At 42.9% G+C, this 115,623-nt stretch overlaps 4 protein-coding genes across 6 annotated transcripts; 1 reads left to right on the top strand and 3 right to left on the bottom strand.

Moving 5' to 3' along the window:
* The first annotated feature begins 17,205 nt into the window (after window positions 1-17,205).
* Window positions 17,206-29,885, top strand: LOC110520442 (calsequestrin-1). 2 transcript variants are annotated; one of them, XM_021597762.3, is made up of 11 exons: window positions 17,206-17,833; window positions 22,309-22,393; window positions 22,549-22,649; window positions 22,742-22,853; window positions 23,573-23,646; window positions 24,014-24,144; window positions 24,256-24,301; window positions 25,365-25,419; window positions 27,193-27,293; window positions 27,395-27,469; window positions 27,599-29,885. In XM_021597762.3, the coding sequence occupies exons 1-11, from the start codon at window positions 17,591-17,593 to the stop codon at window positions 27,854-27,856; spliced, it is 1,281 nt and encodes a 426-aa protein (XP_021453437.3). In that variant the 5' UTR covers window positions 17,206-17,590; the 3' UTR covers window positions 27,857-29,885. The 2 variants fall into 2 exon arrangements, with proteins under 2 accessions (XP_021453437.3, XP_090086337.1); XM_090230211.1 differs by lacking the exon at window positions 17,206-17,833 and adding an exon at window positions 18,954-19,169 and having other exon boundaries at window positions 27,599-27,889.
* On the bottom strand, window positions 28,950-75,534 carry LOC110520441 (vang-like protein 1). 2 transcript variants are annotated; one of them, XM_021597761.3, is made up of 10 exons: window positions 75,361-75,534; window positions 61,531-61,560; window positions 61,312-61,451; window positions 59,298-59,469; window positions 39,638-40,069; window positions 39,386-39,561; window positions 35,419-35,552; window positions 33,961-34,126; window positions 31,674-31,908; window positions 28,950-31,362 (listed from the first exon to the last, which is right to left on the bottom strand). In XM_021597761.3, exons 3-10 carry the CDS (start codon window positions 61,371-61,373, stop codon window positions 31,102-31,104), a joined length of 1,638 nt encoding a protein of 545 aa, XP_021453436.3. In that variant the 5' UTR covers window positions 61,374-61,451; window positions 61,531-61,560; window positions 75,361-75,534; the 3' UTR covers window positions 28,950-31,101. The 2 variants fall into 2 exon arrangements, with proteins under 2 accessions (XP_021453436.3, XP_090086336.1); XM_090230210.1 differs by having other exon boundaries at window positions 61,312-61,560; window positions 75,361-75,523.
* A 4,007-nt stretch (window positions 75,535-79,541) lies between these two features.
* LOC110520439 (helix-loop-helix protein 2-like) lies at window positions 79,542-82,616 on the bottom strand. Its single transcript, XM_021597760.3, has 2 exons — window positions 82,016-82,616; window positions 79,542-81,138 (listed from the first exon to the last, which is right to left on the bottom strand). The coding sequence occupies exon 2, from the start codon at window positions 81,084-81,086 to the stop codon at window positions 80,727-80,729; it is 360 nt and encodes a 119-aa protein (XP_021453435.1). The 5' UTR covers window positions 81,087-81,138; window positions 82,016-82,616; the 3' UTR covers window positions 79,542-80,726.
* A 13,888-nt stretch (window positions 82,617-96,504) lies between these two features.
* Window positions 96,505-99,391, bottom strand: LOC110520438 (zona pellucida sperm-binding protein 3). The gene is made up of 9 exons (XM_021597759.3): window positions 98,921-99,391; window positions 98,683-98,801; window positions 98,490-98,593; window positions 98,206-98,383; window positions 97,843-97,960; window positions 97,414-97,505; window positions 97,238-97,329; window positions 96,798-96,947; window positions 96,505-96,678 (listed from the first exon to the last, which is right to left on the bottom strand). The coding sequence occupies exons 1-9, from the start codon at window positions 99,356-99,358 to the stop codon at window positions 96,542-96,544; spliced, it is 1,428 nt and encodes a 475-aa protein (XP_021453434.2). The 5' UTR covers window positions 99,359-99,391; the 3' UTR covers window positions 96,505-96,541.
* Window positions 99,392-115,623: the final 16,232 nt, after the last annotated feature.

Below are 115,623 nucleotides of genomic sequence, written 5' to 3'. Positions count from 1 at the left end.
AACAGGGAGTACAGGAGAGGGCTCAGAACGCACCCTTGTGGGGCCCCAGTGTTGAGGATCAGCGGGGAGGAGATGTTGTTGCCTACCCTCACCATCTGGTTTAGGGTTATGGGTTATGGCTAGGGTTTGGGTTGAACGGGGGTGTGGTCATTAAGCTAGGGTTAGGGTTAGGAATTGTAACCTACTTTCTATCCTACTCCTCTGTGAACCCTTAATAAGGTGCTGGAGCTCAGCTCTACCTGGGTCTCTCTTAGACCCTTAAAAACTCCCTAAGGATCGGTGTCCCGCTAGCGGGACAACGTCCGGGGAATCTGGAGGGCACGCAATTCAAATAAATAACAATAAGTATTATGGATTTTAAACATTTATGTACATATAAGTGTCTTATATCGGTTGAAAGCTTAACTTCTTGTTAATCTAACTGCACTGTCCGATTTACAGTAGCTATTACAGCGAAAACATGCCATGTGATTGTTTGAGGACGGCGCCCCACATCAAAATATTTTTCCACCGGCACAGGTTTCATAAATTCACATATAACGATTAAATATTCACTTACGTTTTGAAAATCTTCCTCTGATTTGTCATCCAAAGGGTCCCAGCTATAACACGTAGTGTCGTTTTGTTAGATAAAATCCTGCTTTATATCCCAAAAAGTCAGTTTAGTTGGCGCCATCGATTTGAGTAATCCACTCGTTCAACATACAGAGAAAGGAATCCGAAAATCTACCCCTTTGTTCTATTTACTCCTCAGATACCCTAAAATGTAACCAAACTATAATATTTATTTCGGAAAGAAGTATGTTCAATAGGAAACTGAATTTAGCAGGTGCGTGATGTCTTCACGGCGCGCATAAACATGAATTTGTGCCCTTCTACTGAAACTGATATTTCTTATTCGTTTTTGAAGTTACAAGCCTGAAACCTTCAACATAGACTGATGCCACCCTGTGGAAGCCATAGCAATTGCATCCAGGGAGCTAATTTTCAATAGGACCTTTCTCTTGCATTTCTCTCAAAAAAGAAAATCTGGTTGGTTTTTCTTTGGATTTTCTCCTAACATATCTATTGTGTTATATTCTGCTACATTATTTTAACAATTCTACAAACTGCAAAGTGTTTTCTTTCCAATGGTATCAATTATATGCATATCCTGGCTTCAGGGCCTGAGCTACAGGCAGTTTACCTTGGGCCTAGCCCCTTTTTGGAGCTCAGCTCTACCTGGGTCTCTCTTTGACCCAAGTTGCAGCAGCCCTGCTCTGTGTAGCTCCAGCTCAATTGAATCACTGGTTTTCCTCACAGATTTGTGTTAGGAAATAAGCTGTTCACCTGAGGATAGTTATACTGTTTTACATAATCAGACAGGACTCCAAGTGAAACTGTTGAGGAAAGTTGCCACTCCACTGAGATGGATGACCTGGAACAGGACAGGTACATAAACCTGATTTACTGACTGTTTAATGGGGCTGAGAGCCAGCAAACACATACAGACACACACGAACACGCATACACACACACTGTGAGTCCCTCTGGCATGAGTGAGTCCTTCTGGTATGAGAAAGGTTTACCATCAGGATAGTCTGTGTAATCAGGGGAGGGTTAGATATCAGAGAGCACTACTGTATAGCAGCTCCACTATATTATTTCATTTCATTTATTGGGATCCCTATTAGCCGACTCCAATGGCGACAGCTAGTCTTACTGGGGTCCTACACATAGCAAAAAAGACATTACAGACAAAAAACTAAACATTTCACATACATTTAAAAACATGAACATGTAGTGTGTGTGTGTGTGTGTGTGTGTGTGTGTGCATCTATCAGTTACACATACTGTACATGTCAGTTCATGAACACAACTGTCACATGTGCTCCCTCTCTGTTCTCTAGGTAACCGGGCTGCTCGTTCAGGGTTTCCATGGCTCGGCGGGTTCGACAGGTTACCCTGCCTTAGCTGGCTCAACGGGTTTCCGTACCTGAGTGGGATCTAGATGCTCCGGTCCGCTCCTGATACCAGGGATCGTCCCTGTGGTTGGCGTCCTGCGGCTGGAGCCGTGCATCGGGGACGGGGTACTGTCACGTATGATCTCTCTCTGGCGCTCTAGGTCGTCATGCTCCCACGCCTCAGCCGGATTGACAGGATCCCGCACCTTAGCAGAGGTGACCAGTCCGTTCATGATCCCCGGGATCGTAATTTCGGTCGGCGTCCTGCGGTTGTGCCGCGCATCGGGGAGGGGGTACTGTCACCTATGATCCCTCTCCGGCCTCTAGGTCACCAGGCTGCTTAGATTCCGTCTCTCACAGTTGAAGTGTACCTATGATAAAAATTACAGACCACTACATGCTTTGTAAGTAGGAAAACCTACAAAATCAGCAGTGTATCAAATACTTGTTCTCCCCACTGTATATATATATATATATATATATATATATATATATATATATATATATACACAGTGGGGCAAAAAAGTATTTAGTCAGCCACCAATTGTGCAAGTTCTCCCACTTAAAAAGATGAGAGAGGCCTGTAATTTTCATCATAGGTACACTTCAACTACGATAGACAAAATTAGAAGAAAAAAATCCAGAAAATCACATTGTAGGATTTTTAATGAATTTATTTGCAAATTATGGTGGAAAATAAGTATTTGGTCAATAACAAAAGTTTATCTCAATACTTTGTTATATAACCGTTGTTGGCAATGACAGAGGTCAAACGTTTTCTATAAGTCTTCAAAAGGTTTTCACACACTGTTGCTGGTATTTTGGCCCATTCCTCCATGCAGATCTCCTCTAGAGCAGTGATGTTTTGGGGCTGTTGCTGGGCAACACAGACTTTCAACTCCCTCCAAAGATTTTCTATGGGGTTGAGATCTAGAGACTGGCTAGGCCACTCCAGCACCTTGAAATGCTTCTTACAAAGCCACTCCTTCGTTGCCCGGGCGGTGTGTTTGGGATCATTGTCATGCTGAAAGACCCAGCCACGTTTCATCTTCAATGCCCTTGCTGATGGAAGGAGGTTTTCACTCAAAATCTCACCATACATGGCCCCATTCATTCTTTCCTTTACACGGATCAGTCGTCCTGGTCCCTTTGCAGAAAACAGCCCCAAAGCATGATGTTTCCACCCCCATGCTTCACAGTATGGTGTTCTTTGGATGCAACTCAGCATTCTTGGTCCTCCAAACACGACGAGTTGAGTTTTTACCAAAAAGTTATAGTTTGGTTTCATCTGACCATATGACATTCTCCCAATCTTCTTCTGGATCAACCAAATGCTCTCTAGCAAACTTCAGACGGGCCTGGACATGTACTGACTTAAGCATGGCATTCCCTGGCGACGTAGTGTGTTACTGATGGTAGGCTTTGTTACTGTGGTCCCAGCTCTCTGCAGGTCATTCACTAGGTCCCCCCGTGTGATTCTGGGATTTTTGCTCACCATTCTTGTGATTATTTTGACCCCACGGGGTGAGATCTTCCGCGGAGCCCCAGATCGAGGGAGATTATCAGTGGTCTTGTATGTCTTCCATTTCCTAATAATTGCTCCCACAGTTTATTTCTTCAAACCAAGCTGCTTACCTATTGCAGATTCAGTCTTCCCAGCCTGGTGCAGGTCTACAATTTTGTTTCTATTGTCCTTTGACAGCTCTTTGGTCTTGGCCATAGTGGAGTTTGGAGTGTTTGAGGTTGTGGACATGTGTCTTTTATACTGATAACAAGTTCAAACAGGTGCCATTAATACAGGTAACTAGTGGAGGACAGAGGAGCCTGTTAAAGAAGAAGTTACAGGTTTGTGAGAGCCAGAAATCTTGCCTGTTTGTAGGTGACCAAATACTTATTTTCCACCATAATTTGCAAATAAATTCATTAAAAATCCTACAATGTGATTTTTTGGATTTTTTTTCTCATTTTGTCTGTCATAGTTGAAGTGTACCTATGATGAAAATGACAGGCTCTCATCTTTTTAAGTGGGAGAACTTGCACAATTGGTGGCTGACTAAATAAGCTTTTGCCACACTGTATATAAAAGTAAGTATTCAGACCTGTTACTCAGTCCTTTGTTGAAGCACCTTTGGCAGCGATTTCAGCCTCCTGTCTTCTTGGGTATGACGCTACAAGATTGGCACCTCTGTATTTGGGGAGTTTCTCCCATTATTCTCTGCAGATCCTCTCAAGCTCTGTCAGGTTGGATGGGGAGCGTCACTGCACAGCTATTTTCAGGTTTCGCCAGAGATGTTCGATTGGGTTCAAGTCCGGTTCAAGCTTTGGCTGGGCCACTCAAGGGCATTCATAGACTTGTCCCAAAGCTACTCCTGCGTTGTCTTGACTGTGTGCTTAGGGTCGTTGTCCTGTTGGAAGGTGAATCTTCACCCCAGTCTGAGGTCCGCTCTGGAGCAGGTTTTCATGAAGGATCACTCTGTACTTTGCTCCGTTCATCTTTCCGTCAATCCTGTCTCCCAGTCCCTGCCGCTGAAAACATCCCCACAACTCGATGCTGCCACCACCATGCTTCACTGTAGGAATTGTGCCAGGTTTCCTCCAGACGTGACTCTTGACAGTCAGGCCAAAGAGTTCAATGTTTGCTTCATCAGACCAGATAATCTTGTTTCTTATGGTCTGAGAGTCCTTTAGGTGCCTTTTGGCAAACTCCAAGTGGGCTGTCGTGCATTTTACTGAGGAGTGGCTTCGGTCTGGCCACTCTACCATAAAGTCCTGATTGGTGCAGTGCTGCAGAGATGGTTGTCCTTCTGGAAGGTTCTCTCATCTCCACAGAGGATCTCTGGAGCTCTGTCAGAGTCACCTTCCTGACCAAGGCCCTTCTCCCCCCTGATTGCTCAGTTTTTTTTTTTTTTTTTTTTTTTTTTTTTTTTTTTACCTTTATTTAACCAGGCAAGTCAGTTAAGAACAAATTCTTATTTTCAATGACGGCCTGGGAACAGTGGGTTAACTGCCTGTTCAGGGGCAGAACGACAGATTTGTACCTTGTCAGCTCGGGGGTTTGAACTCACAACCTTCCGGTTACTAGTCCAACGCTCTAACCACTAGGCTACCCTGCCGCCCAGGTGACCAGCTCTAGAAAGAGTATTGATGGTTCCAAACGTATTCCATTTAATAATGATGGAGGCCACTGTGTTTTTGGGGACCTTCAATGCTGCAGAAATACTGTGGTATCCTTCCCGAGATCTGTGCCTCGACACAATCCTGTCTCGGAGCTCTAAGGACAATTCCTTCAAACTCATGGCTTGGTTTTTGCTCTGACAAGCACTGTCAACTGTAGGACCTTATATAGACGTGTGTGCCTTCCAAATCATGTCCAATGAATTGAATTTACAACAGTTGGACTCCAATCAAGTTGTAGAAATATCTCATAGATGATCAATGGAAACAGGATGCACCTGAGTTCAATTTCGAGACTCATTGCAAAGGGTCTGAATACTTCTGTAAATAAGGTATTTCGTTTTTTGTAGATTGATGAGGAAAACATGCAATTTAATCAATTTTAGAATAAGGCTGTAACGTAACAAAATGTGGAAAAAGTTAAGGGGTCTGAATACTTTCTGAATGCACCTTACTTCCATTAACTGTTTCGACTGATCACGGGGGACCATCAGACGAGTCTTGTGAGGCCTGTGGGCTTCCTAGAGCAAAACAACCGACATGTACACAGTTAGTGTATAGCCCAAACTGTTTGGAGGCTGCAGACAGAAGTTGGCAGATTGGCTGTATCGACTTCAGTCGCAGAGCAAAATGGAGAACAACACCATGTTCGTGAGAGTCTCATCTTTCCATAGAGGGGTCATAATAGTTTGTAGGCCAAACCGTTTGGATGCTCCATACAATTTTTTGAGAGGACCGATTTTCAGGATGTGGTAGAGAGATGCTCCCAATGCAAAAAACCCCAAATATCTCTGGCTTAAACTGACAGATTTCCATGGGGATTTTTGTATTATGCTAATTGGAATTCCTCGGACATCGACCTTAGTGGGTTGTAAGGCCTAAAAACGAAAAACTGAAGGCGAGAGAGAGAGAGTGAGAGAGAGATGAAAAAAGGATTCTTAACAGCAGTAAAAATAGAGGTGCAGCTGCTACCCTATGACACTTTTCCTGCTCTGACTGCTCTCATGAGACTGCATGGATGTGTGTGTGTGCGAGGGAGAGAGAGAGCAACTCCTATTGTATGAAGACAAGTTGCAATTCTCCTCTTTATACAGACAGCATGGATGGTGAAGTCTGGAGTTGGCTCTGTGACAATCTCTGCATGTGAACCCAACAAACACACAACCTTTCTTTTTTGCCGGTATAAACCTTAGCAATAGTAGGCATAATCCCTAATCACAGTACATCACAGTACATTGAAGCAAGCATGGCTTGCTAGCAGGTTACTACTTCAACTGAGACTCTGAGCAATACAATGTACTGTATATGCAGGCTGATCCATTTCAGCCCCAGTGACATTGAGAGAGCAGAGATATCAGGTTACTTCCTCTGTCGGGCTAAAAACAAACCTTGACAGAATTGACAGAAACGCCTCAGTGTAGAGGTCTGAGCGGGACTGATTTATCGATCCCAAGCTGGCTTTTTGTCCAACTCCCACCAGCTACCACAAATAACTGGTCTGAACCCAACAGACCAGGCGCCAGAACGAATCAGTTGGAAAGGCATTTGATTTCCATAGGTGGGCCCATTTTTTACAGGACCTATTTGTGCACGCGCTTGCACACATATTTGAAATAGGTGTAATAGTAAAGACCATAGGCAGCTTATAAGTTTCAAGATTGGGGAAGCTTACAATTTCTCCTACCATTTTTACCGATCTGCGTGCCAGTTTTCGGTGGAACAGTTTAATTTCAATAATAATAATAATAATAATAATAATAATAACGTTTTTTGTTTAAAAAAATCTGAAGTAAAATGATAAAATCTAAAAGATAAAATGAAACTATGGCAAGAGCGCTAGCCTCTGCCATATGGACACACTGATACACAATGATCCACTGGACATTTCTTATTATTATTTTTAATTTCACCTTTATTTAACCAGGTAGGCCAGTTCTCATTTACAACTGTGACCTGGCCAAGATAAAGGAAAGCAGTGCGACAAAAACAACAACACAGAGTTACACATGGGATAAACAAACCTACAGTCAATAACACAATAAAAAAATCTATGTACAGAGTGTGCAAATGTAATAAGATTAGGGAGGTAAGGCAATGGGATTCTCTGCCTCTAACCCTATTACAGGGGCTGAGTCACTGGCTTACTGGTGCACTTCCATGCCGTCCCTAGGAGGGGTGCGTCACTTGAGTCACTGACGTGATCTTCCTGTCCTGGTACTCCTACCCTTGGGTTGTGCCGTGGCGGAGAACTTTGTGGGCTATACTCTGCCTTGTCTCAGGATGGTAAGTTGGTGGTTGAAGATATCATTCTTGTGGTGTGGGTGCTGTGCTTTGGCAAAGTGGGTGTGGTTATATCCTGCCTATTTGGCCCAGTCCGGGGGTATCATCGGATGGGGCCACAGTGTCTCCCGACCCCTCCTGTCTCAGCCGCCAGTATTTATGCTGTAGTAGTTTATGTGTCGGGGGGCTAGGGTCAGTCTGTTATATCTGGAGTATTTCTCCTGTCTTATCCGGTGTCCTGTGTGAATTTAAGTATGCTCTTTCTAATTCTCTCTCTCTTTCTCTCTTTTTCCCTCATTCTTTCTTTCTTTCTCTTTTGGAGGACCTGAGCCCTAGGAACATGTCTCAGGACTACCTGGCCTGATGACTCCTTGCTGTCCCCAGTCCACCTGGCCGTGCTGCTGCTCCAGTTTCAACTGTTCTGCCTGCGGCTATGGAACCTGTCCCAGACCTGCTGTTTTCAACTCTCTAGAGACAGCAGGAGCGGTAGAGATACTCTGAATGATCGGCTATGAAAAGCCAACTGACATTAACTCTTGAGGTGCTGACCTGTTGCACCCTCGACAACCACTGTGATTATTATTATTTGACCCTGCGGGTCATCTATGAACATTTTAACATCTTGGCCATGTTCTGTTATAATCTCAACCCGGCACAGCCAGAAGAGGACTGGCCACCCCTCATAGCCTGGTTCTTCTCTAGGTTTCTTCCTAGGTTCTGGCCTTTCTAGGGAGTTTTTCCTAGCCAACGTGCTTCTACACCTGCATTGCTTGCTGTTTGGGGTTTTAGGCTGGGTTTCTGTACAGCACTTTGTGACATCAGCTGATGTAAGAAGGGCTTTATAAATACATTTGATTTGATGTGAATAAATAGGCCATAGCGAAATAATTACAATTTTGCATTAACACTGGAGTGATAGATGTGCAGATGATGATGAGCAAGTAGAGATACTGGGGTACAAAATAGCAAAACAAAAATAACAATATGGGGATGAGGTAGTTGGGTGGGTTATTTACAGATGGGCTGAGTACAGGTACACTGATCGGTACGCTGATGCTTAAAGTTAGTGAGGGAGATATAAGTCTCCAGCTTTAGTGATTTTTGCAATTCGTTCCAGTCATTAGCAGCAGAGAACTGGAAGGAAAGGCGGCCAAAGAGGTGTTAGCTTTGGGGATGACCAGTGAAATATACCTGCTGGAGCGCGTGCTACGGGTGGGTGTTGCTATGGTGACCAGTGAGCTGAAATAAGGCGGGGCTTTACCTAGCAAAGACTTATAAATGACCTGGAGCCAGTGGGTTTGACAACAAATACATAAAGAGGGCCAGCCAACTAGAGCGTACAGGTCACAGAGGTGGGTAGTATATGGGGCTTTGATGACAAAACGGATGGCACTGTGATAGACTACATCCAATTTGCTGAGTAGAGTGTTGGAGGCTATTTTGTAAATGACATCGCCAAAGTCAAGGATCGGTAGGATAGTCAGTTTTACGAGGGTATGTTTGGCAGCATGAGTGAAGGAGGCTTTGTTGTGAAATAGAAAGCCGATACTAGATTACATTTTGGATTGGAGATGCTTAATGTGAGTCTGGAAAGAGAGTTTACAGTCTAACCAGACAGCTAGGTATTTGTAGTTGTCCACATATTCCAAGTCAGAACCGTCTAGAGTAGTGATGCTGGTCGGGTGGGCGGGTGCGTGCGGGCAGGAATCAGTTGAAGAACATGCATTTCATTTTACTAGCATCTAAGAGCAGTTGGAGGCCGCGGAAGGAGTGTTGTATGGGATTGAAGCTCATTTGGAGGTTTTTTAACACAGTGTCCAAAGAAGGGCCAAATGTATACATAATGGTGTCTTCTGTGTAGAGGTGGATCAGAGAATCACCAGAAACAAGAGCGACATCATTGATATATACAGAGAAAAGAGTCGGCCCAAGAATTGAACCCTCTAACACCCCCATAGAGACTGCCAGAGGTCCGGACAACAGGCCCTCCGATTTGACACACTGAACTCCATCTGAGAAGAAGTTGGTGAACCAGGCAAGGCAGTCATATGAGGAACCAAGGCTATTGAGGCTATTGCCGATAAGAATGCAGTGATTGAGTCGAAAGAATTGGCCAGGTCGATGAAGACGGCTGCACAGTACTGTCTTTTATCGATGGCTGTTATGATATCGTTTAGTACCTTGAGTGTGGCTGAAGTGCACCCATGACCAGCTTGGAAACCAGATTGCACAGCGGAGAAGGTACGATGGGATTTAAAATGGTTGGTGATCTGTTTGTTAACTTGGCTTTCGAAGACTTTAGAAAGGCAGGGCAGGCTGGATATAGGTCTGTAACAGTTTGTGTCTAGAGTGCCTCCCCCTTTGAAGAGGGGGATGACCGCAGCAGCTTTTCAATCTTTAGGGATCTCAGACGATACAAAAGAGAGGTTGAACAGGCTAGTAATAGGGATTGCAACAATTTTGGAGGATAATTTTAGAAAGATAGGGTACAGATTGTCTAGCACAGCTGATTAGTAGGGGTCCAGATTTTGTAGCTCTTTCAGAACATCAGCTATCTGGATTTGGGTGAAGGAGAAGCTGGGGGGGGAGGGGGGGCTTGAGCAAGTTACTGCAGGGGCTGCAGAGCTGTTGGCCGAGATAGGGCTAGCCTTTGCTTTCCTAACTGACTGTGTATATTGGTTCCCGAATTCCCTGAAAAGTTGCATATCGTGTGGGCTATTTAATGCTAATGCAGTACGCCACAGGATGTTTTTGTGCTGGTCGAGGGCAGTCAAGTCTGGAGTGAACCAAGGGCTATATCTGTTCTTAGTTCTATGTTGTTTGAATTGTGCATGCTTATTTAAGATGGTGAGGAAATCACTTTTAAAGAACAACCAGGCATCCTCTACTGACGGGATGATGTCAATGTCCTTCCAGAATACCCGGGCCAGGTCGATTAGAAAGGCCTACTCGCTGAAGTGTTTTAGAGAGCGTTTGACAGTGATGAGGGGTGGTCGTTTGACCGCGACCCATTACGGACACAGGCAATGAGGCAGTGATCGCTGAGATCCTGGTTGAAGACAGCAGTGGTGTATTTAGAGGGCAAGTTGGTCAGGATGATGTCTATGAGGGTGCCCCTGTTTACGGATTTAGGGTTGTACCTGGTAGGTTCCTTGATAATTTGTGTGAGATTGAGGGCATCTAGTTTAGATTTTAGGACGGCCGGGGTGTTAAGCGTATCCCAGTTTAGGTCACTTAACAGAACGAACTCTGAAGATAGATGGTGGGCAATCAATTCCCATAGGGTGTCCAGGGCACAGCTGGGGTCTGAAGGGGGTCTATAACAAGCGGCAATGGTAAGAGACTTCTTTCTGGAAAGGTGGATTTTTAAAAGTAGGAGCTTGAACCGTTTGGGCACAGACCTGGATAGTATGACAGAACTCTGCAGGCTATCTCTGCAGTAGATTGCAACTCCGCCCCGTTTGCCAGTTCTATCTTGATGAAAAATGTTGTAGTTGGGGATGGACATTTCTGAATTTTTGTTGGCCTTCCCAAGCCAGGATTCAGACACGGCTAGGACATCAGGGTTGGCGGAGTGTGCTAAAGCAGTGAACAAAACAAACTTAGGGAGGAGGCTTCTGATGTTAACATGCATGAAACCAAGGCTTTTACGGTTACAGAAGATAACAAATGAGAGCACCTGGGGAATAGGTGTAGTACTGGGGGCTACAGGGACTGGGTTAACCTCTACATAAGGAACAGAGGAGGAGTAGGATAAGGGTACGACTAAAGGCTATGAGAACTGGTCGTCTAGTGCATTGGGAACAGAGAATAAAAGGAGCAGATTTATGCGCTTGGTAGAATAGATTCAGGGCACAATGTACAGACAAGGGTATGGTAGGATGTGGGTACATTGGAGGTAAACCTAGGCATTAAGTGACAATGAGAGAGGTTGCATCTCTGGATGCACCAGTTAAGCCAGATGAGGTCTCCACATGTGTGGGGGGTGGGACAAAAGAGCTATCTAAGGCATGTTCAGCAGGACAGTGAAATAAAACAATAAGAACTAACCAAAACAGCAGTAGACAAGGTATATTGACATTAGAGAGGAATAAAGCAATCACAGGTGTTGATAGGGAGAGCTAAGACAACGATGGGTAAATGGCGATGACTGGCCAGAGAGGGTCAGTTAGGTACACACAGGACCTGAATTCGAGGCGGGGGCCGACAGATTAACAAAATGAGATACTATGTTAGTGAACAGTGAGAGCATAGAACTCAGAAATAGCCAATAGGCCTATAACTTCCATCATCAACTAAGTAAAATACATAGGCCTAAAGCCAACTAATAAAAACAAGAAAATAATATCCTGATGAAAAATCTGGTTCTTTCAATCACATTAATCTCTCTTCTCCACCTGTCTGCCTCCCTTCCTATCTGTCTCAGTGGCGATTTTAGCATGTAAATCTTGGTGGGACAAACTCCCCAAAACCTTTTTAGGTGCATGCCAGCAAAGCCACTACAAAACACAACACTGAACAATACATTAATAGCACTATAATGGTGACAAACTGTTAGGGCCTACATAAAGCTGTCCCAACAGCAGAGCTTTCTTTTCAGCACCATGGAGTGAATCCTTACCACCGCTACACCTGGATATCAGCGGAGCCTTTTCTGACAGCGAAACAGTTAATTCAGCCTCGTGTACCGCCTTTTTAAAAAACATAGCTGATATGGCTGACTTGCTTAAACAAATGTGGTTTCTATTGACAATTGAAATATACAAACTATGGCATATGGGAACGATGAGTGGATAAGAGGCAATCCGTAATTTAGATTAAGTGATTAATGAACGAGCTAAAAACGGATGTAGTCAACATAACTATTTGTTCAGCACTTTTAAGATGTACATCGACAGAATTCAGAACATGGGCTGTTCTTAATATATTCTTCCTGTTTACCAAGTCAGAACCGTAGAATAAATAAAGGGGGCATATAAGCAGACAATGAAGGCTCTTCCAATATTAAATGATGACAAGTGTTTCATTTGAGCTGGATCTGGACGAAACAGGATCCGGCACCTCTCAGATTTGACTTTGTTTGTTCCGGCAGCTATTTGCCCAGATCCGGTACCTCTCGTACTGTAGACATCCTAATAAAAGCGATCAGCATTAAATCACGTTGCCTCCTCGTTATTTCTCCTGCACCCCCAGAAAGACCATCATGCAAAAGCGTGGTGATCCTTCTTTGTAATCATCCTATCCTGCCACACTGATTCCAGACCTGCTGTCTTATTTGTACATAAAGGTTATGGCGAGGGCCAATGGGGTAAGTACCTGATCTTGACACAGGTCTTGGTAATGGTGATCAGCTACTGAAAAGGTCCCTACGTAATCACGTCACATGGCCTAGTCTAGTCATCTCCCTACTGAATTTGAATCGTGGGAAAGACAAATTAAATATTGATAAGAAAGGGCAATCAAGTTTAACATTTTTAAAGTCCAAAAATCCAGAGAAAGATGGTGAATTGAACCCAGAATGAGCCAGAGAACTGTCAGTGCCAGAGGAAAGGAGTGAGGGGCAAACTGTTCCTGATGGCAACGCTAATCCCGCCAGTTCAGCATCACCACCGGCACTTCCACTAGCAAGTAGGCCTACTAGTGAGTCAGACTCAGCGGGAGAGGGAGACGGGGAGCTGTGGGCGAGGGGAGCAGTGCATACACCGACGAAGTGCTCGGAGGTGCAATTTTCAGTTCAAGAACAAGCAAACTTGTCAAGGCTTGTATGGCTTGTCAAGAATTCAAAGTTGGGCTGTACAACATGCAAAAAGGTAGGGAGCATCGGTCTATAAACGACCGGAGGGATTAAACTAAAAAAAAAAAGCTACAACAAAGAGCCCTCAGGTTTTTGAACATGCCTGAACCAAGGCTCATTTGGTGGCAGCAAGCGTTAGCTAAAGAGGACACCCAGGTTAACACTGAAAATTCTTTTTTCTGACACTACAGCCAGAGTCTTCAGAACAGCCTTAGAAGGGGGCTAAACATCACAGTCACATGCCCAGTCATGGCTTTGAGCAAGAAGTTGACTCTCAGGAGTTTAATGGACTTGACATGGGGAGAGTCATTGTGGGAGTTTTTGAAAACTAAGGTAGGAAATAATTTTTCCTTACCTTCACAGCACAGAACAAGTTTGGAATGTGAATATGTTCTTCATATTATCACATCGGCAGGAGGCCTATATATTCTCATATGTGTGTTCTGCTGTCGCCTACAAAGATTTATTTAATTTGAAGTCATATTCCCACATTGTGATATTTGTTCTACTGCTACATTAATGTCTTGAAAATTATATGAAATTCAGGTATTGTACGCCCAACTGCTGGGTATGTGTGCATATGGCAGGTGTTCTGCAGTGTCGTCTTGTAACGGCCGTTGTCGGTGGAAGAAGGTGAGGACCAAGGTGCAGCGTGGTAAGTGTTCATGATTTTTTATAATAATCAAAACAGAACACTGAATAACAAAACAACAAAGAAACAACCCGAAACAGTTCTGTCTGGTGCAGACACACAAAGACTGAAAACAACCACCCACCAAAACACAATTGAAAACAGGCTACCTAAATATGGTTCTCAATCAGGGACAACGATTGACAGCTGCCTCTGATTGAGAACCATACCAGGCCAAACACAGAAATAGAAAATCATAGAAAAAACAACATAGACTGCCCACCCAACTCACACCCTGACCATACTAAAACAAAGACAAAACAAAGGAACTAAGGTCAGAACGTGACATGTCTAAAATTGTCGCTGTACATTGATGTCTATAAAATTAGGCGAAAAGAAATGTGTAAGCCCCGCAGCTATACTCAAGTATGTGGGCACACTGCAGTGACGTCTAAAATGCTTTGAATTAATAAGCATCTTGGAGAGTGCTGTCCATTTCACCTCCATAGAGAGTAGACTACTTGGAGAGTGCTGTCCGTTTCACCACCATAGAGAGTAGGCTACTTGGAGAGTGCTGTCCGTTTCACCTCCATAGAGAGTAGGCTACTTGGAGAGTGCTGTCCGTTTCACCTCCATAGAGAGTAGGCTACTTGGAGAGTGCTGTCCGTTTCACCACCATAGAGAGTAGGCTACTTGGAGAGTGCTGTCCGTTTCACCACCATAGAGAGCAGGCTACTTGGCTACTACGTTGTGTTTGACACTTTTTTTCTCAATGTGTTCCGTTACCTCAGAGACCCTCGGATAATCTCCCCCACACTCACTATGTGCTCCGGGACCTCCCGATTTACTAATTACACACTGATGATGACATTTCTCTAAAACAGGTTATGTGCACCACCAAGTCAGAACAGTAGGCTAAGTCATGAGGTGAAAAGGGACAAAATTATTTGGGTGAGGCACATGGGCTACTAACAGCTTACATTTAGTTTTACTTTCTTAGCTACAGTATACATATCTTCCTGGCATATTACCTAATTTGTTTGAATCATTTTCTCTCCCATCCGGACTTGGGAGAGGCGAAGGTCAAGAGCTGTGCATCCTCCGAAACACGACCCTGCCAAGCTGCACTACTTCTTGACACATTGTTCCTTAACCCGGAAGCCAGCCGCACCAATGTATTGGAGGAAACACTGTACACCTGGCGACAGTGTCAGCATGCAGTGCACCCGGACCGCCACAGGAGTCACTAGAGCACGATGGGACAAGGACAACCCGGCAGGACAAACCCTCCCCTAACCCAGACGACGTTGGGCCAATTGTGCGCCGCCACATGGGTCTCCCGGTTGCGGCCGGTTGCTGGGATCGAATCAGGATCTGTAGTGACGCATCTACCACATTACTTATGCAGCAGCCTACAATACATTTTTGGACTCACCTTGTTGTGCTGTGCTCACCTGAACAGGACGGTGGCGCAGCAGTCCCTCTCGCTGGCATAATCTGTCATGAAACTTTGTCATCAAAGTCTGGCATTCTCTGGATTTATGGTGCTTTCAAGACAACTGGACAACAAGGTTGAATCGTGACTTCAGCGATCGTAAGGTTGGAGCTCTAGAAAGAGGCCCGAGTTCCCGACTTGGAATCCTGAGTTGGTTGACCATTCAAAACTTATTTTCCCAGTCAGAGCTACATTTCTTCAGAGTTCCCAGTTGTCTTGAACTCACTGGTCTGAGATTTCCCAGTTCCGAGTTTCCAGTTATTTTGAACGCGGCAGAAGTCATGATGGATTGACAGCATGGCCAATATATTCAACCTTTTCTGGCCCATGGTGTTGCATGTGAATGTTGATCCTTGTTATCTTGGAAAAGAGACCCTTAAACTCAGACTTGGACCACACACCCTCTCCACTCAATAGCAGGCTAGTGATTGCTTTGCAACGCTTGCCGTTAGCCACTGATTCCTTCCAAACCACACATTGTTGAATTTGCGATTTTCAACTTGTTGTGTATTGTTTATGTCCAATGGCCAATGAGCACCGATACGTTTTATCGATCATTTGTCTTCATATGTCAAGGATAGAAAATAATTTGCCAGTCGATTGTCAACTTGATTCATCATGATGACTGCTACCCCACTATGCTCTGTAACCCCTCAGCCAACACCTCCCTCTACCCCAGTATGCTCTGTAACCCCTCAGCCAACACCTCCCTCTACCCCAGTATGCTCTGTAACCCCTCAGCCAACACCTCCCTCTACCCCAGTATGCTCTGTAATCCCTCAGCCAACACCTTCCTCTACCCCAGTATGCTCTGTAACCCCTTAGCCAACACCTCCCTCTACCCCAGTATGCTCTGTAACCCCTCAGCCAACACCTCCCTCTACCCCAGTATGCTCTGTAACCCCTCAGCCAACACCTTCCTCTACCCCAGTATGCTCTGTAACCCCTTAGCCAACACCTCCCTCTACCCCAGTATGCTCTGTAACCCCTCAGCCAACACCTCCCTCTACCCCAGTATGCTCTGTAACCCCTCAGCCAACACCTCCCTCTACCCCAGTATGCTCTGTAACCCCTTAGCCAACACCTCCCTCTACCCCAGTATGCTCTGTAACCCCTCAGCCAACACCTCCCTCTATCCCAGTATGCTCTGACAACTGCACCAACACACACAGCAATAGCGAACTAGTTTTAAAGTCACTGCCCAGTGTTTCCAGATTTCTATAAAATATGACCTAGAATTACTTACAATATGAGTGAAATAGTTTTCCTTCCAGAAAAATTGTAATTAGGTCTGTTTTCAAATCAAATCAAGTTGTATTGGTCACTTACACATATTTAGCAGATGTTATTGTGGGTGTAGCAAAATGCCTGTATCTTGGAATGTTATGGGTGTACCCCAACAACAGAATGGTGTGGGCGCATACCGGTCATTCAAAATATTTATGCAAACAGACTGCTGATTTCCACTATAAAGCTATCTCTATGATATTCTAGTTGCCATTAGGCAACCTGTTAGTGCTGTCCATTAGCCTGTCACTACATTAGCATCTATTAACTTCTATTAACACTGGATATTGTGGTGTGGGACACTGTTAGCATAATTCTAACCTGTTGGGAATAACCAGTTTACACCCCTGGGCACTGCTCAGGAGGCTCTTTTTATGCTCATGGTAACTAACCCAATCTACACTATGACAGCTAGAACTTTAGACATGTAGTCCTCAGATTACTATCACCCAAATCTCCTCATTCCTTCCAACATGCCAAATAGAGACATCATAGTGTGAGCAGAGAGCTGAGGCCCAGTGTAAAAACCCACTATCTCCGGTTGTCCTTTCTCTCTCTTTCCTATTTATTTTTAGCACCTAAACAACTGGTCTCCTAAAAATGGGCCTGTGTGGGGTGGGCAGGGGGAGAGGGGTGCTGCTATGTACGGTATCCAGCCCCCCAGCGTGCTCCAGGCCTGTCAGGGCTGTTCTTTCCCTTTGTCTCGGCAGGAGAGAGGGAGCAAAACAGGGAGAGAGAGGGTCTCTGGTTCCTGAACAAGCGTTAGGCATCAGAGGGCGGCTTGGAAGGAAACTCAAGGAGATTTGTACTATAATTGAAGGGCAACCTGTTATTCTCCACCTGTCTTTCTATTGTTGTTTTAAAAATTATTTTAACATTTTGGAGAGTTTGTTTTCTGTCCTAAGCCTAAGCGCTCTTGTAGAGGTCATAACTGGTGAAGGTTACTCTGTGATTCTCTGGGTGCCTGGTCATTCCTAACTCAGACCATGCGTTCTCTGTGGCTGCTTCTGATCCTGTGCCTGTCCCTGTCCCTGGCGCCCCTCGTCCAGACCGAGAAGGGCCTGGAGTTCCCTCGCTATGACGGAAACGACAGGGTCATCAACATCAATGACAAGAACTACAAGAAGGCTATGAAGAAGTACAGCATTCTCTGTCTGCTGTACCACAAACCCATCCCTGACGGCAAGGAGCTGCAGAAACAACACCAGATGACTGAGATGGTGCTGGAGGTAAGCTTGATGAGAATGAGGAAGAGGAAGAAGAGGAGGAGGGGAGGAAAAGGGAGATGGTGGGGGAGGAGTATGTGGGAGAGGAGAAAAATATGAGGATGAGGAGGAGGAGTAGAAAGAGATGAGGAGGTGATGAAAGAGGAGGAGGAGGAGAAAGAGATGAGGAGGAGAAAGAGATGAGGAGGAGAAAGAGATGAGGAGGAGAAAGAGATGAAGAGGAAGAGAAAGAGATGGAGGAGAAAGAGATGATGAGGAAAAATAGATGAGGAGGAGTTGAAATAGATGAGGAGGAGGAGAAAGAGATGAGGAGGAGGAGGAGAAAGAGATGAGGAGGAGGAGAAAGAGAAAGAGATGAAGAGGAGGAGGAGGAGGATGAGGAGGAGGAGGAGGAAGAGAAAGAGATGAGGAGAAAGAGATGGTGGGTAGGGGAGAAAGGGGAGAGTCACTAGGGAGGGGGAACACCTGGGCTGGACTGAGGTGATTTAACAGTCTGGGGTCACCGGGTCACCTAGACCTACAGTATTACTCCATAAATCATTTACAGTACCAAGACATTACAGTGTTCCAATGGGCACGTAGCTCACAACTTACCGAGGGGTTTGCTGACTGGGGTTAAAGGAAGAATAAAGAGGTATAAAGGGTTCACACTCCAAAACATGTTGCATAAAGTGTACTTCATTACATGTCACTGTGAATGAAAAACATCACCTGCTTGTTGTTGTTTACAAATGCTGTGTTCAATGACAGACCTACACACTGAAGAAGGCTGTAATTCCGAAACATCTGTGTATGCTATCCCTGATGCAGTAAAACAGATTTAACATAGAATAATGAAGTAAGCAATATGCAACATATTTTGGTTTGCGAACCCATTACACCTCTTTAGTTGCCTGTATTGGCGGGTTTTACACACCAGCCAAGCTTCTGGGAGAGCACGATGGTTATCTTTTGATTAGTTAAAGGAAAAATACACTAAAAAACTATATTTTGGTATTTTTTTATTCACAGTCCCAAAATGTTTTGCATGTCAACAGTCAAGTTTTCAAGATTTTGGACTTTCAAGAAGCAAAGTGACACTTCCCACATCATCATAATTATGTTTTTTTTGTTGCATCATCCTGATGATGTGGCATGTGAAACTATTGCCGCGTTCACAGGCTAGTCGCAACTCTGACATTTCTGACTTTCTAATTAGTTGAACGCGGCATTTGCTTCTTGAAATTCCAACATCTTGAAAACTTGATCGCTGACATCCAAAACATTTTAGGACTGTATCAACAGTGGACTAATTAAATAAATACCAAAATACAGTTTTTGAGGGGAGATTTCCTTTAATGTGAGTATACAAAACATTATGAACACCTGCTCTTTCCATGACAAAGATGATGTGGTGATCCCTTATTAATGTAAGTTGTTAAATCCACTTCAATCAGTGTAAATGAAGGGGAGGAGACAAGTTTTAGAATCATTTTTAAGCCTTGAGACAATCAAGACATGGATTGTGTATGTGTGCCATTCAGAGGGTGAATGGGCAAGACAAAATATTTGAGTGCCTTTGAACGCGGTATGGTAGTAGGTGCCAGTTGCACTGGTTTGTGTAAAAAACGGCAACGCTGCTGGGTTTTCCACCCTCAACAGGTTTCTCGTGTCTGTCTGTCTGTCTGTCTGTCTGTCTGTCTGTCTGTCTGTCTGTCTGTCTGTCTGTCTGTCTGTTGAGAGTGAGTGTATGAGAGTGAGCGTGTGCGAGAGAGAGGCTGCCCAGTTCTGTCAGTTAAGGTTATTTCTGTTAATTCATTCTCCACTTCACTCCCGTTGTAATGTATGTCATTCACCCTAGCTCTCTGCCACAGGCAGAAATAGGACTGGCACTCATGCAGTGTATGTTATTGAGCTATACATGTGAAGGGCATTGCAGTGTCTGTCTCTCTCCCTGTTTTGCTTTGAAATTTAAGATACTATATCAATTAAAATGTTTTTGAATAGCTATGGGGTTAGCTAATTGATTATAGCATTTCATGATGCCCTATGACTGCATCTACAGTCTAATGTGCTATGAATATGTTTCTAATATAATCAGCACGTCATAAGAAGCTACTTCAAGTAAAGTGTCAGTGTAGTATCCTACTGCAACAGTGTGATATCTGAGCTGTGACAGTGGACTACAGTGGACTGCTTTAGCCTAAGTTCTTCTCCCTAGCTGTCCTGTGCTCCTCATGGCTTGTGTTAGAGTGTGATGTGCAGCAGGTAATCTGAGACCAGTTTCCCACTTCTGATAATAGCCCCAGATATTTAACTCACCACAGGTGGGTAAGTTGACTATGTTTGCATAGTAAACTTACACACAGCATAGTCAATTTACAGACAGCCCTGACACAAACACTTACCCCACAGACATGCCACTAGGGGTCTTATCACAGGCCCCAAATCCAGAACAAATTCAAGAAAACATACAGTATTATATTGAGCCATGATTGCGTGGAACTCCCATCTCTGACTGCTCAAATGTACATCAAACCTGTTCAAAAAACAAACAGCTAAACCAATATCTCACCGCACAACGCCTCTCCCTTATTTGACCTATATATTTTGTGTGTATATGCTGATATGTAGGCTGTGTGTGACACTTTACATTTATGCAGTTCTGACCTTGAGATGTTCTTGTCCATTAATGTTCTGTATTATTTAATGTTTCATGTTTTGTGTGGACCCCAGGAAGAGTAGCTGATGCTATAGCAAAAGCTAATGGGGATCCTAATAAAATACCCCAAAATACTGCACTAGGGTTAGGGTCCAGGGTAATCATAATTAACTGTACTTGCTCTTTTGCTTCACTAAAATATATCTGTATAAGATTACCATATCTGGGTTCTAAATGTATTTAGGGTATTTAAATTACTTTCAAAGACATTTGGAAGTAAGTATTTAGGTATGTTGTTGCTGAAAACATAAATAGTTGAATATTGGCATTTATTTCAAATTACTCAAATACACAGTATTTATAACAACTATTAAAATACTCCCATGCATTTGAACCAGGTCTGTTGGCAATTTGAAAATAATGTTTTTGGAAATACTTAAAAAAAATAGTCTTTGTATAGGAAATTATTTGAAAATACTTTCAAATACTTCCAAAATAACAAATATCTACATAACAAATAATCAAGTACACATGTATTAAAACCCAGGTCCGGAGATTACATCCATGTTGCATTATTTTATAAGACGCTTACAGAGTGAGATTTGTTTGAAGAGTCCACAACCTATCTGATCTTTTTTTCATCACTCTGTCAATGTATCATTGACATAATGTATCTCATGCTTGGACAAAGGCTACTTGTTTGATGTTGCATGTACTCTAAATTGTAGTTTTCTGTCTGTGTTCATTGGTTTTGGTTTGCTAGAAGTTGAGAGGTACACAGTACAGCATATCCCTTTTAAGGTGTGTACAGTTTTGCTGAGCTGCAAAAAATGCAATGCCTTTTTCTTGTCTATAACTAATGCATATATATATATTCTATATAGCTTCTATATTTTTTTTTTCAAACATGATGTTCAAAGCCCTAAATGATCAGCTGTCACCGTATCATCTGGATAAAGACAGACAAATCAGTGTTCCCCTCCTGATATTTCTGTCAGTCAGGTATTCTTAGGAGCCCCAGTTTTACCCCTGTCAGAGCTCAAGGCCTTGACTGACATAGCCTCACCTAATTGAGACCACAATGGCAGCAGCATTCTGGCTTGTATGTACAGTACATGTAGAGCTGTGCACTTCTAGTCATTCTAGAACTGTCTCCCTCTGTGTGTGTGTCGCCTTTGGGCTTTTCTGTTCTCTGGACCGTTATCTACTCAATAACATCACCCCAATTAAGGCTCATCTCAGTCCTGTCTGTCCCAGTGCCGACTTACAGTCGCAGATTGTGCATGTGACTGTGTATGTTTGTGTTGTATACGACCAATACAATTTAATTGTATTTAAATTATCGGTCAGCATTGTCTCTCTCTCTCTCTCTCTAGGGTTCTTTCCTAGATATGATTGCTTAAAGTTTAAAAAAGCTTCGATGTTTTGTCAATGCTTCAAACTGGATCACAGTTTGTGAGCACATACAGATGTAGAATCTTAATTTGAACCAGTTTGTTACAGCAGGAAAATAATCATGCAGCAACAGAAAATGTGAATTATTATGTGGATTACATTTAATGGAATTTTTTGGTAGGGGTTCATACATTTTTTGTTAGGGAAAATCAAGTCTGACGTTTTAAAGTGGAAATAACACACTTTAGAAGCCTTTTTAAAACTTAGAATTACACTACAAGTTTGCATTGCCTGCTGTATAGGAAATTTCTCAGCAACAAAAGAGGGATCAAATGAAGATCTTACATCTGTACCAGTAAGGGCAGATGTAAGAATCATTTTGACACTGTTCTAATTTTAGTGTTATGATGATGTTGAAGTAACAGTCTTTTGTCATCTCCAGCTTGCTGCCCAGGTTATGGAGGAAAAGGAGATTGGGTTTGGAATGGTTGACTCCCACGAAGACGTCAAGGTTGCCAAGAAGCTGGGTAAGAAAACCATTAACACATCAGCCTGCACTATAGTTGCCAAAAAGTATGATACTGCATGACTATGAAGCACCAAAAGGCTTTTGTACAGCCTGCAGTGAATGGCTGTAAATAATGATCTGTATGTGACCCCTGAACCCTAAACTATGACCCAGGACTGGTGGAAGAGGGAAGTGTGTACGTGTTCAAGGGAGACCGTATGATTGAGTTTGATGGCCTGCTCTCTGCAGACACCCTGGTGGAGTTCCTACTAGACGTGAGTGACTTGTTGATACTAGGCACAGATCTAGGATCAGCTTGCTGTTGTGTCCCTTTCCCTGTACAACAATCTCTCTCTTCTCTCTCTAGCTGTTGGAGGAGCCCGTGGAGGTGATAGGAAATACTCTGGAGCTGAGGGCCTTCGACAGGATGGAGGAAGACATCCGTCTTATTGGCTACTTCAAAAATGACGAATCAGAATGTGAGTTTATACCAATCTGGCTGTGTTTATGTGTGATGGCAGGGATTGGACTGCTATTGGATGATCCCCAGGGCTTGATAATGACCAGAGCATTTTTAAACCACGGATTTCATTTCAGTCATCTAGCAGATGCTCTTATCAAGGGCGACTTGCAGTAGTGAGTGCAGCCATTTTAATAATTTTTTTCATACTGGTTCGCCATGGGAATCAAACCCACAACCCTGGTGCTGCAAGTGCCATGCTCTATCAACTGAGCTACACGAGCGTCATGATCAATTTTACCCTCCCTCCACAGACAGCTGTGAGGCCCAAATGTTTTCCCATTTATCCTAAGACGCAGCACCGCACTCATGATGAGCACAACGATGGCTGTCTCGCCCCTGACCAACTGTGGGAGCCTAGAACTAGGGGTCAACAGAGTTCAGTTATTTCAGTGCCTGTATGTGTCAACGGCATCTCCTTAAAGGCTAATGATAGCCCAGCTAGCACACACAAGCTAACATATGCTTGGTAACGGCTATGCTAATTGACAGAACCAATCTGGGAATTAGACTTTAATGCTGAAGGTCTACAGCTCTTCACAATGGATAAGAAATGGTGTAGCAGGTGGTTACACAGTAGTACAGCGACTTAAAAATAAGTTAAGTGTCCTCTCTTCCATCACTCACTCCACCAAATGCTCTCCTTTCTCTTCTTCATAAACCTCTGGTCTCCTCCAGACTACCATGCATTCAAGGAGGCTGCAGAGCAGTTCCAGCCCTACATCAGATTCTTCGCTACCTTTGAGAAATCTGTGAGTATACTGACATCCATACCTTGAAATTCTGTTTCTTTGGTCTGTGAGTAGCAGTCCTGTCAGGGCAGGGAGTCCCGATTGGTCTGTGAGTAGGAGTCCTGTCAGGGCAGGGCAGGGGGTCCTGATTGGTCTGTGAGTAGGAGTCCTGTCAGGGCAGGGCAGGGGGTCCTGATTGGTCTGTGAGTAGGGGTCCTGTCAGGGCAGGGGGTCCTGATTGGTCTGTGAGTAGGGGTCCTGTCAGGGCAGGGGATCCTAATTGGTCTGTGAGCAGGGGTCCTGTCAGGGCAGGGGATCCTGATTGGTCTGTGAGTAGGGGTCCTGTCAGCACATGGGGTCCTGATTCAAGGTGCTTGTGGTGTTTAAGGTGGCCAAGGAGCTGACCCTGAAGATGAACGAGGTGGATTTCTACGAGCCCTTCATGGAGGAACCTGTCACTGTCCCTGACAGGCCTAACTCTGAGGAGGAGATCGTGGCCTTCGTCACTGAACACAGGAGGTAAGAAAGGGATCAGTATGGCTGTCAGAACACAGTTATTTCACTCTGATCAGTGCGATTAGTGACACCAAACAGACAGGGTTGTGTAAGATTGTTTGTCTTTGTTTTCAGACCAACACTGAGAAAACTGCGTGCTGAGGACATGTTTGAGACCTGGGTGAGAAGTTGTATTATTTTTCAGTTCAGTTCAAAGCCTCTGAATAGAGAATTACTCAATGTAACATTTTTTAAAATGTTTTTTTTATTTATTTCGCCTTTATTTAACCTGGTAGGCTAGTTGAGAACAAGTTCTCATTTACAACTGCAACCTGGCCAAGATAAAGCAAAGCAGTGTGACACAGACAACAACACAAAGTTACACATGGAATAAACAATAAACAAGCCAATGACACAGTAGAAAAAAAGGAAAGTCTATAGACAGATGATGATGTGCAAGTAGAGATACTGGTGTGCAAAAGAGCAGGAAAGTAAATAAAAACAATATGGGGATGAGGTAGGTAGATTGGGTGGGCTATTTACAGATGGACTATGTACAGCTGCAGCGACCGGTTAGTTGCTCAGATAGCTGATGTTTAAAGTTGGTGAGGGAATTAAGTCTCCAACTTCAGCGATTTTTGCAATTCGTTCCAGTCACTGGCAGCAGAGAACTGGAAGGAAAGGCGGCCAAATTAGGTGTTGGCTTTGAGGATGATCAGTAAGATATACCTGCTGGAGCGTGTGCTACGGTTGGGTGTTGTTATCGTGAGCAGTGAATTGGGATAAGGCGGAGCTTTACCTAGCATAGACTTATAGATGACCTGGAGCCAGTGGGTCTGGTGACGAATATGCAGGGAGGCCCAGCCGACTAGAGCATACAGGTAGCAGTGGTGGGTGGTATAAGGTGATTTGGTAACAAAACGGATGGCACTGTGATAGACTGCATCCAGTTTGCTGAGTAGAGTATTGGAAGATATTTTGTAGATGACATCGCCAAAGTCGAGGATCGGTAGGATAGTCAGTTTTACTAGGTTAAGTTTGGCGGCGTGAGTGAAGGAGGCTTTGTTGCAAAATAGAAAGCCGATTCTAGATTTGATTTTGGATTGGAGATGTTTAATATGAGTCTGGAAGGAGAGTTTACAGTCTAACCAGACAACATACATAGAAGTATTTGATATGCAATCTTGCTTTACTTGCCTTAATCCTCGGACAGCTTCTCATGATGTTGTTTCTGTTATTCTCAGGAGGACGATTTGGAGGGGATCCATGTGGTGGCCTTCGCAGAGGAGGAGGACCCTGGTAAAAGCCATTATATCAATATCATTACCCAATTTTAGCACTGAGCAAGGCAGACATTAGTATAAATAAACTTAGCTCTGCAGTACAGGTTCCCGAGGAGATTAACGTGACATAGCTTTTAAAAGAGCAACCTCATACACATTGCTTCAGAACGTATTCACACCCCTTGACTTTTTTCATATTTTGTTGTGTTTAAACGTGGGATTGGTGGGATTAAAATTGATTTGTCATTTTTTGTCAACAATCAATACAAAATACTCTGTAATGTCAAGGATAAAGAAAAATTATGACAAATATATGTTTTATTAATTAAATATATTTTAATTAGATAACTATTCAATCAACCCCCCTGAGTCAATACATCTTAGAATCACCTATGGCAGCGATTACAGCTGTGAGTGTTTCTGGGTAAATCGCTAAGAGCTTTGCAAACCTGGCCCATTAAACATGTAAAAAACTCTTCTTCTTCTGTCAAGTTGGTTGTTGATCATTGCTGACAGCCATTTTCAAGTCTTACCATATATTTAAGTCAGATTTAAGTCAAAACTGTAACTAGCCACTCTTCATAAGTAACTCCAGTGTATATTTTATGACTTGTGTTGTAGGTTATTGTCCTGCTGAAAGGTGGATTTATCTCCCAGTGTCTGTTGGAAAGCAGACTGAACCAGGTTTACCTCTAGGATTTTGCCAGTGTCTAACTCTTAGCTCTTTTTTTCATTAAAAAAACTCCCTAGTCCTTGCTGATGACAAGCACACCCATAACATGATGCAGCCACCACCATGCTTGAAAATATAAAGAAGGAAAGAAAGGTACTCAGTGATGTGTTGTGTTGGCCCCAAACATAATGCTTTGTATACAGGACTTAAAATACATTTCTTTGCAACCTTTTTTGCAGTATTACTTTAGCGCTTTATTGGAAACAGGATGCATGTTTTGGAATATTTATATTCTGTACAGGCTTCCTTCTCTTCACTGTCATTTAGTGTCAGTACAATGTTGTCAATCCATCCTCACTTTTCACAGCCATTTAACTCTGAAACTGGTTTTAAATCACCATTGGCCTCATTGTGAAATCCCTGAGCGGTTTCCTTCCTCTCAAATCAGTTAGAAAGGATGCCCATATCTTTGTAGTGACTGGGTGTATTGATACACTATCCAAAGTGTAATTCATAACTTCACCATCCTCAAAGGGATATTCATTGTCTGCTTTTTTTTTTACCCATCTACCAATAGGTGCCCTTTGTGAGGCATTGAAAAAGCTCCCTGGTCTTAGTAGTTGAATCTGTGCTTGAAATTTACTGCTCGACTGATGGACCTTACAGATAATTGTATGTGGTGTACAGAGATTGGGTAGTCAATCAAAAATAATGTTCAATACCATTATTGCGCACAGAGTTAGTCCATGCAACTTATTGTCTGACCTGTTAAGCACATTTTTACTCTTTAAGTTATTTAGGCTTGCCATGACAAAGGGGTTGAATAGTTATTGACTTAAGACATTTCAGGTTTAGATTTTTTATTATAAAACATAATTCCACTTTGACATTATGTGTGTGCAGATCACTGACTTAAATTCTAAATGTAATTTTAAATTCAGCCTGTAACACAACAAAATGTGTAAAAAGTCAAGGGGTGTGAATATTTTCTGTAGGCATTGTATCAGTCTCATCTGAACCTGAGAATCACTGAAATGGATCATGGCTTCCAGGAAGTTCAACAAACTTCTCAGGGATTGATAAAACACAGACGAACCTTCTTGATGCGTTGTTCAGATGGTTATGAGTTCCTGGAGCTGTTGAAGGAGGTGGCCAGAGACAATACCCACCACCCTGGTCTCAGCATCATCTGGATCGACCCTGATGACTTCCCCCTGGTGAGCCACACATACAGAGACAGACAGACAGGGCTTAAGGAACTCTTCTACAAGTCCCTACAGTTCTCAGGTCTCACAGTGTGTTCGCCCTCCCTCCTCAGCTGATCCCCTACTGGGAGAAGACCTTCCACGTGGACCTGTTCAAGCCTCAGATCGGAGTGGTCAACGTTACTGATGTAAGTCCCCTAACAGCTCCAGTACAGCATAAGAAATATCTGACAACCTGTCCGGAATTGTGAAACTCAGATCGAACACGTTGGCCCCTGACCTTTGACCTCTCTTTCTCGCTCCCTCCCTCTGGACAGGCTGACAGCATCTGGCTGGAGATAGACGAACAGGACCTGCCCACAGCCCAGGAGCTGGAGGATTGGATAGAGGACGTCCTGTCTGGCAAGGTCAACACCGAGGATGATGATGATGACAACGATGATGATGACGAAGATGACGAAGACGATAACGATGATGATGATGAAGATGACGACGAAGATGATGACGATGATAACGATGATGACGAAGATGATAACGATGACGACGACGACGAAGATGATGACGATGATGAATAATTAAAAAACTACAAATTTGTAATCCAAAATTCATAACATTGTTGTATAGTCTCTTCACTGTACTATGATCAAAGTGAACGAGTTCAGGGAGAGAGGAATAGATCTATATGCTTTTATAAAATATTTTGTACAATGTGTACATCACTAGCCAAAATCAACCTTTCTGCATTAGAAGAAAACCCATCAACAGATTTTGTTTTTCAAGAATCTGATAAAAATACTGTAGATAAACTGAAATCTATCTGAAAGAGAGAAGTAACAAACAGAGATACTTCAGAAAACCCCAAACAGTACTTTCCATCCTTCCCTTAATTCTACTAATTTATAACAATGACTGGCAACCACGACAAATACATCAATCTAACTTTAGTTTGATCAATGAAGTGCTGCTGTACACCATCCTAAACCTCACTGAAGTCACTGAAAAGGTTGGCATCTTTGTGTGCTTTTCTGTGCCCTCTATTATATACTCTGTGTGTAGATAATTGCATTTTAGGTTCTACTTCCTGGATTCAGTGCAAATACACACCTGTCTCTCCCTTTCCCAGGGGCTAGATCTTTGTTATTACTATTGAGACTTTCCAATTTCCACAACACTTTCTCTCCTTTCATCTCCTCCTCCTCTCCATCTCTGTATTCATGTGTGTTTGAGTATGCAACAGCTGCAAAGTGAGATAATATCAGCATTACACACCCAGATGGGAGAGGAAAGCCTATTTAAATGCAAATTCCTCAAGTCTCAATTTCTCTAATATATTCTCTCTCCATGTTTCGTTCTCTTCATCTTTCTGTCTCTTTCCCTCCTTGACTCATTGCTCGTTCTCGCCCTCCTTCCGTGGGCTATTAGAAGAGGAGATGTGTAGTGGCAGGAGAGAGTTCTCAGTGTTCTGTAGGACCAGGGCACAGTAGGGGGAAGGGGGCTTCAGATATTAACTCAATGTCTATACTCAACCTTCATATTACAACCACTAACTCTCTCGCTCGCTCTCTCTCCGCCTTCTCACATACTGTATAGTACACAAGACAAATACACTGCAGCACACACACGCACACACACTTGCGTTCCAAAAATAAGTCATACAGTATGAGAATATGTTGAAAATGTTCATACAAATATTTATTTTACAAATGTGAATCTTGATACAGTTTTTCTAATTCCATATCTGTGATCTTAAAGCAAAAACCTAAGACTGAATTTGTCAGTATGAAATCTAGGGTGGCTGGCGCGCACACACACACACACACACACACACACACACACACACACACATTGCATACAATAACACAAACAAGTTGAGCATACATCATATGTGTTTCAAAACATAGGCACCTTTGTAGTGAAGGATACATAACAGGAGACAAAGGCCCCATTCGAATACTTCCTTTCTCCCTTCCTTGAAGTAGTTGCATATCTGAATTGGTTGTATGAGGGAAAGCATTGGTAGGCAATCTTGCTTTGATCTATCCAACACTTCTGACTTGAGATTACCTCAAGAAAACAAGGAATAAAGGATGAATTCGAACAGTATTCAAACAAAATTCACAACCATGATTTCAACACTATAAAATCCTCAACATTTAACTTTTTAGTGACAACAATGATAATACAATTGCTAACAATTGAATTATCATAGTCTTGAAAAATAAGCACATGTAATAGGGAAGATTTGGATAAAAACAATTCAATATAAAAATAAATAAATACTGTCCACAGATTAGTATAAAAATCCCATAGCAGTGGTAGTACTACTAGTTGTGGCTAGATGGCACTACAGCTTCTGTTGTGAATGTAGAGATCCCTCACTATGAGGAGACTGTTGTCTGCACATCAATACTGAGGAATATACCGTGTCCAATATCCAAATGTTAAAAAAAAAGACAATAGAAATGTATCACCTGGGCCTATTGGAATCAGTTCCAGGACATGTACATATGTGCATGCAGTCCTGGAGATAGACAAGCATTTCACGACACCCACTATAACATATTCTAAATATGTGTATGTGACCAATAAAAAATGGGATATTGATTAGTGGTATCAGATCAGTCAGTCATGTCTGGAACAAAATGCATTACCACAGCTACTTGTTTTCTCTTATATCTGAAGATGGAAAAACTTGAGCCTCAACCTGTTTCACTTAGCTTTAAGGGTTAGGTTCTGTAGAAATGTAATAATAGATTTATTTCATCTAGAGATAAGACACAAATCTATTGCATATGTCTTCTCATTACATGCCAAAAGTATAGAATATGTCTGTATAAATGCTCTCTCTCCCTCCCACCCTGTTTGTTTTCTCAACTGTGAGTTCATGGTTAGAGGACAGTATCTAGCAATAGTCCGCTTTGGGTTTGAGTACAACAGATTCTGACAACCTCTTACAGATATGTCTAGGAATCCTGGGTAGTACAATGACTGAACATAACTGTGGGCAGTCAGACAAGTAAGACACTTATCAATTAAATGGAAATAACCCACACGTTTAAATAAATACAAACACATGTACAATCCATTGGCGGTAAAGACAAGCAGTCTTTACAATGAGACAACTGAACCTGAACTGTTGGTGATTAGGTAGTATTTCATTCATATTAGTAGGGCAGACGATATGAAAATACTCACTGTTGCTATAGCAACCCTAGGGAGGATCCAGAGACAGGTACATGTAGAGCCAGATTGTGTGTAGATGCAGCTTGTACACACACACACACACACACACACACACACACACACACACACACACACACACACACACACACACACACACACACACACACACACACACACACACACACACACACACACACACACACACACACAGAGAACAAAAATGTTGCAGGGATCATCTACAGTGCATAGAAAAAACCTTGACATAATTCAGTGTTCCAGTTTGCCTTAGGACAATAGAAATCAAGAGCATATTGCCCATCTCTTACTATCTCTCTCATCTTCACTGCAAAGGAGCTATATGCTGGGGATCCATAGGGTTTATTAACTATGCTAACACTTCCTCTTGCAATATCCCATGTGCATCTGTTCATAAAAACACATACAATAAAACATTTAAAAATTGCAAAGCTGCCAAAACAATCTTTAGAAAAAACAGTAATTTAAATAATTTAAGAGACACAAAATACCACAATAAGAGCATATCAAAGTAGAAAAGGGTTTAAGAAACATAACACAAAAAACATACCAAAATGGTAAGATACTGTAATTCTAGAATTGCCACAGTTTTCCGTGTCTGTTAGACTGATGTTTCAGATTGGAGACACAGGGTAAACTTGTGTGACTTGGGGTCAACGTACTCCTCGGTCATTCGAATGTAGGGGATGGACTTGACCGTGACCACTAGGCTGAAGTCTAGACACCTAAGGGAGAAGACCATGCCCTCCTTTAGACCGCTGGTGACTGCAGCCTCGCTGACCAAAGTCCACTGATCGGCCATCCAGCGCTCTTGACCGTACTGCAGCGTAGGACCAGGGGACAGGTAGGCCTCCAGGAATGCCTGAACACACACACACACACACACACACACACACACACACACACACACACACACACACACACACACACACACACACACACACACACACACACACACACACACACACACACACACACACAGACAGACAGACAGACAGACAGACAGACAGACAGACAGACAGACAGACAGACAGACAGACAGACAGACACGGAAATACACAACACATTTCAGAATTGCTGACAGTATCGTAAGGACATAATAAAGAGTATTGTGTTAGGGTACGGGGACTGACTTGGCACTAGAGTAGGGCTAATGGGTTCATTCTTGCTTACCTTGGGGCTCATGTTGTGTGTGAGGCAGAAGGCCAGGTGTCTCTGGATGCTGTCCATGCTGTGGCAGTGCTGCCTCCTGGTGGTTCGGAGGTATTTCTGCAGGGCGCGGGCCATGGAGGGTAAGATGGCCGAGGCTGCCTCCCGTACATCCATCACATCCCCGGGGGACACTTTCTGCTCCTCCTGATGCATCCTCCTCACATGCATGAAGGCCTCCTCCACAGCCACCACTAGCCTAACGTTAAAGTAATGTACACACAGACACAACATTCAGTATACTGTACATTCATATTTTCTTACACCCTAAAGTTACTATCCTAACGTTGGTCCAGTAACCGAAAGGTCGATGGTTCGAATATCCGAGCCGACAAAGTGAAAAATCTGTCGATGTGACCTTGAGGAAGGCACTTACTCTAATTTGCTCTAGGGGAGCCGTAATACTTGGCCTGACCCTGTAAAACAAGGCATTTCTCTGTACCTATCTGGTGTGTGGCAATAAAACATCTATTACAGCAATGTACACACAACATTCAGTATACTACTGTATATTGTTCTTACATCTGTTCTTACATCCTACAAGTTAGAAAAACACAAGACAATGTACCCTACTGTATCTATTCTTAAGTCCATTTATGTAAATCCTGATCTATATTTTAAATCCTTGCATTAAGCTTCATACAGTGCCTACAGAAAGAACACACAGCCCTTGACTTTTTTCACATTTTATTGTCTTGCAGACCAAATGTATAATTGATTAAATTGAGATTTTTTGTAACTGGCCAACAGACAATATCCATAATGTCAAAGTGGAATTATGTTTTTAGAATTTCTTTAACAAATGAATTAAATTAAAAGCTGAAATATCTTGAATCAAATATTCAACCCATTTGTTATGGAAAGCCTAAATAAGTCACATAATAAGTTGCATGGACTTACTGTGTGCAATAAGTTTTGAATGACTACCTCATCTCTGTACCCAACACATACAGATAATTGTAAGGTCTGTCAGTCGAGGAGTGAAATTCAACCACAAAGACCAGGGAGATTTTCCAATGCCTCACAAAGAGGGCACCTATTGGTAGATGGGTAAAAATAAAATAACAAGCAAAAAAAGCAGACATTTAATATCCCTTTGAGCATGTTAAAGTTATTAATTACACTTTAGATGGTGTATCAATACACCCAGTCACTACAAAGATACAGGCGTCCTTCCTAACTCAGTTGCCGGAGAGGAAGGAAATCACTCAGGGATATCAACATGAGGCCAATGGTGACTTTAAAACAGATACTGTACAGTTTAATAGCTGTGATAGGAGAAAACTGAGGACGGATCAACAACATTGTAGTTACTCCTCAATAACCTAAATGACAGAGTGAAAAGAAGGAAGGGTGTACAGAATAAAAATGCATCCTGTTTGCTACAAGTACTAAAGTAAAACTGCAAAAAACTTTATGTCCTAAATACAAAGCATTGTTTAGGGAAAATCCAACAGAACACGTTACCGAGAGCCACTCTTCATATCTTCAAGCATGGTTGTGGCTGCATCATGTTATGGGTATGCTTGTCATAGGGAGTTTTTTAGGATAAAAATAAACAGAATAGAGCTAAGCACAGACAAAATCCTAGAGAATTTCCAACAGACACTGGGAGACAAATTCACCTTTCAGCAGGACAATAACCTAAAATGCAGGGCCAAATATACATAGTGGCTTACCAAGTGGCTTACCAAAACGACATTGAATGTTCCTGACTGGCCTAGTTACAATTTTGACTTAAATCGTCTTGAAAATGTATTGCAAGACTTGAACATGTGTGTCTAATAATGTTCAACCAACTTGACAGAGCTAGAATAATAAAATAAAAAACATAATGTGCAAATATTGTACAATCCAGGTGTTCAAAGCTCTTAAAATCTTAGCCAGAAAGACTCACAACTGTAATCACTGCCAAATGGTAGTATTGACTCAGGGATGTAAATACTTATTATATATTTTTTTACATTTGTACTTACCTAAATGAGATATTGCTGTTTTCATTTTCAATACATTTGCTAAGATTCCTAAAAACATGCTTTCACCTTATTGTTATGGGGTATTGTGAAGATAGGTGAGAAAATATATTTAATTAACAAAATGTGGAATAAGTCTAGGGGTATGAATACTTTCTGAAGGCACTGCCACCTATGTATCTTTCATCCTTCTTTCTTCACTAATTTCTTTCTTTTTAACCCAAATATTCACCTTCCTATTCACTCAAGAGTGTTCTTTCTCTCTCTCACTCACTCACCTGGCTCTGTGTTTGCAGACCCGTCTGTCATAGTCTGCCTCTTCGTAGTATAGCTCGTTATGAGATGTGTTTTTGTGCCTGGCTGCTGCAGAGATCATGGTCCGAGACTTGCCCCCCACCGACAGTACCCCCGACCCCTCTGCCGGCTCCGCCGGGTTCCCTGGGCCTATGAACAGGAATCACAGAGGCATGATGGGAAGGTCACTGTGGCCCAATCAGCATATCAACAGCAACCCGGGGAAAACACAGATCTCAGTGAGGATTCTAAATCTAAAAATCTGATGAGACTGATGAAATATTCAGTCTGGTAGTTACAGCTGACTATGTGGTTTAGCCATCTGCCAAATGACAACAGAGTTAGCCAAAGTTGAAACTAACATCTGGCTACCAGGCTAGTAAATATTCATCAAATAAAAGACAATACCAGTTTGATCACATAATTCACATCTCTCTATGGTGAATACCAATAACTAACCCAGAAGTAGTAAAAGCATAAATTATAGTTCCTGGGGGATATGAATATGGAGTAGTGGAATCTGGTCCATATTCATGAGGGATATGTGGATATGAGGGGAGTTCAGTACAGTAATCCCGGCAGATACAGGTCAGGAGAGATGAAGCAATGAATCATTAACACCAAGGTGTGTACTGTATGTGTGTGTGTGTGTGTGTGTGTGTGTGTGTGTGTGTGTGTGTGTGTGTGTGTGTGTGTGTGTGTGTGTGTGTGTGTGCGCACGCATGTGTATGTGTGTGTGTAAGGCTGAAAGCTACTGTGATGAATTATTGAAAGGCAGAAATGCCCTCCCTCCCTCCCATTTCATACTTTGACAAGGGGAGGGTGGGAGGGTTCTGTGAGGAACCGTACCAGCATACTCCTCTACCGAACTCCACTACAAAGACCATAGAGAAAACCCATAAAATCTGCACTGAGTTGGGAAGGCCCAAGTACTCCGTTGGCAGTCGGTGCCTGTGTGTCTGTGTAGAATATCTGGTGAATGAAAGGGGTGGTTAGATTGGTATGTATCTGTGTGTGAAGGCGTCGAAGCAGTGCAAACATTGTGGGTGAGGGAAGGGAAGTGATGAATGAGGTTAGTAATGTACACTAGGTTAGTAGAGTAAACTTGTAAAAAGTGTGAGGACACACAGAAGAGATTATTACCCAGCTTTACTTACTGTCATTGTCCAAAAGGTAAGCTCTCAGTTTAGCTTTAAATGTTGCTTAGGGTGGCATGGGAAGGTATACGGAGAGACAGCATCACAACGAAGCACATACATGGACAAATACGGTGGACAGACAGCTGACAGATGGAGAGACAGGTAGAGCGAGAAAGAGAAAGAGTTTCACTTTATGATGCAGTTGCAAAGAGGAAAAGAGATGCTTGGAAGGTGGACGACACATACAGGGAGACAAATCCTATGTAACCATTGAAGAACCACTGAATCTGTAGCTATACTAACCATCCACGGAGTAAACCTTGAGGGCAGCCAGGTGCTTGGCGGCACGGTGCTTGGAGGCGGAGAGAAGGGCGGGGTTATGAAGAGGAAAGTCTCTGTAGTAGAACTCTAGCAGAGACAGAGCTGCCCTCTGAATACTGACACAGACAGAGACAGAGGGAGAGAGAGAAAAAAAGCAAAAGAGGGGCAAGAGAGGGAGGGAGAGAACGATGGGAAAGAGAGAGGGGCAAAGGGAGAGAGAGAACGATGGGAGAGAGAGATAGGGTAAGAAAAAAGGCCATAAAGTAGTAGGAGGTAGAGAAAACAGATGGATGTATTATAAAAGAAGGTCGGGAATGAAGTCCATTATTGTCCCTGCTGATTTGATTCACCTGATAAAATAGCTCTTACTGAGCAGCATGCCTCATATCTACACTACTCCCCCAGACCAGACTACTGCAGACCAGGGCCACGTTATACAGCGTTCCCTGCTTTAAACTGTCCTCCAGCCTCAGGCCTTTCTACAGGAGATCAGTCAGTATCAGACAGAGAGGCTAGAGGTGAGGCAGCATAGAGAAACAGAACCACGCATATACTGTATCAATGTCAAGTCTACGTACACTTAGCTAACCTTTCTGCAAGGGATCAGCACGCTTATTGAAATATCTGAATGGACAGATAGTTGTGTGAGTATTAATTGTTGTGAGCATAAAAAATTACAGGCCTACCTTAACAATGAAAACGCCTTTACTAAATTAAATGTAAATATCCATGTGACATTGTTACATACAAGGATATACAATGACATTTCAAATTATTAATTTAATAAAACAAAGTGCACAGTGCTCCCCATAAAAAGAAGCGGTAGCCGACCAGTAGCCTTCACGTCTGTAGCTTTTTGTTTATGTTGGCCAATCAAAGCGTCAGAGAGGCTCAATGTGTAGTGAGAGTTCACTAATAAAATTACAGAATTAAAAGTTAGCGAAATGAGAAGGAGTAGGCTACAACGAGCAACCAACAGGTAGGCTGTTTTATCTGAATGGGGTTGGGGAGAAGCTTAGCATGTTGCCTCAATTAGACTGGCTAGCTACAGTTGGCTAGCTTAGCTTAAAAGCTTCTCTAGGCCACTCTTGTCAAGACAGACACTGTTATATGGGATGCTAAATAACGTTGTGGCTGCTACAAGTTAGCTAGTCTTGGTTGGAGCAGAGTTTCCTTGGTGTCGCTCACTCCATCTGCTTTTTTAATATCCAACAAAAATGCATGATACCATTCGAACAGTGATTCCCCCCCCCCCCCCCCCCATAGTGTGGAGATATACAGTACCAGTCAAAAGTTTGGACACCTACTCATTCCAGGGTTTACCTTTATTTTTGACAATTCTCTACATTGTAGAATAATAGTGAAGACATCAAAACGATGAATTAACACATATGTCGTAACCAAGAAAGTGTTAAACAAATCAAAATGTATTTTATATTTGAGATTCTTCAAAGTAGCTATCCTTCGCCTTAATGACAACTTTTCACACTTGGCATTCTCTCAACCAGCTTCATGAGGAGTCACCTGGAATGCATTTAAATTAACAGGTGTGCCTTGTTAAAAGTTAATTTGTGGAACTTCTTTTCTTCTTAATGCATTTCAGCCAATCAATTGCGCTGTGACAAGGTAAGGGTGGTATACAGAAGCCCTATTTGGTAAAAGACTAAGTCCATATTATGGCAAGAACAGCTCAAATAAGCAAAGAGAAACAACAGTCCATCATTACTTTAAGGCATGAAGGTCAGTCAATCTGGAAAATTTCAAGAACGTTTAAAGTTTCTTCAAGTGCAGTCGTAAAAACCATCAAGCACTGTGATGAAACTGGTTCTCATGAGGATCGCAGGAAAGGAAGACCCAGAGTTACCTCTGCAGCAGAGGATAAGTTCATTAGAGTTACCAGCCTCATAAATTGCAGCCCAAATAAATGCTTCACAGAGATCAAGTAACAGACACATCTCAACATCAACAGTTCAGAGGAGAGTAAGTGAATCAGGCCTTCATGGTCAAATTGCTGCAAAGAAACCACTACTAAAGGACACCAATAAGAAGAGACTTGCTTGGGCCAAGAAATACAAGCAAAAGACATTAGACTGGTGGAAATCTGTCCTTTGGTCTGATGAGTCCAAATAAGATTTTTGTATCCAACCTCCGTGTCTTTGTGAGACGCAGAGTAGGTGAACGGATGATCTCCGCATGTGTGGTTCCCACCGTGAAGCATGGAGGAAGAGGTGTGATGGTGCTTTTCTGGTGACACCGTCAATGATTCATTTAGAATTCAAGGCACACTTAACCAGCATCGCTACCACAGTATTCTGCAGCGATACACCATCCCATCGGGTTTGCGCTTAGTAGGACTATAATTAGCTTTTTAACAGGACAATGACCCAAAACACACCTCCAGGCTGTGAAGGGCTATTTGACAAAAGAGGGCTATTTGACCAAGGAGAGTGATGGAGTGCTGCATCAGATGACCTGGCCTCCACAATTACCCGACCTCAACCCACTTGAGATGGATTGGAATGAGTTGGACCGCAGAGTGAAGGAAAAGCAGCCAACAAGTGCTCAGCATATGTGGGAACTTTTGTATTGGATATTGGAAAAGCATTCCTCATGAAGCTGGTTGAGAGTGTGCAAAGCTGTCATCAAGGCAAAGGGTGGCTACTATGAAGAATCTCAAACATCAAATATATTTTGATATGTTAAAAAAATTTGTTACTACATGATTCCATATCAAATAAAATACAATTTTATTTGTCACATACACATGGTTAGCAGATGTTATTGCGAGTGTAGCAAAATGCTTGTGCTTATAGTTTCGATATATGGCTTTTTCTTTGCAAATCTGCCTAGAAGGCCAGCATCCCTGAGTCACCTCTTCACTCTGTACACCTATGTAGATATTCCATTAAAAAGCCGCTTTTTCCAGCTACAATAGTCATCTACAACATTAAAAATGTCTACACTGTATTTCTGATCAATTTGATGTTATTTTAAATGGACACAAAAATTTGCTTTTCTTTCAAAAACAAGGAAAGGACATTTCTAAGTGACCCTAAACTTTTGAACAGTAGTGTACATGTGAATATATGGATGAGCAATGACAGAGTGGCATAGGCAAGACGCAATAGATGGTATAAAATAGAGAATATACATATATGTTATTTCATAGTTTTGATGTCTTTACTATTATTCTACAATGCAGAAAATTGTAAAAAATGAGTAGGTGTGTCCAAACTTTTAACTGGTACTGTACACAAATAGAGAAAAATCATGTTTTGATTGCGCTGGGCCTTTAAACCATATGCTTTTGATAAGAGAGACAGCTCTGGGTTGTCCTAAGTTCTCCTAAGGCACATATCTACGATCAGTTTACTAGCCATAAATCCTAGCCTGAACAGTTATGAAGAAAATGCCAAATCCGACTGTAGATCAGTATCTGGAAGGTAAGTTCATCATACTGCATCATAGCCCCTCTTTCTCAGGCCCAGCCCACCTAATTACCAGAATAGCACCCTAGAGCAAAAAGACTGGACTGGAGCATTCTGGGTGATTTAGTAACTAAATTACTGCTACGCTTCCCCCTGAACACAAGTCTTCAATTACCCACAGTTCAACAGGGCAGTCGGGTGTGGGTGGGTGCGTTGGGGTGAGGGCATTCTAAAGGCATTCTCTAATAGTCTGATTTTCTGTAAACGTTTCTGCTATCTGAGTGATCAGCTGACTGGCTTTTGTTTACTGGCATCAGTGGACACAACATGGTTTCTCAATTCATCTGGGCCACACCATTCAGTTCCCTCCTTGTTGTATACAGACTGAGTTCAAGCAGAATGAACATTTCGGTATGACCTTAATGTGAATAAAGTGATCTTCATCTTCATATTGCTGGTAGAAGAATGACGTCACTACGGTCAGCAACAACATTTTAGCAAGAGATTGTTGTGTGTATTACCTGAGCTGTCCCAGGTTGTAGTAGCGTGTCTCTCCGTCAGTGGAGCGTATAACACACAGGCTGTAGCAGGGCTGGATCTGTCTGATCTCCAGCAGCACGATGGCCAGGTAGTGGACAAACAGCAGAGAGTCCACCAGAGACACAGCAAACTGGACGATACCTTGGTAGTCCTCATCCTGGAGAATACACAACTCAGGTTCAACACACACACACACACACACACACACACACACAATTATGAAGCATACACACCTGTGAGTCGAGGATGCGGACCCCATAGAACAGCCAGTAGGAGAGTGTGAGCAGCAGCGTGAGCGTGGCCAGGAGGGCTCGATACACACACACTCTGGGCAGGCTGGCACTGGCCTGGCGCAGGAAGATAGCCCATACAGCAAGCAGGAGAATGAGGAGTTTACAGGACACAGAGAGGAAGAGGCCCTCACAGGCAGAGCCACAGGCCTGCAGCCTGGCTGGCCACAACACTGCCGGGAGGACCAGGAAGGCCAGGGGGGTGGCCAGGACCACTAGCCCCACACAGATGCCCAGAATCAGGGGAGTGTAGAGCTGACAGCCCTGCCTCTGGCCGTCGTCCGGTACCTTCCACAGACCAACCACCTCCTCCTGGGATAGACTGAGCTCTGAGGTGCCGGTCACCGCCGTGGTGGTCTCCCCCCAGTTATCATCCTGAGAGAGGGGGGGAGAGAGAAGAAAGAAAGAAAGAAAGAAAGAAAGAAAGAAAGAAAGAAAGAAAGAAAGAGAGGAGGACAGGAAGAGAGAGGAGAGATTAAAATATATTCAAACTTAGCATAAGGTTGATCATCTCTGACTGATAGATAAGATAGAAAAGGACAGAAATACTCTGTGGAGGGATGGTATGTGAGAGACAAGCCAAAGTGACAAACACACACTGGTAGACATTCTGGTGTGATTCCAGTCTCTGTCCCTTGTACATACAAAGCCAGACAGATTGGAGACACACTGACTAAATCCTTTGAGGTTTATTGCAAACATCCCATCCATCATTCTATTAAAAGAGGCCTTTGGTTTCCTGGAGTTCTGTGTTACTGTGACAGGCTTTCAGCTCCCCACTGATCCACATAGGATGACATTGACAGTACACAGTCAGACTGCTCATAATGACCAGGTAGGGATGACACACGCACACGGCTGATGTTATTCAGGCCTATCATTGCAAATTAGAGTCAAATCTCGTCTCCCAGCTCAGGATACATTTTATAATAAATGTGCCTGAGGAGGAAAGAGCACAGTGAGACACTGATTAAAATACCTGTCTGCTGAAGAGAGCATTTCTCTGTCAATTATTCAGCTATGTATTTCTCTGTTCATTTTCTCCCTTACTCACTCTTTCTGTGCCTGCTGCACGGAGCTTTATTCTCTCAATGTCTGTCTGGTAAGGAGCTGGGAACAGAGTGTGTGTGTGTGTGGATTTGAATACCGCAGCCCCTCTTCTTGTGTCAGCACACACACAATTAGCAAACACTAACCCACACGACACCCCTAAAACGTCATCCCTTGCCAGATGGACACACCACCTGACATGCCATTAGGAAATTACACTGGGAGAGAGAGGGAGAGAAATAGGGGGAGAGAGAAATCCTCATTGTGATTGCTGAATAAAATCAGCTTTAATTATAACCCTCAATGGGGGGTTATAAAGCTGCACATCGCCCACCGCTCCCGAGTATACTACTCGCCAATGTCCAGTCTCTTGACAACAAGGTAGACGAAATCCGAGCAAAGGTTGCCTTCCAGAGAGACATCAGAGATTGTAACATTGTCTGTTTCACGGAAGCATGGCTCACTCGGGATACGTTATCAGAGTCGGTACAGCCATCTGGATTCGTGACGCATTGCATGACAGAAACAAACATCTCTCTGGTAAAAAGAAGGGCGGAGGTGTATGCCTAATGATTAACGAGTCGTGGTGAGATCATAACAACATACGGGAACTCAAGTCATTTTGTTCACCTGACCTAGAATTCCTTACAATCAAATGCCGCCCGCATTATCTACCAAGAGATTTCTCTTCGATTATAATCACAGTCGTGTATATCCCCCCCAAGCAGACACCTCGGCGGCTCTGAAAGAACTTCATTGGACTCTGGAAACTGGGAACCACATATCCTGAGGCTGCATTTATTGTAGCTGGGGATTTTAACAAGGCTAATCTGAAAACAAGGCTCCCTAAATTTGATCAGCATATTGAATGCGCGACCCGGGCTGGCAAAATTCTGGACCATTGTTACTCTAACTTCCGCGATGCATACAAAGAATTATTTCGGCAAATCTGACCACGACTCCATTTTGTTGCTCCCAGCATATAGACAGAAACTAAAACAGGAAACGCCCTTGCTCAGGTCTGTTCAACGCTTGGCCGACCCATCTGATTCCACACTTCAAGATTGCTTCGATCACGTGGACTGGGATATGTTCCGGATAGCGTCGAACAACAACATTGATGTATACTCTGATTCGGTGAGTGAGTTTATTAGCAAGTGCATCGGTGATGTTGTACCTACGGCGACCATTATAACCTACCCCAACCAGAAACCGTGGATTGATGGCAGCATTCGCTCAAAACTGAAAGCGCGAACCACTGCTTTTAATCAGGGCAAGGCGACCGGAAACATGACCGAATACAAACAGTGTAGCTATTCCCTCCGCAAAGCAATCAAACAAGCTAAGCGTCAGTATAGAGACAAAGTAGAGACGCAATTCAACGGCTCAGACACGAGAGGAATGTGGCAGGGTCTACAGTCAATCATGGATTACAAAAAGAAAACCTGCCCCGTCGCGGACCAGGATGTCTTGCTCCCAGACAAACTAAACAACTTCTTTGCCCGCTTTGAGGACAATACAGTGCAACCCACACGGCCCACTACCAAAACATGTGGGCTCTCCTTCACCGCAGCCAATGTGAGTACAACATTTAAACGTGTTAACCCTCACAAGGCAGTCGGCACAGATGGCATCCCTAGCCACGTCCTCAGCGCATGCGCAGACCAGCTGGCTGGTGTGTTTATGGACATATTCAATCAATCCCTATCCCAGTCTGCTGTTCCCAAATGACTATCGCCCCATAGCACTCACTTCCGTCATCATGAAGTGCTTTGAGAGACTAGTCAAGGATCATATCACCTCCACCCTACCTGAAACCCTAGACCCACTCCAATTTGCTTTCCACCCCAATAGGTCCACAGACAACGCAATCGCAATCACACTGCCCTAACCCACCCTATGTAAGAATGCTGTTCATCGATTACAGCTCAGCATTTAACACCATAGTACCCTCCAAACTCGTCATTAAGCTCGAGATCCTGGGTCTCGACTCCGCTCTGTGCAACTGGGTCCTGGATTTTCTGACGGGCTGCCCCCAGGTGGTGAGGGTAGGAAACAACATCTCCACCCCGCTGATCCTCAACACTGGGGCCCCACAAGGGTGCGTTCTCAGCCCTCTCCTGTACTCCCTGTTCACCCATGACTGCGTGGCCATGCACGCCTCCAACTCAATCATCAAGTTTTCAGTGGTAGGCTTGATTACCAACAACGACAATACGGCCTACAGGGAGGAGGTGAGGGCCCTCGGAGTGTGGTGTCAGGAAAATAACCTCACACTCAACGTCAGCAAAACAAAGGAGATGATTGCGGACTTCAGGAAACAGCAGAGGGAGTACCCCCCTATCCACATCGACGGGACAGTAGTGGAGAAGGTGGAAAGTTAAGTTCCTCGGCGTACACATCACGGACAAACTGAAATGGTCCACCCACACAGACAGCGTGGTGAAGAAGGCGCAACAGGGCCTCTTCAACCTCAGGAGGCTGAAGAAATCTCTCTTGTCACCGAAAACACTCACAAACGTTTACAGATGCACAATCGAGAGCATCCTGTCGGGCTGTATCACCGTCTGGTACGGCAACTCCTCCGCCCACAACCGTAAAGCTCTCCAGAGGGTAGTGAGGTTTGCACAATGTATCACCGGTGGCAACCTACCTGCCCTTCAGGACACCTACACCACCCGATGTCACAGGAAGGCTAAACGATCATCAAGGACAACAACCACCCGAGCCACTGCCTTTTCACCCCGCTATCATCCAGAAGGCGAGGTCAGTACAGGTGCATCAAAGCAGGGACCGAGAGACTGAAAAACAGCTTCTATCTCAAGGCCATCAGACTGTTAAACAGCCATCACTAACATTGAGTGGCTGCTGCCAAAATACTGACTCAAATCTCTAGCCACTTTAATAATAAAAAAATGGATGTAATAAATGTATCACTAGTCACTTTAAACAATGCCACTTTATATAATGTTTACATACCCTACATTACTCATCTCATATGTATATGCTGTACTCTATATCATCTACTGCATCTTGCCTATGGCGTTCGGCCATCGCTCATCCATTATTTATATGTACATATTCTTATTCATTCCTTTACACTTGTGTGTAAAAGGTAGTTGTTGTGAAATTGTTAGATTACTTGTTATATATTACTGCATGGTCGGAACTAGAAGCACAAGCATTTAGCTACACTCGCATTAACATCTGATATCTATGTGTATGTGACCAAAAACATTTGATTTGATAAATGGTGGTGAGGCAACAAGGTCTCATAGTTTCCCTCTGAAATTTGACGTACTATGGATGAACATCTATTTTTGATGCATTCATTATGTGTGGTTACAGGGTTAATTCTGTGTGGATACACATTTAAAATAGAAACAACTCAAAAGGTTAACCATTAAGCCAGTAATTCCACATGGTTAATGTCAGGGCAATGGTTTGGGGAAGGCTTAAAACAAAATAATTAAAAAGGATGTGCTATTACCATCAAGTATTGCTAGCACATTGTGAACTGTGGTGGCGCGGTGGTCTGAGCAGCACACTTTGGCTATGAGCATCATGAGTTTGCGCCCAGTGCTTGTGTGAAATGGCTAGCTAGTTAGCTAATAGGGTTTCAATCGGTGATGTCACTCCCCCTGAGACCTTTTTTTTTTATCACTTCCCCACCCGTCGGCGGACAAATATCTTTTAGTTCTTTTGTGTTTTTTTTTTACAGCTTTTCTGCTACATATACATACATTTTACATCTATATTTTGCATACACATTTGACATACTTTTATATAAAGCAGTCACATAATAATTCATTACCAAACATAAACTCTTTAATCCCAACCCTCAGCCACTACCTGTATGGCGCATCTGTCAACATTTTTGTCCTCAAATTAAACTAGTGTATTTTATTTTATTTATGCCAGCTCCTTTCAGACAATTTGTATCTTTAATATATGGCAGGCAAACACGTTCCCAACCTTCTCCCTTTTCCACTTGCCTCCTCCATTTTTGTGGTAGTGCTGCAATCAGTTAGTTGTACATTTGGATTGAGCAGATATTCCCATACATTTTCGATAGCTGCATGTGAGATACAGTGCCTTGCGAAAGTATTCGGCCCCATTGAACTTTGCGACCTTTTGCCACATTTCAGGCTTCAAACATAAAGATATAAAACTGTATTTTTTTGTGAAGAATCAACAACAAGTGGGACACAATCATGAAGTGGAAAGACATTTATTGGATATTTCAAACTTTTTTAACAAATCAAAAACTTAAAAATTGGGCGTGCAAAATTATTCAGCCCCCTTAAGTTAATACTTTGTAGCGCCACCTTTTGCTGTGATTACAGATGTAAGTCGCTTGGGGTATGTCTCTATCAGTTTTGCACATCGAGAGACTGAAATGTTTTCCCATTCCTCCTTGCAAAACAGCTCGAGCTCAGTGAGGTTGGATGGAGAGCATTTGTGAACAGCAGTTTTCAGTTTTTTCCACAGATTCTCGATTGGATTCAGGTCTGGACTTTGACTTGGCCATTCTAACACCTGGATATGTTTATTTTTGAACCATTCCATTGTAGATTTTGCTTTATGTTTTGGATCATTGTCTTGTTGGAAGACAAATCTCCGTCCCAGTCTCAGGTCTTTTGCAGACTCCATCAGGTTTTCTTCCAGAATGGTCCTGTATTTGGCTCCATCCATCTTCCCATCAATTTTAACCATCTTCCCTGTCCCTGCTGAAGAAAAGCAGGCCCAAACCATGATGCTGCCACCACCATGTTTGACAGTGAGGATGGTGTGTTCAGCTGTGTTGCTTTTACGCCAAACATAACGTTTTGCATTGTTGCCGAAAAGTTCAATTTTGGTTTCATCTGACCAGAGCACCTTCTTCCACATGTTTGGTGTGTCTCCCAGGTGGCTTGTGGCAAACTTTAAACAACACTTTTTATGGATATCTTTAAGAAATGGCTTTCTTCTTGCCACTCTTCCATAAAGGCCAGATTTGTGCAATATACGACTGATTGTTGTCCTATGGACAGAGTCTCCCACCTCAGCTGTAGATCTCTGCAGTTCATCCAGAGTGATCATGGGCCTCTTGGCTGCATCTCTGATCAGTCTTCTCCTTGTATGAGCTGAAAGTTTAGAGGGACGGCCAGGTCTTGGTACATTTGCAGTGGTCTGATACTCCTTCCATTTCAATATTATCGCTTGCACAGTGCTCCTTGGGATGTTTAAAGCTTGGGAAATCTTTTTGTATCCAAATCCGGCTTTAAACTTCTTCACAACAGTATCTCGGACCTGCCTGGTGTGTTCCTTGTTCTTCATGATGCTCTCTGCGCTTTTAACGGACCTCTGAGACTATCACAGTGCAGGTGCATTTATACAGAGACTTGATTACACACAGGTGGATTGTATTTATCATCATTAGTCATTTAGGTCAACATTGGATCATTCAGAGATCCTCACTGAACTTCTGGAGAGAGTTTGCTGCACTGAAAGTAAAGGGGCTGAATAATTTTGCACGCCCAATTTTTCAGTTTTTGATTTGTTAAAAAAGTTTGAAATATCCAATAAATGTTGTTCCACTTCATGATTGTGTCCCACTTGTTGTTGATTCTTCACAAAAAAATACAGTTTTATATCTTTATGTTTGAAGCCTGAAATGTGGCAAAAGGTTGCAAAGTTCAAGGGGGCCGAATACTTTCGCAAGGCACTGTAACTCCTCCGTTTCTATTCAAAACATCATTAATAAATATAATAACACATCTTTTTTTAAATCCATAAAGAAAATATTTTTATTAATCATAACATTTGTTGTAATATTGTCACGAGCGTCATCAGGGACCAAGGTGCAGCGTGGTGAGCGTACATTTCTTTTTATTCTGAATGTCGCCAATAAAAACAAGAAACAACAACACGACCGTGAAGCTTACTAGGGCTATACAGGCCACTAACAAAGTCAGCTACCAACAACTAAGGTGGCAAAACAAGCTGCCTAAGTATGATTCCCAATCAGAGACAACTATAGACAGCTGCCTCTGATTGGGAACCCCACTCGGCCAAACACACAGAAATACAAAACATAGAATGCCCACCCCACATCACACCCTGACCTAACCAAATAGAGAAATAAAACATCTCTCTAAGATCAGGGCGTGACAAATATTTGTTCTAACTTTTCTGGAGGATAAAACTGAAATTGTGACCAACCTTGTATGGCTTGTTTAAGAAAAGGCGATACTTTAAACAAAATGTAATTTTCAATTAGTCGGAAATGAGAAGTTATAATATGTATGAAGGCAAAAAGGCAAAATTAGAACAAAGGATGAGCCTTTCTAAATAATCTACTGGAGAACCATTTTGGGTTTAAGTATAACTTATGTATGAGTGAAGCTTTTAGTGAGAGGTTTAAAGCTTTAATATTTAATAATTTAAGCCCCTCCCAATAATTTAAGCCCCTCCCAAACTCATATTCATTATATAAATAAGCACGTTTGAGACCTTGAAGTAGTTGTTTCCCTTGCTCTGCAAGAGCCGTGGCTTTTGTGGAGCGATAGATAACAATGCTTTGTGGGAGGCAGTTGTTGATGTGTTCAGACGGTCCCTGGATCGAGCCCTGGTTGGGGTGAAGAGAGGGACGGAAGCAACACTGTTACATTGGTGCCATGACCCAGATCACTGGATGCTGCGGAAAAGGAGGAGGGACAACTACTTCAAGGTCTCAGAGCGAGTGACATCACCAATTGAAACGCTATTAGCTAGCTAGCCATTTCACACCAGGTACACTGGGCAATAATTTTTTATTATTTTTTCCTGAGTGCCGAGGAAGGCATATATTGACGTTCTCAGGACCTTTTCAAATGTCCGAAATCAAAGTCTATTTCTAGTGATCAGGACGGGTGAGGAGAGTCACTTGGTTGTGGTGACTGTCGAATGGCTGTATTTGGCCTCACATCCACATTCGCTCTCCAGTAGGTGGCAATCAGGCAATTAGTCACATTGGTCCAAACTGTGTGTGTGTATGTGTGTGCAGTGGCGCGTACCGCAGTTTCGTGTACTGACATTTTATAACTAATCTCATGCTATTCTGCACATTTAGCAATGAGGCTGAGAAACCAAGGCTATCGAGTCTGCCGATGAGGATGTGGTGATTGACAGAGTCGAAAGCCTTGGCCAGGTCAATGAATACGGCTGCACAGTATTGTTTCTTATCGATGGCAGTTAAGATATCGTTTAGGACCTTGAGCGTGGCTGGGGTGCACCCATGACCAGCTCTGAAACCAGATTGCATAGTGGAGAAGGTATGGTGGGATTCGAAATGGTCAGTAATCTGTTTGTTGACTTGGCTTTTGAAGACCTTAGAAAGTCAGGGTAGGATAGATATAGGTCTGTAGCAGTTTGGGTCAAGAGTGTGAAGAGGGGGATGACCGCAGCTGCTTTCCAATCTTTGGGAATCTCAGACGACACGAAGGAGAAATTGAACATGCTAGTAATAATTTTAGAAAGAAAGGGTCCAGATTGTCTAGCCCGGCTGATTTGTAGGGGTCCAGATTTTGCAGCTCTTTCAGAACATCAGCTGACTGGATTTGGGAGAAGGAGAAATGGGGAAGGCTTGGAGCGAGTTGCTGTGGTGTGTGCAGTGCTGTTGACCGGGGTAGGGGTAGCCAGGTGGAAAGCATGGCCAGCCGTAGAAAAATGCTTATTTAAATTCTCAATTATAGTGGATTTATTGGTGGTGACAGTGTTTCCTATCTTCAGTGCAGTGGGCAGCTGGGAGGAGGTGTTCTTATTCTCCATGGACTTTACAGTGTCCCATAACTTTTTTGAGTTTGTGTTGCAGGAAGCAAATTTCTGCTTGAAAAAGCTAGCCTTGGCTTTTCTAACTGCCTGTGTATATTGGTTTCTAGCTTCCCTGCAAAGTTGCATATCACGGGGGCTGTTCGATGCTAATGCAGAACACCATAAGATGTTTTTGTGTTGGTTAAGGGCAGTCAGGTCTGGAGAGAACCAAGGGCTATATCTGTTCCTGGTTATACATTTCTTGAATGGGGCATGCCTATTTAAGATGGTGAGGAAGGCATTTAAAAAAAATAAACAGGCATCCTCTACTGACGTGATGAGATCAATATCCTTCCAGGATACCCCGGCCAGGTCGATTAGAAAGGCCTGCTCGCTGAAGTGTTTCAGGCAGCGTTTGACAGTGATGAGTGGAGGTCGTTTGAACGAGGCAGTGATCGCTGAGATCTTGGTTGAAAACAGCAGAGGTGTATTTAGAGGGCAAGTTGGTTAGGATGATATCTATGAGGGTGCCCGTGTTTACGGCTTTGGGGGTGGTACCTGGTTAGTTTGTAGGACGGCTGGGGTGTTAAGCATGTTCCAGTTTAGGTCGCCTAGCAGCATGAGCTCTGAAGAGAGATGGGGGGCAATTAGTTCACATATGGTGTCCAAATCACAGCTGGGGGCAGAGGGTGGTCTATAGCACGTGGAAACGGTGAGAGACTTGTTTTTAGAGAGGTGAATTTTTAAAAGTAGAAGTTCAAATTGTTTGGGTACAGACCTGGATAGTAGGACAGAACTCTGCAGGCTATCTTTGCAGTAGATTTCAACACCGCCCCCTTTGGCCGTTCTATCTTGTCTGAAAATGTTGTAGTTAGGGATGAAGATTTCAGAATTTCTGGTGGTCTTCCTAAGCCAGGATTCAGACAAGGATAGAACATCCGGGTTGGCAGAGTGTGCTAAAGCAGTGAATAAAACAAACTTAGGGAGGAGGCTTCTAATGTTAACATGCATGAAACCAAGGCTATTACGGTTACAGAAGTCATCAAAAGAGAGCGCCTGGGAAATAGGAGTGGAGCTAGGCACTGCAGGGCCTGGATTCACCTCTACATCACCAGAGGAACAGAGGAGGAGGAGGATAAAGGTACGGCTAAAAGCTATGAGAATTGGTCATCTAGAACGTCCTGGATGACCAGGGGGCGATGAAATAGCTTCAAGGTATAATGTACAGACAGAGGTATGGTAGGATGTGAATACAGTGGAGCTAAACCTAGGTATTGAGAGATGATGAGAGAGATATTGTCTCTAGAAACATCATTGAAACCAGGTGATGTCATCGCATGTGTGGGTGGTGGAACTGAAAGGTTGGATAAGGTATAATGAGCAGGGCTAGAGGCTCTACAGTGAAATAAGCCAATAAATACTAACCAGAACAGCAATGGACAAGGCATATTGACATTAAGGAGAGGCATGCTTAGTCGAGTGATCATAAGGGTGGTGAGTTGTGAGGTTGGTTGGGGTCATGGCGATTCAGACAGCTAGCCAGGCCATCGGTAGCAAGCTAGCATAGGATGGAGGTCTGTTTTTAGCCACCTCGAGCGTTTCCGTCGGTAGATTAGTGGGGCTCCGTGTGGTAGAGGGGATCAATCCAATTGGCAAAATAGATATAGTGACCCAAGAAAAATTGTCCGATAGACCTGAGATAGCAGCCGATAAGACAGCTAACGATTAGCGGGCCGCAGATGGGCGTTCAGGTAACGTTGCGACGGAGGGGCCAGTTGGATAACTCCCTCGGGCAGATAACGTCGGTATTCCAGTCGTGAAAGCCCGGTGGGGCTCCGCATCGACAGTAAAACGGATCCGAATAGGTATTTGTAGCACAGGAGTGGCTGATGGAACTCTTCAGCTAGCTAGCTCCGGAAAAATTGATGTTTGCTCCGGGATCGACGTAAGCCAATAGTCACACGGATAGCAACTAGCTAGCTGCGAGATCCAGATGTAAATGTCCAGAGTTTGTGGTTGAAATCCGGGGATATGGATAGAAAAATAGGTCAGGTATGTTCTAGTCTGAGTCGCGTTGTACAAAACTGGCGATAGCTTTTTGAGCTAAAGGATAGCTGATGACGACAAACCGTGGTTAGCTGAATATTAACGTTAGCCAGTAAACTGGCTAGCTTCTGGCTAGCTTCTGGTTAGCTTCTGGCTAGCTTCTGGTTAGCTTCTGGCTAGCTTCTGGCTAGCTTCTGGTTAGCTTCTGGTTAGCTTCTGGCTAGCTTCTGGTTAGCTTCTGGCTAGCTTCTGGCTAGCTTCTATTGTGAATTTCAGATTTTAGGTAAATAGTACGTTTTTTTTTAATTGGTGAGGCGGGTTGCAGGAGAGTGTTTTGAAGTTGAGTTTTTGGAAAATATATAAAAGATATGCGAAGAAAGATGTAAATATATATATACACGACAAGACAAGCACAAAGGACGTCTGACTGCAATGCCATCTTGGTTATGGAAGGTAGATAGGATAGACAGGCATTTAACATTTGATTTTTTAATAACACAATCGTTAGCTTGATCTACTAAAAATGAGAAGCAAAGCGAACGAAATAATTGTCACGGATCCCCACGGTACTACTGTTCATTCCGTTCACCAGCTTCGGAGGTCTACGTCACCGGCCTTCTAGGCATCACTGAATTGGATTCACTACCACCAACCCCTGACTGTCTTGTCTCATTATGCACACCTGGATCCCATTCCCCCTGATTAGTATGTGTGTGTGTGTGTGTGTGTGTGTGTGTGTGTGTATACAAGTTTTGACTCCAACCTAAGTGTATGTAAATTTCCGTCTTCAACTTACATACACTTAGGTTGGAGTCAAAACTTGTTTTTCAAGAAGCCAACACTCCAAAACCACCATGAAAAAAGCCAGACTACAGTTTGCAACTGCACATGGGGACAAAGATTGTACTTTTTGGAGAAATGTCCTCTGGTCTGATGAAACAATAATATAACTGTTTGGCCATAATTACCATCATTATGTTTGGAGGAGAAAGGGGGATGCTTGCAAGGCGAAGAACACCATCCCAACTGTGAAGCAAGGGGGTGGCAGCATCATGTTGTGGGGGTGCTTTGCTGCAGGAGGGACTGGTGCACTTCACTTCACATCCTTACGAGCAATTTCCAAACACCTAAAAGGTACCACGTTCATCTGTACAATCAATAGTATGCAAGTATAAACACCATTGGACCACGCAGCCGTCATACCGCTGTCATTATGTTGCCCTCTTTGGACAACGCGAGTACCATCCCCCTAGCTCGGCACCATCTCTCTCTGTCTCCTACAACCAGGCTGCTGTGGTCAGAGAGATCGTAAATTCCTAGGGAAGATCCTGCCTCATGGCCAGACTGTGTAGAGAGAGAGTCAGTTTCATAGAGAGAACAAAGGAATTTATTCCACCTCACAGAACTGGAGAAGGGAACGACATTTATGTTCTGGAGAAGGTATAAAAGATCGGTGAAGAATCCGGCTACGAACTGGTCTGTTTGGTACAATTTTGTGAAACTCATGGGAAACAATGCGGCCACATTACCATAACGCTGTTTATACAATAGCCTCAGCTTTGAGGCTTACATCTAATTGTTGTATGAGATGAATGCGTGAGGATGATACTGTTTGTGAAATTGTGTAAAGTGATTTTGGACTTTTTAAATGAAGGAAACTCCAATTCCCTTTGGAATTTACATAAATCAGAGGACTGCCCATGAGCACAGTTATGGTCTGGCATCATGGGACAGGCCCTTTTCTGCTCTTCCGAATAAAACCCCCACCCGGATTTTCTATCGCCAGACCAGCTTACCTCGATAATGAGAGAGCCAAGGTTTGAGAGGAGACCGAGCTTACCTCAATTACGAGATGGCTAAAGGTTGCAGACCAGCTTACCACGAGAGGGCCAAGGTGTGAGTAGAGACCATAAACCTGAGTAAAAGCTAAGGTTGGAGTATATGGCTGAATCTTTTAACCATACCACGTGGTTAAACTCTTAGACTATTGATACCGACAGAATAAGAACAAGACTTTGATATTAATTACTAGTCTGCAGCTAGGAATTCGGTATCATTGAACACGAAGACCGACAACCGCCGAAACATCTGTTCTATAACGACATGAATGAATGTCACTCTGAACTTTCCATTCTAACCATGACAGAGAGAAAGAGAGGGCGGACAGACTCTCCAACAGGAACAAACTTTTCAACAGAGATCCCGACGACACACTGAGCATAAACATATATATATATCGATTGCAATTGTTCCCGAATGAGTGAGCCTTCATGTGCAAAGGATTAGCATTTCAATTGTGATAATATTAAACTCTGTAGTGTCTCCTCAGCTGACCCCCCCATTCCCTATTGTCTAACAAGCCGCCATGCCGGTTTAGCCCACTAGGGCACATTCTCCTATCATTTCCTTGTAACCATATCCACTGTTTGTTATGCATTTCTGTGAATTACTTAGTTAGTAAATAAATTATTTTAAGACAATTGTGGGGGTGCTTTGCTGCAGGAGGGACTGGTGCACGTCACAAAATATATGGCATCATGAGGCAGGAAAAGTATGTGGATATATTGAAGCTTCTGCTACTCTCTGTTCATCATATATGCATAGTCACTTTAACGATACCTACATGTACATACTACCTCAATAAGCCTGACTAACAGGTGTCTGTATATAGCCTTGCTACTCTTTTTTTCAAATGTCTTTTTACTGTTGTTTTATGTCTTTACTTACCTACCTACACACACACACACAGACACACATACCTTTTTTTCCTGCACCATTGGTTAGAGCCTGTAAGTAAGCATTTCACTGTAAGGTTTACAAACTTTGATTTGATTTGAAAGCTTGGTCAGAAATAGGTCTTCCAAATGGACAATAACCCCAAGCATACTCCAAAGTTGTGGCAAAATGGCTTAAGGACAACAAAGCCAAGGTATTGACTTTAAAAAAGCCATCACAAAGCCCTGACCTCAATCCCATAGAACATTTGTGGGCAGAACTGAAAAAGCGTGTGCGAGCAAGGAGGCCTACAAACCTGACTCTGTTACACCAGCTCTGTCAGGAGGAATGGGCCAAAATTCAACCAACTTATTGTGGGAAGCTTGTGGAAGGCTACCTGAAACGTTTGACCCAAGTTAAACAATATAAAGGCAATGCTACCAAATACTAATTGAGTGTATGTAAACTTCTGACCCACTGGGAATGTGATGAAAGAAATAAAAGCTGAAATAAATCACTCTCTACTATTATTCTGACATTTCACATTCTTAAAATAAAGTGGTGTTCCTAACTGACCTAAAACAGGTAATGTTGACCATGATTAAATGTCAACTCTATATACACGTGTTTGTTTTGGGCTTCATCCCTGTCGTTTTCATGACATACTTTATTTGGGTGGAGAAATAAAAAAACATATTATGTATTCCTGCGCCTGTCGTCACACTCCATGGTGCTGAAAATAATGCTCTGTTGTTGGGACATCTTTATGAAGGCCCTAACAGTTTGTGGGCACCGCTTGTCACCGTTATAATGCAATTAATGTATTGTATACTGTTGTGTAGTGGCATTGCTGGCATGGATACATTTTTTTGAGTTTGACCCACCAAGATTGACATGCTAAAGTAATGTTTTCATTTTATTAGCTAAACAAAACTTGTTTAAACAGCTTTGTATGTATACATACCGGGAATTAAGATAACTTCATTTTGGCTGTCATGATCTCAAATTTCACATTAGCTCATGACACCATTGATATAGCAATGTATGCTAATAGGTTAGTGAATCCCATTGTGACACAGGGGACACACTTTTTTGGCAGGGAGACACTATTTGGCATGACATGCCGCCCCCCGAGGGCTGCAGGTTGCGTGGTAAACCAGTGTGTGTGTGGGTGTGTCTAGGAAACTGTGTCAAGGTTCACTGATCTAGCCTCCACACCCTCATCCCCTTCCTTTAATTGATTTATGCCAAACAGGAGAGGAGAGAGGGGGAGAAAAAGAGAGGGGTGAGAGAAAAACACAGAAGGTTAGAAAAAGAGAGGGGTGAGAGAAAAACACAGAAGGTTAGAAAAAGAGAGGGGTGAGAGAAAAACACAGAAGGTTAGAAAAAGAGAGGGGTGAGAGAAAAACACAGAAGGTTAGAAAAAGAGAGGGGTGAGAGAAAAACACAGACGGTTAGAAAAAGAGAGGGGTGAGAGAAAAACACAGAAGGTTAGAAAAAGAGAGGGGTGAGAGAAAAACACAGAAGGTTAGAAAAAGAGAGGGGTGAGAGAAAAACACAGAAGGTTAGAAAAAGAGAGGGGTGAGAAAAAAACACAGACGGTTAGAAAAAGAGAGGGGTGAGAGAAAAACACAGAAGGTTAGAAAAAGAGAGGGGTGAGAGAAAAACACAGAAGGTTAGAAAAAGAGAGGGGTGAGAGAAAAACACAGAAGGTTAGAAAAAGAGAGGGGTGAGAGAAAAACACAGAAGGTTAGAAAAAGAGAGGGGTGAGAGAAAAACACAGAAGGTTAGAAAAAGAGAGGGGTGAGAGAAAAACACAGAAGGTTAGAAAAAGAGAGGGGTGAGAGAAAAACACAGAAGGTTAGAAAAAGAGAGGGGTGAGAGAAAAACACAGAAGGTTAGAAAAAGAGAGGGGTGAGAGAAAAACACAGAAGGTTAGAAAAAGAGAGCAATAGAGAGAGAGAGACAGAGTGGAGAGGCACATTAACCCAATGACCCCTATTTGAGAGAGGGATGTCACAGGAGGATCAGCTCTTTCAATATCATCTTAATCAGCCTATCACATCTCCATTCATCTATTGGGTCATCACATAACTGTCCTCTCCCATTGTTACATCTTAATGTGCTCTTACTCTCCTCAATGATAAAGATCAGGGATCATCAACTAGATTCAGCTGCGGGCTGATTGTTTTCTTGAGTAGATGGTCGGGGGGCCAGAACATAATTACAAATCATTTATAGACTGCAAATTGACCGCAAGAAGCCCAAACAGATCTAATATTTGACTTAAACACAATCATTTCAAACCTTGCTTACATTGTAAACGATCACATCTCTCTATTATGTATGGGAATACTTGGGAACAGATTTCACAACTAAAATCACCTGGAGCTCATTTCTTTTTTACAGTCGTTTTTGTCCAACAATGACACATAAAAAACAAATATATATATTTTTAAATATTGGTCTGGGGCCAAATAAAAACACATGCATGCCAAATTGGTCCCCAGGGCAGTCAGTTGGGGCACTCTGCTATACATAATCCAACATCTCCTTAAAGCATGGCAAATACAACTATAGAGTCTCTCTGTAGTAATGCTAGAACAAATACAGGCTAAACCCTCTCCATTTACACTGACAGATTAACCAAACACTAAGAGTTCACCCTGGCATACAAACAGAATGGCAAAGAGAGGGAGAGAAGAGGGGACAGAGAAGGACAGAGAGGGAAAGTGAGACAGGCAGATAGAGGATTGCGTGTACTGTAAGCAAGTTACAGTGCATTCGGAAAGTATTCAGACCCCTTGACTTTTTCCACATTCTGTTACGTTACAGCCTTATTCTAAAATGGATTCAATAGTTTTTTTCCCCCTCATCAATCTACACACAATACCCCAAATGGTCTGAATACCTTCTGAATGCACTTTAATGTTTCCGACATTTTAGGACCACAAAACAACTATTGATTAAGAATCACAGAGTTACAGCAAGTCGCAAAGGAAACAGGAGCTGCCTCCACTATTCCAGCACCATTTCATCATCAATATTTCATCATCAAATCACCTATGCTTAGTCTAATACAGTGACAGCTAAAAGATACCAAAATTGATTTAGTCCAATCAATGTAAGCTAAATATGATGTGGCTGTCTATGATACTGATGTGTGTGTAAGTAGAAAAACCATGTTGACTCATCTTACTTGTAGAGAAACGCCAATGCCATCTTCCTCTTTCCTGTTGATGAAACGGTCTATCACTCTGATACAGTACATCATTTTAGTTATTGTTGTCCTAGGCTACCTGGCTAAAATGCTTGCTAGCTAGCCTAACTTCCTCTCATGGGCAACGATGAGCCAGCTAGTTAACATTAGCCTACTACATCTAGCTACATATTGAACTTACATCCTCTCAGGCCAGGGGCACAATGTATGAATTTATGGTTGGATCAGAATCGCTGTTACAATCGATGGCCAGTACGAAGCATTAAGTCCAAGTCCAAATCCCTATCTCCATCCATTAAGGAAAGGGACAATTTTTGCTAGGTAGCCACTGGAGGACAACACAAAAATTCAAATTGTCTCTATCAATGACGTATGCTCTTAATGTGATTTGATAGGAGTGACGCCAAATCCAAACTGGCTTCCCAGGACAATTCACAGTTGAGCTCACTCAGTTTTGCTCGACGCTGATTGTCTATTATTTTATACTTTGCTTTATCAAGGGAGCCAACATGCTCACTGGCTTCCCTTGCATTCAATGCTATGGGTGGCAACAATGTCATACTCTTTAGGATCAGACAGCATCAGGCCTATACAAACAGAGGGTAGAGAAGGGGGCTGTTTCACTCACTTGGATACTTTCTCCAGTCTCTTGCGAATTGAAAGATAATTATGAAACACAGGGACGAAATAATAATTCTGGAGTAAATTTTTTTGGGAAGCCTGGCTTCCCTTGGCATCCATGAATAGACTCCAAAGAGAAGGAATACAGCAGAGAGAGTGCGAGACAGACAGACAGAGAGAGACCGACAGGGAGAGATCAACAGGGAGAGACCGACAGAAAGAGACACAGACAGACAGACAGACAGACAGACAGACAGACAGACAGACAGACAGACAGACAGACAGACAGACAGACAGACAGACAGACAGACAGACAGCGAGAGGGAGAGACACACACAGACAGACAGACAGACAGACAGACAGACAGACAGACAGACACAGAGAGAGAGAGAGAGAGAGAGAGAGACAGACAGACAGACACAGACAGACAGACACAGAGAGACGCAGACGCAGACACAGACAGACAGACACAGAGAGACGCAGACGCAGACACAGACAGAGAGACAGACAGACAGACAGACAGACAGACAGACAGACAGACAGACAGACAGACATACAGACAGACAGACAGACACAGAGAGACGCAGACAGACAGAGAGACAGACAGACAGACAGACAGACAGAGACACAGACATACAGACTTGTACTTATTTCTCCCCAACCATCGCACTACTGACCACACACACACACACACACACACACACACACACACACACACACACACACACACACACACACACACACACACACACACACACACACACACACCTTACAGATACTAGTTAATAAACACGTCCTCCAAAAAAAAGAGGGCAAAATCCTTGCTTGCTTTTTTGACTTTAAAAAAGCATTCAATTCTATTTGGCACGAAGGGCTATTCTACAAAATTCTCCAAGGTGGGCTTGATGGTAAGGTGTATGACTTCATAAAATGTATGTACCCAGAAAACAAGTGTGCAACAAAAAACAACAACCAAAGAACAGAATTCCTTTCATAACGTCGAGGTGTGAGACAAGGCTGCAGTTTGAGTCCAAATCATTTCAACATTTATATCAATGAATTAGCAGACATGGACCATTCTCCAGCCCCAGGACTCACACTACTTGACACTGAGGTAAAATACCTGCTATATGCTGATGACTTGGTACTTCGATCACCAACCAAAGAAGGTATTCAACAGAACCTTAATATTCTACAGCAATATTTCCATAATTGAGCCCTGGCAGTAAAAAATTAAACGAAAATCATGATTTCCCACCCAGATGTCAGAAACAAATATAAATTCACCCTGAACAATTTGAGAGAGACAGAGAGAAAGAGACAGGGAGAAAGGGAGAGTGAGAGAGAAAGGGAGAGAGAGAGAGAAAGGGAGTTAGAGAGAGAAAGGGAGAGAGAGAGAGTGGGTGGTGTTTGATACCTGCTTGGCAGCCCTCTCTTCTGGCAGAGGGTGAATATAGATTATTCAGAGCCCTGGTTAGTCCTGTTACACACTATAACAAAGCACAACAACACACACTAACACAGACTGACTAACAGGCTTTGCTCAGACACATACAGTAATCTACTAACCCGACACACAAAGGAGCCTCACTGATATGATTGAAGGTCATTCTGACATATGTGTGCGTGTGTCACATGGGAATACTAGACAAAAGAGCAATGCCATTCACTGGAACCTCACTGGTATTGCGAGATGTTGAAATGTGTACTGCATGTGTGTGTGTATCACAGGGGACAAAAGGACAAAGACATTCCCATCGCCTTCCACTACTTCCCGAAGCCTCAGTCCTGCATCATGTGACACACTGCCAGCTGGGTCCCTGTAAGGGTTCTGTTTGACTCTGAGAGAATTTTAATTTTACCTTTATTTAACTCTGCAAGTCACTTAAGAACAAATTCTTATTTTCAATGACTGCCTAGGAACAGTTTGTTAACTGCCTGTTCAGGGGAAGAATGGCAGATTGCTCAGGGGTTTGAACTTGTAACCTTCTGGTTACTAGTCCACCACTCTAACCACTAGGCTACTCTGCCACCCAGAATGAGATTGGGTGGCTGATGATTGCTTGTGTGCAGGGTTACTGTAAGCAGGTTCTGTTTTGTACAGTATACTGTAGCTGTGCAGGGCTTTATGAATCTCTCAACCATGGTTTGTGTGACTTCTGATGTGTTGGAGCTTACCTGGAGGCTCGGAGCCTCGTCTACAGTCACGGAGATGGGGTCTTTCAGCAGGGGCTCATTGTTGTGGGTGGGGGAGGCCTGAGTGGGCCCGTCGGGGGTGTTGATGACAGACCTCTCCGACCGGCTACTGTCCTTACTGCTAAGCTTACGATGCTCACGCCGACTCTGCTCCCTACAGAGAACACACACACTAAGAATACTGAAACTGACAAGCGGATGAGTGTTGGGGTGAAAGAGAAGAATGCCAAATTCCTTTAATAGTCTCTCACACTCCCTCTCTCATTTACAGAACAAGTCAGAGTGAATCAGAGAAATAGGTTGAAGGATGTGACGACAATAATGCATTAGCTTCACCCGTCTCATCTCTCTCCCGCCATCATTTCAGGGTTTCTTTTGGGATCAAAAAGGGGCTTTGTTGGTGGGAGTGGCAGGGGGTGTGGCAATGAGCAAGATTGGCCATCGACACGGCTACATTTTAGAAGTCAATTTCCTGCAATTCTACACATTTTGCCATGCAGCTGAGAGAGAAGTTTGCAGCTTTAAAGCTAATTTCCTGAGATTCTACATACAATATTATGGCATGGAGCTGAGAGAAAACATTTGTTTGAATCTAGTTTCTTGCAATTTGCCATAGATTATGCTGTGCTCTTTTGCTCAAACATAATAAAATAAATCATGCTAAATTCATAGTTTTGGGAATTTTTTATTCTCCCTGACTGTCTAGCTTTTATTTTCATGATTGTTAGCTACTTCTCAAAGATAATATAGTTCCATTATATTTTCTACATACTTTATAATTTGGTATAATTTGGTTTTAGTCGTTTAAGTTTACACTTAAAGCATTTTTTCCATCCCGAAAATGAATATGTATGGATACATGCATGTACAGTACCAGTCAAAAGACACACCTACTCATTCAAGGGTTTTTCTTTATTTTTACTATGTTATACATTGTAGAATAATAGTGAAGACATCAAAACTATGAAATAACACATATGGAATCATGTAGTAACCAAAAAAGTGTTAAACAAATCAAAATATTTTTTATTTTTTTGATTCTTCAAAGTAGCCACCCTTTGCCTTGATGACAGCTTTGCACAACATGCAACAATTTCAAACATTTTACTAAGTTACAGTTCAAATATGGAAATTAGGCAATTTAAATAAATAAATTAGGCCCTAATCTATGGATTTCACATGACTGGGCAGGGGTGCACCCACACCCACTTGGCAGCCATGCCCACCCACTGGGGTTTTCCCCCACATAAGGGCTTTATTAGAGACCGAAATACTCCCCACCCCACACGTGAAGAAGCCGGATGTGGAAGTCCTGGGCTGGCGTGGTTACACGTGGTCTGAGTTTGTGAGGCCGGTTGGACGTACTGCCAAATTCTCTAAAATGATGATAGAAATTAACATTAAATTCTCTGGTAACAGCTCTGGTGGACATTCCTGCAGTCAGCATGCCAATTGCACGCTCCCTCTAAACTAAACTTGAGACGTCTGTGGCATTGTGTGACAAAACTGCACATTTTAAAGTGGCCTTTTATTGTCCCCAGCACAAGGTGCATCTGTGTAATGATCATGCTGTTTAATCAGCTTCTTGATATGCCACACCTGACAGGTGGATGGATAATTTCAGCTCATGAAACATGGGACCTACACTTTACATGTTGCGTTTATATTTCTGTTCAGTATACTACATATATGATTTTTTTTACACTGTTTGGACTTAGGTGACCTGCCCAAGGATTACAATGGCAGAACAATCCCTGTTATTTGTTTTCCAACAACCGACATGTAGCTAGTCTTAAATGACAAACAAAATACAGTGGGGACAACAGGCATCCACTTGCTCTGCAGCAGATTGAGACATAAGCCTCTCCCTGATGGGGAGTGTGTGTGTGTGTGTGTGTGTGTGTGTGTGTGTGTGTGTGTGTGTGTGTGTGTGTGTGTGTGTGTGTGTGTGTGTGTAAGAGTGCGAGTGAGTGTGAGTGGCGAAATCATGTCTTACCCATGTCTGTTGGATCTGTTGGAGTGGCTGGAGTAGCCAGACTGGATAGACTCAGTGTCCATGGCAACTCTGTTCAGAGCCAGCGATTGGCCAGGTGTCTGAGGGGGGTCTCAGGGTGTCAGGGTGATTAGCGGGGTGGTCTGATCCAAGAAGAGATGGGTTAACTGACTAAACAGACTGGCAGCAGACTGAAAACATCAGGGATCTATGTTGACAAACCTGTAGATGTCCTTTTGTAGACATATTGACCTGTGAGAAACAGAGAGACAGAAAGAGAGACAGACAGGTCTGTTATCAATTAAATATACAGCTCAGATCTGCGCTTGCTACCAGAGGCCTATTCACAGAGTACACAGCAGGTAAAGCTAAAAGTAAGGCAAACTAAAGAGTTATGTGCCAGCCCGTACCGGTTGGGACTTAGAGGCGACTGTGTTACAGTGATAGACTGCCAGGGAGACAGAACATTAAGTGAGTTATTCTCCATTTCATTATTCTAAAAGCTACAGTAGGTGATCTGAGGATTACGGTAAAGGGTGACACAGTCATGATCTGAAGCCCAATCCCATCATCAAGGAAGGTACATCAGGTCCTCAAATCATAGACCAGACAGCTTGGTCCTCTGTGATGAAACACACACTGTCTCACAGGCACACACATATATAGGATCTTCATTTGATCACCCTGTTGCAGGATAACTTTCACATGAGGTTTAAAAAGGCTTCTGAACTTTGTAATTTCAGACTTGATTTTCCCATATGAAAAACGTATCAACCCCGACAAAAATACATTGCCCCTTATTCTCACCCCCCGAAACTGGAGGCAGCAGCTAGCCACATACTGTAACCCTCTAATCCTCAGCTCTGGTGTGATCCATGCTCCAGACAGGGGTCGATACACCCCGTCATGCCTGACTCTGGTGTGATCCATGCTCCAGACAGGGGTCGTTACACCCCGTCATGCCTGACTCTGGTGTGATCCATGCTCCAGACAATGCAGTTGCCCCAATGACCCCCTGCCAATCACCACTCCCTCATCTCAGCATTATGCAAATATAACTACACTTATAAATTATCTGCCTGACCAATAGGACACAAACACCCAAATAGCACACTAAGCAAATGTGCATGCAAATCCAGTGTTATGGTATATGTGTGAATATCTGCTCTTGGTTCATTGAGTATAACAGTGATCATTATATTATGATGACTACTGTATGGGTTGCAATGCCAAGCCCACTGTCCAGCTCAATACATCATTTAGAAGGATTTAGTGTCACCTGTGAGGAATGTAAGGACTCCAGATATATGATACAATGACTGCAGCTGAAAGCATCTGCATTGTGCCTGTAACCCAAGAAACGTGAGGGTTTCTAAATAAAAACACAAGCATACCAGGAATTCTTTGTAAAATACATGAACGAGTCAAAAAGGGTAGGAACGACAAACACCTTCTAGGGATAACATTACTCCAGTATCAAATTCTAACCCCAGTGAGAGGGAGAAAGAGCAACCAGAATTAAAGTGTCTACTGTTGCCTTGGTAACAACAGAAGCATAAGGCTCCCTGTGGATTGCAATAATAATGATGTGTGTAAGAGAGAGCGAGAGCGCGCGAGAGAGAGAGCGCGTGAGCAAGCAGAGGAAGGCATGTTGGAACTGTGAGTGAATCATAGGCTTAAGAGTACATAAGCACTCCCTTCTCATATTCATCACTCTCACATAGTCCCCTTTCTCTCTCTGTCACACACACACACCAAATGCCCCTGGAGCGCTGTTGCCTTCACGTGTGTGTGTGTGTGTGTGTGTGTGTGTGTGTGTGTGTGTGTGTGTGTGTGTGTGTGTGCGCGTGTGTGTGCGTGCGTGTGCACACAGTGGTATGTGGGGCAGCCATCTCCCTTAGAAATTCAGCCAGTCATCCAAGAGTCAACATAAAGAGGTATAGCCAACCGGGTCATGTGGAAAATCACAGCCTATAGGCAAGACAAACTATCAGTTACAAACCAACGTGTTAAACACTGAACATGAATACAGCCTACTGAAATAACAATGAGTGTGACAGCTGTCTGTCTTTATATGCATCCTTAGAATTCAGTAACGCATCTTAAAATGTATGTAGGGCATACACTGGAAGTACATACGTGTGAAATACACCATATATGGATAAATATATTTTCTATAATGACATTTCTGTATGCTGTTGTGGTTTAGTGGAATGGGGAGACAGTCTTGAGATCAGTAAGTGAAACTAACGTTACATAAACACTCATTAGGCTGTTTATCTAGGATGTGAACCGAGACTCAGGTCAGGGAGCCAGTCAAGCCAGGAGTATAGACATGCTTATTATAGCATCCTCAGAGATGCATACTTCCATACTAATAACATTAAAAGCATTACTTTGTCTTAAAGAGAAGTCTATGGAAGAATTACAGTCATGAGAGAGACATAGACAGTATGAAAGGTCAGTTAGGCCACTCAGTATAAACTTTTCCCTACAATAATGATGTGCTGTGTGTGTGTGTGTGTGTGTGTGTGTGTCTGTGTGTGTGTGTGTGTGTGTGTGTCGCCTAAAACATGTGTGTGTATACTGTATGTCTCTTTGTACTCATTTGACCCAGCTGTAGAGTCATTTGGCCCATAAACAGGGTAGAGGGGAAGGGCGTTGTGTGATCAGCAAGGCCAACACATTCAGTTGTACGCAGCCTGCCAGCAGCCTGTGTGGCACAGATGAACCTATCCTGCAGGGATCCCTGGTTCCCATGGCATCCACACTGTGCCCTCCCTCACCCAACCTATTAGCCGCCCTCCTCTCCCTCAGAATGCCCTGATGGTGGCAAAATGCCATGCTATGCCAGGGATTTAGCACGTTATGGTATTTTTGTTTGTTTAGCAGTTTAACACACATATGCCTAGTCACCACCACAAACACAAAGATACGTACAGTATTCACATGGGCAACAAACAACGTATGTGATGAAAGATAACGTAATCATAAAGACACACAGTTACTAACAACAAATAACACAGACAGACACAAAGGCAAAGATGAGCCTGATACAGGAACACAAACTGAATGCATACACACAAATACTGTAGATACAGTGCCTTGCGAAAGTATTCGGCCCCCTTGAACTTTGCGACCTTTTGCCACATTTCAGGCTTCAAACATAAAGATATAAAACTGTATTTTTTTGTGAAGAATCAACAACAAGTGGGACACAATCATGAAGTGGAACGACATTTATTGGATATTTCAAACTTTTTTAACAAATCAAAAACTGAAAGATTGGGCGTGCAAAATTATTCAGCCCCTTTACTTTCAGTGCAGCAAACTCTCTCCAGAAGTTCAGTGAGGATCTCTGAATGATCCAATGTTGACCTAAATGACTAATGATGATAAATACAATCCACCTGTGTGTAATCAAGTCTCCGTATAAATGCACTTGCACTGTGATAGTCTCAGATGTCCGTTAAAAGCACAGAGAGCAGCATGAAGAACAAGGAACACACCAGGCAGGACCGAGATACTGTTGTGAAGAAGTTTAAAGCCGGATTTGGATACAAAAAGATTTCCCAAGCTTTAAACATCCAAAGGAGCACTGTGCAAGCGATAATATTGAAATGGAAGGAGTATCAGACCACTGCAAATCTACCAAGACCTGGCCGTCCCTCTAAACTTTCAGCTCATACAAGGAGAAGACTGATCAGAGATGCAGCCAAGAGGCCCATGATCACTCTGGATGAACTGCAGAGATCTACAGCTGAGGTGGGAGACTCTGTCCATAGGACAACAATCAGTCGTATATTGCACAAATCTGGCCTTTATGGAAGAGTGGCAAGAAGAAAGCCATTTCTTAAAGATATCCATAAAAAGTGTAGTTTAAAGTTTGCCACAAGCCACCTGGGAGACACACCAAACATGTGGAAGAAGGTGCTCTGGTCAGATGAAACCAAAATTGAACTTTTTGGCAACAATGCAAAACGTTATGTTTGGCGTAAAAGCAACACAGCTGAACACACCATCCCCACTGTCAAACATGGTGGTGGCAGCATCATGGTTTGGGCCTGCTTTTCTTCAGCAGGGACAGGGAAGATGGTTAAAATTAATGGGAAGATGGTTGGAGCCAAATACAGGACCATTCTGGAAGAAAACCTGATGGAGTCTGCAAAAGACCTGAGACTGGGACGGAGATTTGTCTTCCAACAAGACAATGATCCAAAACATAAAGCAAAATCTACAATGGAATGGTTCAAAAATAAACATATCCAGGTGTTAGAATGGCCAAGTCAAAGTCCAGACCTGAATCCAATCGAGAATCTGTGGAAAGAACTGAAAACTGCTGTTCACAAATGCTCTCCATCCAACCTCACTGAGCTCGAGCTGTTTTGCAAGGAGGAATGGGAAAAAATGTCAGTCTCTCGATGTGCAAAACTGATAGAGACATACCCCAAGCGACTTACAGCTGTAATCGCAGCAAAAGGTGGCGCTACAAAGTATTAACTTAAGGGGGCTGAATAATTTTGCACGCCCAATTTTTCAGTTTTTGATTTGTTAAAGAAGTTTGAAATATCCAATAAATGTCGTTCCACTTCATGATTGTGTCCCACTTGTTGTTGATTCTTCACAAAAAAATACAGTTTTATATCTTTATGTTTGAAGCCTGAAATGTGGCAAAAGGTCGCAAAGTTCAAGGGGGCCGAATACTTTCGCAAGGCACTGTATTTTCTCACCCATCTACACACAATACCCCATAACTAAAGTGAACACATGCTTAGATTTTTTTGCAAATATATTTAAAATAAAGTAAAGAAAATAAGACTAATAAAAATAAAGAAAAATCCTGAAATGAGTAGGTGTGTCCCAACATTTGACTGGTGCTGTAAGTATTTACACCCTTTGCTATGACACTCCAAATTGAGCTAAATGTAATCCATTTTGAGTTCAAGCTGTAACAACAAAATGTGGAATAAGTCTATGGGTATGAATACTTTCTGAAGGTGGGACTAACACATATCTCAGTCATAGTATGTTTCCTCAATAAAGTAGCAAAGGCAGAGCTAGTAAGGGGAGTCAAGTGTGAGTGTTAGTGCACAAAGGGTTATTTTTTAAGGGGGGGTATGTGTGTTCAAGTACAAACAAACATTCACATAAGATATCATCATCCAAGGTCAGCTAGTGGGAGAAAAAAAAACATTAAAACAAAGATACACACACAGGGTTCTACCGCACACAAGAGAAGAGAGAGTTGACAATGGTCACAAACACTCACACTCGAGTAAAAAAAAATAAACTAGAAGCGAGCTGACAGTTCTCTGGTATGCAATCCAACCTCCCTGGTTCCAAACCCATTCATGTGAATGAACGAGTAGCCCAAGTACAGTGATCATGATTCAGGATATGCCGGCAGGAGAGAGAAGGAAGAAGGCTTGAGCACTAACAGGGTAACAGGCTTAGTATGTGCCTACTATAATGGGTATTTCTGCTGCGCAGATATACAGTTGAAGTCGGAAGATTACATGCACCTTAGACGAAGACATTTAACCTCAGTTTTTCACAATTCCTGACATGTAATCCTAGTAAACATTCCTAGGTCAGGTAGGATCGCCACTTCATTTTAAGAATGTGAGAATGATAGTAGAGAGAATGATTTATTTCAGCTTTTATTTCTATCATCACATTCCCAGTGAGTCAGAAGTTTACATACACTCAATTAGTATTTGGTAGCATTGCCATTAAATTGTTTAACTTGGGTCAAACGTATCAGGTTGCCTTCCACAAGCTTCCCACAATAAGTTGGGTGAATTTCAAATAAAATTTTATTTGTCACATACACATGGTTAGCAGATGTTAATGCGAGTGTAGCGAAAATGCTTGTGCTTCTAGTTCCGACAATGCAGTAATATCCAACGAGTAATCTAACCTAACAATTTCACAACAACTACCTTATACACACAAGTGTAAAGGAATGAATAAGAATATGTACATAAAAAGATATATATGAATGAGTGATGGTACGGAACGGCATAGGCAAGATGCAGTAGATGGTATAGAGTACAGTATATACAAATTAGATGAGTAATGTAGGGTATGTAAACATTATATGAAGTGGCATTGTTTAAAGTGGCTAGTGATACATTTATTACATCCATTTTCCATTATTAAAGTGGCTGGAGTTGAGTCAGTATGTTGGCAGCAGCCACTCAATGTTAGTGATGGCTGTTTAATATCTTCTTGATGCACCCATCCCGTTAGCGGGATCATTTTCGTCAACCACCTCTGAATTGCAGAGCGCCAATGTCACGTTCTGACCTTTATTTCCTTTGTTTTGTATTTATTTTTTGTATGGTTGTATTGTTTTGTATGGTCAGGGCATGAGTTGGGTGGGCAGTCTATGTTTGTTTTTCTATGTTTTGGGGCATTTCTATGTTTCGGCCTAGTATGGTTCTCAATCAGAGGCAGGTGTCATTAGTTGTCTCTGATTGAGAATCATACTTAGGTAGCCTGGGTTGCACTGTTTGTTTGTGGGTGATTGTCTATGTTAGTGGCTTGTGTCAGCACAGGTCTAATTTGTAGCTTCACGGTCGTTATTTGTTTATTGTTTTGTATGCAGTGTTCAGTACTTTCTTTATTAAATATTCACTATGAACACACACCACGCCGCGTTTTGGTCCTCCGATCCATCTCGCCTCTCCTCTTCAGATGAAGAGGAGGACGACCGTGACAGCCAAATTCAAATTAAATTACAAAAAATATTGAATTTTCATGAAATCACAAGTGCAATATAGCAAAACACAGCTTAGCTTGTTGTTAATCCACCTGGTGTGTCAGATTTCAATAAAGCTTTTCGGCGAAAGCATACCAAGCGTTTATGTAAGCACATCTCTCTCAGTAGACAAAATATTACAAGCAGCTAGCAGCCAAGTAGATTGGTCACGAAAGTCAGAAAAGCAATAAATTAAATCGCTTACCTTTGATCTTCGGATGTTTGCTCTAACGAGACTCCCAGTTACACAATAAATGTCCCTTTTGCTCCATAAAGATGATTTTTTTATCCAAAATACCTCTATTTGGTTGGCGCGTTATGTTCAGAAATCCACAGGCTCGAGCGGTCACGACATCGCATACAAAAATTCAAAATCGTATCCGTAATGTTCGTAGAAACATTTCAAACGTTTTTTATATTCAATCCTCAGGTTGTTTTTACAATATATAATCGATAATATATCAACCGGGAATGTAGCGTCTTCAATAGGAGAGAGAGAAAATGGCTGCTCCAAGCTGTTGCGCATACAAAACGCTGCTGGCACCCAGGCATACAATGACGCAATGTGATTTTTCTCGCTCATTTTTCAAAATAAAAGCCACACCATAGGGAAGCTGGTTGACCATGGGGAATCTGGTTGATATCCCTTTAAATGGAGCGAAGGCAGGCTATGGAACATGGAGCTTTCAAAATAGAGGCCACTTCCTGGTTTGATTTTCTTCAGGTTTTTGCCTGCAATATCAGTTCTGTTATACTCACAGACAAAATTTTATGCATATTCTAGATTCTGGGCCTGAGAAATAGGCAGTTTAATATGGGTACGTTTTTCATCCAAACATCAAAATACTGCCCCCTACACTCAAGAGGTAGGCTATCTTGAGATAGAAGCTGTTTTTCAGTCTCTCAATCCCAGCTTTGATGCACCTGTACTGACCTCGCCTTCTGGTTGACAGCGGGGTGAACAGGCATTGGCTCGGGTGGTTGTTGTCCTTGATGATCTTTTTGGCCTTCCTGTGACATCGGGTGGTGTAGGTGTCTTGGAGGGCAGGTAGTTTGCCCCTGGTGATTCGTTGTGCAGACCTCACTACCCTCTGGAGAGCATTACGGTTATGGGCGGAGCAGTTGCCGTACCAGGCGATACAAGTGATACAGCCAGACAGGATGCTCTCATTTGTGCATCTGTAAAAGTTTGTGAGTGTTTTTGGTGACAAGCTGAATTTCTTCAGCCTCCTGAGGTTGAAGAGGCGCTGCTGCGCCTTCTTCACCACACTGTCTGTGTGGTTGGACCATTTCAGTTTGTCCGTGATGTGTACGCCGAGGAACTTAACTTTCTACCCTCTCCACTACTGTCCTGTCGATGTGGATAGGGGGGTGCTCTGCTGTTTCCTGAAGTCCACAATAATTTCCTTTGTTTGGTTGACATTGTGTGAGGTTATTTTCCTGACACCACACTCTGAGGGACCTCATCTCCTCCCTCTGGGCCGTCTAGTTGTTGTTGGTAATCAAGCCTACCACTGTAGAGTCGTCTGCAAACTTGATGATTGAGTTGGAGGCGTGCATGGCCACACAGTCATGGGTGAACAGGGAGTACAGGAGAGGGCTGAGAGCGCACCCTTGTATTGAGAATCAGCGGGGTGGAGATGTTGTTTCCTATCCTCACCACCTGGGTGCAGCCCGTCAGGAAGTCCAGGACCCAGTTGCACAGGGCGGGGTCCAGACCCAGGGTCACGAGCTTGATGACGAGTTTGGAGGGTACTATGGTGTTAAATGCTGAGCTGTAGTCGATGAACAGCATTCTCACATAGGTATTCCTCTTGTCCAGATGGGTTAGGGCAGTGTGCAGTGTGATTGCGATTGCGTCATCTGTGCACCTATTGGGTCTCGAGGGTCTCAGGTAGGGTGGAGGTGTTATGGTCCTTGACTAGTCTCTCAAAGCACTTCATGATGACGGAAGTGAGTGCTACGGGGCGGTAGTCATTTACCTCAGTTACCTTAGCTTTCTTGGGAACAGGGACAATGGTGGCCCTCTTGAAGTATGTGGGAATAGTAGACTGGGATAAGGATTGATTGAATATGTCCGTAAACACACCAGCCAGTTGGTCTGCGCATGCTCTGAGGACGCGGCTGGGATGCCATCTGGTCCTGCAGCCTTGTGAGGGTTGACACGTTTAAATGTTTTGCTCATGTCGGCTGCAGTGAAGGAGAGACCACAGGTTCTGGTAGTGGGCCGTGTCAGTGGCACTGTATTGTCCTCAAAGCGAGCAAAGAAGTTGTTTAGTTTGTCTGGGAGCAAGACATCCTGGTCCGCGACAGGGCTGATTTTCCTTTTATAGTCCGTGATTGACTATAGACCCTGTCACATACATCTCGTGTCTGAGCCGTTGAATTGCGACTCAACTTTGTCTCTATACTGACGCTTAGCTTGTTTGATTGCCTGGCGGGGGGAATAGCTACACTGTTTGTATTCGGTCATGTTTCCAGGTCACCTTTCCCTGATTAAAAGCAGTGGTTCGCGCTTTCAGTTTTGCGCGAATGCTGCCATCCATCCACGGTTTCTGGTTTGGGAATGTTTTAATAGATGCTGTGGGTACGACATTGCTGATGCACTTGCTAATAAACCCGCTCACCGAATCAGAGTATACATCAATGTTGTTGTCCGCCGCAATGCGGAACATATCCCAGTCCACGTGATCGAAGCAATCTTGAAGCGTGGAATCCGATTGGTCGGACCAGCATTGAACAGACCTGAGTGTGGGAGCTTCCTGTTTTAGTCGTGGTCAGCTTTTCCGAAAGTAGGTCAGGGGAGGGCCTTATATGCATCGCAGAAGTTAGAATAACAATGATCTAGGGTTTTGCCAGCCATGGTTGCACAATCGATATGCTGATAGAATTTAGGGAGCCTTGTTTTCAGATTAGCCTTGTTAAAATCCCCAGCTACAATAAATGCAGCCTCAGGATGTGTGGATTCCAGGTTACATAGAGTCAAATTAAGTTTGTTCAGGGCCATCAATGTGTCGGCTTGCTGCTGGGAGGGGTGGGGGGGGGGGGGGGATGCGGCTGTGAATATAATTGAAGAGAATTCTCTAGGTAGATAATGCGTTCGGCATTTGATTGTGAGGAACTCTAAGTCAGGTGAACAGAAGGACTTGAGTTCCTGTATGTTGTTATGATCACACCACGTCTCGTTAATCATAAGGCATACACCTCTGCCCTTCTTCTTACCAGAAAGATGTTTGTTTCTGTCGCGCGATGCGTGAAGAAACCAGCTGGCTGTACCGACTCCGATAGCGTGTCTCGAATGAGCCACGTTTCCGTGAAACAAAGAACGTTACAGTCTCTGATGTCTCTCTGGAAGGCTACCCTTGCACGGATTTCGTCTACCTTGTTGTCAAGAGACTGGACATTGGCGAGTAGTATGCTCGGGAGCGTTGCGCGATGTGCCGGTCTACAGAGCCTGACCAGAAGACCGCTCCGTCTACCCCTTCTATGGCGTCGTTGTTTTGGGTCGCAGGCTTGGATCCGATCCATTGTCCTGGGTGGTGGGCAAAACAGAGAATCCGCTTCGGGAAAGTCTTATTCCTGGTCGTAATGTTGGTGAGTTGACGTTGCTCTTATATCCAATAGTTCCTCCCGACTGTATGTAATAAAACCTATGATTACCTGGGATAACAATGTTAGAAATAACACATAAAAAACTAAATACTGCATAGTTTCCTAGGAAGGCAAAGTGAGGCGGCCATCTCTGTCGGCGCCGGAAGTTCTTGTCTACAGGGTCAAGATATTTTGGCCTATTCCTCCTGACAGACCTGGTGTAACGGAGTCAGGTTTGTAGGCCTCCTTGCTCGCACACGCCTTTTCAGTTCTGCCCACAAATTCTCTATGGGATTGAGGTCAGGGCTATGTGATGGCCACTGCAATACCTTGATCCTGTTGTCCTTTAGCCATTTTGCCACAACTTTGGAAGTATGCTTTGGAAGACCCATTTGCGATCAAGCTTTAACTTCCTGACTGATGTCTTGAGATGTTGCTTCAATATATCCACACAATTTTCCTCCCTCATGATGCCATATATTTTGTGACGTGCACCAGTCCCTCCTGCAGGAAAGCACCCCCACAACATGATGCTGCCACCCCCGTGCTTCACGGTTGGGATGGTATTCTTCGGCTTGCAAGCCTCCCCCTTTTCCTCCAAACATAACGATGGTCATTACGGCCAAACAGTTCTGTTTTTGTTTCATCAGAGGACATTTCTCCAAAAAGTACGATCTTTGTCCCCATGTGCAGTTGCAAACCGTAGTCTGGCTCTGTTATGGCGGTTTTGGAGCATTGGCTTTTTCATTAATGAGTGGCCTTTCAGGTTATGTTGATATAGGACTTGTTTTACTGTGGATATAGATACTTTGTACCCGTTTCCTCCAGCATCTTCACAAAGTCCTTTGCTGTTGTTCTGGGATTGATTTGCACTTTTCGCACCAAAGTACGTTCATCTCTAGGAGACAGAACGCGTCTCCTTCCTGAGCGGTATGACGGCTGCATGGTTCCATTGTGTTTATACTTGTGTACTATTGTTTGTACAAATGAATGTGGTACCTTCGGGTGTTTGTAAATTGCTCCCAAGGATGAACCAGACTTGTGGAGGTCTACAATTTTTTTTCTGAGGTCTTGGCTGATTTCTTTTGATTTTCCCATGATGTCAAGCAAAGGGGCACTGAGTTTGAAGGTAGGCCTTGACATAGATCCACAGGTACACCTCCAATTGACTGAAATTATGTCAATTAGCCTATCAGAAGCTTCTAAAGCCGTGACATAATTTTCTGGAAATTTCCAAGCTGTTTAAAGGCACAGTCAACTTAGTGTATGTAAACTTCTGACCCACTGGAATTGTGATACAGTGAATTATAAGTTAAATAATCTGTCTGTAAACAATTGTTGGAAAAATGACTTGTGTCATGCACAAAGTAAATGTGCTAACCGACTTGCCAAAACTATAGTTTGTTAACAGGAAATTTGTGGAGTGGTTGAAAAATGAGTTTTAATGACTCCAATCTAAGTGTATGTAAACTTCCAACTTCAACTGTATGCCACCTGCCTCCTAAAACAGCACATAGGTGTAGTAAACCAGCGATTCCCAAAATTTTTCGGTTACTCTACCACCAACTGAATTTTGATCTTGTGCATTTTAGTAGTAGGTTTAAGGTCTCACGAGTAGATAGACCAAGTACCCCCAGGGGTCCTAGTACCCCTGGTTGATAACCACTGTAGTGGTTCCACTGATAGGAGAGTGCTTGGCAGCTGACCATATCCTGCATTCAAAGGCGCTATAGCAGGCAATTCCAGGTGTGCACTGAGGTAACGTACTAGAATGGTGCTTAACAGTGAATCTAGCCCAGTGAACTGATTGATCCATCTACGAGTTCAAAGAAAGGAGATGACCTTTGAGATATAGTGACCCCGGTTAAAGACCTAAGAAGTCTATAAAACGGCTATTACACCGGGTGGCTAACGCACTGTAGCCATGCAAAAATCACTGAAGCTGGAGTTTCCCCATCTCCCTCACTAGCTTTAAGAACCAGTTGTCAGAGCAGCTCACAGATCACTGCACCTGTTCATAGTCCATCTGTATACAGCCCATCTATCTACCTCATCCCCATACTGTATTTATTTATTTTTGCTCCTTTTGCACCACAGTATCTCTACTTGCACATCCATCTTTTGCACATCTACCATTCCAGTGTTTAATTGCTGTATTGTAATTACTTCGCCACCATGGCCTATTTATTGTCTTAACTCCCTTATTTGACCTAATTTGCACTCACTGTATATAGACTTTGTTTTCTTTTTTTCTACTGTATTATTGACTGTACGTTTTGTTCATTCCATGTGTAACTCTGTGTTGTTGTATGTGTCGAACTGCTATGCTTGATCTTGGCCAGATCACAGTTGCAAATGAGAACTTGTTCTCAACTAGCTTACCTGGTTAAATAAAAGTGAGAAAAAAAATAGCCATGGGAAGATGTTTGGGGAATTCTTTTTGACTATTCAGCTAAATCTCCTAAAATGTCCTAATAAATAAAGGTGGTGTTTTTGGTGTAACAGTAACGTTATGCTATTGTATTTGGTTATGTTATGTAGAATACTAATTAATAATGATATGATCTTCCAAAACATTGATTCAGCTTTAATTTAACTTTACTAAACGAGCACCATTGTGAGAAATGGCCGAGTGAAGCTCAGTGTGCTCCGGACCACTGCTGTCCGCTGTGCACCTACCCAACTATTTTTGCCTACGCAACATTTGGTGATGCGGCCTTTTTATGAAAATCTGGGAATATTTGGCCAACAAAATATGTCTGGTTTATCTCTGGGAATTTAAAACAATTAGGGTGGGAAACTGTTAAAAATGGATTGAGTTAAATCACAGCAAATATGTTGAATCACCAACTAATACGCATGGAGAGCCTCACAAGTTTGACGAAATTACCAAATATCTTTCAGTATAATAGTGCCATTCACTTACTTTTGTTGAACTTCATCACAACACATTTCACGGCACTTATCTGGTGATAATAAAACATGTCTATATTTTAAACACGCTTTTTGTAAGTAGTTACGCCTACCTTTAGCTGGAGCAAAGATGATATAGCCTGCTGAGCTACAGAGGGCTATATATGTCTGCTAATACAGAGGTTCCCAAGCCCCGTCCCCTCCCCAAGGCACTAAACAGCTGATTCAAATGATCAAAGCTTGACGATGAGTTGTTATTTGAATCAACTCTTTTGTGCGATGCCAAAAAACAAAACGTGCACCAGGACCAACTTTATGAAACCTTGTGCTAGTACAGGACTAGTAAAGGCCCAGTGCACGACTTTTGTGAAGAAAAACAACATTGCAACATACAATTATATTCCTATTATTGTTTTGTTTTTTATTCAGATTTTTCTGAGGACGCTCAGCACCCATACTTCCCGCGGCTATGACTGTAGCCTATCTGTTGTCTAGTGGATCATGAACGAGATGCCAATTGAGTAGTCTCATTTAAAACGTTATTCGGTTGTATAGCAACAAATATGATAAACATCAAAACATATCATAGCAGTGAGAATGATCAACTAAGTCAATGTAATGCGACGCCGAAGAACCGTTACTCGTTTCGCGGCGGTACTGAACTTCACTCTGATCCTGGTATCGTGCTTCGAGCTCCAGTTGTTGAGCCACCGAATAGGGCTGAATTACGATATGAATCACAGATGAACTGGCCACAATATATTTACAATGCGCACATAACTCACCTTTTCACTGGGGCGACATTCCTTCACCTGCGTTTGGACGTGAAATAAAGCCTGCTATACACCTAGGCTTCAAAACGAACTGATCCACCCAGCCCAGCCCCAGCCGATCCACAGACGGTGTTGCTGCTTCTCCATGGGCGTAGTACAGTTGTGGACAGACAGTGAAGGGATTCTGGGGGAGATTGGGGCGATGATGGGTATACACTAGGGGGCATCGCTGTGTAGGCAGTTATCATCATCTCCCAAATGTAGAATATATTAATTAATGTATTAGCAATTAATTCAGTGATGACATGTAGTATTTCCTACAGTATGTAGAATTATAAGCCAGTAACATAGGAACACACACACACACAGTGAACGGGTCAAAGGCAGTCAGCTGTGACAACCTTAATGCATGACACTGTAGCCTTGGCTATACTTTGCTTTACAATAAATTAGGAACCACATAAGCGTTGTTCCATGTCTGTCATTAACCACTTCCTCTAATTCGACCAAGTCCTTATGGTCTTAGCAGATGTGAAGGACTGAATGCATTATATGATGACACCACCCACATAACATCTTCCGCAGCCTGCTTTTACCTTAACAATTCTCTCAGATCTGTCAATATTGAAGGGGTAGTTGTGGCTAGAGATTTGCATTGAGCTTTTACCAGACTCTCCTTAGTCAGTTTGTTTGTGTACGTTCTCATCTTTAAAAAATGCACTCACATTTAAAGAGCTGCTGATCATCAAGGACAACAACCACCCGAGCCACGGCCTGTTCACCCCGTTATCATACAGAAGGCGAGGTCAGTACAGGTTCATCAAAGCTGGGACTGAGAGACTGAAAAACAGCTTCTATCTCAAGGCCATCAGACTGTCAGACTGTTAAATAGCACCTTAGAGGCTGCTGCCCTAATATACATAGACTTCAAATCACTGGCCACTTTAATAAGGGAACACTGGCCACTTTAATAATGTTTACATATTTTGCATTACTCATCTCATATGTAAATACTTTATTCTATTGAATTCTATTCTACTGTCTCTTAGTCTATGCTGCTCCGACATTGCTCGCCCAAAATGTATATATTATTAATTCCATTCCTTTAGATTTGTGTGTATTGTTGTGAAATTGTTAGATATTACCTGACCAATAAAATTGTATTTGATCATTGATTTGCTGGAGCTGGCTGAACATGTAGTTCTATAGACCAACAGAGGGCAGCCTTGCACCACAAAACTCACCTATTTGCAATTATTCTCTCTCTCTCTCTCTCTCTCTCTCTCTCTCTCTCTCTCTCTCTCTCATCATCCCGTGCTTTAAATAAATCAATATTAGTAATAAACATCTTGACTAAGTGAAGAAATTAAAACTTTTCAATTGTGACTGACAGCCATTGATAGTCTCTGCAATTCCATTGTTAAAAGGTAAACATGTCAGAACTGTCCAGCTGTCAGAGTTCTCACAAAAATGACCAGTGATGGGGGAGGGGCAAGGATAGAGAGGGAGAGATGGGCTCCTTATACAGTGCATTTGGAAAGTATTCCCCTTGACTTTTTCCACATTTTGTTACATTAGTCTTTTTCTAAAATGTATACAATTACTTTTTTACCTCGTCAATCTACATACAATACCCCATAAACATCATTAACATCAAAAAAGTAAATATCTTATTTACATAAGTATTCAGACCCCTTGTTATGGGACTCGAAATTGAGCTAGGTGCATCCTGTTTCCATTGATCATCCTTGAGATGTTTCTACAACTTGATTAGAGTCCACCTGTGGTAAATTCAATTAATTGCACATGATTTGGAAAGGCACACACCTGTCTATATAAGGTCCCACAGTTGACAGTGCTTGTCAGAGCAAAAACCAAGCCAACACAGGATTGTGTTGAGGCAGAGATCTGGGGAAGGGTACAAAAACATTTCTGCATCATTGAAGGTCCTCAATAACAGTGGCCTCCATCATTCTTAAATGGAAGAAGTTTGGAATCACCAAGACTCTTCCTGAGCAATTAGGGGAGAAGAGGCTTGATCAGGGAAGTGACCAAGAACCTGACGGTCACTCTGACAGAGCTCCAGTTCCTCTGTGGAGATGGGAGAACCTTCCAGAAGGACAACCATCTCTGCATCACTGCACCAATCAGGCCTTTATTGTAGAGGCCTGCTTGGAGTTTGCCAAAAGGCACATAAAGACTCTCAAATCATGAGAAACAAGATTCTCTGGTCTAATGAAACCAAGATTGAACTTTTTGGCCTGAATGCCAAGTGTCACATCTGGAGGAAACCTGGCACCATCCCTACAATGAAGCATGGTGTTTTTATTTTATTTAACTAGGCAAGTCAGTTAAGAACAAATTCTTATTTTCAATGACAGCCTAGTAACAGTGGGTTAACTGCCTGTTCAGGGGCAGAACGACAGATTTGTACCTTGTCAGCTCGGGGGTTTGAACTTGCAACCTTCTGGTTACTAGTCCAACGCTCTAACCACCCTGCTGTGGGAGACTAGTCAGGATTGAGGGAAAGATGAACTGAGCAAAGTACAGAGAGATCCTTGATGAAAACCTGCTCCAGAACACTCAGGATGGAGTGGGGCAAAAGTTCACCTTTCAACAGGACAACGACTACAAGCACACAGCCAAGAAACACAGTAGTAGCTTTGGGACAAGTCTCTGAATGTCCTTGAGTGGCCCAGCCATTGCACGAACTTGAACCTGAACGAACATCTCTGGAAAGACCTGAAAATAGCTGTGCAGCAACGCTCTCCATCCACCTGGCAGAGTTGGAGAAGATCTGCAGAGAAAAATGGGAGAAACTCCCCAAATACAGGTCTGCCAAGCTTGTCGCGTCAAAGGTGCTTCAACAAAGTACTGAGTAAAGGGTCGGAATTCTTATGTAAATGTGATATTTCCGTTATTTTTTTGTATAAATTTGCTAGAGAGAGAGAGAGAGACAGACAGAGAGACATAGAGACACAGAGCGAGAGAGAGAGAGAGAGAGAGAGAGAGAGACAGACAGACAGACAGACAGAGAGACATAGAGACAGACAGAGATACATAGAATGACAGAGAGAGAGAGCGAGAGAGAGAGAGAGAGAGAGAGAGAGCACACAAACAGATACTGGTTATAATGGATAGATGACAAGAATGTGAAATGGAATGAAAATAAAATAAAAAAGAAGAAAGGATAGAATCCCTTTATGATATTTGTAATTAACATTTTGTGGTCTGTGGAAAATGTAAAGAAATGCTATTGTTTGACTATAGATGAAAATGACTTCATATAGGATACAATGTATTACTTGACTCTGATTCAGAGAGGTTGGGCTAAATGCAGTAGACATTTCAGTTGAATGCATTCTGTTGTCCAACTGATAAGTCGTCCCATTTCACTTCCCTTTCAGATATGTAGGCTGTGTGATATTTCATTTGATTCTCTCCTGGCATTTAGTTCATGCAAGCTCTCTAGCTATCCGGTTTTTACTTGATGTAGCCTATAGCCTATATATATTTGTATTGTTTAGTTGTAATGAATTACCTGGAACAAAGTAGCAGTCTGTTTCAATTGTTTTTGTTGTCTTACGAATTAGAACTACAACATGGTTCTTCTGCATTCACAAAACCGATATGAACTTCCATGGAGAAAATCTTGTTTGTTTGTAAATATTTTATGTTTTTCATGTAGTGTTTTCTGTGATGCTTTTAGGTCGAATTATTTATCAATGTTCAAATAATTAACGGTAGGCTATATCATTATTGTTAGGCATATAGCCTACAATTATTGTCATTATTATTTATTTCACGAATAAGCTCTTTGTCCAGCCAATATGCTTTCTTTTCTCTTGTCCATAATTCCCTAGTCACCTCTCCCTAAATGCGCGTGTGTGTGCGCGCGTGTGCCCGCCCGTGTCCCGGGGGACATGGCAGACGGATGGGCCGTAATGTGGTTGTCTCGGCTCGTCTGGAGGAACACCTGCCCCGTCCGTGGGGAGAGCGTCTGTCCACCGACTACGGAGCGAAGCTCCGGCTCGGACACTGGCCCAGTGCCCCAGACCTCGCCTCTCCAATCTGGAGAAAATATGAAATACTCTGGCGTCACCCACATCGTTAGCAGATTTTTATTTTTTCGAAATTCCACCTGAACGTCTGTCTATCTATTCAGAATGTCCATACAACACCAAACATTTAAGAATATTTTAACTTAAAAATCTGTTTATTTGATTTAACAAATTCTGTTTATATGTTTCATATCCATGGGTTACTATGAAAGGACACCCTGAAATGTTAAGCAATCTTTGGAAAGCAGGTATTGGCTACAGTAAACTATGGAGTTTTTGTCACCCAAAAAACGTTAGTCTAAAAAAAGCACGAAACCAACAAACTTCTGGACAATCGAAAAATCTAACAATTAAATTGTCAGCCTAAATCTGAGACTGTCTCACCATACTAAACGAAATATTGCAATTTCCCTTGCAACCTTTGGACTTAACAAGGATTTCACATTTTTGGGGGAAAATGTTAAACAGATCAAATCTGATAAAAACTGCAATTAAAGAGCAACAATATCCATATGCATGTGCAAACACCAGACATAAGACATGACACAATGTAAACATTAATTGACAAATAAATAACTTACTAGGCCTAATCCACAAACCAACAATGAACACAATATAACACAACTACTTTCTGTAAATAAGTGCCCAGTTATATTCTATTTTGAACATCAGTGCTGATTTCAGCACGTCTCTGCAGCTATAGGTCCTTTAAATCAGCCCTGTCCATGGAGAGAAGTTTGGCCCTGGCAGTAAAGTCTAAAAGCTAACAGTACTATACCTTTCAATATTAGGAACATGGGCCTACAAGAAGTAGGACAACCCGACATTATTGCATTTTCTGATACAACAAATTTGGATTGAGGTGACTCAGCAGCAGCACTGAATAAGTCTGTGGGGAAGTCCAGAGGGGCAGCAGTTTCTTTCCATCACAGCACTGTGAAAGACAGAGAGACATTAGGTCCTGTTTTATTATGTGTCCCTGGCCCAGTGGCACCACACCAGGGGACTTTGGCAGACACAATAGGCACGACAGGGCTCCGAGGCCAGATATGTGGCAACAATGTCCACCCTTCTCGGTCTCCATGGGAAGATCTCAATTACATACTCCTTGCGTCCTCTCTCCTCTCTCCTTGTCTCCTTTTCAAAACCCATTGGAGGAGACGGTCAGAGAGGAGGATCCTCTGGTTTTCTCATCAAATTAGTTTTGAGAAGGAGAAGAGAAGAAAGGAGAGAGGATGCGAAGAGTTTGCAATTGAGATCTTCCCCATGTTCAGTCTTCTCTCCTTCACTGACAGATGTCCATCCCTAACGCGTGCCCTACGCGTCCAGCACATGGTTGAGGTAGGTGATGTAGCAGATTGCCAGCCGGAGGATCTCGATCTTGGACAGCTTCTTGTCTGGCGGAAGTGTCGGGAGAAGTTTCCTCAGCTCGGCGAACCCAACGTTGAAGGCCTCAACGCGGATGCGCTCTCTCGTGGCGTGTGCGGACCGGTACTTGTCTGTGGCACGCCGCCGCCTCCTCTTCTCCTCCCTGCTGAGGGAAGGCATGGACAGAGATCGCGCCTTGCCCTGGCCTTCTGCGGGCTCCGCAGGCATGGGGGCACACTCCATCTTGATGCCGTTCAGCAGGGTCTCTGTGGGCAGCCCGGCATCTGGCTGGTCTGGACTTAGCATCATCTTCAAGCAGTCCGTTCTGTGATCAGTTTTCAGATCAAAGGTTCAACAACCCCTGTGTGAGAGATATGGGTTTAGTCTTATAACAGAGGAGAGATCAGGGGTGAGAAGGTTTCTGTGGTTAGGTTTCTGTGGACAATTAGATTTTTAAAAGTGAGAGAATATTTTGGTGAGATGCATGTTCGCACTCCTGTTGTGCACTGTCCTTGGTGCTGATTCTAACAACTCACTTCATTGTCTAGGACTATTAGGCAGCTCAATTCTGATATTTTTCTGGCCAATCAGATCAGCTCTGAAAAAAATCTGATGTGAAAAGATCTGATGTGATTGGTCAAAATACCAATTAGTGGCAAAAATATCAGAAGTGGACTGCCTGTGTAAACACAATTTTTAAAACGCCCTATGTAGTAGGGTCTATCGAAATAGCCTATTAGCCTACTACTCATAAAGTTGAGCAATTCTGGCTAGTCTGCCCATTTTAAAATTGTCTCGTCTGTCCATTTCATGGGAACAAATGTCCACAGGCTGCATTCGATTAAAACCGATAGCTGCGAACATACATCACATAACACAGCAGACATTAATTAAGACTTAATTGAAATTAATTATTGGGAGAGCTCTGAATTCACGTGAGCAGCTGACCATCTGTCTCGCAGACGATTCGCGTGCTGTGTAGGCTATGAATGGATGACGCGCGTCTGAAATATGCTGATATACAAACGAGATATCCTTTATGCGCGTTATATAAAGGCACAATATTTATCATGTTACTTTTAGTTTACAGGGGATAACATAAATAATTATACAACACTGGAATTATTTCCATATCAAAATAAACATCATCATTGGAAAATTGAAACAGATAGGCCTATAAAACGTTCTTATGTTCTTCCAAAAATGTTTGTTTCAATTGTAGGAATGTTTAAACTCACCTTATACATTTGTTGAACTTTATCCAAGAAGGGTGTACCGCTGAGGAGTTATTTCCACGTTAAAAACTGTGACTCTTGTTGGTTTCTCTAACGGTCAAACATTTCCAACCCTTCTCATCAACATTTCATGTTCGAGAAAAACTCAATTTAAAGGTGATGCCATCAAAGGTCTTCAAATGAGATGTTTGACTATTCAAAACTATTTTACGAGCCTATTACCTAGGCTATAACCAGGTGTTAATGTTTTCTTTCACTTTTTCGGAGCATCACTTGATTGTCTGAGGATAAAGATCTTCAGAAGTGTTGTCTCTTGACCTCTGCTATAGGAAAACAAAGAAAGTTGTCGTCAGGACAGGGTGCGCTCGTGGACAGAACGACTGCTCCTGTAGTCCGTCTGGTTTTTCCGTGATATTATGATCATATCAGATGCACTATAGTAAACTGCATGCCAGGGGCCATTCTTCTGTGAGAGGACCGATTACAGGGAAACCTTCTGCCTCATCTAGACTTGTCTCTCCTCCACACGTGCTGACCCTCTTGCGCGTGCCATATCGTGTGAGAGATAAGACGAGCCGACCCCTAATAAAGCCTCCCGCGGAGTGACGGCACAAGAAGCAATACATGTGGAATTGTATTGTCTGCTTTTCTCTTCTTACACCCTCCCTCCTTCTTTCCTCTGCAGGGATATATGGACACCAATGGTGACATATGGTAGTGTGTATTGGACAGATCCCGATTCTGGACACACACTTTAATCATTTGACTAAATGTGTTCCTGAGATGATCATGATGTCCATAAGTGACAGGACACCATCTTGATAAATCAGTTTTATTGATGTAATGCAACTGTTTGGTAATGATTTTTGTCTGTTTCTGTGCCTGGTGTGGGGGCACTGTGTGCTTAAGTTGGTGTGTGTGTTGTTGTATGCATTGTATGTATGTTTCGAACTGCTTTGCTTTATCTTGGCCAGGTCGCAGTTGTAAATGAGAACTTGTTCTCAACTGGCCTACCTTGTTAAATAAAGGTGAAATATAAACAAATAAAATGAAAAAATGTGTATCAATATGTAATCTCCAAAACACAAATCAACTCCATTACTGAATCAACCTGAAACAGCTGCTATCTTACTACCCCATCCACTCACACGTAGCTGACCACCACAGTCAAAGCAGATAGCCACCAGCCTGTTTTAGGAGCACCTTTAGTATTGAATAAGTAAAACGGTCTAATGGTCCGAGGCAGCCCAGCCTTGGTGGACATGGTCCTGGTGATGAAAAAGGCAGGTTTAACAGCTCAATATGCTCATAGACGGTCTGGGAGCACTAAAGGAGGAGAGAAGATAGGGTTTTGTCACCTCAGATGCTGTAAAACTACAGAATTACACCTGCTCTGCTATCACTGTCACTTTAATAGGCCTGGGGAGTTAATGGAGCTACTCTACAAGGTTGGTAGGGTGAGGTGGAGGAGAGATGGAGGATATATTGGAAGTCACGTGTTTCACTGAATAACCAATGAGAGACATAAACAGACCAACAGCAAGCTCAATAAACGTTACTCTATTAGAGAAAGGAACATAAGGCACCATGGTGTGGCCCCATCCCAGTCAGACTGTGTAGGGGTGTCGTGGGAATAAAGAGGCCATAGGTCCAGCAGCCATACTGCCAGAATGAACACACACTGTCACAGGGGAGGGGTGTGTGTATAGGTGTGTGTGTGTGTGGGTGTAGGTCAGAAAAAAAGTGTGTGTGTGTATATTGTGTGTGTGTGTGTGTGTATAGTGCGTGTCCCACAGTAAAACAGCTGTTTACCGTAATTGGACCTTACAGAGGGTAGAGTACTGCACCTCTCACCTTGGCTCAGAGGCCAGGGGTGAAGTAGAACAGGACCGAGCCAGACTGAGGGGTGTCATACAAGGCCATGGGTGAAGTAGAACAGGACCGAGCCAGACTGAGGGGTGTCATACAAGGCCAGGGGTGAAGTAGAACAGGACCGAGCCAGACTGAGGGGTGTCATACAAGGCCAGGGGTGAAGTAGAACAGGACCGAGCCAGACTGAGGGGTGTCATACAAGGCCAGGGGTGAAGTAGAACAGGACCGAGCCAGACTGAGGGGTGTCATACAAGGCCAGGTGTGAGGAGTGGGGAGGCTCAGTGCTATCATGTAATTAGGCTGTTTCTCTGTCAAACCAACTTCCCCCTCCCCCACACACACAGACCCTGTCACCACTCATCACAGACTCACATATAAACACACTGTTTCCCTGTAACTCTACAATGCATAATATGACAACGGTACCACATGAAAACTAACTTATGAAGTCATTTACTATTAATGCTTGAAAAAGACTTGCATAACGAAGCCCAGAGGTTAGGGTTATGGGAGGAGTCATGTTGTGTACTATGAAAAGGAAGTGTCTCAGTTCCATGTTGTTATCATTTTGCAGTGCTGTAATCATGCAACAGCATATTCAGCTGTCTGTCACCCAGACCGGAAGGATAGATCACACCTATTGATTTTCTGTGGCACCTTTTGACAGGATGATGAATTGGGAATCCTTTCAACAGCTTAATTCACCTTAAACACTGAATCAATGGGGATGGATTCTACCAACTTTCAGTGGGGATGGATTCTACCAACTTTCAGTGGGGATGGATTCTACCAACATTCAGTGGGGATGGATTCTACCAACTTTCAGTGGGGATGGGATTCTACCAACTTTCAGTGGGGATGGATTCTACCAACTGTCAGTGGGGATGGATTCTACCAACTTGTGCTCTCTCCAGCGTGCTGTAGCCTACCAACCAGTTAGCCACCCAAACAATGGACCATTATGGGAAGCCCTCCTTGTATAGTACAACAGTAACAATATGCAACTTTATTTTCAAGTATATTTCTGTATGGATAAACCAAAGTAAGACTCTCCCCCTTCTCTTCTTCCCCTGCTCCACTCTCTCTCATTCTCTCCCTCTCTCTCTTCTGGGTACCCCAGGTCTGCTCCACTCTCTCTCATTCTCTCCCTCTCTCTCTTCTGGGTACCCCAGGTCTGCTCCACTCTCTCTCACTCTCTCCCTCTCTCTCTTCTGGGTACCCCAGGTCTGCTCCACTCTCTCTCATTCTCTCCCTCTCTCTCTCATTCTCTCCCTCTCTCTCTTCTGGGTACCCCAGGTCTGCTCCACTCTCTCTCATTATCTCCCTCTCTCTCTTCTGGGTACCCCAGGTCTGCTCTAGCCTGGAAACCATCTGTTCCATCATGTAAAAGGATTGAGGGAGCCCCAAACCTTATCTCTCATCTGTCTGTGTGTGTGGAACCAAGTCAATCTGTGGCCCTTAAAATATGGGTCCTTCCTAGGGACATTTTATGAGAGTTGTTATTTTCTGTTTCACTGTTGGTTCGTCAAAAAGAGTGTTGAATCAGTTGTTTGGAATGGTAATTTATATTGAGTATTTATCTAGAAACCACCTTGCTGTTTTGTGATAGGTGGAATGTGGGTTAATTTAAAAAGAGAACAGGAAGTAGCTGAGTTCCTGCATGACTGTATCTGTGTGCAGTTGATGATTAAATCTACAAAATAGTGATCAGTCTCCATCCCAGTTTATGTCCTCTGTAGAGTCATCCATCCACCATTGAAAGAACCCTCAAACTACATATGTGCCATTGTGGAACCAAATCAAATATTCAAGTGTGTGAGTGTGTGTGCGTGCGTGCGTGTGTGTGTGTGCTCTCCCTGTCTCCCTTGAGTCTACGGTGTTTGAGGACCATCTGTTACTTTGTATTAAGCCTTCTTTTTCCTTCATTTCACCATTCCTTCTCTTTCATCCCTCTCATCTTCCCTCTCTTCCTCCCTACAGTGTTTTCTTGTCCAAGGTATCGCCAAGGTCTGTATCGCCAAGGTTTTGAAGCCGTCCCATTTCTCTCACTCATATTCTGACTGTTTGCTTGTCTCTGTATCTTTCATTGTTTGAGTGGAGACCCTCATCCACTGCAGATGGTGAAGTACCATGATTGACCAACATGCAGAGTGAAACTCAGTTCAATTCTCTGTTCTCTGTTTTCTCTCTCTCTCTCTGTCTGGTTGCCATCTGCTGTCATCTTTTGTTTCTGGTGGTCTGGAATCAGAAGGCATCTAATCGATCACCTTTGTAACCATGGCTACTGGAAGACAGGAGAGGAAGGGCATGAGGAGTAAGGGAGGAAGGGCATGAGGAGTAAGGGAGGGAAGGAAGGAAAAAACAGGAAAAAACAAGGGATGGAGTGAGAATTCCATTGCTTCACACACACACACACACACACACACACAGTGTGTGCGCAAAAAGACAAAATATGTAATAGTTAAAGAAAATTATAATAATAATTCATTTTTGCTGCATGTGTGTTGAAAATAATTTGGGTAATAATTCATCCCCTGCTTTTTGGTTCATGCTGAGACTGAGACTGAGCTCAGGAAAGGTGCCTGCAGAAATCAATACAAATTATTCCAAGGCTTTCCATGTTATATTGATCCGATTCGGAATGTAGTTTTACAGGCAGAGGTATTTTATTTATGGACTAATACTAGCCCAACTGTATGGCTGCTAGATGTCACAGACATACACACATTGTGTGTGTGTGTGTGTGTGTGTGTGAGTGTGTGTGTGTGTGTGCGTGTCCCCACAAACTTCCCTTCAGTCATCTCCTCTCACCTGAAGCAACATTCCCCACCCCTCTGACTAAGAATGATAGGAATACAATAGAATATAGAAAATAGTACAATACAATACTGTACAGTAGTCCATCCATTCCATGTTAGCTTTGAAATCCACTCCAGTTTTTCACCCAAGCTTCCTTCCACTTAATTCCCACACTGAACAGTGATTAAAATACAAGCAAGGAAAAACAACAACAAATCGGCAGAAAAACAAACTCTTAGCAAATGTGTAATTGGTTCGGAGAAAGAAGGGTGAATGGAAAAGGAGAGGAGATGTATTCGCTGTGGGCAGAACCACACCTGAGACTATCACTGCTGGGCATCCCCATGTATGCATGACTGTTGGTGAAATGCTAATGTTAGCTTCCCCATTAAAAAATCCATCCACTTCAATTAGCGATGCACGCTAAGCTGCTAAATGCTACGCAAATCTCAGTGATGTATTGAAATAGGCATCAGACAGGACACCTGTTTCTGGTTTACAGGGTGTTCAGGAGGAAACTGGATGGGTATGTCAATGTCACAGGAATTCCTCTGAACTGAGACCTGTAATCAACAGGAGAGAACTGGATGGGTATGTCAATGTCACAGGGGTTCCTCTGAACTGAGGCCTGTAATAAACAGTAGAGAACTGGATGGGTACAGTGCCTTGCGAAAGTATTCGGCCCCCTTGAACTTTGCGACCTTTTGCCACATTTCAGGCTTCAAACATAAAGATATAAAACTGTATTTTTTTGTGAAGAATCAACAACAAGTGGGACACAATCATGAAGTGGAACGACATTTATTGGATATTTCAAACTTTTTTAACAAATCAAAAACTGAAAAATTGGGCGTGCAAAATTATTCAGCCCCTTTACTTTCAGTGCAGCAAACTCTCTCCAGAAGTTCAGTGAGGATCTCTGAATGATCCAATGTTGACCTAAATGACTAATGATGATAAATACAATCCACCTGTGTGTAATCAAGTCTCCGTATAAATGCACCTGCACTGTGATAGTCTCAGAGGTCCGTTAAAAGCGCAGAGAGCATCATGAAGAACAAGGAACACACCAGGCAGGTCCGAGATACTGTTGTCAAATCAAATCAAATCAAATTTTATTTGTCACATACACATGGTTAGCAGATGTTAATGCGAGTGTAGCGAAATGCTTGTGCTTCTAGTTCCGACAATGCAGTAATAACAAGTAATCTAACTAACAATTCCAAAACTACTGTCTTGTACACAGTGTAAGGGGATAAAGAATATGTACATAAGGATATATGAATGAGTGATGGTACAGAGCAGCATAGGCAAGATACAGTAGATGGTATTGAGTACAGTATATACATATGAGATGAGTATGTAAACAAAGTGGCATAGTTAAAGTGGCTAGTGATACATGTTTTACATAATGTATATGAATAATGTAGGGTAAGTAACATTATATAAGGTAGCATTGTTTAAAGTGGCTAGTGATATATTTACATCATTTCCCATCAATTCCCATTATTAAAGTGGTTGGAGTTGAGTCAGTGTCAGTGTGTTGGCAGCAGCCACTCAATGTTAGTGGTGGCTGTTTAACAGTCTGATGGCCTTGAGATAGAAGCTGTTTTTCAGTCTCTCGGTCCCAGCTTTGATGCACCTGTACTGAAGAAGAAGTTTAAAGCCGGATTTGGATACAAAAATATTTCCCAAGCTTTAAACATCCCAAGGAGCACTGCGCAAGCGATAATATTGAAATGGAAGGAGTATCAGACCACTGCAAATCTACCAAGACCTGGCCGTCCCTCTAAACTTTCAGCTCATACAAGGAGAAGACTGATCAGAGATGCAGCCAAGAGGCCCATGATCACTCTGGATGAACTGCAGAAATCTACAGCTGAGGTGGGAGACTCTGTCCATAGGACAACAATCAGTCGTATATTGCACAAATCTGGCCTTTATGGAAGAGTGGCAAGAAGAAAGCCATTTCTTAAAGATATCCATAAAAAGTGTTGTTTAAAGTTTGCCACAAGCCACCTGGGAGACACACCAAACATGTGGAAGAAGGTGCTCTGGTCAGATGAAACCAAAATTGAACTTTTTGGCAACAATGCAAAACGTTATGTTTGGCGTAAAAGCAACACAGCTGAACACACCATCCCCACTGTCAAACATGGTGGTGGCAGCATCATGGTTTGGGCCTGCTTTTCTTCAGCAGGGACAGGGAAGATGGTTAAAATTGATGGGAAGATGGATGGAGCCAAATACAGGACCATTCTGGAAGAAAACCTGATGGAGTCTGCAAAAGACCTGAGACTGGGACGGAGATTTGTCTTCCAACAAGACAATGATCCAAAACATAAAGCAAAATCTACAATGGAATGGTTCAAAAATAAACATATCCAGGTGTTAGAATGGCCAAGTCAAAGTCCAGACCTGAATCCAATCGAGAATCTGTGGAAAGAACTGAAAACTGCTGTTCACAAATGCTCTCCATCCAACCTCACTGAGCTCGAGCTGTTTTGCAAGGAGGAATGGGAAAAAATGTCAGTCTCTCGATGTGCAAAACTGATAGAGATATACCCCAAGCGACTTACAGCTGTAATCGCAGCAAAAGGTGGCGCTACAAAGTATTAACTTAAGGGGGCTGAATAATTTTGCACGCCCAATTTTTCAGTTTTTGATTTGTTAAAGAAGTTTGAAATATCCAATAAATGTCGTTCCACTTCATGATTGTGTCCCACTTGTTGTTGATTCTTCACAAAAAAATACAGTTTTATATCTTTATGTTTGAAGCCTGAAATGTGGCAAAAGGTCGCAAAGTTCAAGGGGGCCGAATACTTTCGCAAGGCACTGTATGTCAATGTCACATGGGTTCCTCTGAACTGAGACCTGTAATCAAAGTGAGACCTGTAATACACAGAAATGGAGAAAGAGAGAGTGAGGAGAGAGAGAGAGATAGAGAGATTACCACTTGCCTCTACCCTACCATAATGACCCATAGTGTCACAAGGAGTGACTGAACAACATATGTCAGGATCAATGAACTAGTATATGGTAGATCTGTAACATGCTACAGTAATGTACAGACGCACACAAGATACTTTCAACAGAATGTCTATTATAAACACCCTCTGTGTTGGGGCTCTCTCTGTTATGGATGAGTGAACATCACTTCAGCCCCTTGGCCCTGTGGGAGTATGGGTAAAGAAAACAGAAAACATCCAAAGATGGGTGCCCAATCATCCTTGAGAGGAGAAGAAAAAGGCAGAGAGGAGTGAAAGGAGATGTAGGGAGGAGGCAGGAAAGGAGTGAATAGGAAAGGAGAGGAGTAAAGCAGAGGACAGGAGATAAGGAGAGTAACACACTCCCTTGGAGGATGTGAGTGACCTTTCCACTATACGACTATGCAGTAAACTCAGGGTCTAATGCATTTATTCAGTCCTGACTGTGACACACTGTGCTCTGAAGGTCGTCACGCAGCTCAGTATAATCTATACAGGCTGACATCACTTACAGTATGTGTGCTGCACTGGGACATGCAGAATGTGTGTGCGTGAATGTGTCTATATATATGTGTGTGTGTGTGTGTGTGTGACTGTGCGACAGGACCACTCTTGTATGTTTGCTCACTTCCACAGATGTGTGTTTGCCTGTAAGCTCTGAGTGAGTCTCTGAGTGAGTCTGTTGTATGTCTCTGTCTCCATAGATGCCCATCTCTCCCTCTAGGGATCTATCCAATTTTCCAGACACTGATTAAGCCTAGTTTAGGACTAAAGCATTGAAAGAGCTTTTTAGTCCAGAACTTCACTGAACCTAAATGGTTCCATATAGAACCCTACATGGTGCAATTTATGAATTATGGCTACAACTATAAAAGTCATATTTTGAGCTAAGAATGTATTTTAATAAACAAATAATGGACAAATGTACACCAGCATAGTTTTCAGAAGTTATTGTCATTACTTGCGTTGGTGGCTCGGGGGGAATCTCTTTGTTTGAATAATGGCCCTCGTCAATACACGTTGGTCATTAGTTACAGTGAACAACAGAAATGTATCTTCTGCTCATTAGTTGCCCCAATCTAGTACTGGCTCGAACCCCCTTTGCCTGCAGAACAGCTTGAATTTTTTTGGGGAATGAAAACATTGCTGAATAGGTATCAAGAGACCTTTCCTGTGCCAGGAAAACTTTCCCACACCATTACACCACCACCACCAGCCTGTACTGTTGACACCAGGAGGGATGGGACCATGGCTCATGCTGCTTACGCAAAATTCTGACTCTGCCATCAGCATGACGCAATAGTAACAGGGATTTGTCAGGCCAGGCAATGTTTTTCCACTCCTCAACTGTCCAGTGTTGTTCTTCTTGTTTTTAGCTGATAGGAGTGGAACACGGTATGGTCGTCTGCTGCAATAGCCCATTTGTGACAAGGACCAACGGGTTGTGCATTCCGAGATGCTGTTCTGCACACCACTGTTGTACTGCTCCATTATTTGCCTGTTTGTGACCCACCTGTTAGCTTGCACGATTCTTGCCATTCTCCATCGACCACTCATCAACAAGCTGTTTTTGCCCATAGGTCTTCTGCTGACTGGATGTTTTTTGGTTGTGGCAGTCTCAGTAAACCCTAGACACTGTCAGGAGGCCGCCGCTTCTGAGATACTGGAACTGGCTCACTAGGCACTGATGAGCATATCACGCTCAAAGTCGCTTAGGCCACTAGTTTTGACCATTCTAACATTCAATCAAACAGTAACTGAATGTTTCAATGCCTGTCTGCCTGCTTTATATAGCAAGCCATGGCCATGTTACACTGTTTGTAGGAGCAAACCATTTTCGTGAACGGGTGGTGTACCTAATAAACTGGCCACTGAGTGTCTATATATTAACCTTTTTTAGTAGTGTTCTTTAATCCCATCCAAAGAACCAAAAGGTTAGAACCCCCCAAAAATGGTTTTCTAAGAGTGAATACACTATTTTCTGGGCTTAACCTGTTGCTAGGTAACCCTGGGTCACAGCTGTTGGCTAAGTCAGACCCTTATTCTACCATTATGATAAATCTGGGCCTAGTGTATTAGTCTGATACAGGCAGGATGAGCCAGGATGAGCTTGTACAGGAGTAGGGCCTTGCAAAACGCTACTGCACAACTCAATGCTATACCCAATGTCTGCTGCATTTCTTATGAAACTGTAAAGACATTCTATTTCATATGGACTATTTATGGAGATAAATTGGACCTGCTACCTGTCTGATGAGGACCTAAAGTATATCTGCATATCTGTCTCACCCAGCAGTCTGCTTTAGACCGACTCCCATGGTGACGTTGTTAGCATGATTCGATGTTTGTGTGCCATGGGGAAACAGGGCTTCGTGCCCTCTTCCATCTCGATTGTCTGTGTATAATTTACACACATAGGCCTACCACAGGACGATTTATTATGGGATGATGAGGTCACACTAACCCGCGGGAGCGCCAAATAATTCAGCCCCATGGACAGCACACCGTTATTGGCTCTACTGAAAGATTGACGCAAGCTCAAAATCAGCACCATGGACGAGCATTGGTGTGGCTCCACGAAGCTGTCCATGGTCTTGAATTGTAGTTTAAATTGACAGCTCTTAAAAGTGTCCTGCTGTGACATCCATCAATTTGAGGTTTGGACATATTTGGTAGGACAAAATGTCATGAACACTATTAAGTGGTGGAACCAATCAATCCCCCTGTTTTAACTCCATGGACTTAATTGGAGCATCCACGTTCTCTAATTAAGTAAACACGCGTTTGAGAAGTTGCTCTTCTGGTGAGAGGATAGTTTTTTTGATGCTTTAAATCTCGGACAGTTCTGCTAGGCCGTTTTTGATCAAAACCCAACGCACCTGCACTTCTAGAAACAGTCTCTCCCTCGAGACCCGGGGGCGTAGTCTCCCCTGGCTTGCGCCTCAACCTAATTACGCGCCATCTGCCCATCTCCTCGCGCCTCCACCAAAGCCGTGGCTGATTGTTATAATATTATACGGAGCAAAGGGATGCAACTGGGGGACGGGGAATGAAGAGTGACGGAACGGGAATTAATCGAATCTAGCAGCAGAACCGAGCCATTCCCTTCAAGGATGGATGGACGGACCCGAACCTGCCCAAAAACCAATCCCATTATTTATAAACCCACAGCTGTAGACCGAAGGATGGAAAATTAGGGTTTGTTTGGACATTTTAACTGTTCTTTTTTCTTGGGAAGTCCACACACTGTGGAATAACACATGCAAATCGATTGCTCAGTTTGTGCGTTGAATGTGATTTACCAGATCTAGTGACAATAAATGTGTTGAAGTTGAAGTTAACTATAGGACAGGAAAATCTCATGGTTCCCTACCATGCCTAACCAAGATATAGGCCTACATACAGACCTCATAGGCCGCTTTTTTTTGTCTGCTCGTAAGCCTACATTATTGGATGGTGTCACGAGAACAGAAGGATTTATACTGAACAAAAATAAAAACGTAGCATGTAAAGTGTTGGTCCCATGTTTCATGAGCTGAATAAGAGATCCCAGAAATTGTCCATACTCACAAAAAGCATATTTGTCTCCAAATTTGTTCACATCCCTGTTAGTGAGCGTTTCTCCTTTGCCAAGATAATCCATCCACCTGACAGGTGTGGCATATCAAGAAGCTGACTAAACAGCATGACCATTACACAGGTGCACCTTGTGTTGGGGACAATAACAGGCCACTCAAAAATGTGCAGTTTTGTCACACAACACAATGCCACAGATGTCTCAAGTTTTGAGGGAGCGTGCAATTGGCATGCTGACTGCAGGAATGTCCACGAGCGCTGTTGCTAACATCGTTTTGGAATATTTGGCAATACGTCCAACCGGCCTCACAACCACAGACCACGTATAACCACGCCAGCCCAGGACCTCCACGTCCGGCTCCTTTTCCTGCGGGATCACCTGAGACCAGCCACCTGGACAGCTAATGAAACTGAGGTAACTCTGTCTGTAATATAACCCTTTTGTGGGGAAAAACTAATTCTGATTGACTGAGCCTGGCTCCCCAGTGGGTGGGCCTGGCTCCCAAGTGGTTGGGCCTACGCCCTCCCAGGCTCACCCATGGCTGCACCCCTGCCCAGTCATGTGAAATTAATAGATTAGGGCCTAATGACTTTATTTAAATTGATTGATTTCCTTATATGAACTGTAACTCAGTAAAATCGTTGAAATTGTTGCATGTTGCGTTTATATTTTTGTTCAGTATATATGCATAACAAGCCACACCAATAATGTTGGAATCCATCTCAAATAAAACCGATAATTTAACACTGTTTGACAGCATTGCAAGGAAACGAGAGACAACGAGACCACATCTAACGCCTCTATTGGAAGTTGTTCCATGTAGCCCGAGCATTTCATCAGAATTTCCTTATAATGTAGCCTGTGTGTTCCCAATACATAGGCCTAAGGTTGGGGAGTAGCTGATTACAAGTAATCAGATACTTTTGAACAACTAGATTACTTATTGGATTAGTTTTACATTTAGAAACTCAAAAAGGTACGTTACTGTTTACAGTTTTGGAAAGGTAACTAGTAACGGATTGCTCTTAGCACAAAATAAAAAGGCATTTTAATTAATTATATGAAGAGTGCCTTGGTCCTCCTTTCTTTTTGATAGTAACAGATTGCATTTAGAAAGTAACCTACCCAACCCTGGTCGAGCCTACAGTATTATAACTGCGATATTGCCACCATCAGAATATACACAAATGATCAATGGATGATGTCTCAAAACAGCAGGAATGCTAATAAAATAAAAGTGAACAACATGGCTAACATACCATTAATCGATGCTGCACCTGGTACCATCACAAGCTGTGTACGGCAGTCGAACTTCAGTTTTTCCATATTGTACAACAGCTTTTGAAACCAGTGTTATTTCCTGATAGAAAATACATTCTACACAGGATCTTCTAATCAGCAGGTTTGCATGGGGAGGAATTTCAGCTTTCCATGGTGACATCCCATTGTGGTAAATTGGTTAATAGTTCCAAACCTCTGCCAATGAGGGCTAGTTTTCTCCTCGCCACTCAATCTACACCCCAAATAGCCCTAGCAAAATTCTTGCTTGAGAATACACCAGTATGTGAACACCCCTTCAAATGAGTGGATTCGGCTGTTTCAGCCACACCCGTTGCTGACAGGTGAATAAAAGCAAGCACACCACCACGCAATCTTTATAGACTAACAGAAGAATAAACCGAACTGAAGAGCCCAGTAACTTTCACAGTGACACCGTCACAGGATGCCACCTTTCCAACAAATTCCTTTGACCTTTGCAGTCAGATTTCTGCCCTGCTAGAGCTGCCCCAGTCTAAGTACTGTTATTGTGAAATGGAAACGCAAGCAGCAACGGCTCGGCAGCAAAGTGGATTGGCCACACAAGCTCACAGAACAGGACCGCCGAGTCCTGAAGTGCGTACAAATATTCTGTCCTCTGTTCATTAAATGGGTTTCCATGCCAAGCATTGGCTGGAGTGGTGTAAAGCTGGCCGCCATTGGACTCTGGAGAAGTGGAAACTCGTTCTCTGGAGTGATGAATCACGCTTCACCATCTGGCAGTCCGATGGACAAATCTAGGTTTGGCGGCTGCCAAGACAACTCTACCTGCCCCACTGAATAGTTCCAACTGGAGGAATAATGGGTCGGGCTAGGCCCCTTAGTTCCAGTGAAGGGAAATGTTAACGCTACAGCATAAGACATTCTAGACGATTTTGTGCTGCCAACTTTTGTCACAACAGTTTGGGGGAAGGCCCTTTCCCATTACAGCATGACAATGCCCCCGTGCACAAGCGAGGTCCATACAGAAATGGCTTGTTGAGATGGTTGTGGAAAAACTGGCCTGCACAGAGACCTGACCTCAAACCCATCGAACACCTTTGGGATGAATATGGAATGCAAGCCAGGCCTAATTGCCCAACCATATTACATCATGATTTTGCAATTGGATGCTTGATGAGCAACTTTTGGACATGTAGTTATGCTGAAAAGCTATTTTAGGCAAATTGAAATGGAACCTAAATCACAGTAAGGTACTTAGTCACCGAGAAATTATTAAATTAGCTGCATTGAACCTTAGATGGTATATGCGGGTTCCCAGAAGCTCCTCTTATGAACCACACATGGGACCTGAGTACAGAATTCTGCTCCTTGGTGGATAAATTGTGTCATGACACGATGTCAACATGACTGATACTTGCAGCACAGTAGTCAGTCCAACAGGTGTAAGACTGACCTGGTTGACCTTAGTAACTGAAATGACAAGATTGTGGACTCTTAAGCAATGTACTCTGAAGGTAAAATCTTTGGTCACTTATGAATCAATTAAGTGAACACACTTATCACCACACCTTAACCAGTCAGCATTGGCTGGTCATTTTAATTGGTTTGCTACCCAAATGAGCAATGTTGTGCCAATGCTAAAGGATTAACAGTAAATCATGTTTGTTACTGTGATTAGATCAGTGACATTAATTTGGTTTACGTTTAGTGTGTGTGCCTTTGAGGCAGAGTCCTTCCAAAATACAGCCACAACTCATGGACCGCCATCTGGGATGCTCATCAGTCAATGAAACATGTCAGACAATGGGAAACCAAATGAGTCAACCATGAATTCTAAGATAATTACAAACAAGTCAACTGGCACAGCAGGCTAACATCTGCCTCCATCTAGTGGAGGAGTGGCAGCAAGAAGCCCATCATGCATTCTGCTGGCCATCAACATCAAGCCAGTGAACCACCTCCAAGCAAAGAAAATAAAAACACAGCACCCAGGTAGGTAGATAAAATGCATTGCTGCCATGTTTATTATTAATTTCAGTTAAAGGTTGTGGGTAAATCACTGGAGTAGGTATTGGGCTTGTTCCTCATGTACAGGACGGTTACCAGAATGCCCACACAGAGAAGGCCCAACACCATCACCAATCCAACCACAACTGCCTCTGCAGAGACACCTAGGATACAAAAGGACTTTGATTTAACATGATCAAAAAATGCTCAGGCTACATGGAACAGTTCATGTTAAGATTAACACAACTCAATTAAGGTAAAGTTTGTGTTGTAGCATAGTTACCCGCTTCAGATGGATCCTCAGCCAACATATGAGAGTGCTGTGCTTCAGCCTGCACTTGCTGCTCTCCAGCATGTACTTCCTGGTCCCATTTCACGTAGGTGTCTTGGATAAGGATTGGCCCCAGCATAGCATCCTCTTCCCACACTACATCTGGAGAGAGAAGAACACCAGTCACACATAGCTCTTGTATAAGGCTAATTTAGCCATTGAAATCACTTAAACATTTCACCATATAGGTCAGATTCATTCTAGCACAATTATGCTTTTCTACATCTTCAAGCATTCCCCTGCTCAGATGTTGCATGCATTAACCAATGGTCGCGTACCATGTCGTTGGTCACCAGATTGCTATAACATGTTAGTTGACATGCAAAATACCTATCCAGGCATTGTAAGATCTGGCATGCATCAGCAGAATCTGAGGGGGAACACAACCATACCTGTATCAGAGGGCAGACTCCTCCCCTTCCTCTTGCCACAGGAAGTCTGACAGCAGCCACACACCGCATCATCCCCGTCAGCTCCTACCCAGCTGGAGATGAGTGGAGGGGATTATGACGCTATACCATTGATAGGCCTCTAACAATACCAATGCCAAAGAGAAGCCCATGCATACCGGTTGGATCCTGAAGAGAAGGAGCAGGCCTTGTGCTCCATGTCTAGGGGAGCAGTTGCTACAGAGGCCTTCAGGCTACAGGTGATGTAGATCTATGAGAGATTGCTATTAACTGCTGGAAATGTAATGTGGACTCCACACACCATATGCAGTGCATACATCCCAAGTCAGATACATTACCTTTGTTTCTGATATTTACATTAACAGTCCTAAGCCGTGCATACATATGGGCCCACATTCAATGTGTCTCAGAAGTGCTGAACTAGGATCAGTTTGACCTTAGAACCACCACATTTGAGAGAACCTAATTCTAGATTAGAATTACTTTGAGACACTGAATAAAGGCCCAGATTTGGCATGTTTTAAGTAAACACCATAATGGTATAACCCCATGAAAGGCCTGTCCGGAGCCCAGACAAAGTGACTCACATTGGGGCTGGTCTGCTGCTGGAAGCGGAAGGCCTCTAGCTGGAGGTGGAGTCTGTCCAGCTGAGAGCGGACCAGGAACTGGGAGACAGAGCCTGTCTGCAGGGCATCAGTTACACACCTGGAGGGACAAAGGTAGGTTAGGAGGGTAGTGGGACATCCTGGTCCCTCTGTTGGTAGCTACTTGTGTGCTACCATAGCTATATAGGGATAAGGGTTCACATTCATTTCCTTAGTACAAGAGTGAGGTGTGGAAAGCACTCATTGAGGGAAGTCTAAATTCAAGACTATTGCAGGAGGGGGGGGGGGGGGGTAATGCAAATATATAATAAATACAATAAAATATACCTCCATATTGGCCCTTACCCATGGTTCTGGATAAAGTCATATTTGGGAGCAGAGTTGGTGTCAGGGACCAGGGTGGCCACACAGCTGTCCACAAACACACGCATGGGCACATGGTGATACTGCTGCACAGACGCCACCAGATGAATAATGTCTCCCAGGAAGTAGACATTAGATGACCGCTCATACTTCCAGTCGTCTATGAAACATTTTAAACAGATGCACTGACTGTACAGTAAACAGAGCAGATGTGCATAGATGGATTAACAGTAGGTGTGCTCTATTGAGCCCAGATGATTACCCACCATTCATGAGTGCGAGGGTAAAGGTCAGGGAGTCCTCAGCTACTTTGGTAGCACTATAGGGAAGCCAGGTGGGCCTCAGGGCATTGCTGCTCACATTGAGTCTCCTGGGGTAGGCAGAGGGTAAGGTATCATGTTTCCATTGAGATCATAGTATAATGGTACATTGATTATGGAACTATAGTACGCCACACACCTCAGATAGTGGCACTCAATGCAGACTGTGGCATCATTGGTTCTGACAATGGAATTGACACCTTCCGGTGTTGGGGTGTAGATCAGGGTGAAGGCATAGACAAGGTAGTCCTCTGTCATCTTACACCCCAAAAAACAGTCACCATATTTAAGTAACCTTTATGCAGTGGAAGAAATCACAGTACATGTAGAACCGTATGAAATGACTAGTAAGCTAATCCAAACACCGAAGCCCTTACCTTCAGCACACTTCCACAGGTGTGCAGCTCCGACTCAAACAGCAGGACCTGGGCTGAGAGGTCCAACTCCGTGGAGACGCAACCTCCCAGGGAGACATCCTCCGCCTTCACTAGCTGGCCCGTCCCAAACAGGTCCAGTTTGGCCTCCACCCGCACCCTGCTCTCCCCACAGCGGGCCCCCACACTCCTGACAAGCTCTGGAGGGGTCAACAACACCTTCACAACAGACTGGGGATCAGGAGGCCGGGCTGTGACCTGGGGCCTAGTTTGGGCCGGGACTTGCTCCCTAAGCTCAGGTTTAGTTGGTGACACATCATCATAGTTCAATGATACCGGTTGTCTAGCAGGCCCTCTCTGTGAGTTCCAATGTGCTTCACAAACCCAGCCCAAACAGAGAAGCACAAATAAATATAGAGATCCTCGCTTCAGTTGCCCCATGATGTTGATGATTATTATTATGACTATGGTCTGCTTTACAGCAACCACAATAAAGACCTCTCTGTACTAAGAACATCTTTTATAGTTACATGGCTCCTCCCTGTTTCTCGTTTAGTGAATTGCCTACCAGCTAAGATTATTACGCACACCTGTCAGAATTGTTTAAACACACTGATTGGCTCTGTTCTTACACTTTGAAAAAGCCTTTTTTCCATTCCTTGAAGTTATCACTGATTTAACACAATCTAAGATGGTTGAAAACAAGGGTTCCATCACATAGCTTTTACCAATCCCGTCATGGGAGATCAGTCATTACTCACACTTTCAGCGCAGATAATATCAGCATCTTTGTCTTTGTAAATGGATTTCAAATGTAACAAGTAAAACATGAAAAATGTATCAATGTTCCTATAGTAAATTGTTCCATTCAGTATTCACACCAAGGTTGAACCCATGGTTCGTTTTCATAAAATGCACTGGAACACTGTACAATTACCACAAGATGGCAGTAATACCTCCCATTTCCCAACCCAGAGCATCATTGGTGCTTCTGGAATGAAAATGTGTGTGTACATGAAAGTGTTTGTGACATCTGTTCACTCTGTAAACCGCATGGTCTGCGATATACGAGGGATCTCTTAAAGGTGGGCTGCAGATGTTTCCTTCGTGCAGTTATAAACCCCTGGAGCCTGTGTGCCCCAGTCTGATATCTAACCTTACACAACACCAGTGGTGTAAAATACTTCAGTAAAAATACTTTCAAGTACTTAAGTATTTTTTTTGGTATCTGTACTTTACTTTACCGTTTATATTTTTGACAACTTTTACTTCACTGCATTCCAAAATAAACTTTTTGCTCCAGACAGTTTTCCTGACACCCAAAAGTACTCGTTACATTTTAAATGCTTAGCAGGACAGGAACATGGTCAAGTTCACACACTTATCTAGAGAACATCCCTGGTCATCCCTACTACCTGATCTGACGGATTCCCTAAACACAAATGCTTTGTTTGTAAACTATGTCTTAGTGTTGGAGCGTGCCCCAGCTCTCAGTAAATTAAATCAACAAGATGGTGCCATCTGGCTTGCTTAATACAAGGAATTTTAAATTATTTACACTGTATCATAACTTATGATACATTTTAGCAATTACATTTACTTTTGATACTTAACTATATTTAAAGTATCTTTAAAACTTTTCCTCGAGTAGAATTTTACTGGGTGACTTTCACTTTTACTTGAGTCATTTTCTATTAAGGTATCTTTACTTTTACTCAAGTATGACAATTGGATACTTTTTCCACTACTGCACAACACAGTGAGAAATACAGTGAACATAAAAACATTAGGAACACCTCCCTAATAATGAGTTTCACCCCGCTTTTGCCATCAGAACAGCCTCAATTCATTGTGGCATGGACTCGAACAGGTGTCGAAAGCGTTCCACAGGGATGCTGGCCCACGCTGACTCCAATGCCTCCCACAGTTGTGTCAAGTTGGTTAGTTGTCCTTTGGGTGGTGGACCATCCTTGACACAAAGGGGAAAAAGTTGAGGGTGAAAAACCCAGCACCGTTGCAGTTGTTGACACAAACCAGTGAGCCTGGCACCTACTACTATACCCCGTTCAAAGGCACTTAAATATTTAATATTGCCCATTCACGCTCCGAATGGCACACATACACAATCCATGTCTCAATTGTCTCAAGGCTTAAGCATCCTTCTTTAACCTGTCCCCTCCCCTTAATCTACACAGATCTAAGTGGATTTAACAAGTCACATCAATAAGGGATCATAGCTTTCACCTGGATTCACCTGGTCAGTCTGTCATGGAAGGAGCAGGTGTTCATAATGTTTTGTATACTCAGTGTATACCCCCCAGCACAACACATGATATAGGCAACACTCACAATAAACATATCCCCAGGCAAAACATATGACATACATTTGAAGTCGGAAGTTTACATACACCTTAGCCAAATACATTTAAACTCAGTTTTTTACAATTCCTGACATTTTATCCGAGGAAAAATTCCCTGTCTTAGGTTAGTTAGGATCACCACTTTATTTTAAGAATGTGAAATGTCAGAATAATAGTAGAGAGAATTATTTATTTCAGCTTTTGTTTCTTTCATCACATTCATCACAGAAGTTTACATACATTCCCAGTGGGTCAGAAGGTTACATACACTCAATTAGTATTTGGTAGCATTGCTTGTAAATTGTTTAACTTGGGTCAAACGTTTTGGGTAGCCTTCCACAAGCTTCCCATAATAAGTTGGGTGAATTTTGGCCCATTCCTCCTGACAGAGCTGGTGTAACTGAGTCAGGTTTGTAGGCCTCCTTGCTTGCACAAACTTTTTCAGTTTTTACCCCCAATGTTCAATGGGATTGAGGTCAGGGCTTTGTGATGGCCACTCCAATACCTTGACTTTGATGTCCTTAAGCCATTTTGCCACAACTTTGGAAGTATGCTTGGGGCCATTGTCCATTTGGAAGACCCATTTGCGATCAAGCTTTAACTTCCTGACTGATGTCTTGAGATGTTGTTTCAATATATCCACATAATTTTCCTTCCTCGTGATGCCATCTATTTTGTGAAGTTCACAAGTCCCTCCTGTAGCAAAGCACCCCCACAACATGATGCTTCAACACCCGTGCTTCACGGTTGGGATGGTGTTCTTCAGCTTGCAAGCCTCCCCCTTTGTCCTCCAAACATAACAATGGTCATGATGGGCAAACAGTTTAATTTTTGTTTCATCAGACCAGAGGACATTTCTCCAAAAAGTACAATCTTTGTCCCCATGTGCAGTAGCAAACCGTAGTCTGGCTTTTTTTATGGCGGTTTTTGAGCAGTGGCTTCATCCTTGCTGAGCGGCCTTTCAGGTTATGTCAATATAGGCCTTGTTTTACTGTGGATATAGATACTTTGTACCTGTTTCCTCCAGCATCTTCACAAGGTCCTTTGCTGTTGTTCTGGTATTGATTTGCACTTTTCACACAAAAGTACGTTCATCTCTAGGAGACAGAACGTGTCTCCTTCCTGAGCGGTATGACGGCTGCGTGGTCCCATGGTGATTATATTTGCGTACTATTGTTTGTACAGATGAATGTGTTGCCTTCAGGCGTTTGGAAATTGCTCCCAAGGATGAACCAGACTTGTGGAGGTCTACAATTCTTTTGATTTTCCCAAGATCTCAAGCAAAGAGGCACGAAGTTTGCAGGTAGGCCTTGAAATACATTCATAGGTACACCTCCAATCGACTCAAATGATTTCAATTAGCCCATCAGAGGTTTCTAAAGCCATGACATCATTTTCTGGAATTTTCCAAGCTGCTTAAAGGCAGTCAACTTAGTGTATGTAAACTTCTTACCCACTGGTATTGTGATACAGTGCGTTCGTTATAAGTGAAATAATCTGTCTGTAAACAATTGTTGGAAAAATTACTTGTGTCATTTACAAAGTAGATGTCCTAACTGACTTGCCAAAACTATAGTTTGTTATTAACAAGAAATTTGTGGAGTGGTTGAAAAACGAGTTTTAATGACTCCAACCTAAGTATATGTAAACTTCCGACTTCATCTGTGCCTTACCTTCACAACATACTGAGCATAATACATGTACCTTTACAGTGAACTGAGACACATTCCAGTAAGAGCAACACATGATACACCATCAACAGTCTGAAAACACATCAGCATGGGCCAAACATACACTGAACAAACATTTAAAACGCAACAAATAAAAAGTGTTTATCCCATGTTTAATGAGCTGAAATAAAAGACCCCAGAAATGTTCCAGACACACAGAAAGCTTATTTCTCTAACATGATGTACACAAATACACTTGACAAGTGTGGCAAATCAAGAAGCTAATTAAACGGCACGATCATTACACAGGTGCAACTTGTGCTGGGGACAATAAAAGGCCACACTAAAATGTGCTGTTTTGTCACACAACATAATTCCACAGATGTCTCAAGTTTTGAGGGAGCGTGCAATTGGCACGCTGACTGTAGGATTGTCCACCAGAGCTGTTGCCAGATAATTTAATGTACATTTATTTACCATAAACCACATCCAACGTTGCTTTAGAGAATTTGTCAGTATGCCCAACCAGTCTCACAACAGCAGACCACGTGTATGGCGACGTGTGGGCGAGCGGTTTGCGGATGTCAAAATTGTGAACAGACTGCTCTATGGTGGAGGTGGATTATGTTATGGGCAGGCATGAGCTACAGACAACAAACACAATAACATTTTATCGATGGCAATTTGAATGCATAGAGACACGGTGAGCAGATCCTGAGGCCCATTGTTGTGCCAGTCATCCACCGCCATCACCTCATGTTTCAGCATGCTAATGCACAGCCCCCATCTCAAGGATCTGTACTGAATTCCTGGAACCTGAAAATGTCCTGCATACTCAACAGAATTGTCACTCCATGAGCATGTTTGGGATGCTCTGGATTGATGTATGGCAGCATGTTCCAGTTCCCGCCAATATCCAGAAACTTTGCCCAGCCACAGGCCATAATCAACAGCCTGATCAACTCTACGCAAAGAGATGTGTCATGCTGCATGAGGCAAATAGGGGTCACACCAGATCCGGACTGGTTGTCTGATCCACATCCCTACCATTATTTTAAGGTATCTGTGACCAACAGATCCATATCTGCATTCCCAGTCATGTGAAATCCATAGACTAGGGCCTAATGAATTTATTTCAATTGACTAAGTTCCTTATATGAACTGTAACTCAGTAAAATCTTTGAAATTGTTGCATGTTGTGTTTATATATTTGTTCAGTGTATATCTTCACACTGGACTGCTACCATCTTGCAATGCCCTGTACCAGTCCACACATACCACACACAAAAAGACTCCCCAAAAAAGCAGGTCTGTACTGACGTCAAGCAAACTTAGAAATAGAGATAGATAGAGAGAATGGCATGACAAACCGAACCCATATGTCTCACTCATGTTCTGGCTCATTCTGTGTTTACATGCATGCATACCCAAGTGCTAATGTGTAGCAGTTGTTCCTTAGTACCCCCATGGAAACAGGGTTAGTGTGTGTGTGTGTGTGTGTGTGTGTGTGTCCAGATGCAGGCCTGCCGAGGCTTTGTTGTCTTTTCCGTGTTGGTCAGAGCTCCTTTTCATGAGACCGCATCCCGTGAGTCAGTTTAATCGCAGAGAGACCACTGCCTGGAGAGGGGAAGTATAACAACATTACAGGAGCAACACAGCACAGTAAAGCGCCCAACTACTCAATCACATCTGCACATAGGGTTGCACAACCACAAGTTATTTACCAAAATTACCAGTAGTATAGATTGATTGCTTTGATCTATTGTTTGTGCTCAGACTTCTCATGCAGGCTGTTCGACACCTAGTTCATGCACAGACACATTATCCCTCTCGTCAAGTGATTTAGACCTGAGATCTCCAGGAATCTCCATAGACATTCCCTTCCTAAACCAGACAATATTCTCTCTCTCTCTCGCTGACAATAAGAAGACATCCTTTACCAACAGGCTACTCAATGTCTTATAAGCCTATCATGCAAACAAACACTTATTACTCATTACGTTTGTACAAAAACAAAAATTGCAATCAATCATTCACTGGTGTGTCGTCATCACTATAATTACATGTATCCATCGCAGTGCCATTCTATTCCATCGTAGTAAAGTTCTACGTCATTGTACATACCATATGTAGGCCAGTGGCGGTCAGTGCCGTTTAAGATGAGGGAGGGCGATTTTTTTTTTCTCCATGCACCAGGCCTCCAGTGCTTCTCCCCAGCCCGATATGTCGGTGCCATCTCCCCACACCCGGCCTCCAGTGCGCCTCCCCAGTCCCGCTCCTAGGCCGGAGTATTCCTCTGCACCGGTGCCCAGTCCAGGCACGGTGTCCAGTCCCGATCCACCCCTAATAAGCCACATTGTATTCCTTCTCTTCCCTTCGCTTGTGGACTTCAATACACAACACATCGGCTGAATGTGACCAGGTGAAAAAAACTTTCCAAACCATGTCATAACCGCTACACACAGCCTACATCTTTTGTCACCATATTAGCTAAAGTAACATCATAGTCAGCAAAGCTAATCGAACTAACGCATTAGTAAACCCGCTACAATCTTGCAGTAACGTTACTGTACGTTTGCAATAAATTAGTAATACCTTGACTTGGAAGAGTTCAAAATATTACCTTGACTTGGAAGATTTCAAAATATTACCTTGACTCGGAAGAGTTCAAAATATTACCTTGACTTGGAAGAGTTCAAAATATTACCTTGACTTGGAAGAGTTCAAAATATTACCTTGACTCGGAAGAGTTCAAAATATTACCTTGACTTGGAAGAGTTCAAAATATTACCTTGACTTGGAAGAGTTCAAAATATTACCTTGACTTGGAAGAGTTCAAAATATTACCTTGACTTGGAAGAGTTCAAAATATTACCTTGACTTGGAAGAGTTCAAAATATTACCTTGACTTGGAAGAGTTCAAAATATTACCTTGACTCGGAAGAGTTCAAAATATTACCTTGACTCGGAAGAGTTCAAAATATTACCTTGACTTGGAAGAGTTCAAAATATTACCTTGACTCGGAAGAGTTCAAAATATTACATTGACTTGGAAGAGTTCAAAATATTACCTTGACTCGGAAGAGTTCAAAATATTACATTGACTTGGAAGAGTTCAAAATATTACCTTGACTTGGAAGAGTTCAAAATATTACCTTGACTTGGAAGAGTTCAAAATATTACCTTGACTCGGAAGAGTTCAAAATATTACCTTGACGCGGAAGAGTTCAAAATATTACCTTGACTCGGAAGAGTTCAAAATATTACCTTGACTCGGAAGAGTTCAAAATATTACCTTGACTTGGAAGTTCAAAAGCTTACCTTGACTTGGAAGAGTTCAAGTGTTGTGTTGGATAGTCATAGCTAGCTAGCCAACATAGCATCCATTTGTATGAGCAGGGCGTTTCAGTACGCTAAACTAGCTAGCTGCATTTTCTAGCTAAGTAAGTGAAACTGAAAAAAAATGACAATCTCTCTTGCTTCTCCTTAATTTTGGATTAAATTAATTTGTTAAACTATTCAACTATTGTCTTTCTCTCTATACTCACCACATTTTATACACTGCAGTGCTAGCTAGATGTAGTTTATGCTTTCAGTATTAGATTAATTCTCTGATCCTTTGTTGGGTGGACATGTCATGCTGCAAGAGCACTGCAGCAAGAGCTCATCTGCAAAAACTCTGCTAGGCTGGAGGATGTACTCCAGAAGTTCAAATCAAATGTTATTTGTCACATACACGTGTATAGCAGATGTTATTGCGAGTGTAGCAAAATGCTTGTGGTTCTAGCTCCAACAGTGCAGTAATTTCTAACAAGTGATATCTAACAATACACACAATCTAAAGTAAATTAATGGATTTATGAATATATTATTTTTGGACGAGCACTGTCAGAGCGACATATATTAAGACACAGTAGAATAGGATAGAATACAGTATATACATATGAGATGAGTAATGCAAAATATGTAAACATTATTAAAGTGACTAGTGTTCCAATTATTAAAGTGGCCAGTGATTTCAAATCTATGTATATAGGGCAGCAGCCTCTAATGTGCTAGTGATGGCTATTTAACAGTCTGATGGCCTTGAGATAGAAGCTGTCATAATTAGTGTGTAAGTCTATGGAAGGGGGTGAGAACCATGAGCCTCCTACGTTTTGTATTGAAGTCAATATACCCAGAGGAGGACGAAAAATTGCTGTACTCTGGCTACACAATGGTGCTACCCTACAGAGTGCTGTTAAGGCTACTGTAGACCTTCTTTGCAAAATAGTGTGTTTTAATCAATTATTTGGTGACGTGATTATAGTTAGTATAATTTTATCATTTTTTTTAACTTTTAAATATTTTACAATTAAAGGTTTTATGAAATTCACTGAGGATGGTCCTCTCTTTCCTCCTCTGAGGATCCACCATTGATGTAGGCCATATGAACTTCATCCTTAACAATTCTGACGATTTTGGAGCTGTATTGGACTGAAGCCAACACATCTCTCCCTGTCTTCCCCAACCGGCTCTCCGGACTTCCGAAGACAAGGTTGCATTTACTTTCCCATATAGCATTCTTGTCTTCCTCCACAACCACCGCTCTGAGACCCAGGGCTGTTGCCTCGCGGATTTGTTCCCCTATCCACCATGGACATTAGAATGTAGAGGATGTTTTCATTGCTTCTTGAAGACTAGAACTAGCTAGCTGGTAAATTAGGCTTTTACCCAAAGCCAGTTGGCAGGACCGCTAATATACAGTACATCCTCCCCTCACACAAAGGCTGGAAATGCTTCAAGTTACTCCTATTTTAATTAAATCCCTGGTCGTTACTATGTGGCAGTGTCATCTCTCTATCTTCTTTTCAGAAAGCTCTATCATTGAGTTGTTTTCCCTACAGTTTTAGTTAGCCAGATAGCCTAACTTTATCTTGGCTCTAGGCAGCGTCGCAAATTGATGAGGAAGCATGGGAGGCGTTGCGCATTCAAATAGCGTGCATATGAGAACCAATCAAAAATTTGCTCAAAATTTGAGCTATCCTCCCCCTTTTACAAGCCAGAATTTCCAGACCAGTGAGTCGCAGCTCGCGCATCAGCCAGGCAATGTACCTGCGACTGCTTGTTGTGAAAAGCCTTGTTCAAGTCCTTTTTGGGGTTTTTCATAATCTAATCTGTTATGTTTCCTGCAGCCAAAAAGCATTTGAGTGCAAATAAATCATATTTTACCATTCAGACTTGTCTGCATGGCCAGGAATCAGTTTCCTTCGTAGGTGGTTTGAAATCAGATACAAATATGATTCCTTGTCATGCGACAAGTCTGAATGGTAAAATCTGATTTATTTGCCCTCAAGTGGTTTTTAGACTTATTTGCCATATCTTGTAGCTTGCTAGCTACTCAGACAGTTTGACAAGAACACGTGGTAGCTAACTAGCTTAATTGTTTTTACATACAAATGAGTGAATGTGGTAGAAAGCTAAATGGCTACCTAACTATTTGACTACTGTAGCTAGCCAAAAATGACTTGTTTTGAAAGTTGGGTCATCTTATCCTTTGAAGCTTTAAAAGTGTTCCTACACTATTTTGAACATTTGAAGCAACTGCAAAACGTCCATGGCAGGCATTGTTGTCACCTTATCTCAGGGGTTCCCAAATTTGGTCTTGGCCCAGGACAGACCCTGCCTTAGCTTGCTACTTAACTTCTGAGTGATAGGAAGCACAAGCACTACCACCAATCACCCTGTGCACACACCAGTCATTACTATGACAACTACCATAGCACGTCAGCAAATGACTGCTGTCTGAACACACACAAATCCGAATTGGTTACTTGTAACTTGCTGTTTGGACAGTCAGTTTCCAAAACTGATTTGAGCATGAAGTCCTGTATTGTGAACAAGGCTTAAGAGGCCTCTTTGATCTATGACTCCTGTGTGGTGTTTGGAGCCAGTGCGAGCATCCTCATTTCTTCTGAACTTTACCCTTGCCACACGCCCCTCACCACACAGCAGAGGCACACCAGGAACATGGTCAGAACGCGAGGGGTTAACTGGGAAGGCTGTTCCAGAACATAGGAAGCAAAACCACACAGATAAGGGGGAGGTGATGCTTTTTGCAGTGTTTATGTGCGCAAGACAGACAGTGTGTTTATGAGGTAGGACCAGGAGCTTTCCCTGAACATATAATTGAGGTTTCTGGCATCTAACATTTGCCAAATCAAGAGTAGTTATACTTAAGCATGTACAGGCTCGGAAGTAGCCATGATTATCAGAAATAGTTTAAGTGTTTGGCTGAGGTATGTCTTGAGGGAGATCTCCAGTCCTGTACCCATCCTGCTCTGCTATTGTCCTCCATGGTTCTCTTCTCCCACATTCTGACTGGTAGGAAAGCTATTTTCCCCACAATGCTAGGAAGTGGGTACTCTCTTGCCAGTCCCAGAGCCAGGCTGTCCGGAAGATCACATCTGGATCTCTCAGGGAGCAAAACTACAAATATCCATTCAGAAAAACCTTTCTGGCACTGTGTTAGAAGCTAGAGCAACAGTTGTGAAACACACAAATCAACAGAAGTTTTTAAAGGCACTGGTTGAAAATATCCAAAAGGAACCAATAGTAACTCAAATTAAGCACACAGTAGAACCTACAGTGACTCTGTCATAGTAGACCCCTTACAATGAGCCAAATCAATGTATTAAATGGATTTGACACTTTTAAGAGCAGTAACTATTTATCAGGGGAGAGGTTTGAATGTATGTTTATTAGATAATGCAGAGATGAACCATATAAGTGTGCTGTGATGGATCTGTTTTCCGCTGGCCATGGGGTGTTTTGACTGGGCAGTAAATTAGTCCCTCTGTTTGGGCCAGACATGAAAAAGGGTTAACAACAGGTCAGTCATTAAAAATGATGAACTGCCACAGCAGGCTACCAGGAGACAGAGAGATGACAAATACAGAGTGAAGCAGAGATGGCGACAGAGCAATGGAGTGGAAGAAAGAGATGGGGCGAGTTGGGCAGGAGTGGACTGAGAAAAAGTGAGGGAGAGAAAGTGAGAGAGAGAGTGAGAAATGGAGGTGGAGAGGTGAAGACTGAGAGAGATATATATATGACCCATGTGTTATCCTTTCACTCTGTCAGAGGACACATTAAAAAAACAATCAATTACCACCTGTGAAAGAAATGCAGGGGCTGTGTGTGCTTGCGTGCATGCGCATGTGTACAATGTGTACAGTATGTTAGGGGGCGTGAGCTGGATTTACAGCAGCTGGATTGAGATTGACAGGCAGGAAAAGTGTGTAATCAACCACTAATGTCTAGCTGCCCTCCTGCTCCACCTCAAATGAATAGCTGGTGAATAGCATGCTATTCTCATGCTTAAAGTCAAGGTCAGAATAATCATAGAGAGAAGTGCATAAAAGGGAATCCCCCTTAGACTTGAGTACTTTTAGGCTTCTAACACACTGCCTTTTGGGTTAGAGCTCAGCAGGTGGAGAGCTAAACCTAACATACTGAGATAAACAGACAGTACGACTCTCATAAATTGTGGAACTGACTCACTTAACTGTAGGTTAATAACACGCTGTAGCTACAGTATATCCCATCTTTGAACCACACTCTATTGTGGTGAATTCAGACACATACATCAATGTTGTTGTCTGAGGCTACCTGGAACATATCCCAGTCCACGTGATCGAAGCAATCTTGAAGCGTGGAATTAGATCCGTCGGACCAGTGTTGAACAGACCTGAGCATGGGTATTTCCTGTTTTAGTTTTTGTCTATAGGCTGGGAGCAACAAAATGGAGTCGTGATGAGATTTGCCAGAAAGGAGGGCGAGGGAGGGCTTTGTATGCGTCACGGAAAATAGAGTAGCAATAATACAGAATTTTACCAGCCAGGGTCGCGCATTCAATATCCTGAACAAATGTAGGGAGCCTTGTTTTCAGATTAGCCTTGTTAAAATCCCCAGCTACAATAAATGCAGCCTCAGGATATGTGGTTTCCAGTTTACATAGAGTCCAATGAAGTTCTTTCAGGGCCGTCAAGGTGTCTGCTTGGGGGGGGGATATACACGGCTGTGATTATAATCAAAGATAATTATCTTGGTAGATAATGTGGTCGGCATTTGATTGTAAGGAATTCTAGGTCAGGTGAACACAAGGACTTGAGTTCCTGTATGTTGTTATGATCACACCACAACTCGTTAGTCATAAGGCATACACCGCCGCCATTCTTCTTACCAGAGAGATGTTTGTTTCTGCCGGTGCGATGCGTGAAGAAACCGGGTGGCTGTACTGACTCTGATAACATATCCCGAGTGAGTCATGTTTCCATGAAACAGAGAATGTTACAATCTCTGATGTCTCTCTGGATGGCAACCCTTGCTCGAATTTTGTCTATTTTGTTGTCAAGAGACTGGACATTGGCGAGTAGTATACTCGGGAGCGGTGAGTGATGTGCCCATCTATGGAGCCTGACCAGAAGACCGCTTGGTCTGCCCCTTCTGCGGCGCCGTTGTTTTGGGTCGCCTACTGGGATCCGATCCATTGTCCTGGGTGGTGGTCCAAACAGAGGATCCGCTTCGGGAAAGTCATATTCCTGGTCATAATGTTGATAAGTTGAGGTTGCTCTTATATCCAATAGTTCTACCCGGCTATATGTATTAAGACTTAAGATTTCCTGTGGTAACAGAGTAAGAAATAATACATAAAAAAACAAAATACTGCATAGTTTCCAAGAACGCAAAGCGAGGCGACCATCCCTGTTGGCGCCATCTTCTTCCAAGTTCAGCGTATCAACTGTATTTTATCCTCTGAGGAGTCACACATTCTCAGCCCAGACCCCTGACAGATCCTTTATATCATGGATTAAGATCGATACAGCCCAAAGCACAATCACACGGTAATTCCGGCTCTAATGAATGTCTCGACATCAGCCTGCATTGGCCTCCATTCCGGCTCTGAGTGCCAAGCCATAAGGGGCTGACATCAGACAGCGACGGGCTGTTTCATATTTAATGGTATGGTGTGAGTGTGACTGAGAGGCTCAGTGTGGGGCTTGGTGGTTGGGGGTGGCAGGGCAGGTTTGGAGTGACAGGGTTAAGACTCGAGTCAGCCATTAGACTCCTCTCTAAAGCCCCACTATGCTGAAATGAGAAGCAGACCTCCTCAGACAGAGCCCTACTTCACTATCTACAGCAGAGTCTGGGTAGTAATAGGAGAAACAGGCAGCCACATGGGGAGCACTGCTCTCTGTGTCTGTCTGTCTCTGTCCCCCTCTCTCTCAATTCAATTCAAGGGTCTGTCTGCCTGTCTGTCTGCCTGTCTGTCTGTCTGTCTGTCTGTCTGTCTGTCTGTCTGTTTTCTCTCCTCTTGTCTCTGTCTGTCTGTCTCTCCTCTTGTCTCTGTCTCTCTCTCTCTCTCTCTCTCTCTCTCTCTCTCTCTCTCTCTCTCTCTCTCTCTCCTCTTGTCTCTGTCTGTCTGTCTCTCCTCTTGTATCTGTCTGTCTCTGTCTCTGTCTCTCTCTCTCTTTCTCTCTCTCTACTCTTGTCTGTCTGTCTGTCTGTCTGTCTGTCTGTCTGTCTGTCTGTCTGTCTGTCTGTCTGTCTGTTTGTCTGTCTGTCTGTCTCTCTCTCTCTCTCTCTCTCTCCTCTTGTCTCTCTCTCTCTCTCTTTGTCTGTCTCTCTCTCAAATTCAATCTAAGGAGCTTGTTTGGCAATGGGAAACATATGTTTATATTGCCAAAGCAAGTGAAATTGATAATAAACAAAAGTTAAAAAACAGTAAAAAAATGAACAGTAAACATGCCTGTCTCTGTCTGTCCGTCCCTCACTCTCTCTCTGGCTATCTCTCTCTCTGTCTGTCTGTCTCTCTCTCTGTCTCTCAATTCAATTCAATTCAATGGGCTTTATTGGCATGGGAAACATGTGTTAACATTGCCAAAGCAAGTGAGGTAGATAATATACAAAAGTGAAATAAACAATAAAAATGAACAGTAAACATTACACATACAGAAGTTTCAAAACAATAAAGACATTACAAATGTCAAATTATATATATATATATAATGTACAAATGGTTAAAGTACATAAGGGAAAATAAATAAGCATAAATATGGGTTGTATTTACAATGGTGTTTGTTCTTCACTGGTTGCCCTTTTCTTGTGGCAACAGGTCACACATCTTGCTGCTATGATGGCACACTGTGGAATTTCACCCAGTAGATATGGGAGTTTATCAGAATAGGGTTTGTTTTCGAATTCTTTGTGGATCTGTGTAATCTGAGGGAAATATGAATCTCTAATATGGTCATACGTTGGACAGGAGGTTAGGAAGTGCAGCTCAGTTTCCACCTCATTTTGTGGGCAGTGTGCACATAGCCTGTCTTCTCTTGAGAGCCAGTTCTGTCTACGGCGGCCTTTCTCAATAGCAAGGCTATGCTCACTAAGTCTGTACATAGTCAAAGCTTTCCTTAAGTTTGGGTCAGTCACAGTGGACAGGTATTCTGCCACTGTGTACTCTCTGTTTAGGGCCAAATAGCATTCTAGTTTGCTCTGTTTCTTTGTTAATTCTTTCCAATGTGTCAAGTCACTTTTTGTTTTCTCATTATTTGGCTGGGTCTAATTGTGCTGCTGTCCTGGGGCTCTGTGGGGTGTGTGGTGTGTTTGTGTTTGTGAACAGAGCCCCAGGACCAGCTTGCTTAGGGGACTCTTCTCCAGGTTCATCTCTCTGTAGGTGATGGCTTTGTTATGGAAGGTTTGGGAATCGCTTCCTTTTAGGTGGTTGTAGAATTTAACAGCTCTTTTCTGGATTTTGATAATTAGTGGGTATCGGCCTAATTCTGCCCTGCATGCATTATTTGGTGTTCTACGTTGTACACGGAGGATATTTTTGCAGAATTCTGCATGCAGTCTCAATTTGGTGTCTGTCTGTCTGTCTGTCTGTCTGTCTGTCTGTCTGTCTGTCTGTCTGTCTGTCTGTCTGTCTGTCTGTCTGTCTGTCTGTCTGTCTGTCTGTCTGTCTGTCTGTCTGTCTGTCTCTCCTCTCTCTCCCTCTCTATGTCTGTTTAAGGGGTTTGATTGGCATGGATATGTTTACATTGCCAAGGCAAGTGAAAGTGATAATAAACAAAGTGAAATAAACAATAAAAAATAAACATTAAACATGTCTGTCTCTGTCGGTCTCTCTCTCTCTATCTGTCTCGCTCTCTCTCTGTCTATCTCTCTCTCTGTCTCTATGTCTGTCTCTGTCTATCCGTCTCTCCTCTCTCTCCCTCTATGTCTGTTTAAGGGGCTTGATTGGCATGGGAAACATATGTTTACATTGCCAAAGCAAGTGAAATTGATAATAAACAAAAGTTAAATAAACAAAAAAGAAATGAACGGTAAACATTACACTCACAAAAGTTCCAAAAGAATAAAGACATTTCAAATGTCATTATGTCTATACACAGTGCTGTAATGACGTGCAAATAGTATTGCTATTTGTTATAGTATTGGTATTTGGTATTTGTTCTTCACTTGATTGCCCTTTTCTCGTGGCAACAGGTCACAAATCTTGCGGGTCTGTGTAATCTGAGCGAAATATGTGTCTCTAATATGGTCATATATTTGGCAGGAGGTTAGGAAGTGCAGCTCAGTTTCCACCTCATTTTGTGGACAGCGTGCACATAGCCTATCTTCTCTTGAGAGCCAGGTATGCCTTCGGCGGCCTTTTTTTGGTTGGTGAGTGTAACAGTACAAGTTTTAGACCGTCCCCTCGCCCATACCCGGGCGCGAACTAGGGACCTTCTGCACACATCAACAGTCACCCTCGAAGCATCGTTACCCATCGCTCCACAAAAGCCGCGGCCCTTGCAGAGCAAGGGGAACTACTACTTCAAGGTCTCAGAGCAAGTGACGTCACTGATTGAAACGCTATTTAGCGCCCACGCTAACTAAGCTAGCCGTTTCACATCCGTTACACTCACCCCCCTTTTGACCTTCCTCCTTTTTCCGCAGCAACCAGTAATCCGGATCAACAGCATCAATGTAACAGTACAAGTTTTAGACCGTCCCCTCGCCCATACCCGGGCGCGAACTAGGGACCTTCTGCACACATCAACAGTCACCCTCGAAGCATCGTTACCCATCGCTCCACAAAAGCCGCGGCCCTTGCAGAGCAAGGGGAACTACTACTTCAAGGTCTCAGAGCAAGTGACGTCACTGATTGAAACGCTATTTAGCGCCCACGCTAACTAAGCTAGCCGTTTCACATCCGTTACATGAGCAGACCCCAGACCTCACAACCATTAAGGGCAATGGGTTCTATAACATTAAGGGCAATGGGTTCTATAACTGATTCAATTATTGTTAGCCATATCCTAATTGGTATGTCAAATTTATGTTCCTTTTGATGGCATCTCTCAGCTCGTTCAAAGCTTTGTGTAAGTTACCTGTGGCGCTGATGTTTAGGCCAAGGTATGTATCGTTTTTTGTGTGCTCTATGGCAACGGTGTCTAGATGGAATTTGTATTTGTGGTCCTGGCGACTGGACCTTTTTTGGAACACCATTATTTTTGTCTCACTGAGGTTTACTGTCAGGGCCCAGGTCTGACAGAATATGTGTAGAAGATCTAGGTGCTGCTGTAGGCCCTCCTTGGTTGGCGACAGAAGCACCAGATCATCAGCAAACAGTTGACATTTGACTTCAGATTCT

The sequence above is a fragment of the Oncorhynchus mykiss genome, chromosome 3, assembly GCF_057628025.1.
Source record: "Oncorhynchus mykiss isolate SJ-2025 chromosome 3, ASM5762802v1, whole genome shotgun sequence".
Classification (NCBI taxonomy): Eukaryota; Metazoa; Chordata; class Actinopteri; order Salmoniformes; family Salmonidae; genus Oncorhynchus; species Oncorhynchus mykiss.
This window is presented reverse-complemented; position numbering and strand designations above follow the sequence as displayed.

Coding starts and splice junctions, on each gene's coding strand:
- LOC110520442 (XM_021597762.3), top strand. CDS start 17,591: ATGCGTTCTCTGTGGCTGCTTCTGATCCTGTGCCTGTCCCTGTCCCTG. Junction 22,854..23,572: donor CAAAAATGACGAATCAGAAT/GTGAGTTTATAC, acceptor GGTCTCCTCCAG/ACTACCATGCATTCAAGGAG. Junction 25,420..27,192: donor CGCAGAGGAGGAGGACCCTG/GTAAAAGCCATT, acceptor TGCGTTGTTCAG/ATGGTTATGAGTTCCTGGAG.
- LOC110520441 (XM_021597761.3), bottom strand. CDS start 61,373: ATGGACACTGAGTCTATCCAGTCTGGCTACTCCAGCCACTCCAACAGA. Junction 40,070..59,297: donor ACGAGGCTCCGAGCCTCCAG/GTAAGCTCCAAC, acceptor CCCCTCTCTCAG/GATGATAACTGGGGGGAGAC. Junction 35,553..39,385: donor TACAACCTGGGACAGCTCAG/GTAATACACACA, acceptor TGTCTGTGTCAG/TATTCAGAGGGCAGCTCTGT.
- LOC110520439 (XM_021597760.3), bottom strand. CDS start 81,086: ATGATGCTAAGTCCAGACCAGCCAGATGCCGGGCTGCCCACAGAGACC.
- LOC110520438 (XM_021597759.3), bottom strand. CDS start 99,358: ATGGGGCAACTGAAGCGAGGATCTCTATATTTATTTGTGCTTCTCTGT. Junction 97,506..97,842: donor AGCAGCAGACCAGCCCCAAT/GTGAGTCACTTT, acceptor AATCTCTCATAG/ATCTACATCACCTGTAGCCT. Junction 96,679..96,797: donor TGAGGATCCATCTGAAGCGG/GTAACTATGCTA, acceptor TTTGTATCCTAG/GTGTCTCTGCAGAGGCAGTT.